The sequence below is a fragment of the Anas platyrhynchos genome, chromosome 7, assembly GCF_047663525.1.
Source record: "Anas platyrhynchos isolate ZD024472 breed Pekin duck chromosome 7, IASCAAS_PekinDuck_T2T, whole genome shotgun sequence".
Lineage (NCBI taxonomy): Eukaryota > Metazoa > Chordata > Aves > Anseriformes > Anatidae > Anas > Anas platyrhynchos.
In genome coordinates, this window is record NC_092593.1 from 25,335,049 (window position 1) to 25,479,227 (window position 144,179).

General features: G+C 38.6%; 3 protein-coding genes and 2 long non-coding RNA genes across 9 annotated transcripts; 1 reads left to right on the forward strand and 4 right to left on the reverse strand.

Annotated features, from left to right (window-relative positions):
* The first annotated feature begins 18,164 nt into the window (after nt 1-18,164).
* On the forward strand, nt 18,165-55,830 carry ITGA4 (integrin subunit alpha 4). 2 transcript variants are annotated; one of them, XM_027461081.3, is made up of 28 exons: nt 18,165-19,167; nt 19,253-19,374; nt 26,294-26,400; nt 26,495-26,624; nt 27,824-27,891; nt 28,555-28,684; nt 31,378-31,463; nt 31,782-31,841; nt 31,933-32,070; nt 32,559-32,670; nt 34,846-34,940; nt 35,307-35,397; nt 36,715-36,760; nt 37,108-37,262; nt 38,926-39,080; nt 41,703-41,852; nt 42,993-43,069; nt 45,713-45,863; nt 46,464-46,562; nt 47,002-47,081; nt 47,426-47,512; nt 48,635-48,725; nt 49,424-49,531; nt 50,273-50,392; nt 51,740-51,859; nt 52,363-52,461; nt 52,658-52,777; nt 53,621-55,830. In XM_027461081.3, the coding sequence occupies exons 1-28, from the start codon at nt 18,974-18,976 to the stop codon at nt 53,711-53,713; spliced, it is 3,084 nt and encodes a 1,027-aa protein (XP_027316882.3). In that variant the 5' UTR covers nt 18,165-18,973; the 3' UTR covers nt 53,714-55,830. The 2 variants fall into 2 exon arrangements, with proteins under 2 accessions (XP_027316882.3, XP_038037939.2); XM_038182011.2 differs by lacking the exons at nt 18,165-19,167; nt 19,253-19,374 and adding an exon at nt 19,424-19,805.
* On the reverse strand, nt 24,962-26,310 carry LOC140002947 (uncharacterized). Its single transcript, XR_011810696.1, has 3 exons — nt 26,130-26,310; nt 25,387-25,505; nt 24,962-25,131 (listed from the first exon to the last, which is right to left on the reverse strand). It is a non-coding gene; the product is annotated as an uncharacterized lncRNA (long non-coding RNA).
* On the reverse strand, nt 45,858-51,080 carry LOC106016157 (uncharacterized). The gene is made up of 3 exons (XR_001188662.5): nt 50,953-51,080; nt 49,653-49,757; nt 45,858-49,240 (listed from the first exon to the last, which is right to left on the reverse strand). It is a non-coding gene; the product is annotated as an uncharacterized lncRNA (long non-coding RNA).
* Nucleotides 55,831-57,010: 1,180 nt separating the features above from the next.
* Nucleotides 57,011-113,729, reverse strand: CERKL (CERK like autophagy regulator). Of its 4 annotated transcripts, none has more exons than XM_038182014.2 (13): nt 113,525-113,729; nt 86,439-86,681; nt 80,572-80,703; nt 74,787-74,850; nt 70,925-71,067; nt 65,820-65,894; nt 64,067-64,244; nt 63,776-63,844; nt 63,372-63,400; nt 63,179-63,287; nt 59,938-60,034; nt 58,528-58,703; nt 57,011-57,783 (listed from the first exon to the last, which is right to left on the reverse strand). In XM_038182014.2, exons 2-13 carry the CDS (start codon nt 86,635-86,637, stop codon nt 57,702-57,704), a joined length of 1,353 nt encoding a protein of 450 aa, XP_038037942.2. In that variant the 5' UTR covers nt 86,638-86,681; nt 113,525-113,729; the 3' UTR covers nt 57,011-57,701. The 4 variants fall into 4 exon arrangements, with proteins under 4 accessions (XP_038037942.2, XP_038037940.2, XP_071897141.1 ...); XM_038182012.2 differs by lacking the exon at nt 113,525-113,729 and adding an exon at nt 109,424-109,691; XM_072041040.1 differs by lacking the exons at nt 64,067-64,244; nt 113,525-113,729 and adding an exon at nt 109,424-109,691 and having other exon boundaries at nt 63,179-63,289; nt 63,373-63,400.
* Nucleotides 113,730-117,695: 3,966 nt separating this feature from the next.
* NEUROD1 (neuronal differentiation 1) lies at nt 117,696-120,580 on the reverse strand. Its single transcript, XM_027462061.3, has 2 exons — nt 120,422-120,580; nt 117,696-120,031 (listed from the first exon to the last, which is right to left on the reverse strand). Exon 2 carries the CDS (start codon nt 120,016-120,018, stop codon nt 118,939-118,941), a length of 1,080 nt encoding a protein of 359 aa, XP_027317862.1. The 5' UTR covers nt 120,019-120,031; nt 120,422-120,580; the 3' UTR covers nt 117,696-118,938.
* Between the last annotated feature and the right edge of the window lie 23,599 nt (nt 120,581-144,179).

A 144,179-nucleotide genomic window follows, 5' to 3' on the forward strand; every position in this document is an offset into this window, starting at 1 on the left:
ACAGCTGTGGGACATTATATTTATTTTAAAATTACTGTAAGCAGTCTGTTTCATTAGGCATTTTGTCCTGCTCTGTTCAACTTCCATAAGTTCATGCAAAATACTTGAGTCAATGATACTTTTGTGGAAGAACTAAAAGTATGAGCCCAACATGTGATTTGATGAAATTAGACTTTCTTACAGTATGTTACAATGGTGTATCTATACTGCAGATGTAAAAGAAACACAGTTTTCTTTCTTCTTGTTATGAAGAAAATAGAAGTCACTTTGTAAAGTTCCTTAATATAAAATAATGCAGGCCAAACCCTAGTACTTAAATGACTACGTCATTTAAATCTTTTACAACCTTATACATAGAGTTGATGTGGTATTCACAATCTTTCCAACATGATTTAAATTAGAAGTATTCTTATTGAAATCTTTAGATTTCGATATATTTCTTTAAGTATCCTCTCTCTCTAATGTTTCTTCTTTGCTAGATAAAAGATTCAACTGCATGCTGTGGGCATTTCCTCTGATTTTTCACTATCCTTTCCAATGCTATATGATTATTACATTTGTATGGGATAGTGATTATAGCAAAGTGATTACTGAAATACAATTATTTTTAGACTTTAGGGAGTTGTACATTGTTCCTGAATGCATCTGTTAAGACCCTGTAAAAACTGAGCCAGATGCTGCGTGGTATGCAAACACTCTCAGTTGTAGAGATCATATGTACAAAGACTATAAAAATACTCTCTGTAAAGTAACTGTGATTATGATCACATAGCTGATAGGCAGATAAAATTGAATTATGTCCATTTAAATTCCATAATCCACACAAATTTATGGGAAAACTTCAGCTGCCAATGAAACTGGCCTTACTTGTGGCAAAATTGCTGTAAAATATTTAATGTCAGCACCCACTGCTGAACAGAGGCAAGAGGAGAGGAAAATATTTTAGAAAGATAAAAATACATATCTACTGCTCAAGGAGTGATTGGAAACAATTCACCCCACCAGATTCTCGGCTAGCATAAATCTGTGTAATTCTACTGACCTCTCATTCCCCATCATCCCTCAGGTATATACTATTCAGCTTTCAGACATGGAATAAGAATCTACAGTCTCCCTAAAAAACCTGCATTGCTACATCTTAGAGCTTTTAATATATCATCTGCATGATTTGCTATTATATTTTTCTCTACAAGTCACAGCTCATTGGAAGTTCTGTTGTCAGTTACAACCTAAGATGGTAAACGGTTACTTATGCCTACACAAGCATCTATTGAAGTCAGATCCTGTACTCAGCTGATTAGATACAGAGCTGCAGTTTTTATCCAAGTGCAGGAACTATGCACTACACTTCCCTTGTACTCATGAATCTGTCCTTCAGATATCAACCCAGACTTAAACAGGCCTTTTCCCACTCCTAAATAGTGCAGTGTTTTCCTGCATTCCATCTTTTCAGGGATTAACTGCTACTTGAAATACACGGTTTTATTATGTCATAGATTTTAAAAGATGTATAGGCACCTTTGAAAGGTCTGTATTTTCTCTCTCAGGGTGGGGTGGAAGGAGGGGTTGTGTATATATATCTGTATCTATAGCTACATCTATATTTACATCAACATCTGTCTTCCTGTATTTAAAACAGTGATTACAGTAACAGACCACAAAGAATTAATGTTTGTAAATGCTTTTTTGCTTTTGTTTCTAGATGACATCAATTTTATTGCTCTAAAATTTTAATGCACTTTGCTTTGACTCATCTTATGTGCAAATTAACATAAAAACTGAGGGGAAAACAATATCCCTTGTGAATAATCACCTCTTGCATATACTGAACAGCTAGCAGGCATAAACTAATATTAATAGGAAAAAAAAAATTCAGAAAGCAACATTTAGAAGAGTAAACCAATAAGACAAGCTTTGTGGAACACTAGCTTTTGCAAAGGGTTTTCCATCAGTCAACTTGTTCCTTTAAACATGAAAACACTTCAAAAGCTGCAATTCTTTTCCCTTGTGGAAGTCAGCTTTCTACTACTGCTAACTTTTGGGATTGTTCCATTCTTTTCTACTCATCTACCAAAAGTTTTAAGTCTAACAATCATTGCAGTCTCCTAATGATTTCAGAAGCAATGGATCAACTTATCTGTGGAAAAGTCTCATGGAGATTTCTCAAAAAATATATATATTTGGCATTTTATGGACATTTCAATGAGAATGACCACAAACATTGGACCTAAGTATCTTTTTTGAAAAAGAACTCTACTACTGGTCTGAAATAACTTCCTAAATTTCAAAAAAAAAAAAAAAAAATATATATATATATATATATATATATACACGCACAGGCCCCTTGGCAATACATAAAACCAGAACTATTTGATCTCAGTCTTCATAAATTGCATCTAATGACATTTTCAAGACCTTAACTGTGAAAGATGAACAAACAAGCAACACAATGTGAATATTCAAAAAAAATTAAAAAAATTAGATGACACAGGTCTAGGTTTGGGGTATTTGATTTCAAAACTAGATGTTACTGGCCTTGAGAACTACAAGTAAATATAAAACTGGATCTAGACAAGAAGAAGAAGATGTAAATAAGAAAGATGGAATACTCAAACTGTATTCATGCAGAGATATACCCTATTCATAAGCTTTCTGATGCATAAAAATCTGATTGATTGCCAGGTTTGCTTATTTACACCTTATTTACAGTTCCAAGTAAGATATAACTGAAAATGGTTAAGTGGCAAAATGCTCAAAATGGTCTTGAACAGATAAAATTACACGAGCAAATCCATCCTTTATCTTATTTTTGAAAACATTTTTAACTCTATATTTTAACTTTTTAACTCTGTATTTTCATACATTTTATACATTTAAAAACATTTACTCTTGACTTTGAAAGTTTTGCTGTCAACACATGGCTATTAAACACTGGGACAGGAGGGGAACTGTTTACTGACTTGTTCCTCATGGTAATTGTACATATATGGCAGAAAAAATAAATACTCAGAAAAAAAATACAATATTGTACTTAATTCTAATTAACAAGACGAAAAAAAGCAAATTCTGTTTACAAAACAGGAGGTTGATAATAGTGATCTGATAAAGCAAAGACGTCCTGACACACTATATTACTTCAGAATAGAAAGATCTTGGGCAAAGTCAATTAAATAGATAATCTATTTTTCATATATTTTGCCAAGTTTTTATGTAATAGTATTTTAAGTAAATATATCAGAATACTTGTATGGGTTTTAATTAGATCAGTTTTCATTACCCAGAAAAACTGAAGAATGTCCACTGCAAAGCACATCACTCAGATTCAACGGAATGATTACACTTCAGTCTCCATGCAGTCCCAGACAAATACACAGATGGGCAATGACTGAAAGATTATGGCCCAGATGAAAACAATGGAAAAATTCCCTTAACTATTAAAAGAGCTGGAATTTCAAACGGAATTTAACCTTAAATCTCGAATAGTATAAGCAATTCTCTCCACTTTATAAAGTGAAATGCCAAACAGCTTTCATGAACGTTGAATGTTACAGAGACATGGCCCATTGCTGAAGATGTTTAGAATTTAGTAGCTCTGGATCAGAACTTGATTTTCTGAGAAACATACAATTTTGTCTTAGCTACACAAAATACATATTCAACATCCTACTTCTACCCATCTGTGATGACACTTAAATTCTGTTTTAGTTTTCTCTGAGCTGCCTTCTGTGATCTCAGTAAGCACACACACACACATACAAAAAAAAAAAAAATTAAAAAAATAGATAAGCAACATAACCATTTTGCAAAACAGATATTATGTCTTATTATCCCACAGGCATGTCTATGATGTAAACTGCATGCTCATTTGTGGGCCGTTTGTGTACATGAAATAGTCTTGACAGTGAGAATAAAGAGAAAACTGTGGTTCAGATAGATGTGTCACAAGAAAGAAAATAGCTCGGTTATTTTTGTTCTCATCTTATGTAGTTAGTTAAAACCAATATCATTTTATATATAATTTTAAGTGCTATCACATATGGCTTATAATGATACTTAAATATACGTGTTTTGTGTGTTTCGTTTTTTTTTTTTTCTATTAGTATATCTTTTCTCTTACTCTAAAGTTATAACAGACCGTAAAAAGAAAATTGTACTCTGCCCAAAATAATACAATCCTTTTGTTCTTAAAATTGTTATTCATTTTTATTTCTCTACTCATTATGTAATAAATACTGTTTTGTGGTTCTGGTAAGTCAGTAGATTCTTCATTCACTTTATCTAATACTGATGCAAATTAAAATATTTAGGATGAAACCCCTTTATGAATTCTTCAATCATATAGAAGTCCTCTGTCCAGCCCAGGGAGGATTCTCATGGGGTAGGAAAGGGTTATCAGAGAAAAGATCACAAACCATAATGTTGCTTTTTTAATAGATGTAAACCCTAGGGATGTAGGGAGATACTTGTGTAAGCAAGAATTGTGCCCCTTACATACAGTATGAGAAATTCCAACTCACTTTTAAGCCTGGAAAAAGTAAATAATGTGTAGTTTCTTACCCCATTGTTATGAAGAACTTGACTCTTCTGCAGGTACTAGATGTTGATTAAGCCTCCTTTCCTCATAGTTCTTAAAAAAGAAAAAAAAAAAAAAGAGAGAGAGAAATCAAGTTTTAGGAAACAGGAAGAGATAAAGAGAGAACAATTTAATGATATTATCTAAACCCATGATTCACTTACTCCTTGAATATTGCCCTGAATATTGACTATACCTTGAATTTTACAGCCCGTATCCCCTTACACCACAAGTGGTATGGTGACATTGGAAAATGTCTAAACCTTAGCAGTGGGTTAACCTTGGCAGGCTTCTAGACGCCCATTCAGCTGCTCTCTCACTCTCCCTCCTCAAGTAGAACAGGGGTAAAATAAGATCAAAAAGCTTGTATGTCAAGATAAAAACTGGGGGATCAATTACCAGTTATCATCTTGGGCAAAACAGACTTGATGAGGAAAAATAATTTATTGCCAGTTAAAATAGATTCAGAGTAAGTGACAGACAAATTAAAACACCACCTTCACCACCACCAATGTCTTTTTCCCAGGCTTAACTCATCCCTTCATACCCAGCTCCTCTATCTCCCTCCCCTTCCTTCTCCTCTTCCCCTCTCCTCCTCTCCCCCCGCCCCCCCCATGCCCATGTAGTGCTAGGGTTGTATGTAAGTTCCTCCCTGCCTCTCCTTCCTACTCACATTTTTCTCCTGCTCCAGTGTGGGTGCTTTTCATGGGCTGGAGTATTCCAAGAAAGATGTGCTCCAGCAAGAGTTGTCCATGGTCTACAGTTATTGTCAGGAAAACATGCGCCAGTGTAGGTTCTCCACAGACCACAGCCCCATCAATAAAAATCTGATCTAGCATGAACTCTTCATGCCACAGTTCCTGTCAAGAGAATTGGTTTGATCTTGTTTGGTCCCTTCAGGGCCACAGTCCCTGTTAGGAGAACCTACTCCACTGTGGACACTCAACAGGTCTCAGTTTAATCAAAAGAGATAATGCCACAGTATGGATCTTCTTCATCCACAGCTCCTGTCAGGAAAAAAACTGCTCCAATTGTCCAGGGCTGCATTTACTCTCAGGAGAACTGACACCAGCATAGGATATCCATGGGCCACGGTTCATATTAGGAAAATTCTGTTCTGGCATGTGTTCTTCAGGGCCAAGGTTCCTGTAAGAAGAATCTGTGACATTGTGGGTCCACTCCATGGCCACAGTTTCTGTCAGGAGAACTTGAACTAATGTGGGCTCTCCATGGGCCACAGAAATGTATGATCCAGCCTTGGCTTTCTATGGCTGCACCTTCTGTCTGGAAAAGCCTGTTCAACTGGGGCTTCTCCAAAGCCAAAAATTCCTGTCAGGAAATGTCTGCTCAAGCTTCGGCTTTGCTTTCCATGGCTGCACTTTCTGTCAGGAGAAGTCTGTTCTCCTAAGGGTTCTCCAAAGCCAAAAATTCCTGTCAGGAAATGTCTGCTCAAGCCTCGGCTTTCCATGGCTGCACTTTCTGTCAGGAAAAGCCTGCTCAACTGGGGCTTCTCCAAAGCCAAAGTTCCTGTCAGGAAATGTCTGATCCAGCCTCGGCTTTCCATGGCTTTCCATGGCTGCACTTTCTGTCAGGAGAAGTCTGTTCTCCTAAGGGCTCTCCAAAGCCAAAAAATCCCGTCAGGAAATGTCTGCTCAAGCCTCAGCTTTCCATGGCTTTCCATGGCTGCACCTTCTGTCAGGAAAAGCCTGTTCAACTGGGGCTTCTCCAAAGCCAAAGTTCCTGTCAGGAAATGTCTACTCAAGCTTCGGCTTTCCATGGCTTTCCATGGCTGCACTTTCTGTCAGGAGAAGTCTGTTCTCCTACGGGCTCTCCAAAGCCAAAAATTCCTGTCAGGAAATGTCTGCTCAAGCCTTGGCTTTCCATGGCTTTCCATGGCTGCACTTTCTGTCAGGAAAAGCCTGCTCAACTGGGGCTTCTCCAAAGCCAAAGTTCCTGTCAGGAAATGTCTGATCCAGCCTTGGCTTTGCATGGCTGCACTTTTTGCTCAAGCCTCAGCTTTCCATAGCTGCAACTTCTGTCAGAAAAACCCTGTTTAACCGGGGCTTCTCCAAAGCCAAAGTTCCTGTCAGGAAATGTCTGATCCAGCCTCGGCTTTCCATGGCTGCAACTTCTGTCAGGAAAAGCCTGTTCTCCTAAAGGCTCTCCAAAGCCAAAAGTGTCTGTCAGGAAATGTCTGATCCAGCCTCAGCTTTCCATGGCTGCACTTTCTGTCAGGAAAAGCCTGTTCCACTGGGGCTTCTCCAAAGCCAAAAGTTCCTCTCAGGAGAACCTGCTTCAGTATGTGTTCTTCCTGACCTTTAACTGGTTCTGGTCTTTCATTGTCTTTCTGTGTGTGCCAGTCTGGATATCTGCTCTGCCATTTTCCTCTCCAAAAGCTGCAGAGAAGCTTTACCTCTCAAAAGCTGCATCTTCTTCATGGTGTCTGCAGAAAAATCTGCTCCAGTTCCTGGGGCACCTTAACCTTTCCTCCTCTGGCTGTTGTGCTCACAGTGCTGCCCCTCACTCTTTTTTCCCTCACTGCCTGTGCAGCATTTCCCCTTTGTTAGATGTCTACAACGAGGCACTGTGAGCTGCGCTGATTGGCCCGCCATGCTGGGGGTCCGCTAGAACCATCTGGAACCATCTGGAAATGGCTGGAAGTGGCTGAGCCTGGCACAGGGTTGCCCCTGAGAAGCCACCCTGTTTTGTTGTGTGTTTTTTGTTTGTTTGTTTGTTAGAAATTAAAAAGGAATACATTTCAGTTCATAAATTAGCTAATACTCCCAGTGTTTTCTGTGGAATTCTCTAACCAATACCAACTTAGCCAGTGAGTCTCTGATTGATATATTCAATTATGAACTAATTTTAAGTTCACTAAAATTCAAGGCTTTGCTGAAGCTGAACACATGCTTCCATGGACTTTCGGGACACAAGTGATTTTCTGAATCCTTTGTGTTATGTGGGTTATTAAATAATTGTTTACACTGTCCATTCTGCTCTTATATAAATATTTATGCATTTTGCGTAAGATAACTGATACATGTGTCTTTACAGTCCTCTCCCACAAAGAAAAAGATTAGTTTGTTTAGTTGGAGGCAAACCACAAATATGTGGAGACAGACACATGGCCTTTGCTTGACTTTTGGAAGTAGTCTCATTAAAAAGGAAAAAAAAAAAGAGAAAAAAAAAAAAGAAAAAAAAAAAGTAGATACTATTCCTTTCTTATTAAAGCGCTGATGTTTTACTACTATAATATACCACTGTTTCTATAAGAAGACACTCTGGAGAATCTTTCCTTTGTTAAAGCATCCTGTTTCTTGTATTGTAACACTCGATGGCTTTGCAAATTATATATTATAGCAAGAAAGAGTTGAATATAATTATTCTTTGATAACAGCAGGAGTAATGGAGTCAGTATTTTCTCAGTACAGGCTGTACTGTCAGGCACTTGCTCATGTATAAGTGCTCAATGAAAAAAAAATTTTTCATACACTATCCTGACATATACAGGCTGTGTAAATTGTAAAATGTGTAAAATAAGTTAATGAAATAGTATAACAGTATGCTACGCAATATCTGTGCCCATTATGCAACAGAAGACATACCTATGTGAATATGGGATTAAAATATGTTAATACATAGTTCATATGTGTATATTGGGTGTTGAGTCTGTAGAATTTCCAAGTGCCCAAGAGTTTACATACATCTCAAGTACATCAAGCTATGATTACACCATTTCAGGAAAAAAAAAAAAAAAAAAAAAAAAAAAGAGAGAGAGAATTACAACACGTCAAAATCAAAGTTCTTACAGAAACAAGTTGCAACTAATTGCTTATGGTGCATATTATGTAGATCACTACACAGAAAAAGACCTATTTCAGCAGAAGAAAAAAAGACTAATTCAGCAAAATCCAGGAACAAGGACAGATAAGTGATATATTTACCTTTAAGTGGATGAATTCTTAGTAGTATATTCTCAATTTATTCTGTTTTCTGTTTAGTTTGAATATTCCTTGTATAGCTGTAACTTTAAAAAACTCTCTTCCAGACTACATGATGATGAGACTCAAACTGGACATGTTCTTGTAAGCTCTACATCTATATTTCTAAAGAGGTTCTTTAGATTTAAAATGAGAGGGTCTCATATTTTATTGGACCTGATTGCTTTGAAATCATAGATATACAGGTAGCAAATAATTAATTACAGAGCTTATGTCAGTACCAATGACATTTTAAGTCAATATTTTAACAATAAGAGCTCTGAGAGACTGAAAGAAAGTTTTTATTTTCCCATTTTTTTAAAAAGGCTAATAAATCCATGAAGATATATTGTGAGGAATGTATGTTTTTTCTATTCATGCTAAGAGGGAGCTCTATTCATGCTCTATTCATGGAGGGAGCACTAGAATAATATTAATAGGTACATAAAAAGGTAGAACAATCTTATTTCTTTCTCTCCTCTGAAAAAGTCCAAAAGTCTCAGATTGCACATGGCTGTACCAAATCACAGAATTTTCACTGCCTTCTACTGTAATTCCTTCTTATCTTAATTCTGTCCTGGATTTAGCTGTGGCTTGTCTTTGCAACTCTGCTGACATCTCAGAGTTGGTTCTGGTTAGAGATGTCTGGTCCCATCCTCACATAAGTTCAGAGTTTGTGAAGTAATCATTTTTGTGCATATCTAGGATTCCATTCTAGCATCAAAATAATGATACAATTTCTCATGAATGGATGAAAAATATTCCTGATTTACTCAGTCAGGAAGCAGAAACAGACATAACAATTACCATGCTTCATAAAGGTGGCCTGGAGTCCATATTCAGAGGTATGATCTCATTGTCATGTTGTCTGATGAAGCACGGTATCATATCCTGGTGGATGTAAGTTATGGTATCCTGAAGACAAGACTGAAACTGGAGTGGCATTTCCTCCAGATGTTTTCCTTCAACAGCTCTCTTCCAACAACTGATTTATTTTGTTTTAGAAAGAAGGGGGTCTTATGAGTTCGATTCCTATCTAAAACACAGCCGTTGTCACTGCTAAAAGAACACGCTCCAATTGACAGCAGACGCACAACCAAAACCTTCATAATCTAGGGGCTGTTTTCTTGCACTCACATTTCCTGTGAAGCCAAAAGCTTTCAGCCTCAGCATTATTTGACCTACAGACTCTGAACTATTAATTGTCCAGCTGTTGCCAATCATTTATCATGCCTATTTTTTTGTCACAAATAAGAGGGAGGGAGGGAGGCAGGGAGAGACCAAAGGACACCTCCACTCTCCGCAAAATCTTTAGTCATTTGAGTATCCTTGAATGGACACCTTTGGAAAACAGCAACTATTAAAGTGGTCTTGTGTAATATGACAGTCTTACTGTACTGACATATGCATGTATTCAAAAGCTGATACAATTGGAATCTTTCATGTATCCAAGTGATTTATGGTCTAGTGATGATAAATGTTGCATAAATTCATATCTGAGCATCTGTAATACAGAATTGATATTTCCTGCCAGCAAAACTAATATCTCACTTGGTTAAATACCCAAAGCTTATGCTTTTAGTGTTCACTGGTTTTTCTTGCCCCGCAGAAGAAACAGACTGTTATTTAACTTAAAGCTGCTTTGCAGCCAGCAAAGTTCTTTTGAATTCAGTCCTTTCACATTGCACACAATTTTGTCATCAGACACTGCATAAGAACAGAAACAAGTGAAAAACAGAAGTCTGCAATATCAAGAGATGGTTGGGAATTTTTCTGTTGAGAGATTGGAATGGAAATGGAAATTAATTTGCATGAAAGAGTTGAATTAAAGAAATTATTCATTTTGAAAAAGAATGAAAAGTAAATAATACTTCACGTTGAAAATCCATGAACAAACATACTTACTTTTCATGCCAAAATAACAGTATCAAACCTAAAATACTTGCTTTAAAATGTGAAAATAATGAAAAATGCTACAGCTGTGATGACCCACACTTTTGCAATGGAAAACACAGAGGTAATACATGAAAATGCTCTTTGTTTGAATTTGGGATAGGAAAGTTTCAAAAGCTCAGCAGTTCCTCTAGGATGGGAAAAGGGGTTACTGCCCAGCTCTACTCAAAAGTAATTACTTACGCTTGGCCCTGATTTTGCAACTCAGAAGTCTTAGAAAAAATATTAAAGAAGAAATTTGATATACAATGCATTTATCACACACATATATATAATTATTTTCCAATCTTATGTATCTTATCACTGTAAATCAGAATGTAGTCAGTCCTACCTGATTCTGGTTATAATGATCTATTATTTGATTATTCTGATTATATAAAAAATATATTAAAATATATTAAAATATACTTTTATATAACTATACACTAATATATTATAAAATATACCAATATATTTTATATTATTATATAATGTGTATATTTTATTTTGATTATCTATTATAATGACCTATTCTCCTATGAAGAAAGGCTGAGAGAGTTGGGAATGTTCAGCCTGGAGAAGAGAAGGCCCTGGGTGAGACCTCATTGCAGCTTTTCAGAATCTAAAGGGGGCTAATAAAAAAGATGAAGAGCAACTTTTTGCTCGAACAGATAATGATAATAAAAGGGGGAATGGTTTTAAACTGAAAGAGTGAAGATTTAGATTAGATATGGGTACGAAATTATTCACTCAGAGGATGGGGAAGCACTGGAACAAGTTGTCCAGAGAGGTTGTGGATGCCCCATCCCTGGAGGTGGTCAAGGCCAGGTTGGACAAGGCCCTGGGCAACCTGATCTAGAGGGTGGCATCCCTGCCTATGGCGGGGGGTTGGAACTAGATGATTTTTAAGGTCTCTTCCAACCTATGCTGTTCTATGATTCTATGATTCCATGATTGTTTGTTTCTTGTAGTCAGGATGCCACAGACATTATCTGTATTACACCATTATAAGCTTAAATATTGGAAAGATCATTTAGAAAATTTGTCTTATACTTCACCAACACAATTGTTCATGGAAAAACTTCTTTGAAATATTCACTGAAAAGACATAATATGAGCATGAAAACACTATTTGTCAGTTAAGTGAAAAGTTTCTTCTTTAATTGATTCTAAATGAAATTCTCTAGAGAGAACGAAAGGATGATAAAAATTAAGACCCTTGCTAATATTAAGTTTTTTTGTTACCTCAGACATCTGTGCTTAATTCTGCTTGTCAGTGGACAATATATTCTGTTTGTGCAAGCTCAGATATAACTTACTGCAGAGGAAAGATGAAGTTTCTTAATGAGAATCTTAGTGGTAAGTGTAACAGTATATTTGCCTTCTATAATTTCTCAAGTGACAGCATATGAATAATTGATTTTTTTGGACCAATGCAATTGTTAAAAAAAAAAAAAAAAAAAAAAAAAAAAAAAAAAGTTAAATATAGAAAAACAAGATACATTTCTGGTCTGACCAAAACCCTAACTTTTCCTAGTTTCAGTGAATTATAAAGGTTTAGAAAATTTCAATGTGAAATACCAATGTTTAAATACTTTGAAAATTTCAAACTAAAACTATCAAACTTTTCTAGTTTGGAAGAGGAAATAAAATGTTAATCATTTTTATTTCTAATTGAGATTTGATCTGGTGACACTCCTCCATAGGCAGAGTCAGGTTCACATGAAACAGGAGAGCAGCTACAGACACAGCTGGAAGCAGGCATATTCATGAAGATTTTTAGGAATGTGTGCTTTCCCCTGTATTTGCAACACAGTGAAAAAATTCATGTGACCAGTTATCCAAGTTCAGCCCATACATGGGACTTAATTTAAACCAAATGCCTTCCAAGTTAGGGAATCGAAAAGGGAGTAGTACAGGTTACACAAAAGAAAGCTAATAACAGACTTTCAGAATGAATATGTTCTTCCTACAGCATTTTTCTCTCTTCTCACTAGCAGTGGGATGCATTACACAAAAGCAATGTTGACAGAATGATTAAAGACACAAAATATCATTGCTTTTCTCAAATTGAACAGCTTAGGGGAAGACTAGATTTATTTTTTTTTTTTCAGTGACCTCCTTTCAAACCCCTTCAAAATGCAATGAAGTAAGAGATGAAAATCTTTGCAATACTATCTCGATACTCTTCTCCTGATGTAGACCCCAAGTCTTCTCATTGCTTGTTTCCTCTAACTCATGAAATTAGGATATATACATCTGGAAAAATGAAATCATCTCCATATTTTCTGATGAAAGATACTCACATGTTGGCAGAAATTTCCTACTGGAGGTTTCTCAGTTCTCTCCCCAGCACACACAGACAAAAAATATGCAGGGTGCTGATTGTGTGAAGTCTTATCTGCTGATTTCCCATGGTTCAGGCTTCAAAACCCACAACAGCTACTCTGTGGAACAACTTTCAAGTTTCCAAAGTTCTCCAAAAAATCATTATAGTGTTAAGAAGGCAGATCATTGTAAGGAAATTGAATTTTTCATTATACATGTAATAATAATTCAAAGATAATTCAAAGAGCTGTACTTCAGTATTTCTGTATCTAAACCACTCTAAATTCATATATGCTTAAAGAGTATTGAAAATGGAAATTTCTGTAGGCTGCAATGTCTCTCTCTCTCCTCCCCGGCTGACCAGCATGACCACCTAATCCTAAAGGCTTGGTCAAAAATCCATTTGAAAACTATCTATCCATTTGAAACTGGATTCAGATCAGTATCTCTTTAAACAGGTCACAAGACCTAATTGTCAGGCAGTATTAGCCTTGTCTTGGATAGTTATCAGGATGTAAAATGCCCCATATAATCCTTGGCAACTTAACAGACCTCCTAGATGTCTCCTATGATATGAATTCTTTGTTAAGATGGGTATTTGCCTGCCATGGACAGTACAAATGTAACTGCGAAGTTCAAAACTAGCAATGTGTAGTGAAACAGCCTCAAGTTATGCCAGGGGAGGTTTAAATTTGACATTAGAAAGAATTTGTTCATGGAGAGGGTGGTCAAACACTGGAATGGGCTGCCCAGGGAAGTGGTGGAATCCCTGTCCCTGAAGGGGTTCCAGAGACATGTTGATGTAAGGGACATGATTTAGTGATGGGACTCAGTAAGCCAGGTGGATGGTTGGACTTGATTGTAAGAGTCTTTTCCAACCTGGATAATTCTATGATTCTGTGACCATTTCCTGGCTGCTAAAAGTTTACTGGAGACTTGGTGGGACTAAAGAAAATCATGGTATTCATATGAACTGAGTTCCTACTTTTGGCTGATGCTGAAGCTATCCAGCTAGTTCGATTATGGAAAATTTTCCATGTTTTAACACATAGATATATTTTTCCTACATTACTAAATTAGCTATTAATGTGCCATCAGGAACTGTCTGTGTCATTTGTTAGGCACTGAAACTACCATGTGTCCTCATATTTCAGTAGGAGAGACAACTATACCACAGGTATAAAGATTAAATATATTTAAGCTTTAGAAATTACTCTGTCAAAAAAGCTCTACATTTTTAATACATGATGCAATTGGGTATTAAGTCAGAGAGTAAACATTTAAAGAAGAAAAAAGATGAAAGAAATTTAAAACAGCATCAGAAAAACAGTAAAAGTAGAATCATGGGACTTGTAGCCCAATCTGTAATTTATTATATTAATAGACATGAGGGTTCTGAGCTATGCCAGTGAAACACAAGTCTTTGTAATAGATTTTTAATAAGTTCTCTTGCAAAGACAAGCCAAAATACCACATTCATAGACTGATGGAGGAAAGAGAAGAAATACTAGTGACTAATGCTATGTTACACAATACCTTCTGGAGAGACACAAGCAGCTGAGACATGTTGGTAATTAGACAGTTAACATCATGGAGACTTGTCACAAGTGCTGCCTCTAGCATATGATTTCTTATATGCTGCTATTTATGCATGTTCTTATCAAAAAGACTTTCTTTTTACAGATTTAGGCATTTATGCCTTAATGTACTTTAGTCTACTATGCCTTTAGCTGTCTGTATCACGATTTTGAGCCTGTTAATAAACTATTATAGTCACGGTATAGCCCTGATAGTCATAGCACCTTGTGAGGACGAGGCTTGCAAGACAGAGAAATTACATTTTGTAGACTTAGTACACCTGGAAAAAGCAGATAGGATTTCAGTAATCCAGGCTTTCTTCAGGACTGGAATGGAATTTCAAAAGTAAATTCAAGATGAGGAAAACTGCAGTTTAATGAGCAGGAAATCATCAGGGAGAAAGATAGCTGGTACCTGTGGATTAGAAGAGCTCTTACTGTAGAGGAGAGAGAAAATGCATTATATGTTGAAAGTCAGGCTAATTATTTACAGCCTGTGGAACCTGGGGGGCTGGGGAATTAAGAGGTTCTAAGATTACATAATACACATATTTTCCATTAAAAGTTGTATTTTTTATTGTCCAGTTGGATTATGAACATAATTCCCAAATTTGTTTTCCAAAGGTACACCAGAGGTCTCCTTGGCATTAGGGGTTAAAAGCCTAGAAGCAGAGTGCCAGAAGTTGTTGCCAAGGTTATATGGCTTCTTCTGGTTATGCCTGCATTCTTCTCACTCTGCCTCGACAAACTTCTCCAGAAATATCCAGTGTTCATAATTGCATTAGGAATATTAAATCTTGAAGAACCATATATAATCTTATTTAGAAACTGATGGTTACCGTGATCGCATGATGTTGTATGTTGACATTTACGGCATCAGTAAATCAGGTTTATTCTAATATAACTTCTTTTAAGCCGGATGCCTCAGGGCATAGGCAGAAGAGTGTTTGGGCGAAGATACCTGAGCTCCAGCAGGAGGTCAATGCTGGGGAAGTGGACTTCTATTTCCATTTTAAAGTACATATGTAGGCTTTAACCTTTCAGATTCTTGCCACTTCCTTCTTAAGGCTGTAGTCTTAAAAAGCCCTTACAGCTGCAGCACTGGCTGAAACTACCCTACTAACACAACTCACCCAACTGGGCAGCCACATAATACATGCACTGATCTAGATCTGTGGGGGTGGCTGGGTTATTTTTAACCCAGATCACTTCTCTCATCAGGTTCACTGCTCAGTCACATAGCAGTACCAGTGTAAGAGACAGCAGTATGATTCAAGCATGAGCAGTGAGAGATGAGGACAATCAGATGAAGTGCATGCATCTGCCATAAAACATGCTTGCCAAGCTCTGGCCTAATATACTTTCTCACGTAACAAACCATCCCAACAGCTTCTTTGAAATTGCCTTAGATGGTGAACCAACATCAAGCAGAAAAGCAAGTCACCGTGATATTTTGCTTTAGTGTTATTAACTCACAGAGAACTATGGGAGATAGCTTGTCCAGATAGCATAGTGGCAAGATTATTTTGGGAAGGATTTATTTTCATTATTTCAGGATAGTTTCAGTATCCATATTTGTGAAGTAAATATAAATGTGTATTTTCTTTGTAAATACCAATACTTGGCTTCCAGTGTTAGTTGCACCTTTTCTGCAAGTTTTCTGAATCCTTGAAACTCAAATTCTCTCTTACACCATTTTGTTAGTTTTGCATTGAGGTTTTATTGCTTCTGCCTGGCCCTGCACCTGACTGATACTGAAAACCTCAAGTATTTCTCAAAATAGTTTTCTCACAGTCCAGGAGATTTACCTTCCACAGACTTCCTTGATATTTGGTGAATCCTGACTGCATCTACTCTAACACAGAATCACAGAATCACAGAATTTCTAGGTTGGAAGAGACCTCAAGATCATAGAGTCCAACCTCTGACCTAACACAAGGAGTCCCCACTAAACCATATCCCTAAGCACTACATCTAAATGTCTTTTAAAGACTTCCAGGGATGGTAACTCCACCACTTCCCTGGGCAGCCTGTTCCAATGTCTAACACAGTCTAGGAAAAAATAGATATCTCTTTCTGACAAGCAAGGTACAGTAAGTTTCTCATCTGCACCAAGTACACAGCTGTTTATGTACTAACAACTGAATCCCATGGCTTTAGGATCCACCTCTTCTTGTCATGTAGCAACTGTGCTGCCCTCTTTCTCTTTAGCAGCCACTAGACTGGAGGTTCTACAAAGTCACTGTAACTTTCAGCTGCACATCTCTCCCTAAACTCTCAGCCACACCAGTCTCAAGAGACTGACTTGTCTCTGGGTACCACAAACAGCTTGTGTACATTTATCCCTTTTCTATGACACCGGTTGATAAGCCGCAATACCTAGTGTGAGGAACAAGTCACATATTCAAGGGTTAGGGTGGGGTCCCCCCAAATGTTTAGAAACACAGCTGCAAAGAGATTGCTCGGTTGCATTCATGTTTTCTGCATCAGCTATATTCAAAATGATAGACATAAAATTGGTCATGAGAGAGAGCAGAAAGGACAGAAATTCCTAGACCATAAAATTGCCAGGGTAAAGGAGGCTGAGAGATGGCTCTTCCCCTCTCTGATTTTCAAGGGATAGAGCTTTGTGTCCTTTTTTGTGAACAAGAAACAAACCCAAGAATTGTAATGATTTCTTGGAGAAATGCCTGGAAGTCCCCAAAACCAGGCTAAGTGGTCAGAATAGTGGTGAAATGGTGGTTCAATTAAACCACAATTTAGCTTTTCAGATTTGAATCATGCCTGTTCTGCTGCTTTCAGAATGACAGTGAAAACCTGCCTAGTAGAAATGCAGATTCACAGCTGCTGTTGATTGTCATAACTCCTTTGATGTCAGTAGTTGGAAGGAAGATGAAGGGCTGCTGAGGGGCTGTTTAGCTCCTTTACATGAAACAGTCACTGCTCCACACCCGTGCTATCCAGGGAAGCCCTCTGATGGTTCTAGACATGAGTACTTCAAAAAAAGACACGGTGCTAACTGACTGACCGCCTGTCAGGCCTTGCAATGCACTAATCCCATTACAGGCATTATACACCTGAATGCGCTTAGAAGGACAAGATGTATCACTCAGTGTCCCACTCTGGTAGTTGCTCTGCATTTAGCAGAAGTGTTAATTTTTCCACACTTTGATTAACTGACTGGAAATGAGAGGGTTTTTTTATTCCAAGAAGCTTAAAATGCCATGTTCTGAATTTCTATTTGGGGTTGGTACTCTACCATCTCACAGTTATTTCTAATGCGTGTAATATTCAGCAGTTGAAATGACAGTGGATGTCTCCCAGCTACAGTAAATAGTCTTTACAACTAATTTTTCCTCTTTGAAGAACCGCTTATGCTCTTGTACCTGTAACTGAAACTACCATAGTGCGTAGCTGTGCTACTGTAGTACTGCAGCAGTGGGGAAGCTCTGCTATTCAAGGAACTTCAGCGAGGCAAGGTTTGTCTGTGGAGTAACAGCCTTGATTTCAACACACACCCAACCCAATGTGAGCTAAATCGAGACTCAGTGACTGACTCTGGAAACACACAGAACCAAGCTCCTTACTAAGATCAAGGGAGCCTTTTACAGGGCCTGCTAAGCATCAGGTCTCCTGCACGATGCTCAAATTTTTCTTTACTCCTGTGCAGTCCAGCGGACCGGATGGTAACTTTACCAGCTACTCAACTGGAATGCAAAACTGAACAGGAACGTGAAATTTCATTTTCAAATGTGAACAAAGTGCCAGGGGTTGTTCTGATTCCGTCCCACAGGGAAGGAAGTCATCGGCAGGGAGTGGTCCTGTGCAACACGGGCGGGATGGGGCTCAGGACTGTCCTTGGCCGTTAGGACGCTGGTTTTGGGGCTCTGGTACCTCTGGTACCTCCCCACCGAGAGGGGGGCCCGGGAGTTCCCCCCAGTGCAACGGCCGAGGGGCAGGAAGGCTAGCAGCACAGACACGAGGACTTTTTTAACTTCCAAAAGGAAGGCACAAATCTGACCGCAGTTTCCCTCCCTGAGGACGGACCCGGGCTTGGCTGGATTTCCACGCCGGGACTCGGGGCAGACGCGCTCAGGGGAGCGGGAAATCCAACGCGCCAGGGCGAGGAAGCCGGCGAGGACATTTTGGGAACAGCCTCCCTCCATCTCCCAACCTCCCCCCAACCCGAACACCGGGCAAGGGGCTCCCGGGGGCCGCGGGGAGGCCCGAGGGGGAGGCTCGGAGGCCGTGCCCCGTCCTGCAGCACCCCCTGTGCGCGGGCGGGGCGGGGAGAAACCCGACCTCCGCCGCCTGAGGAGGGAGAGGGGCTGCCGCGGCGCGGGAGGAGGCGGCGGCACGGCCGAGCGGTCCCCCCCCGCTCCGCAGGGGACACCCCGCACGGCTGCGGGAACTGAGGGAGGGAGCCGCCCGGCCCGGCTCGGCTCGGCCCGGCTGGGAGCAGGGCGCGGGCTGCCCGGTGTCGGGGCAGGGCAGGGCAGGGCAGGGCAGGGCGGGGGCGGCGCTGCCCCTCGCCGAGCGGAGCGGGGAGGCGGGCGGCCGGGTGCTTGCAGCCGGCCGGAGCCATGCGGAGTTGCGGGAGGGCTGCGGGCTGCGCCGCCCCGCTGCTTCTGCCGCTGCTGCTGCTGCTGCTGGGGCAGCGCCTGCCGACGGCGCGGCCCTACAACCTGGACACCCGGCACCCGCTGCTGTTCCGCGGGGGCACCGGCACCTTCTTCGGGTACTCGGTGCTGCTGCACAGCCACGGCGAGGAGCGATGGTGAGTCTCGGACGGGGCTGCCGGGGGGGAGCCGGAGCCTGCAGCCCCCCCTGCGGCCCCTCACGCCGCCGTCTGTGCCCCGCAGGCTGGTGGCGGGCGCCCCGCGGGCCAGCTGGCCGGCCAACAGCTCGGTGGACAGCCCCGGGGCCATTTTCCGGTGCCGGATCGGGAGCAACCCCCGCAGGCAGTGCGAGCAGCTCCAGCTGGGTGAGTGAGGGATGGAGAGAGGGAGTGGGGGGCGGGCGGTCTGGCGGTCTGTCTGTGCCTCCGCTGCCGCTCTGAGAGCAACCGGCGACCGCCTTGGGACCAAAGGCGAGCCCGGTGCGGCTGCCCCATCGGGCCGGACCGTAGGGGGGTCCCGCACCTCCCAGAGCCTCGCTGGGGAGTCGGTGCCTCCCCTCGCGGCTCTGCGTTAAGCGGCCGCAGCTGGCAGAGGGGGCTGGGGCTGGCACCATGTGCCCGGCCATCCCTGCGCGAAGCCGCGCCGTGGGAGCCCGGGTGGGCGCAGCCCGCTGGGTAAATCCTCTTTCCGAGCACCAAAACTACTCGTGACCCAGGCAGTTTTTCCAGCTCCTGTGTTAACCCAACTCCTCTCTGCTGCTACGGTCCCAGAAGGTGTAACTGGATGCGTTTTTCAGGTACTTGCTCAAAATGAGCACGCTTTGCGGTGGGTTACTGTGAATATGCCTGAATTGCTCTGGGGTCTGTTCTCGTCCTCCTTGCATATGGTACCTCCACTCTACCTCCACGTTGCATGTTAAAAGTTTCCTGAACTTTCTCTCCTGCTGTAACCAAAACTGTCCAAGCCGTTAAAACCATGAACTTGCCGCCCAGTGAGGATAAGAAGCGCGGGAAAGAGTTTTCAAAATATTTGAAACCAGTGGAAATGATAACGCACCATGAACTGATGTGCTTTGAGGACAGAATGCAGGATTCTGTTACAAAAAAAAGTTACAACAGTAATTTCTCTAGAAAATTAGAATTGGTGGGTTCTATCAACTTTTTTCCTACAGACTGAAGTAAGAGTTATATTTTGTAACTGAACTACAGAAAACTAAGATACAAGCAGTTGCTCGTGGAAACTGAATTAAAGTTATTCCAGCCCAAGCACTTTTTTTTTTTTTTTTCTGAGTGATTTCATTCCAACATCAGATCTATTGGAAAAATGATATATAAGAAAGGGCTTTCTTCTCCAATTGCTTGTTTAAGAGGCTTGGAAAAGCCAAAGAAGTAACTAAATGGGTAAAAGAGCATATGCTAAAAAGGCACTAAGGCCCTACTGGGTTGGAGGCTAAAACAGCCCCTCACTGTGTAGATGAGGCAAAGGGTAGTAAGGTTTTAACTTCTTTGAAAGCTGCAATACCTCTGCAGTACTTGACTTATTCATTTAGCCAGTGGAGATACAAAAGCCTCTAACAAAGGAAATTGGTAGGCTTTTCTTCAGTAGCTTAGGGGTTTCTAAATGAAACGGTGCAACAGGTGAACGAAAATGTTTATGTGGTACCAAGGACTTAGTTTAACACCACTTCCGTCCCTGGATTTAGAGGTTGTAGGTTGCACAACGATGTTTACTCTCTTGTCCTGGACTTCTAAAAACAGTAATACCACAAGACGCTTTTTCAAAATGTTTGTTTTCATTAGTGATAGGTGACATCTTTATAACACTAAGGTACATCAACAGTATTTCTGAAATCACATGGGTCCTTCAAAAGTATTTCTGAAGTTGCATAGGTACTTCAAAGAAGTGTTCCACTAAAACAAGAAGTAAGGTCAGTAAAGAAGCCAAACCATGCTGTGGTGCATGGGATGTAAATTAAGTAGATTAGTATCTGAGCTTCGTTAAGTTTCTGTCATCCTGCTGAGCGGTCACAGAAATACACAAGGGAATTTGCAATTGCAAAGCTGAACTTAATTATCTCCTGTCTAACTCATTCAGGCTGTCAGCAACTTTGGGACATAATGGTTTTATCAGCACCATGTCTTTCTGTCAGTGACCTCCTTGTTCTTTTTTCTGCTTGGATTCTTGCCAAGTTTGGATTCTGAGCTCATAGAAAAGGATATTTTTCTGTGAAAAATGTGCAGGGATATATTACACTGCTGGGACAGGCAAACTGAGAAATAGCCATTTTTATCTTTCTCTTAAATACCTGGATTCACATTTCTTTCAGTAAAAGAATCTCTGAGGTAATAAGTTTCTGATCCTGTGTCATAGAAATATAGAGGTGACAACAGGCAACAGAAGTTTTGTTTTTTTTTTTTTCCTTCTTCTGAATGTCAGAACTCTGTAATAAATAGATTTGAAGTACTTAGACATAAACATGTTAAGACACTTTGTTGCCATTTTTCACTAAAGTAGCCTTGAAACTGGCTTATCTAATTAATGAAGGATTCATGCACAATTAAGAAGCCTCTGATCACATGAAACTGTTGTTGTGTTTTCTATGTCACACATTTCTATGTGGTTGCTCAATAGAGAAAGACTTGGTTGGAACAGTCTTATGCTACAGTCATCCAAGCATCTGAAAATAACTCATCTAGGCATACTTTAGATAATTTTACTGTTGTTCAGAGTGTCACAGGGATGTGGGCTTGTTTAAGAACTAAGGGGAGTCATGAGATACACTAGTAAATCTTGGTCTTCACGGACCCTCATTGAAACTTTTAAATCTCACTGTGATGGTTGAACAGTGGAGCAAAGTTTTCAGTTGTTTTTCTAGTTCTAGTACTTCTGTCAGTGGTTTCAAATATTCAAGCCTACTGATTTATTCATAATTGGAGTATTTTTCGGTGATGGCTTATGTTAGATGCAGAGGCTTGTAATCCATCTGTAGGCACAAATACAACATAGAATGCCTCAGGTATGTTACTCAGAACACCATCAGTCTGCTAGCTTGTGTTTCAATTTCAAGGCCTTGTCCAGGTCAGTTTGGGGATAGTAATACATTACTGCAAGGGGACTTGCGCAATGTTCTTCAAATGTTTTGACCTGTTACATTTTGGACATGCAAAATGTTATAGAAATTCTTCAAGAAAATTGCTCTCATATTTGCAACTGAGAATGATTAATTGGACAGCAAACTAGTTACAAAAATTGCCATCAAGTGTAAACAAAACAAAACAAAAAAGTTTCAACTACAAATACATACAGTAAACGCAGTGCATGTTCTTTTAAAATCAGGCCAGCAAGCTCTGCCCACAGTATCAGCCTTCCACCCTTCCAAGAAGTCCCAGCTGCAATTAACCTATGAACAAATTGCCCTCTAGCTCCCCCAGCTGAATCGTTACAATGGAAAAGTGAGCAGTTAATGGCTTTCTCCAAAAGGCAGACCTGTGTTTCTTCAGCCTTGATTTCAGTAAGTTTTGCCTTTGATACTTTGGCTTTTTGATCTCACTTGCATCGATTATACTCTGCCAGTGATCTACTTGGAAATGTCCTTACTGTGGAAGGAGGACAGGACCTTCTGGGCCTCAGCCTGTTACAGAGTAATAGAAGCAGCTCTCATGTAGCTGGTGTGTTTTGGTGGAAGTGGTTCTGGGGGCATTGGAAGAATAAGGCTTAGCGAATCGCTGAAAAGAGAGAAGATTGCCTTGGGCAAATGAAAAGAGTCTGGTGAGGCCCTGACACCTAGGAGCAGGACATCAGGAGGCTTGTCATCTTTGCAGTAGACTTTGTTGTTTAATCAGTTAGCATTAAAGGAGTTCTGGGAGGATAGAAAGGATCATGGGAGGCTGTTTGGCATGGAAGGCACTGGAGCAAGTTATATAAACGTGGTTTCTCAGATGACATTGCAGACATCTGTATTAGAGTCCTTGAGGCCAGAGCTAGAAGTGGCTTTTCAAGTTCTGACCTTATTTGTATGCGATTATGCTGTTTCTGTGGATGCGTGCAGCAGGGATTATAGCAGAAGTGTATCTTCCAGCTGTGTAATGTACACAGACTGGGCAATTACTTATCTCTCAGTGACTTTATGACAACGCGTGCTCCTTTTCCCTGAGGCGATCAAGCTGCTGTGTCCTTCTGAGCTTATGCAGTGCTGCTCTGTTTCTTGTGCAGAATGCAGTGTTTTCTCTTCTCATTAGATAAAGCCTTTGCAACTACATGGAGCAGGGGCTCATCACCATGTTGAAGATGCCAGGCTCACCCTTCTCTTGCCCATAAAGGCCTAACATTTTCAAGGTGTTTGAATACTTGCCAGGCAGAGGAAGAGAGGAAACATAAGGCAGCAGATCAGCTGAGGTCCAAAGGGAACCTGCATCAAGAACATGTGGTGGAGCCCAGGGAAAAGGGAATACAACCCAATGAGCAAGAGTGAATGGTGGTGCTTTTTTTGTTACAGGCCTCTGAAATGCATATGGGAATGCATCGGACACTGGGTCAAGCAAAGCTTCCTTCTGTCTTTGACGTTAGCTGGTTTTGCTTGACTTTCTGACAAGAAGGCTCATAAACCCTCCAGAGATCTAAACTTATGACACTGGTCTGCTCTCCTTTTTCATTTCCTACAAACTCAAATACACTATAAAACAAATCCCAAGTAAGTCCTTGTCATAAGAGGACAGAAAGCATTGCTGGAAAGGGAGTTGCCAGAAGGGGCTTTTCAGATTTAAGGGTATATTAATTCCTGCATGTGGGAATGTAATGGAATTTTGTTTTCTGAGAAGACTTCATTTAGATTAATGTGCTTTGTAATTCCTAGAAACCATGGAAGTCACCTCCCTTAGGAAGTGAAGTATTCTAAATGACAATATCAAAATTAAATTCCCAAACTAAATTCCAAAATTGTCTCAAAATTGCTGCAGGATGGGAGGGTAGAGATGTATTCAGTATATGGAAATTCATGTCCCTGATGTTGGCAGTGTGGGAGAATTCAGAAGCTCATCGCTCAAACCTCAGTAACCGATGGCCTGCGGAAAAATCAACTTCTTTGTAGTAGATGCTTAAAGTAAGGCATTTTACTTCATGCTTGTTTTGAGTAAGAGCCCACATGTTAGTTACCATTGGTCAGGTGACCTACAGATATTCATTGAAGTCCAGCAACGTAAGTTCTCTTGGCCCGAAGACAATTGAATGTGATGTCATTGTAAGTGCTGAGCTTGGTTCCTATTTACAGGGACTTCACATATGTATATCCTTGGTGTTGTGGGGAAAAGCACATGGGGGAGGAGGAAGTGGTAAAGAGGAGATGAAGAAGGGTCAGGTGCCTCTTCATCCTGTGAAGGGAGGTGTTTTAGGAAGAAGCTAGAGCACAGTTGTGTTGGTCAATGTGCATCGTCCTCACTGCGGTGTGATGCGGGATTTCTGACTGCTCTGCTCTGGTCTTTCCACCAAAAGAGGGTGAAAAAGCAGTATTTGGAAAATGAAGTAGAGTAGAAGTAGCGTGGAAGAAGAAAAACTCCTTGCAACAGTTTCTTCACACAGCTGTTCAATGCTAGGCCTGTCACAAAACAGTAGGGAACAAGCTCCGAGAGAAGGATGACTGTTGGCTTTTATTCCTGCAGCTGCTTCTCTCCTGAGTGTTTTGTTTTGTTTTTGTATTTATTTTTTACTGTGATAAAGAATTGTCTTGATACCATGAATGGGGTATTTTTGGTTTAAAACAAACAAACAAAAAAAACACATTCTGCGACATCCTGGTACAAAATTATTTTAAAAAGTGTTAATTTTAAGGATGTGTACAGCAAAGTCATTCATCTGTCCGCTAGTCACTGAATAGACTAGATAGATGCTTTGTTCTGTTTCCATACTTAATCAATATTGGCAGTTGTGTCTCCTCCAAAAGAAATTCAACAAATCCACTAAATTAGGACTGCATTTATTTAAACTGTCAAATGACAATAATAAATTTCAGCTCTGATGGCAGTGCAGTTTGGGGGATGGAGGTGGATTTTTTTCCCCTCTCAATGTCACCTGTAGCATTGGTCCTCTGATCTGTACTGGCGCCATCTTCTGGGTAACTGCAACAAAAACTTCAAAAGTTACGGTTCATCACTAGCTGTACTGAGTCTAGGAAAGTCTTAAAAGTTGTACAGAACAACTTGTTCAAATGACATTATGTGTTTCCTTATTTTATAAGCATTTTTTTCATAAGCTGTGTCATGGAGATGCATAAAAAATACCAGTTCAGTGTGTTTATTCTCCTGAGCATGTAGTAGGTACTACTAAGAATGAAAAGCTTTCTTTATATAACATAAAATACTTTTACATGTGTAGCTTTGTCTTACCATAGGTAGTCCTGATGCATTCTAGGAGCAAATATTTGCAGGCTTGGTAGTACTGTAATCTTTTGGGGGAGTTCGAAGAAATTTCACTATGTTCTCTAGGGTTTTAAAAATTAACTCTCCTTAAGAAAACAAACAAACAAAAAAAACCAACTATAAAACTAGTAAATAAAAACTACTAAAAATACAAAAGAACGAGCTACTGCTAAATAAATGCAGCAGTGCAAGGTGTACACAGGACAAGTAGACACAGTGATTTTATATCCCCTGTACCCCTGTAAAGACTGCAGTGGTATTACAGCACTTTACTTGATAGCCGTTTGTGGTAGAGATAATTTTAAGATCTGCTACCAATTGATACATAGTTTAGAAAGAAGTTGAAGAAATGTTTGTTTTAGGCTAGTTTTTAGGGGTACTCAGGGGTACTGCTTCTGTTTATAAGAAACCTTTAGGCTGAAGAACACTTGAGAAAACAACCCTAGGATAGTCTCATTATTACATAATGAATGATATTTTACATTGATATTAATATATTATATTAATAATATGATGATTGCATAATGAATTATTACATAATGATATGATATAATTTATGAAAGAGATGCTACATAAGAAAAAACAGTTCTTAATCAGATTGAGTGTAACATCACTTTCTTAGTTTCAATAATGACGGAGAAGCCAGTTCTCGCTGCCTAAGCTGCCCTGTTCAGAACCAGCACACTCCCTTTGGCTTCATGCAACCCTACCTTTGCTCGAGCATGTGAAAAGTATATGCAACCAATGCAAGACAGAGATGGGGTCAGGTCCACCAAACTGGGACTGCCTGAGTCTCCCCGTAGAGCTCTCCTGTTAGCCCCCATGTGGCCTTTCAGCTCATCCTCTGTTCAGCACATTGGTCTTTGTGTCATAGGCAACCCCAACGGAGAGCGCTGTGGGAAGACCTGTGTGGAAGAGCGCGATAATCAGTGGCTGGGCGTCAGCTTATCGAGGCAGCCAAAAGAGAACGGATCTATCGTTGTATGTATTAACCGTTGAAGCTGCGAGTCCGTTTGTCAGACCACCTTCATAACTGTTATGCTTGTGTGTCAAACGTCATGTTTTTTATCCATAGGCTTGTGGACACAGATGGAAAAATATCTTTTACATAAAAAATGAACACAAACTGCCGTACGGTATTTGTTTTGCTGTCTCTTCGGATTTTCGAACTGAACTGAGCAGAAGAATATACCCGTGCTATATAGGTAAGCAGAATGCTTGGGTCCATTCTAGGGAAGGAAAAGATACAAAATTAAGAGGTGCAGATTTGTGAGAAGCCTGTGTTATTCTGGGCAGCATTTCTGCAGCCAAAGGCTTGAAGACTGTACTGATGTTATAAACCCAACCTGTGATATAACTTTGATAGTAAGATGTTTATCACTTTTAGGAAAAATTGCTTTCAACAGGCAAAACAAATAGTTTAAATCAAGCATCAGAATACTTGCTGATGAATACTCATGGTTCCTCAGCACAACACCGTGTCCTGTCACTGTGCATCCCTGTTCCTACATCTCCTCCTGCCAAGGCTACTGCCATGGCACAAGACCTTCGGCAGTCCTTCCTCAGAGAACCGCAGGAGCAGAATAAAAGTCAAGACCATAAACTTTGAAACAAGGCCATCCCTGCCTTCCCTTTCATGCATCCCTCCCATCCAGGAGAACAGTCTTGTGACCCTGTCCCTTGCCAAGGCAAGAGAGAGCTGATAATCTGCCCTCTTCATGCAGACCAGTAGAGTAATGTCGTCAGACATCCCGCTGCTGGCTTTGTGGACTGCTCGGTGTGTTGGTGAAATCATGCTTTTCTCTTCAGCAATGCTCAGGTGAACAGATCTAGGGATGAGACAAAGGGAACTCTGATGGAGGCAGTTAGCAAGGAGAAGAAGGAAAACAGAGCTGGGCATGTTGGATGTAAAAACAGCTACTGAGGATATTAGGTGCCAATGTTTCTAAGATATCCATATTACAAGCCCTTCAAAACCCTAATGGAACACTGGGGCAATTTCCATCAAGACACATAAGCCTGTCAATCAGATTGCCTGGATTATACACTGAGTGGAAGAGAGGAGTTGAGTTTATCCATCTGTGCTGCTCAATTTATACTGTTTCACTTGGTGTATTACTTACTTGGAATCATTTAAAAAGAAAACTATAATCTTTCACAAGATTTCAAAGGCAGCTGTGATCAAGTGATACATGGTGCTTTGCGTTTGTTATAATAGGGTATTGAAGCTAAAGGCTATACCAGGGAAAACAGTGTTTTTACTTTTATTACAGAACTGAAAACTGATTTATTTTTTTTTTGGTTGGTTTTGGTTAAACTTGTCTCAACTTCTCTTCAAGACTTAGTACTAAATTCTGAAACTGCATGTTTCTCATCCTCTTTAATATTTCTTGCCCATACCCAGATTATGTGCGAAAGTTTGGAGAAGACTATGGGTCATGCCAGGCTGGAATATCTAGTTTTTACATTGGGGTGTGTATTGAAGATACAAAATTTCTCACAGATGTATGTAAATATACACATATGTTAAAGTTGTATGTGAACACAAACATTAGCACTGTCTTTGTTGTTGTTGAAGAAATCAGATTCATCTCATTTCTTTTTAATGGAATCTTAATAATACTTGCATGATAATTCCCAAACTAACCAAGAATACTTTTATATTCAAAATTACTTTTATTCTGGAATTAAAAGTCAAAATTACCTTTCAGGAGTAAAAAGCATGCATATAACAGAGTATGAGGTTTTATTGTTCTCTTTAATCTACTTTATATAACAGTAATGCTAATAAGGCTTACCTTCTTGCTTTGCAAAGTAGTATTCTGTATTTAATCAATGCTGCACTCTAAGTTTATGATTTCTAAAAAAAAAAAATCATTTTGAGATGAAACTGTACAGTTTGATGCTCTCTTTCAAAATGTTCCCAGATCAATGTTTTTCAAGAAGCATATTTTTAGAAAGTCTGAAAAATGTTGTCTGTGATCTGGTGGTAATCTTGGAGCACTGAGCTATATACATCTCCAGTATCATTTCACTGAGTTCACAGGAGATCTAAAGAGAAGCATTTGACTTGTTTTGCTATCTTTATGAATACTGAAACATGAATAACATAGCTATGTTTTATTTTTCTTTTAGGACTTAATTATAATGGGAGCCCCTGGATCATTTTATTGGACTGGTTCTGTTTTTGTATACAATACAACTGCAAATACAATCCATGCTTATACAGATCCAAATAACCAAGTGAAATATGGCAGTTATCTAGGTACTTCAAACATTTAATACTTTATAAATATATAAATCAAAGTCTAAGCTAAATAGTTGATCTTGAAGTCAGTGCACAGTATTTCTCAGTATTTGCTATGTTAATCCCAGGAGTGACATTTCTATAGACATGCTCTGATTTTTGTTAAATATTATTTAATTGTAAGGCTTCTTCTGTTATTTTCACATGGAAGCTTTTCAAACATTGTTTCTGTTTCTATCATCTCTGCACTGACTTTCCATCATTTCTTGCTATGGAAGGGGGAGAGATGCTTCTGATTAGTAGCAGTTTGCACTTGTCTCTGAAGTCTGAAATACTTAAATGTTTTTATAGCAAAAGATGTGCTTTCACATGTAACAGAAATGTGAAAAGTTTATTACAGTGAAGGCTGAAAGGAAACAAGACCTAATTGTATTTTCAATAAGGGGGAAGCATGCTATGATCTTAAGAGACTGACTTGCCTCCAATCATAATTTATTTTTTTATTCCTGCCATATCTTGGTCTGGATACATGGGAATGCAAACCTCACATACAAACATCTACAATGAAGGCCACACAGCTCCTATACATTATCCTTTAACCCAGTAGTTAGCTGGATTTAGGGCTAGAATTTGTAGGGTTGTATGCCAGAACCATCAACAACTTCAGTTTTCACACTACACGCTAAGACTATCTGTCTTTCTTGAACTGTTAAGGAAAACTGCTTTCGCCTGTGGCTTTTTTTTTTTTTTTTCCTGTTCATAGATCTAGTTCATGTGGATAAACATTCCTTTTTTTTCAGTCTTTTGGCAATAGGAAGCAGGCATAAATTATGAAATAAATATTAGGAAATATAAAATGTCTAACATTTTAGAAGTCAGTACTGAGCCTTGCAAAAGCTGCAGCTGGGCTCTGAGGAAAACTCAAGCAAAAGATGATGGGTGTAAAAGGTGATTAGATACCCAGATCAATAAAGTTAAGCAGTAATGTTTCTAACCTTTCATAGGACAAATTAAAAATTTTAGAGGGTGCCTACCATTAACATTTAGTGGCAAAATATTGCACCTGTCTGGGAAAAAGCTCATCCAGATTTCTCTCCTGCAAATATAAGGGTGAGAATCTCTGTAATGAATGAAGTCTTTGACAGCCAAAAACCAAATATAGGCAAGTGGTTAAAAGCTTGTATAAGAACTTTGCTGGGGAGCAAGTAGGGAGAGGATTAGATAAGTTGGTTTTACAAATCAGCTGGGCCTGATGAAAGACTAACATGAGATACTTAACAAACTCCTGTAAAGAAATCACAAAATAATTGATAGTTTCTTTTAGGAATCTGAGAAAACTGAGAAGTCAATATAATATCTATCATTAAAAAGGGAGGCAATGAAAAGCCAGAGGATTTTAAGGTAGTAAGCCAATCTTTAGTAATGCAGAAGAGGAGATAATACTGGGGATGGAAATAAAATCTTGTTGGATTATGCCTTTAAATTTAAAGGGTCAATCACGTGATTTCCCCTCCTCCCCCTACCATTTGAATGCCACAATAGAAATCTGTGTGCTCTGATGATGACAGTTTCTTTTAGTGACTTTATTTTTTAAAAAGTTCATTACAATTATCAATATTTACACTTCAGTAAAACCAAAATAACTATAAAATAAAGATCAGAGGAGGTAAATGAAGGTTCATCTACTCAAGCTTAATTTTTTGGTTGAGTACGTAAAAATTAGGTATTGACCTTTAAATGATAAATTGTCTTGTTTGCATATTTTAGCTTAAAATATGAAAATAAAATGCTGGCCTCAAGAAAGCTTGAATTCTAGACAGCTGTCTTCACAGATGAAGGATTTAAGTCCCGTTCTTATCTGATCCGATATGATTTATCCATTTTCTCTGTGTGCTGTGAAAATCAACAGAAATTCAGTAAATGCAAGAGTAGCAGAATATGTTAACTGTCTTCTCTGTTTCAAATTAGCCTTAACACATTTTGGAAAGAGTAACAATGACTGGTGTGGCTACAGATTAAGGCGTCAGCCTTCAGTTTGCAATTCTGTGGCTGGACGACTGAACCAAAATATGGTCCCGGTTGTCAAGAGCTGTCTCTACGCAGACAAATACTTTATGTGGATCCAGTTACAAAAGCTGATGCAATGTTTTCTTATTATATAATTAGACTTTGCTGGAGACATTAATATGTGAATAAAGACAATAAGCTGTGTTTGTGTATATATACATATACACATACAGGTGTATATATGTGTGGACACATAAGTACCCCCACATTTCATCTCCTTGCAGTCCGGTTATAAGAATAGTTGAGTGAGAACTGAATAAAGTGCATCCCTATTGCACTGTATGGACATGTGATAGTTTTTATTTGTATTGCAGTATGAATAATCACCGAATGATTGTAGAATATGAATTAACAAAAGATGTTTGCAATTTATTTTGGAGACTTTTAAAGTATAGCAGATAATTTAGATCCTGGGAAGAAATAAGTGTTTCTGACGCTTGTTTCTGCTTGCTGGAACTTACTGTTTGTATTGACCTTTTGTTTATATTTAAAAACATTCCTTTCTGTTTTCATTGCTAACTTGCATGAGTTCTGAATGTCAGACTTGCAATAATTTGTGGTGTTGACAGCTTTTATACGTCATGTTCCCATTTTTTTCTTTGTATGGTATTGACAGTATTGAATGGTGCATTTTTAATTTACAGGATACTCTGTTGGAGCTGGACATTTTCTGACATCAGACAGTACAGAAGTAATTGGAGGGGCTCCCCAACAGGAGCAGACTGGTAAAGTAAGAGATTGTTTATAGTGTTGTTCAACATTCTTCCATATACTCACACATGTTTTTTCAGTTTAAATTAGCATAATAAAGGCAAGTGTCAGGTAATGTGATTTTCTCCCAGGGAGAAAAGTCGAAGGAAGGAAGGAGGGAAGATAGTCTAGATAACACTGCTGTGAACTACGGTGTTAAAGAATGGGAACAGATGGGAAAAGCAAGTAGTGGTACCTTGTGATAGCTGATTCTCTAGCACATACTGTAGAGAAAGTACAGGACTGTATTTCATGTTACTGTTTGCTGAAGGAAGCTTTTGTTTTCTTTTCATTTTAGGCATACATTTTTAGCATTGAGAAGGACCTAAATATTCTATTTGAACTAAGGGGTAAAAAAGTAAGTCTTTCTTGCTACTTTTCTGCACCTTAGAACTTCTAGAATGTCTTCCCCAAAGTCTGAAATAACAGAATTTCTTGTTTGCACACAGCTTGGTTCTTACTTTGGAGCTGCAGTTTGTGCTGTGGACCTGAATGCAGATGGCCTCTCAGACTTGTTAGTTGGTGCTCCAATGCTAAGTACCATCAGAGAGGAAGGAAGAGTTTATGTCTATATCAATTCAGGTTCTGTAAGTATTTCCTCTTAAAAAATAAAAAAGAAATAAAATCATAATAACAGTTATTACAGTGTAACAAGCTAAAAGAAGAGATTTCTTCTCTCTTATACAGTATTTCAGAATAAAGCAAAAACGTTAGAACCACAGTGACAATCTCAGCAGGACTGTGTAGCACAGCTGCAAAGGGTAGCTCAGTGAAACTCAGTGCACACAGGTTTCTCAGAGCAGTAAGCCCCTCTACTCTGATATAGGCCTGCTGCTGTTTGTAGGTGTTTGCTATGGGAACACGTTGCTATTCTCATTCTCAAAGAACAATTTTCTTATTCTTTCTTGTTCTTAGGCTAAATATTGTTAGAAATCTTTGATAATGCTGACTTCTTCACTACAGAGTTGATTAGGAATACACGCTAGCATTCAAGACAGTTCTAACATTTTGAGCAGTGTTGCAGGTCACCTGGAAGAGCCTCTGTTAATTTGCCATTGACTCTGTTTTCCTTCAGGAGGCAAAGATGGTAGAACTGGACATAGAGCTCAGTGGGAGTGACTCATATGCAGCCAGGTTTGGAGAGTCCATAGCCAATCTAGGAGACATTGATAATGATGGTTTTGAAGGTAAATATAAAAATTAAAAGCTTGGTTTTAATTTTTGCTGAGATGTGGACCGTCACTATAAACAAGGCGATTATGGAAGGCTAAAAAGACTTTGAATTGCTGACTTGACCATTCCTTTCTAGGCCGCTGACTTGAAATACAGTTGGGTAACAGTCATTGATGTGTAATAACAACAGATTAGCTTTTGTCGCTTTAGTATAGGTGATAATTTATTCTACAAATTTGGGTACTAGTAGAATCCCTAATCCAGGATCAGGCCCAATGTTTTTATCCATTTTGTCATGGTTTCACACAAATAAGAAACGGTCAGTATTCCTCTTTGGCAATGCAGCATGTATTCCCCTCCAGCAGAGGTGCAGGCACAAAAAGGCTGTGCAGGGACAAGATAAAAATACAGTAGGTATTGTGTACTGTTCAGAAATTCATAAATGGTTTCATTTTTTCCATCAAAAATTGGACTGTATGCAGGGAGCTATTATCCTGTGTGCAAAAACTGTCAGCTTTTACAGGGCTGTGTCTTTACCAAGTCCACGTCTTTCTTCACGTTTCTGAATAACCCTTTATATTTTCAGTTACCATCCAGGGTTCTTCTTTCACTCTTCACTTTGTCTTGTGTTCTTGATCCCACTCTGGAACCTGCAAAGCTTGTAACAGTCATTTTCTTCTTATCTGCTCTCCTTTTTTCTAACAGAGTCCACTTTCTCCTTTAGAAACTGTTTCTTTATCTCTTGCTAGAATCCCTACCTCCTGTTCTACAGTTATATTGACAGTTTTACACACAAGTTTTAGGCTTCGCACCCCCCCCAAATATTTACAAACTGTAAAGGAAAGTAGTAGCCAACAGTATGACTGGGGAACAGAGAAGTAAAATCAAATTAATAGCAGCATATAACAAAGTAGATGTATGAGAGAATATAATGTAAACGGGGCATCGTAAAACTGCAGGGGGAGTCGAAGCAAGTGGATTAGCTTTTGAAGAAAGCTAAACATTGAAAAGAATAAGTGGAAGCAATATTGAGAGTGGCAGTAGGAAAAGAAATTTCCATGTAAGAAAAACAGCTGGAAGCAAAACATAAAGAGAAATCGGGTGCTAGAAACCATTTGTCTATAGTAAGTAATAGAAAAGCACAGCAGAGCTTCAGTGATGTAAGCCTTTTGTATCAGCCCTGTGAAGATAATGGCGTGCATGTTGGTGTAGAATCTGACCACCCCCAAGAACATATGTTTAGCTTTAATTAGACAGCACAACTTGGCTGTCCTATTTTCATCTCACCAGTGGAGAGACATATTTTGTGTGTTTTAGTCACCCAAGTTGCAGAATCAATCAATGTGGATTCAATCAGAGAGCTGTTCAGCTAAACCAAATCATCAGAGCTTTGCTTTTCTCGTGATTTTGGTTTGGTGCTCTATATGGAGTATTTCTTATTTGAAGATAGTTCTGTTTTATTTGTAAATGAAACTTCACAATTACTGATTCATATGGGTGAATTTTAAGATGTAATAATGCATTTCCCCCTGCTTTCTGGTGAATGCACTATGCCTATTTGAAACCTGAGGCTTTTTGAAGTTTTCGCAAGGACTATTACGAGCACTTTTTTGCATATTTGTATGTTAACACACTCTGCAGGTATTAGATCATCTAAGCATAAAACATACTCCTTTGTAGAAATGGACCGCCTTCATTTCCACGTTAAATGCCCGTTCAAGCCTGTTATCAGCTCTTAAGGACATTTCAGAGAAAAATAAATGGTTCATTTTAGTTAATGTGGTAAGAGAACTTCTAGGGCTTCAGTGTTTAGTCCATTTGGGAATAGCAGAGTGCAGGAAAATCATCATAGTTTCAAGAATAAAAGGCAATTGTTTTTCAAGACCATAGTTGTTTTAGGTACTCTCCACAATAGCCTTTTAAGGGTCATATTCAGAATTTATAGGAACAGACTTTTTATTGCAGAAAATTAGTGGCATAGAATCAGTTAGCACTTCTTCTCCAGAAACATAGTACTCCAGGCAGTCAAATTATTTAGTTGATCTGTATTGTTTTAGATTTCCTTAATGTTTAGCACTTGCTTTTGAATTCAGTCAAATGAGTTTGGTCTGGTATGGTGTGCATTGTGATTTGGATTTCTTTAACTGCACCTTGTTCAACTGTTTACTGTTAAATTGTTTTTTCCACAGATGTAGCAATTGGGGCTCCACAAGAAGATAATCTAAAAGGAGTTATTTATATATACAATGGTAGGGAAGATGGAATAACCCCGACATTTTCACAGGTATGCTTTTTCAGTGGAAAACAACCAATTCAGAAAAACCTTAAGTTTAGATTGAAGAGGGTTTTCCTTTAATGTAGCATTCAGACCATTGGACTTTAAAAGATTTCAGAAATTTTTACACAGTCTGTGATTTCAGTCATAATATAATCTTTAATAGAAAAATAAAATGTTTTAGAGGCCTCAGACAGGGCTTCTGGGATATAGCGTTTAAAATTCTGGAGGAATATTACTTTCAGAGGTATACTTTCACAGGTAGGCATGTGATTGCCTGCAGAAGTAGGACGTTTACACTACCATTTTTCATTGGATATTGTAGCTGAAAGATTAACTTTACAAGAATAATTTTATGTTCTTTTTCCTCCGTAGAGAATACAAGGACATCAAGTCAGTAATTCTTTAAGCATGTTTGGACAATCCATAGCAAGTGGCATTGACGCAGATAACAATGGTTATCAAGGTGAATTAAGCAATTGTGATTATTTTTAATTTTTAGAAGAGTATAAATTCACAGGGAACGATGTCATGGTGCTACTTATTACTCTTAATGGAATAAAATCTGTTATTAAGATGATGTGTCTTGCAGTTTGGGAAGGAAAAAAAGGTAAAGTTCAGATGAGCATTTTTTTTACAGTCATGTACCTATTACTGAAGGACTCAGAGAGATGTAATAGCAAGATTATAGTGCTGAAGTGGAAGAAAAATGTACTTTTCATTTTTTTTGTGGTGGCCATCTCATTTGGTAGTATCACAGTGAGCTAATTTGGGCATTTAAAGCATGCTTACTGTCCAGACTAGTATGCTAAGCTAAAAATCTTACTGGTCTTCATGTAAGTCTGGATCTTGCGAGGAGTCAGTGAGCTCAGCAGCCCTCACGGTCTGTGTGAATGGTATGTTAACCTGCCTCACAGCTCATGAAAGTGGATTAAGACTCTTGTGGAGTGCTTGTGGGCATGGCAGAGAAGTGCTCGTTTGTTGTAAAGTGGCTTAGCTGGTTCTAAAAACATACTCAAATGTTTTGCTGTTGTACAGAAAAGGATTATGTCAGATCATACTTGTGTTAAAGAATAACAGTACCGTTAACTTCATGTTGTAGGCTCTGGCTGTGTCCATAGAAATCTCATCTGGGTTGAACCCATTAGGCTGGGTTAAGAGATAGTGTATAGGTAGTCTGCTCTTCGGTCACCTGCTCTTTACTGTTTAGGAAGTCGCATCCTCTGACCATTATACCATTGAGACTTATCTGACAGATTTACTTTTGCTACCTCATTTGAGGGGTACATTTCTTTCCTTACTGCATCAGTAGTTTTCAGGTAATTTGGAATAAAACATTTTTTCTATCTGTTTCTTCCTGTCTCTATGTATAATGTGATACATGTAATACATACAATTATAATTGTTTTTTATATACACATACATTTGTGTGCATAGCAGAGCAAAATCAAATATCTGGGTTTAAAAGAATGCCTGTACCCTCCATTTAGCTGAATTGTATTTCAGTGTCCTCTGCTTAAACTTGTAATGGAAATCAGATCATCACGTTATTAATATCTGCAAATCTGGCAAATTAGTGTGTGGTATTAATGGACAGGGGACAACAATTTGAGGAATCATCTGTATGGAGAAGCGCACCTCTGGATATTAACGTATGCCTTTTAACAAATAAAGGGCATGTAGTGTTTTAATGATGCCAAAAGGTGAATATGTTGCAAAATGCTTGTACCTGAAGTAATTCCTGTTGACAAATTATGCATATTGATCTGTTTTTTTCATACAGATGTAGCAGTTGGTGCATTTCTGTCTGATTCTGCTGTGGTGCTGAGGTGAGGCTGCTACATTTCAGTACTTTTAAAGACCATCCAGTTTAACTGTACTTTTAAAAATGCAATTTAAAAAAAAAGTGTACTTTAACCTCATGATAATCTTCTTGGGTGTTTTGAGCTTTCACTCACTTGTTTCAGGTGTAGAGCATTCTGGAAACATTTAAGTAAATACCTTGAAGAAAAAGAAAATATCCTGAAATTTTTTGAGGCAACAAAAATATTGCATTGAACTACTTGAAAATGCAGATAACCTAAGAATGATAATACTAATATAAAAATAGGTTGTTAGAGATTCTGTAAGTTATTTCTGAATCACTTTGTGAACACTGACTCTTTTATATTCTTAGAACAAAACCAGTAATAATTGTTGAAGCTTCTTTAAAACATCCTAATTCAATAAATCGAACTAATTTAAACTGCATGGAAAATGACCAGCCTGCCATCTGTATGAATTTGAAGATATGCTTTACCTATACAGGACGAGAGGTACCTGATTATATTGGTAAGCTACTTCCAATATATGTATTCATTTGACATGCACACATTTGCAAAATAAAGCTATTGGTGTTTAACAAGTAATTGAGTTCACCAAAATGAAAATAAGTTTAGTATAAAATGAAAAATTAAGAAACATGGATACCTTTTTTTTGAGCTCCTGCAACATTGAGCCATTACAGTTCTATTTAATTTAGAATAAACGCATATCCCAGCTAGGACTAATTGAGTTATATGTCATGCAAAAGGTAGTGATGTTAAACAGGTGAAGAGGCATTGTGGTTAGGATGGCACCCTTGTAGATTCACTATTTCCAGTACCTGAATTAGTTTAGATAATAGTAGCATCATTAAATTCAGTCATAGCTTCAGATGGTCCCTTTCATAGCATCATAATAATTTAATATATAATTTTAATACATTTTAATTAGATAGTATGTCACAAGGGATCACAAAAAATACAGTGCACTTATTCTGTGAACGCTTTCTTTTTTTCTTTATTTCCCCCAAAGATTATATTCAGTTTAGCAGAGGATTGTCTGTCAAGTTTGTCTGAACTTTCCACATGCAAATATGTCTGAGCCGTTGCTTTGCAAATAGAGAGGGAATTAATGATGGATCATTGATAATGATGGATGGTCTTCTCTTAATGTAGAATCAAACATATTATTCAGCATGATATTCAGATGTCTTCTAAAAGCAATCCTCCTAGACCAAGACTGCTTTAGCCTGAAGTCTTCCACTTCACAATAAAAAAGATGTTTCTTTTATAAAGCTGCTCAAGTACCTGATTGTAACACTGTACCATTATGTGAAAGAGAGGGAGTCTCATAAAAAATACTGAAAAATACATCTTGTACATAATGAATATTTTGCTTTTGGAAAAAACTTACTTTGCTTGAAGGAATATCTATGGGAGGGAATATATTCAAAATAATTTACTGACTATATTATAAAATTAAATTGTTTAAATATTTTCTATGTGAATATGAATCTGTCCTTTAGGAACACATTACTGAGAACACATGTAAATGGAAAACTAATGTTCCAAGTTCAGATCTTCGGAAATTCATATTTGAAATGAAAGATGAGCAGTCAAATTGGACTACCCTTGCTGAATTTGGACATATGACTTGTCAACTTAGATAGAAGAGAGTAGAAGAAATTCTAGGTATTCTAACTTTTGGCAGAAATGAGGAAGGAAAGTGATAGGTCGGTAATGCTTTGAGATGTTTTTGCAATTTGTTATCATAGCAGTTCATGCTTTCCAACTTAAATAAAAAATAATTAAAAAAAAAAAAAACAACCACTGAAGCGAAGCTGTATTTGTCAATGTCTGGTGACTTCATTGTTTCTTGAAATTTAATGTCAGCCCTATGAGGAACTGAAGCAGATTTTCTGTAAGCAGATTCTGGTAGAAAACTGTAACTTGACAAAACTATCACTGATGTAAAAGCATGTATCAGGGATCAGTCACTATGCAATTATTTTCAGAGGTCTAGAAGCTTTTCAGGTATGGACTTGTACTAGAGAATTTTTAAGTGGAGCATTTTGAGACTGATATTATGGAACATAATTAAGGGAATGAGTCAAAAGATAGGATTTCTATCATAAATTCATGAAAATTATTTTAATTTTTATAACTCATTTTCCTTGTTTTTTATTTTGCAGTATTGTTTTATAATCTTAGTGTCGATGTGAATAGAAAAATAGATACGCCAGCAAGATTTTACTTTTCTGTCAATGGAACATCTGACACAACCTCTGGAAATATTAAGATTAACAGCAAGAGCATTGCCTGCAATGACCATCCAGCATTTATGAGGGTAATGTAATTTTCGACATGTATTGCTCTGTAAATCCGTTGTTCTCCTTTGAAAGCACACCTGCTGCAAAATAACTTGTTTTGTTTACAGTTGCATCACATAATTTCTGAAGTAAAATATTTGTGTTCATAACTTCTACAATTAATACCTTGTAGTTCTGATGCCAATTTAGCTTTCTCTGGGGAAGTCAGTGGGCCTGCCATCTCTTCTGTCAGAGAAAATGTGCATAACAATAATAATCACAGTGATAAAGTAGGACATGAGCATATTTTGACTTCTTTTTTCACTTTTTTACGGATGACATCATAGACTGAAGCTTAATCCTGGACCAGATAAGTAGTGAATGTGGTTTCCATTCTGTCCGTGAAGGTACAGAAACAACTTTGTTGTGAATTTTTTTTTCCACAACAACTTCATGGTAGAATTGCTTTGCAGGAGATGGCACAGAGGTAGCGGCGCTGCCAGCAGAAGCGGGTGTTCAGCAGCAGGTTACTGGAGACCTGCGAGCTGTCAGCCAGGCAGGGAGACATGTACCAACATCAGTAGTAGAGATGACGCCAGCCACTCTGCATCAGGAAGTCAGCTGTTGGTTTCCCAGAAGTAGAGTTCGATCCAACAGCAGCCATCCTTTGAATTTAAGGATGGTTCTGACTTGGAAATAGGTTAGTAAAAATGTAGTCAGTGAGATCCTAACTCCAATAGTAGCCTTTAAGTCACCTAGAGCAAGTGAAATGCAGTATTCATGCTTGTTGTATCCCTCTAAAGGATGAATGAAGGACTTGTCTTGAACATAAAAATAGATGCTGTCTGGACAGAGATAATAAGACCGTTTACTGAACAAGAAAGAATAAAGTGATTTAATATATCAAACATCTTAGAAACCTACCTATTCCACCAAAAAAAAAAAAAGGAGAATAAATTAGAAGAACTTGAAGTCCTAAAATACAATCAAATGAAACCTAGCGGACAGAGAAGAATCACCTTTTATTAAACTCAGGAAAAAAAAAAATAGATTTATCTCCTGTAAGGCATTATCTAAGGAGGAAAAGAATTCTTTAAAGAAATACTAAGGACAGGGAATATGAAGTAGAAAAGAGGGTAATAAAACAATGCGTTAGCTTGCCTGTCCCTTTTTTAAAAAACTTCAAGTAGCAATTCTGTGACTTTTTAGAACAAACACCTATTAGGATAACTGGTGCAATTGATCCTGAGCAGAGGCTGGGAAATAGATGTAATCTTCTGCAGCTAGAAAGAAACAGCAGGGAAGAAGTCTTCCATGTATTTTCTTCCTTTCCTTTACTTCTGTTTTGCTTATGACATCATCAGAAGCCAATTCTTCAAGATAAAGCTTTGGATTAGAATGGAAAGCCTGTGTTACCTCCTGGAAAATTGCCCAAATGCATCTCAATTGGTAGTTGCACCTAAGTGAATGTTACTTAAAGGAGCAATGGCAAATTGCCCACTTCCTTACAAGAGTTGTGTAAGCTAAGAGAGGTCTGACTGACAGCTGACCTTGTACAGATTGCCATACCAGCATCAGCATGCATTTGTGTAAGAGGAAAGATATGATTTGGCACATCACCTCCTATAGTCTATCATTGCTATTTTTTCTTCCATATAGCTCAATTTTCTTTGTAATTGTTAATTAACAACAGCATAAGCATCTTCTTCAACCCACTGAGGTTTCTGTATGAAAGCTTGTATGAAGCTCCTAAAGCTAAGTGTAAATGTTGAATACAATCCTTACGAAAAAAAGCATGTATGTTTTATGTATTTTAAGTAAATAGTAATTAATAGCTAATTAGTATAGTGAAAATAATATAAAGCAGATGCAGAAAAGACCTTGTGGAAAATTATGGATTACATTACATATGATTTGGTCAAGGCAAGCTTGCAGATAAGAATTAGAATAGTGGCCACGTGGAGGGACAATCAGTGAATCGTACAGTGAATCTATTGTACATACTTAGGGAATAATTCAGTCAGGTTTGCTGTTGTTAGTGCGCAGTGCTTCAAGCTGTTCAGATTTCACAAACAGATAGTTTGGGCTTTGAGCTCCCACACAAGTCAAGGTTTCATATTAAAATGGTCACTTATTGAATTTAATCTTAATACAGAATTAGAAGTACACAAAGGCAGAAGAGTAAAATGCCATCATGGAAAGATTTAGTAGTACTGTGCGAAAACTCCTTTTAATTTGATATAGAAATACCCATCGTTTTTGTTTGGAATTATCCCACTGTTCAACTTTTTACCCTTTTAGCCTACTTTTGCCTATTTTTGTAATTGGGCAGTACAACATTTCATAGGCATGTTAGGGCAGTATTTTGGATGGAAGTAATATAGATCACTATCCAATCAAACATTTTTAATAAAAGAATTTGTTACGAAATTCCTGATGTTGTCACTAAATGTATTATGATTTTCTGCATTTCTGATTACCTCTTTCAGTAACAAAGATGTCTGGAAAAATATATGAACCACATGGCATAGGAAATTATTTTATATTAAAAAAAAAAAGTTTCTGTTTAATGTAGTTCTAGGGCTCCTCGTAATTTTTAAGACATATGCATACATGTCTTGTCTTATATGATTAACTCATTAGGTTTCCAATTTTCATAGAAAGATGTAAGGGATATCTTGACTCCTATACATGTTGAAGCAAGTTATCATCTGGGGCAACATATTCTACAGAAAAGAAACACTCAAGAATTTTCTCCACTTCAACCAGTTCTTCAAAGGAGGAAAGAAAAAGATGTTATAAAAAGCAAGGTTAGTGTATGATTTCTTCTTTCAAATGTAGTAAGTAAATATTCACATTTGAATCTTTAGTTTCAAAAAAAAGCTTCCCACAACAGTAGCTTATGAAGGAATGCATTTTCTAAAACATCACCTAATCTTTTGATCTTAATAAACCAGCATGCTAAAAACATGGGCAAATTTTCACTAAAATTAATTGTAGAACTGGTAATATACCTCAGAACAATATCAAATGTCAGTATGAACCTCACTTGTAGAAATATTCATTCTTTTTTGACTGCAGGAGTTACTTTCCAAGATAAAACTGTCCTTTAAAAGGAATTCCATGTTAAGTACACACTATTATGCTGCTATTAATCTTGAACTGTTTCAACAACGTTGCTGACATATTCTTTCTGTGAAGGTATTCCCAATTCTCAATGGAAAGTCGGGGGGAAAAATGGTGTATGCCGTATCCTTAAACGAATATGAAATCTACCATTTTTAATTAAAAAAAAAATATATATATTATTGACTTAAGAAATAGTGAGGATAATTTGAGTCATTAACTACCATATGTTCATAAAAAATATTACGACTTTTCACAAACAGTAAGCTAGATACAGCTGACTGTCAGAACTCTGAGATATTTGAAAGCTCCTTTTAAATGTCAATGTTTTCCTTTTCATCTTCCAAAATTTTGTTTTAGGAACCACAGAGAGACCATTGCTGGATATAGTGACAAGTGATATCAATGTGCTCTATGGCATACTGATAATCAAGGCATAGACACATGGTATCTCATGATACCTACAGTTTGCTAAGTAAAATTTGTGTAATAGAACTCCCTTTCAAAAGTTACTGTCGTATTTTATTGTCATATTGTATTGATACTGCAGGGACCTCAGTTCTGGATCCTCTAAAATGCTCTGCCCTTTTTTTGTACTCTTTTTAAAATTAACTGAACATACACCCACAAGTCTGACAGATTAAGCTCCAGTATGGAGGGCCTCTCTGTAGTTTTTCTCAGAATGTGTCTACAAATGATTAAAACCAATTGTTCCTAGGACTATTAGTTATTAGCTAATTCCAGATACTTGGTAACAAGGTGATATGTTCGTTTTATAATATGCATAGTATACTAAAGTGCTTTTTTCCTTTGGTCTTTTATAGTTTGTTTTTGCAAGATTTTGCTCCCAAGAGAATTGTTCTGCTGACTTGAGAGTTTCTGGAAAAGTGGCTTTTCCAAAGTAAGTATGGTCTGGCTTTCATTTGCAGAAAGAAGTTCAATAAGATTTTATTTAAATTGTTACTTAATCTTTCAAATATAAAATGAATTTGCAAAAGTAGACAATGGACTCTCAGAAACGTATGAGGAAGAAAAACCTGTTTAGTTGAAGAATGTTTGTAAATTATAAATGCTTCAGGAAATGTATAAGAAATGTAAACATTTGTACATATGTTCTTGCATAATTAGAAGACTTTACAGCTCAGAAAGTACTACCAGCTTGACAAAAGGATAAACTTGTGTTATGTGGTTCATACGTTAATGTGCTAAGATATGGAGTACAATGCACACTCAATAGGTAGACCTTGTAACTGCCAATATTTTGACAACTCAATTATTTCTGCTGCTTTTATGAAGGTACTATACTTGCACTGTACAAAGAAGATACTTAAATTTTCTACTAAGACATTGCTATGTTTATCCTTTCAATTATAAATAATTAAGTGGTTCCTTTTCTTCGTTTACTTAAAAAATATTACATCTTCATTTTTATACTGCTGATTGAGACACCAGATAGTTGAGTATTATGCAAGGTTTTGACTCTTTTTCCTACATGAATTAGCTTACATTTTTCAAAAAATATTTTTGGGAGCTTTTTTTCATTTACAGCCCAACACTTTTTGAGATCCCTTTTAGGGTGTTTCAATTTTTTCCATTCCTTCCAATTAGGTTTTGTGTTTAAATGCTTTTATTATGTAAGATCATTAAGGCACTTTCAAAGTATTACAATTATTACTGTCTTGAAGAATCTCTACTACACTAAGCAATGTTTTGTGAGAGATACTTCCATTTGGCATCATATTTAGAAAGTTTTAAGCCATGTACCAACATTTCAGCATACGTTTTAATGATTTGATTATAAATTACATTTTATCATCGCAACCTTTTTCTTTATTCAATATTATACTTTGAAGCAAGAAACGTGGGCTATTGGTGTGCAAAGACAGAAAAGTTGTACCTCTTGTGCATCTCAGTGAGTTTGGTGCTTTATGTGAGACCTGGATTTTCCTATGTAATTTTAAGTTGATCCTACTTTAATCGAGATACTGGGTTTATCTCATATGAGGCACAACCTAAAATGACACCAAAAGATGATAGCAAACACACAATACTGATTAATCACACCTGAGTGATCCTAAGCATAAGCTTTTTCATCTTCATAGATTTCAGAAGATGAGCATCTTCCTGTCTACTTTAAGGCATAGCCTACAGCACGAACTTTAAGCCCTTTCATTTTCTTACGCTTTCCATAAACTTTTCAGAAAGAAAGATTGTGCAGCATTTCCATTTGTGATGTTAGCAATGCAATTTTGTAACTACTACAAAGCTCTAAGAAAGGAAAATAAATTATAACATACCTGCTTGGCATTAGGTATTGGTAGCAGCTTTTCAGTGTAAATAAATAGGCTAAATATCTTGATAAAGTGTGAAGTATCACCTTAAATTACATTGTGCCCCTGGTATCTCGATTAAAAACTAGTTAGCTGTGAAGCATTAATTTATTTTGTCTAGACAGAATGCATTCATTATCCTTGAACAGCAAAGCAAACACTTTCAGTCTTAAAAGAATGAAATCAAATAGCAGTGTCAATGTAATGCTTTACTTACTGAGTTATGAGTCTTCATGTGTACACTATCATGTTCTGTTTAAATAGCTCAGATTTTGGCCTGCTCTGTAAATTTCTAGTCTTCATCATGCATTTTTTTTATGAAGAATGAAATATGATTACCAGGATAAAGCTCTGGTTCAGCTTTGTTTAGTCCCAGATGTGCACCTGGTGCTTTTGTGTACTTGTGTGTTAAGCTGGGAGGCATCTTTATGATGGTGTCTTGTTAATGAGCTTGGCTTTAATGCGTATAAGAGGAGTGAATGCTAAGCATATAAGTAGTAAAATAACTTTAAAATGTAACCTAAATTTAATCAAGCTACTGAAATGTTAACATTGTGTTTCTCTTTAATTCGCTTTTGTCTTGGAACCTATCTGCTTATGCAGTGCTTTTACCTTCTGTTGCTTGTCTAAGTGCCAGCTTCTTTCCCAAAGGTGTTCAGTGACTAATGCTTTGGTTTCGAGCCAGAGTATCTGATAAATGTCTATTTCTAGGCAACCCTTCTACAAGTCTTAATTAAACTTTAATGTCAAGCTGAAGTTTACTTTTAGACCCTCATAGGGTGTCTGGACTTGTAACATGATTACAGAACATTACATAGATCACAAGATAGGCACCATCATTTACCCTCCTTGTGGCCAGTGACGTATTAATTTGAGCAGATTTTTAAATAATATCTGAAAATACTGCAGCAGTAGCATATTGCTATTTTCTTCTGTAAAGGAAAGGCCCTATTCTGTGAAAGCCAGAAGCATGATAGGTCTGATAACACTGTTCACATTAATAACCTCAGGCCTTGAAAGGCACAGTGCTGCAGTCGACCATCATCTGTTATCATAACTTCAGTTAAGAGGAGTGAATAAATGCTTTCTTAGTGATTTCCAGCTCAGCATTTTCAGAACCAGATGATATTAACTAAAGGAACAGGAGATTTTTTTTTCTTATAATCTGTATAGAGAATAATTTTTCACTGATATTATGATCTTTATTTTTATAGACCTTATGATAAGAAGACCTATCTTGCTGTTGGAAGTACGAAGACTTTGTTGCTGAATGTTTCTCTGCACAATGTCGGAGATGATGCATATGAAACTGTCCTCCACATTCAAGTCCCTAAAGGCCTTTATTTCATTCGAGTTTTAGAATTGGTAAGTACAAGAAAATCTGTCAAAGAGTAATCCTTTGATATTTTTATTTCTCAACCAGACGTTTTCTAAATATCATAATGGATTGTTGAGTTTCCTTAGATACTGAGAATTAACCCCTCACATACCCTAAAATGGCTGACAAAACCACTTTTAACATTCTTACATGCTTAGCTACATAAGCCACAGAATAGGTGCCATTTAATCGGTAACAAGATATAATGGTAAAAAATACAAGAAAAAATTGTTTTCCAAATGTGTTTCCAGTGATCACAAAGATCTTGTTTAATCTGACCTTTTTCACATACAGTCTTATGAAAAAGTCACAGATCGAATTGTTCTCACTTTCCATCTTTTTAAATGATCCCACAGTGCTCTGTGAAGAATGTCCATCACCCACACCTTTCAGACGTTGGATTTAAAGGGATGCATTAGTCAATGTAAAGATATGTTAAAGTAGTCGTGAATATTACAGATATTCTCTATATGTCATTAGTGAAACACCTATTTTAGACAAAAAAACAACCAATTTTAGTCTGTGCATGTAACTGGAAATGTCTGACAGAAGTAATTTTAATCACTAGTAATTTTCCATCATTTTAGGAAGAAAAACAGATACATTGTGAAGTACTAGACAAAGAAATTCATGTAGTGAAACTTGAGTGCAGCGTTGGCTATTCGTATGTCGATCAAAAATCAAAGGTAAGGTATGCATGAAGTTCCTGCTTTAAAACACCTTAAGTATGTTACTGTGATTTCACAAAAAAAAAAAAAAAGTCTTGCAAAATCTCCCTCATTCCCAACTGATATCTGTTACTGTGTTGGTATCTGAATCTCCCTGTTCCTTTTAAAATTAGTTACGTGAACATTTCTGAATTAATTAAGGGACAATGTTTTTTGAATTGTGTGTCACGTGATTGTGGTTGGTGTTCTAAACAAGTTGACCTAACACTATGAACAAACGTGTAAAGGTAATAGAAAAGGACTGGAAGATGCAAAAAGCAAGTATTTTCTTAATCTGGATTTTTTTTTTAGAAAGAGTGAGAAGTTCTAAATGAATTTAAGAAAATATTTTGATTAAAACTGTGTTAAGACACACTATTATTTAATATAAACATTTTTATTTTTTTTGGCTCTGCAGCTGGATTTCAGTTTCCTCTTGGATGCCAGCTCATTTACCAGAGCAGATGACGACCTCAATATCATCATTAATGCTAGCTGGTAATGTATAATAAGAAATGCTCATTGAAAAATATTTGCAGCTTTGGAAAACAGAGTAGAGAACACTGGAAAGACTGCAAGAAAGAACATCCATTCCAAAAACTATAGAGAAAGGGAAATTACAAAACAAAATAAAAACAAAATTAAAAAAAAAAAAAACACAGCTTAGTTAAAAATTAGGTTTCTGCCTGTATAAAATCTTTTAATGTATTTTAATACGTTGTTAATGATAAAATGGTTTTGTTTTAATAAGCTTGAAGATGCATTTGGAATTTGTTGATAGAAATAATGCATAGCATATGATATTGCATTTTATATTAATATTTCTCTCACCGTTTTTATAGCAAAAATGAAGATGAAAACATGTTACTGGATAACACACTAACCTTAGCTGTACCTCTGAAGTACGAGATTGAATTAAATGCTCATGGGTAAGTCAACGATTGTGATACTTATGTCCATAAAACTTGTTTTCTTACTATTCTGAATTCCCAAAGCTCTTAAGCAGAGGCATAGGGTAGCGGAAAATCCTGGGAGTGAGATGGCACAGCTATTCTGCAGTCTGCCCCATCCACTTCTAAGGTTTTGTTTCCAGTATTGTGGAATGAGACCAATAGTATCAGTGGTGCTTTGGATTTGTCTCTGTCTAGTATTTTTTGAGAACTGGAATATTTTAAATAGAAGTACGCATTTCTTTAATAACAACATAGCAGTACTAATTCATTTGGTTTTCTTTAAACAAATGTTTTTTTCAAAACTGAAGAGCTGGGCAGGATGTTTACATCAGTTTCTTACAAAAAAATGTGTGAGAAACCTCACTGAAGGACTTAATCACACACAAAGCCACAAAAGAATTTTGAAAAAATGCATAAATAGGGTCTTACACACTGAGTATGATAAATGAATGCTAATCTAAGAACTAAAATAGATATTCTGTCAATTACTCCAGTAACAGATGGCATCAGTTACTAATTCTAACACAGTGAGTTTTGCAGCTGTATTTTACTTGACTATCCAATTAAATATCTCAGGAAGAAAACAAAGATATATCAGACTTTTATAGCAACTTTCTCTAGATGCCTTTTATCGTTCCTCTGGAACAAACAGTCCTGAAAAATGCAAATTAATTTTGATAACTTAAGATGGAGATGAATATAGAACTGAAAGCCGGTAAGGAAACAAGAGATACCTCAGTTAGATGTTGAAGAGAAGAGCAACTATTTCTCAAAACATAGCTCCTTCTGCTCCAGAGATGCTTTTCTCAATGTGAAACTAGACTGTTACATCGCATGCCTTGCTTACCATGGACCATATTCTGGGTTTGTTGTGGTATGTTCATGGATATTAGTTTTTGGTTTGTAACTTCTGGTTAATCTGCCTTTTTAAAATAAACTGTACAAAAATAGAGGCCTTCTACTCTGTTCCAGGCTTTACTTAACTGCAAACTCAGGTAATTCTTTTCTTAGAATTAACCTTACTGGAGATAGTATGGAGCAGAAAGTTATGTTAATGCTGTATATCAAATCTACTACATAATTTCTGAACCGTTTTAGATTTGTAACACCAGCTTCGTTTGTGTATGGAACAAATGAGAAAGAGTCACCACTTACTTGTATGGAGGAGAATATCAACTTCACTTTCCATGTAAGAGCTTTTCTTTGTAAACCCTATTATCCTCGTTTTGAAGATTAATGCTTAGATTTTCAGTGTATATAAAAACAGTCTGCATAGTCAGTAAGGTCACTAAGTTTTTAGAAGTACAAGGGCAAAAAGCAATTTTTAGGCATTAATGATGGAAAGTGGCTGTTAATCCCTCTTAGAATCCTTTTGTTTGGCCTGAACACTCTTCCACTGAATGGTCAGAAAAGGAAATACACATGCAAAATTGAAAGTGGTAGAGCAGTTCTGACTTGCCACTGTTTCCATTAGGAAACATTTTAAAAGGAATTATGTTAGAGTAAGCAAAAGAAACTAGGAGCTACTTATAAGAGGATCTATAGGTATCAGATTTGTCTCCAATGGATTAAAAGCAGGAGATAGGCATTAATCTCTTAGTTCTTTTTGCACGTTTTCCCGGAAGGCAGTCTGTATGACCTCAGGGAAGTCATCAAAAGTACACACCACTCATTTGGTTCAGAGAAGTGAAGTATTCAGTAAGCCTGCAGAATAAATCAAGCAACTCATCTTTTTAAACAGCTCCTAGCAGAATTCAGTTTCATGTCAGCATAACAATGCAGGTGCTACCCACTTCTGTAAAGTTCATACATTTTATATAAATATATTTGTTAGTTGAATAGCTACCATGAATTAAATCTAAATTGTTTAACTTTCTTCCTCACAAGGTTATCAGTGCAGGACCAAGTATGGCTCCAAATATAAACTTAGAAATAATGATACCTAATGCTTTTCCACCCAATGACTTCAAATTATTCAACATATTGGATATCAAGGTAAGCACAGGTTATTTAGTATTTTATTATCTCTATGAAATTCTATGAAAACATAGCATAACAGGACTAGCTACAAAGTGTGTATTAAATTTCTATTTCTATTACTGTCTTTCAAACCTACCTAGTAGCTTAGGTTCTTAGTAGAGTGCCACTGAATTCAGTGGATCCATCTGTGCAAAGCTTGGTCTCTGGCATGCATCTGTGTTTTGTGTTTGCCAGTTTGTTCCTACAAATAAGTACCAGAGTATAGTGTATTTAAAAATATATATATATATATATATATTTCTTCTGCATTGGATAATTCTTTAAAGATTAGTCCATCACCCTTAGTTATTTCATATCAAAACAGACACTTGTTGTTATGCAGAACATACAGTACACAGTCCTTCCTTTGTATAACATTAATATATTCATAAGAATCAGCTAAAATAGGGTACAACAGATGCCTTATGTCTATATATGCCCACAGTAGTTGACTCAAATGAGCGCAAAAAACCTCAAGACCCTTTCTAGCTTATTATATTTCCTTCCCAAAACATTCTGTGCAACAGGGAAATGTAGAAGTATGTTAGCTATGGTGAAGCAGAGTGAACAAAATTAGGACAATCTTCAGCCCATGTATTTTAGAATTCTGAAAGTAAATGTTGCCTTCTTTTTAAGCTCTGGCTTTTCAGAAACTTGTCTTCTGTTTATTACATGATGTTTAAAAGCAAGCACTGATTGTGATATTTTTGTTTCCAGACAACAGTTGGACAATGTTCCTACAATAAATATCCCAGAAACTGTAATGCAACAGAAAAAGCTGGAAACATATTAAAGGATGTTGTCACCTTCTTTTCAAAGGCTGCTAAGAGACACATGGTAAGGTCTATCTTTTAGCATCAGTAGCAACTGAATGATTGTATGAATGAGCCTAAAGATACTGGTATATCTTATATAATGAGGTCACCAGAGCAGTCTTCCAAGGATTTGTGCTGGGACCTGTGATATGTTCAGCATAGTCATAAGTGACTTAGTGGAAGAGGTGAGGAAGTTGATTAATGCCATGTCACTGAAATGGGTATGGATGACAGGCACCTAGAAAGAACTGCAGAAGTGTTATGTAACCAAATGAGTGGGCAAAGAGAACAGCAGATGAAATTCAATGACAAATGGAAAGTTATGTATATGGAAAGAGTCTTTACTGTGCAGATGATGCAGATCAAACATTCATTGCCTTTTGAAAGGCAAGCAGTACTCATGGTGGAACTTCTTATTAAAGGATGTTGTGAATGCTAAAAATAAAAGCGAATTTCAAGGGAGAACATTCAAGTTAACAGGACTGACAGTCATTGAGTATTACAGAATATATAGAAATCATTTTTTGGCTCAGAAAGCTCCTATTAAAAATATTTGGGAGGCTGAGACAGTATCATACATACCTGGCCTGTTTGAGTTTATCCTTGCTGGTGATCAGATACTTGACTATGTAGACCAAACAAGAAGAGCTGTTCAAGTGGTACATTTCCAAGGGTTTGTTCTCATGGAATTCTCAATGTCCTAGAACTTGATAATAAAGTACAGCTTTAATACTTTCATCTTAAAAGAAGCTAGACATTTTAAAATTACTTTAACATGGGGCTTCAGGTAAGCATACTACAGGAACATCAAACACTGCTTGAGGGTGATCCTGCCCTAAAGTATCAAAAGTGTTTCTTTCAAATGAGAACTTAGGCTTTGCAGTCTTGGACAAAGAATATAACCATGTAAAGGCATGTGTTGTTGGTTGTTTTTTTCCTTCAAAACTGGGTGAAATAGTGCTAGCTGTCAGTGTATGAATGCCGTCTCACACTGCAGTATTTAAGAAATAATCAATTATGCTACTTTTGCTGTGTATCATAGTCACTGTCATACATCATTCTTAGTATAAGCTAATTTGAAATAACTGTAGAAACATATAAACAAATTATTACAGTCACCATTTTTCGTCCCTTTACAAAAAAATGACCTGTTAGGTTCTATAACAATTAGCTTGGCACCTTGTACTGTTTCTTTAGCACCTAGGATGTAACAGTTCATGGGTTGCAAGTGAGATGACAGTAAAGAGCTACACTGTGACCTTTAAAGAACAAACATAGAGCTTTTGATTTAATCAGTTCCTGAGTGTATTTAATATCACAAAGATAAAATTTATAAACTTCAGTTGTAATCTTTCCCTCCCCTCTACAGTACTGCATGAAAAATGACAGTCTTTGCTTACAAATACTTTGCAAGCTTGGAAACATGGAAAGTGGAAAAGAAGCAACCATTCAGTTGCAGCTGGAGGCTACTCCTTCACTTTTAGAAATGGTAATGTGAATTTTTCATACTTACAAGGCATGTTTCAAGGCGTATTTGTATTGTCTGCATATAAATTTCTTGTTTTTTTTTTTTCTTTTGACAAACAGTAGCATTAGAATAGGTAGTACATATTTTATCTTTTTCAATGCTAAATTTAGAAGTGTTATATGAAAGTGCAAACCACCAAAAAAGATGTATTTTAGATTATCACTTAATTTTATAGTATATATTACTTTGCCTATTCTGGCTGGGTTATGTAGGATTGGGATTTAATTCCAACTCATAATTACGATTTTCTAAGAAAAGCAGCATGGATGTGGTATTAAGTAAAACCCAACTGGGCTTTTTTCCAGGTTCTGGTACTAATTTGTTTTGTGATCAGAAAAAGGCATGAAGCCATGTGTGCTTGTGTGAGATTCTGTTTTTGAGAGCAGCTGTGTTACCATTTTTGCTGGGTAAGAATTAATGTGTTGAAAAGATGTGTGATTTTTGTTGTTGTTGTTTAAAATCAGGATGATGTATCAGCACTGAAGTTCGAAGTCAGAGCAACAGCCTCACCAGAAAAAAATGCAAAAGTTATTGAACTACACAAGGACAAGCAAGTAGCATATGTAAGAAATTTCTTACTGAATCCATGATAAAATTGTTAAACTAGAAAAAAAACAGCAATGGTGGAATTCTGTACATATCTATATACAGAGAATGAATGCAGCATTAATTATTTGAGAATTTAATTCATTTTTCTAGTTTGTTTTAGCATCAAAAAAAAATAAAAAAATAATACTAAACTTATTTTCCACTTTACAGGTCTATTTAGAAGGAGTGCACCACCAAAAGCCAAAATACCACGTTACTGTGCTAATTATTGGAATAGGCTTAATAGCTGGCGTTACCTTGTTTTTGCTTCTTTCATTTCTATTATGGAAGGTAGGTTTTCAGTATTTCTCAGTTGCTCTCGAATAAGGAATTCAGGCTGTTGATGGATCTGTAGATCTGTTAATGCAGCTTTAAAAGATAAAACAGTATTTTAGTATGATCTGTCCTTTCTATAAAAACTTAACTCCTAATGTACTGTTTTTTACAAAAATACTCCCTCATTTTCCTTCATTTTAGCACAAAAAAAAAAAAACAGGAAGAGGTGATATCTATTGTTTGTAAACGATTCATATAATTTAGTATCAAATGATTAGTTTTTGTGGGGTGGTGCTCCTTGACACATGATCCAAAATCATCTACGAAATAGTTTCTTGCCAGAGCAAAACGTTTTAAACTGATGCATAAATAATTTTCTTTGTTTACTATCATAGGATATTTTACTATGAAGGAAGCAGCTTCTCTAGGAAATAATTAAGAGCTTGCTGCCTTTACTTATATGCAGACTTTCTTCATTCATCATTTCTCCTGGGAAGTATAGAAATGAAGCAGATGAAACTGGAACACCTTTTTACCATTTCACATTTAAAAAAAAAAAAGAAATTATATGGACAGTTCACTGTCCACTTTTTCTTACTCCTCATAGCAGGAGAGTATAACCCATCCCCGAATGTTAAAATTAAAAACAACTCCTTTTTAATTGATGAATAACAATTGATTACTTGGTAATGACAAAACAATGGCATATACCATCCATTCGAAAGCACCATACTTTTTAAATAAGTTTTAAATAAATTTTTAAATAAGCTTTTTATTTTAGTTCATGTTATACTGTTTATATTTGATAGCAAAGATCTGCTGACATACACTAACAGATTACAAAATTATGTATTTCAGATTGGCTTCTTCAAAAGGCAATACAAACCGGTCCCTCAGGACAAGAACGAAAGAGACAGCTGGAGTTTTACAAGTGGGAACAAAGACAACTAAGAGGGCAAATAAAAGCTCAGTTTGAAATGAAGAATTAATTTTCAGGTTAAGTCACAGAAGAAACACCAATGAAAGGAAAACAGGTCATGAGCTCACTTGCTCTTACAAAATACACTTTATTTTCTTCATCTGTATGGAAGACTACACCTTAATGTACAGTTATTTTTCTAATATGAAAATGATAAAACAGTTTCAGTTTTGAAGTCTTAATAATATTTGAAATACCATATATATCATCTCTGGTTTCAAACATCAGAACACTAAACATAAAGGAAAGAATAATTAGTTACCAAAACGAAGAGTTCTTAGAAAGTAAAGTTTGACCAATCTTAAAAAATTGGATCTCAAGCATAATAGCATGAATTATTCTATTCATTTTCAAGTTTCAATAGTATTTTGTTTAGACATTCAAGAAGAAATCCCCCCTCATCTTGCTTTGACAATTTTACAAGGGTAAGGTAGCTTAAACCAATAGAAGGACCATAAGTAGAGTGCACAGATGTAGAAAACCGCTATCAGAAGCTCTCTCAGGCTTCTAAAGGTAACCCCTCATAAGCTTGATTTCACAGACACAGCTACAGTATTGCAGAGACTTACACAGCCAGGCAAGTCAAAGGTGGATTTAGAGCAGGGAATTTTGTATGGTTACAGTACACGATCCTCTCTCAGCTGTAGAAAGAATAATGTATTGGACATCATAATTTGTAGCCATTTTCAATGAGGTACTTACAAAAATGACAGAATTAGTTGTCCTTTCCTTAATTATCAGCGCCATGATGTTTTGGACTTCTGCAGTGAAATAGTTCTATCTGAGGTTTGTTTTTTATAAGCAAATATTTATTTTTATTTATTTGAAGATTTTCTATAATACTTAGCATAGTAGTGTTTAGTACTGTTATTCTTCCAGTATCTGAAAGAAAGACTTCACACGGTAGAGAAACAGATGTACCCAAAACACTCCAAATGCCAACTGTACTGGGCCAAATGTTATCTTTCAGTCCTCCACCTGAAAGCATTTAGTAAGTCATTTGGAGAGCTAGCTTAGGTTCTTGTGAAGTTTACAGATAAATACCATCCAAACTGGCATCCTCAGAAGCCACGCATTGGAAAGGCAAATGATGGAATAGAAACATGGTTCAAATCACTGCTCTGCTACTACAGAAAGTTTCTTCAGCTGGATAAGTTTGCACTGCCACCTAGCTTTGGTGAAATAAATAGTATAATCCAGGAAAAAAAAAAGTGACTGCTCCCAGTTCAACTGGACAATGTACAATGTCATCAATAGCTGGATCTATTGCAACAGCAGTATGCAATATGGCCTTTCTTGCCTTGTCTTGATGAGTTTCTGAACTGCAAGGAGAAACAAACGTAATGTGTACGAACACTTTGAAGCTGCACCACCATATGGAAATTAGCCTGCAACTCAAAAGCAATACTTTGTGCCTTCAACAAGCAATTTTTCTAATGGATTGTATTTGGTGCCATAAAAGCCAGATTGTCTACAGATTCTGAAGGTATTGGGGACCATTTTGTACTTTCCTTTCACTTGATTTGGTGCCAAACTTGTGGTTCTCAAGTATGCTAAAGTAACTTTTCTCTTTAAAATCTTCAGCACATTAAGGACAAATGAATGTTTATGTATTTAAAAAGAAAATCAAAATAAAGTGTGAAGAATTAAGTATATGTTTCATAGACTTGCAAGAAAATACAAAATGTTTATCCTTCGAATGGCTTTAGTGAATTTTTGCACTTTAACCAAAATATCTTTGAAGAGAAATTTGTTTGATATTACAGCATATAAATATACCTCAAATACTGGAAAAAGCATTAAAATTCTTTTTAGTACAAACAATGCAAAGAAACAAAACTAAAGCATCTATCTTTGAAATAGTTCACATAAGTCAGTAAATGTGATAATGTTGCCTTGAAATGTTTTCTATTCAGATTTGATTATTAATGTGGAAATGTTGGATGCCTATTTTTAGCCTATAAAGCAAAAAATCAATTAGATGTTATAAACAAGATTGACAAAAAATGAATGTACACTGTCCTGATGAAGGCAAGATTATAAAGCATCACTCTTTTTCACTTGAATAAAGAGAATCCCAACAAATTAAGCACATGAATGCTGTTTGGTTTTTTTCCAAAAATTTTGTTAATTTTCAGTTATGTAACAAAAGCAGTTAAATCTACTGCATGTAGTTGGAATATTTTTCTCAGACAGCTTTATGAAGTTTAGTTTGAATTGCCACAAATATTAAAATATTTGATGCAATATAGTATCAATTATAGGAGCATAAGTGGAGACTACTCACTGTGACTTGGAGAACGGGTATCAACTGAAATGGGAGGCTCCACCTGGATGTCATGAACATCTTCTTCCCCATGAGAACAGCTTGGCTTTGGAGCAGGGGCTCAAAGAGATTGTGTCATCATCACCACCCTTGGAGGCTTTGAGACCAGACTAGATGAAAGCCCTGAATAACCAGGTCTATCTCATAGCTGGACCACTTGGAGCAGGAGGCTGGGCTAGAGCCCTGATGAGGTCTCATTCAATCTGAAGGATGCTGTGACCCTGCTTTGTAGTCACTAACTCCAGTGCAGAGAATAAAACTGTAGCAGCGAGGTTCCTGTAACAATTGCTTATGATGGAAGCATTTTATTGTCTGATTGCAGCCTTTACTGCCAGCCACGTTTGTCCACAGGAACTGTATGAGATTTCCAACAAGTAACAGCTTGTTCTTACAACACAAGTAACCATCTGCAATACTTCAGGAACACCACATGTTCATCAAGCTTATCACCAGTAAAAATTTTTCACAGGACTTAAAATCAAGTAAAATACAGATCCCCCATAAAGGCTTACACCCTGATTTAACAAAATCTTAAAAAACTGGGTTTCACTTATACTTATCTTCTTTCCAAAGAACTTCAAGCAAGTTGTTCCAGACATGAGATAGCACAGCTTTCACACCGTTACGCATCAGCCTTTTTCTTAACAATTCACAGACAAGTGAACACTTGCTTGTGAATATTTAACTATAATAATAATTTAAAATAAATAACCAAAATAATAAATAATAATAATAAATAATTGAAAGAAGTAACTACATGCATTACTCCTGTGGCCCTGTAGACAGACAAGCTCAACAGGCTGCTACTTTTCATCATCTCAAAGGAAAACAGTTTCCAGAAAGTCTTAATTTGCATTCATCTCAAACAGTTGTAGTAAAGTTACCTAAAAAATCACTTATAAAAGTATTAGCAAAATATTATAAAAATAGTTACCCAAATAACTCAGTTATTTATCATAACTTTATTCTCAGCAACAAAAAAATCAATGCTTAATATCCCTCCAGTTCTCCAATATCTCCCTTCAGTATACATTAAGCAATGTTAAATATTTATCTTGTACAAAGAGTAGTCTTTAAAATAACTTTCACCAAAGAAAAGCTGTGTAACTCATCAGCATATCCTTTTTTCCTTTGTTTGACTAGAAAAAAACTTGAAAGCAAACATATTAAAGCAACATTAAAAGCGATACCTAGAAACGGAAATCACTGATCAGAAATCCACATTTTGACTGCATTTCTGTATTTCCACTCACTAGTTCTATTTGAACTGAGTAACCTGATAACATGAATAACAGCAGCCCTAAAAATACCTCATATTATATTTATTGCAGAAGCTTGAACAATTTTAAAGAGAAAAATCACAGTTTTCATCTATTTTGATGGACATTTTTAGAACCCCAAATTTATAAAAGAAACCCATATAATCACTTTTTGTTTTTTCTTGTTAAGTCTAATAATGCTTCTTCAAATATATCTTGATAAAAAATATATATGTGAATTGATAAAAATTTAAAGCCAGAAATACTATAAACGTTTGCTACAACTGAGTTCAATGAGTTCAAAACTGAGACTTTAGAAAGACATTCATATGGATAAGAAAAGGGTTCTAATACAGAATGTGCAGTGTGTCCCTTCTATATGCAATTGCATGTTGCTTTGGAACTCTCCAGGTCATCAGTGTTCACTCCATAGAGATTAATAAGTTGAGGATGCACCCTGTGAAGTGAAGAAATCAACCTATCAATTTCATCAGCTCTTGCAATGGCTTTTTTTTTTTTTTTGGAAAACAAGAATGCCTGAATTGCGATATGGAATAAAATCAGGTGAATTACATTTTGAGAGTTCCTACAAGGTAATCTCTAAAAGTGTATATTATTTTCTCAGTCATCCTATAATATGATCAGCCTTTTATTTTACAAAACGTTACCTCAACTGATCCTTCAACTGATCCTTTGTACACTGCAGAAAAATGAGGCGCCTGTTATTTATTTCTACCGATAGTCCTATTTCCCCATGTATTAATATTCTTTTTTTGATCCTACATAGGGACACTATTCTCAAGCAGCACTATGTTTCCCACAGTTGAACAACTACATGTTTGCATTAAGGTTGCAAACAGGGCTTGCCAAGCAGCAATCCTCATACCCAAACAAGCTCCTCCCACGCCACACCAACCTTTGCCTACATCTGTTCCCCTCAAACAGAAGGGTAAAGCGACTTGCAGAAAGGGAGGAGAGGAGCTGAAAGGTGCTGAACCACCAGAAAGGAGAGGTCTCGAAGGCATAACAAACCTTTCCAGAGATAGGCACAAAGCAATACGGCAGAGGTTCAGCACAGCGTTACTACTCTTACAGTATTTACAATACCCCATTTTGGTGTCATTTGTATTTAATATACATTTAAGATTACAATACTGATCTATTATAGGTATACTGTCCATAGCATAATACTTCACCTTACCGAACATGAACTTCTGATGCTTCTTCCATTAAATCCCCATCTATATTCCAAGGGTAATTTCCTTCTGCAGAAGTGGCATTCAAATACGTATTTTCTTTGGCATCAAGCCCACTTTTACATCTTGGTTGCAGTTTTACTTCTTGAACTGTGTAGGTCTCAACAAAGGGAAAATTGAACTAAACCAAACACAAATATATGTCAAACAAAGATGAAATCTGTAGCTGACGGTTTAGCAACAAACTGGATTACTTGAAATTAAAAAGATTTATTTTTGGGGGGCGTGCACTTAAGTATATGAGAATACAGCTCTAGCTTTGACCACGAAGCATTATATAATCTGGCTAACATTTATGGATTAACATACTATTTTTATCCTAAATAATGCCTCAGGGAAAAAAAAAAAAAAAAGTTCCATTTACATTCCTCTATCAAACTTGCTCAATTTACAGGTGAGGTGGTATATTTTTCACATGCCAAAATGGCATCTGCTTTCAGAGTACATGAAAGCAAAAGGAGGTTTTTTCCTATCATCTGTTCATCGTTGCCAGTAAACCCACCCTCACTGAGGCCAGTCAGGATTCCAGTAAATGGTGATCTTTAAAGGTCTAATCTCTAATTTCTAACTATAATTTTTAACCATAAAAGCAAAGAAAAGCAAAGCCACCTTCCTCAAAGACTGTAGCTATGGCATAACTGGAAAACATAATCTATTTCCTAAAGGCATCTGTTAGTGCTGTCACATGGAACTACTGCCAACTCTCCACCAAACTCTCTGACTGCTGGATAGCTATCTAATCCAAACCCACCTGTAAAAGTGAGTTCACGTAATCCCGAAACTTTTGAGTGACTACAGGATATTTAGACTATACACATACTTAGGACTACAGTAAGGCACTGTATTTCAATGCTTCATTTTTTCTTCCAAAATAGGATGACCACAACTTTGAAGTACAGTTCTACAAACAGGCATAACTACATGGAATGCATCTGCTAAAATTCATGTTCATAACTTGATGCTGCCAGCATAACATTCAGTGACCTGCAGAAATTAAGGACTTCACCTATTTCTTACAGAGTCGCATGATGCCCTCCCAGTCTGTGTTCTTGATGCCTGTACTACACAAGATATAAACACAGCATGCATTTCCTCTATTGTTCTGGAATTGCTTTACAGCCATAAAACAACGGGTACAACAAAAATACAATTTAAACCACAACAGATGGGCTGAAATAGGCTAATCGGTATTAGTCTAGTGATTTAAGAAAAAAAAAATCAGACAAAAAGGGGGCTAATGTATTCTGACAGGAAGCTAAGTCTCCTTATGAGGATGCTAACATTAACTCTTACAGCATGTCTATCTTCACGATTAACTGTTTCTTTTATAATCACCAAAGAGAAATCAACAGTACCTGATTTTTTACACTGGCATATCTTTTCAGGTGTTTTATAAACTCAGTTCGAGAAGTATTTTGTACAACAATAAGAGCCATGCTTCCATTGTTCAACCTGAAAAGCAGACAGACTTAGTTCCCAGAAATAAATTAATTACTGGAAGTTTAATAGGCTCTTCAAAAGCCTAGGAGCAAGAGCAATTTAATAGAATAGTCATAATTAAAAATAAATACTTTTTTTTTTCCAAAGCAAAACAAAAAACATACCACTCTAGATCAATTAAAATGTTGCAACTGAGGTTATTTAGCATCTCTATATTTATAACACACACTGTAGTAATAAAATTGTATTTCCTTATCAATATGTACAATTTATTGAACATAATACATATTATTTAAAAAAAATGCTTTTCTACTTAAAAGTGGAATTCTTAAAAATCACACATTTATCTTTACACTTTTCACTCAAACAAATAATAACAATCACCACAAATGTTGTGAGGCAGAGATATGCCAAGTAGCTGTTCCCTTGACACGTGCAAGCACATTCCTGTTATATGACCCAGTGCAGATGGACTCACTCACCTCCACCGTTAGCACTCAGGCTGCCCTAAGCAAGATGCTGTTCTCTGACTAGGATCTCTTAGAAGTTCTCTGAAAAGTTCTATTTACATGTTTCACATTGAACAGAATTAAAAAACTGGAAGGAATTTTGTGGAAAACGGTCATTGTACACTAGAGGTTAATCAAGAAGAGACTGTAATGACAGTGGTCTCTTACTCAATGGTACAAGGTATCCAACTGCATTGATATTTAGCACCTTTGAGAATCTGAATCAATGAGCTACTATTATTTCACAGACTCTGCAATGCAACTGTACCTTGTCACAGAAGCTAACAACCTGAACCTCACCACACAACCATTCCTAAGTCTCACTGAAGTTATGGAAACAAACCAACTTTTAACAAGCCTATCCGATGAACATGCCAATCACTGCTGAGATTATACTTCATAGAGCAATTATGTATTTTATATCTTCTGAATATATATTTATTTATTCAGTGGGTACGCTTGGTAAAAAGGCTAAGAATGTTTCCAGAAAAAAGTATTTCCAGCCTACTACTTCATATCTCCCCACTCACAGGCCCCTAACACCTTGACAACTACAACTGGAATGTTTTCAGACTGCAACACAGCTCCACCTAGAAAGATAATTTTTATATAACCATTCATCAAGCCACTCTGCATAGCACTAGTTTACTGATTTAGCAAACAGCAATGGTGCAATTGAAAAAGTCATCTCTTTACCATATTTGTTACCAGAAGAGACATAGCAGGTTACTAGGCAATGCATTCCCCTTTATGAACTTGTATTTCCTGAGATGACTAAGAATTCTCATTAATTCTTTTGAAAGTCCAAACTGCAGTGAGGCATAACACACTGTGAGACACAAACATCCTACATGGCTCTTATTGTTTAGACAGTTCTTTATATCTCTGCAAATTTAGGGTAGTATAAGTAGAGTTCCATGCAGTAGTTAAAGCCTTCGTGCTGCTTCAAACGTCTTCACATGGCAAAAAGCTCTCGGGGAAAAAATAAGACAGAGTGAAGAAATCTAGCTGAGTTTAGCTGATGCTGCCATAACGGGTCTTGCATCTCCAATAATTTGTGCAACATTTGTCTCCTTTGTTGGAAAGCTTTCCAGTCAAGATATTATTCACTATGAAAAATAATTTACCTGTCTGAAGCATCAACTCCTTCCACCCTACCAGCTGACTGCACTCCTAAGATTATTTTTAAGAGTGTAAAAAAGGTCTTCCTTATATATAAAAATAGAGGGATCCACTAAACAACTGTAGGAGAAAGACTCATTCAAACCTGCAGTAATTGCATGGAGTTGTCATAAAATTCCCCATCACTGAGAAGAAGGTGCCAGAACAGATGGAAGGAGAAAGCAAAGCTTAAAAAGACTATTCAATTCAAGACTGTTCAAACCTATTCAGGAAAAGGATTTTCACCAAGAGGGTGGTTGGGCACTGGAACAGGAAAGTGGTTGTGTCACTTAGCCTGCTGGAGTTCAAGAAGCATTTGGACAAGGCTCTCAGACACGTGGTCTGATTTTTGGGTGGTTCTTTGGGGACCTAGGAGTTGGACTTCATGATTCTTGTGGGTCCCTTCCAATTCAGATATTCTATGATTCTATGAATTCTTCTCAAAATTTTTCTACTGACTGTAACAGTAAATGCTGAACAAAGTTCCTAAGAGGGGATAACAACACAGCACTATCACGAAGTATATGCACTTCTGTAGGACTCCTGTAGCACAGAAACCTTCCCAACAAGAACTTCATCAAAACAACTTGTTTCTGCATTGTTTTCAACAAATCAAATCCTACCAGATCAGCAAGTCATTTCAAAGAGAAATACCTGATCAGCTCCAAGGCATGTGTATTTTCACTTAAGATAATCAAATGTAAATAAACCACAATCTTTTCATAGTCTTTTATGCGTGGTTCTACATATGAAGTTTCTGAATATATAATGCATAAGAAAACTTTCTGAATTCTAATATGAGGGAGTGTGTTGTATTTCATGTACATGTTTTTCATGTTTATGAAGTTCATACTTGCTATTCTGCTTACAATCCACTGAAAACATCAGCTGCAAAGATTTATCACCTGATAGCTGTTTGATCACCACAAAGCATGCTCTCAACAATGAGCTGAAGGCAAAATGAATCAATGTCAACAACCAGATTACATACTCATTTGTTTTCCAAAACCCTACATGTAAAGCTGCATTTCCCAAGTTTGGCAAAATTAAGGCAGAATACAAGTGTGAATTTCAGTTCTTCTTGACAGCAGAAAGACTCATACTTCATTTTTTCCTGGCTGTAAAGCAAAAGATTAATGGCACCTTTATATTGGAAAAAGTAAAATAAAATCCAAGAATGAAGTTTCTACATATAGCCAGAACCTATGACAGATGACTGACTACTGCTTAAGTCGGACTTGCCAACTAATTTAATCACAGCAATTATCCACTCATTATTCTAGTTAGACTACTTGACCTTATTTGCCTGATCCAAAAACTGATTACAATTTCTGGGATTATCAAGTCTGCTGCAGTCCATGCTCCCTCCCCCATCCCAGAGGGTCTAGACTACCTAAACACACGCTTGTATTCTCAGAAAAGCCAAGGTCTTAAGGTAAGATGTCAGAATTTATAGACATGACTAATTCTCTAAACCTCTACTGACCTCGTATTAGGTGCCAAGCCTCTTGGTGCCATTGAACACAGACAAGGGATTGCCATAATGCTCACATTCAGGAAGTGACCCTGAATTTTGTGCCATTGATCCTTGCTACCTAAGTATAACAGAATAATTCTATATTAATTCAGTTTAACCAGCCACAGTTCATTTTTACATAATAATAAAAGATAAGGCTCACCTTTTTTTTTGTTTTTCTCTTTCTTCTTCCTAAACAAGTGAAAACATGTAGGTAAAATAATTTAAAGTAAATTCAGAACGTATATATAAACAATATTAGTTTAGGAAAAAAAAAAAAAAAAAAAAACACAGATGATCTCAATAGAGGAAAGTATTAATGGAACCAAATAACAGAGGAATATTTAGTTAAAGACTGCTTGGCAATAAATCCTCTGTAGTCCCACAAACAGGGACCATTGCACAAAGTATGAAAGTACATGGTTGTCAAAATAGATCTTTTTTATTTTAAGATATTGTTTTACCTGATATACAAGTTTGAACAAAAATAAGGATTTGTACTTTTTTTTAACCTTCAAAGATGCATGCTTTTGTACATTTCATATTGTTTGACTCAGTTTTACTTACCTGTCGTTTTCATGACAGTCTTCCTGTGGAATTTGTAGAGGTAGAAATGATAATTCACATTCCTCTGGCCTAGTAAAATAGTGACATTTATTGTTGGGTAATCCAATGTTCTGACCGCTACACAAACTTTTATTCAGTTAAAATTATTTTAAGATGTTGAATATAATGAATTTAGCATCTCTAATAGATAAGATAGCTAAACTACTGTTCTCTATATTTTACCACATTAATTATTGGATTTTCCTCAAGAAAATTAGAAATATTAGAAAAATATAACAACTTATGGTGTACTTGAGATCTGCCAGTGTTTTGATAAAAGCAAAATCCTTCCGCTGATTGGAGGGCATCCAACGGTGCTTTTCAGCCAAAGCTAGAGTCCTTGCACCAAAACCAAACATAGCTGAGAACCCAAAACGCAAAAGCTTGCTTGGAGTACTGAAAGTACAGACATCTACTGGTTGAATATGACCTAAGATTTCACAGACAAAGATCAGAAATTACAAATAACATCTGTATTTTAACTGAATACAACTTACCATTTCCTATCCAGCTAACTTAACTGAAAGAACTCTAGACTTTTATTTCCTTAGGAAGTCAAGTTTTACTAATGAAAACTGAAATCAATTTAGATATTATCAAAACTGGAAAAGTATGCAATTCAGAGAACAATGTTCAGATGTTTCAAAATGTTAAAATTGTTATTTCAAAAATCCAGCCAATTCATCAGGCTGAACATGGTCTGGCTTTCAATTACTCTACAACTTTTCAAAAATCATTATCAGAGGAAATGTAATGTTGCTACATAAACACATTTGAAACTTATATTTAAGAGTTCCTGAAACTACTCTAGTACAATGTTTAATCATTACAAATATTTTGTGAAAAGGCTGCAAATGTTGGAAAGGGCCTTGAGCATTCTGGTGTAGTGGAAGGTGTACCTGCCCATGGCAGGGAGATTGGAATTAGATGATCTTTAAGGTCCTTTCCAACCCAAACCATTCTATGATTCTATGAATTGTTTTTAAAGTTAGAGATTTTAGATATCTAATTCTGTTCAAGACGGAGTACATAGTTTTTTTTCTGCAGTAGAACCTGTGTGGTTTCCATTAGATTGAGTGTCTGATTTTAAGTTCAGATTTTGCATGCAAATTCATGTATTGCTATCTAAACTACATAGCAAAGAGTTCCACTGCTGCCTGCAAAAGTATGGAAAACATTTAGGCTGAAACTTCCTTCCCCATTGTTCTCTGTTTTTTAGTTTAAAAAAAAAAAAAAAAAAAAAAGTGCCCTAAAGAAAAAATGCTTTAGGAAGAATATTATCATCCCTCAACTAAGCATTTCATACTTTCTAAGTCCTGAAAACAAGGTTTCCACTGGCAACTTAGTTTTTCCTTTTAGCATAATTGCATTTTCACGTTTGAAAACCTATTTGTTGTGCAGACTGAATGGCAAGTAAGACAGTTTTTCTACTTAATAAAGCTCTCTTATGGAAACTATTCATTTTTAGAAGAAATGCACACAGAGCTAAAGATAATTTCTCAGAAATATGACAATACTTCCCTGAAAAGTCCAATCCTAATCACTTTGTCAAGCAGAAAGTATTGCATAGCTTCCTATTGTCAGCAGCAGGTACATTAAATTAAAGTAAGCAGATGAATATGCAACCAATCATTGCATAACATACTGAGTAACACAGTTCACACAATCAAGTCTGGAAAATGTTACTTTTTGCATTAAAAGAACATCAGCAATAGGACACAAACGCCAAAATCAGACATTATTCCATGGCAGATCTTTGTTATCAGAAGATGAGGTCCAGAACCACTGTTACTGAGCTATATGCAAAAAACTTTCCACATAGGTATACAGGTACATTCTAATACCCTGTAAATCAGGATAAATTCATTTGGGTTTAAAATTCTTACAGTAGAGTTTATAGCGCTATAGCATAACATCATGTGTTTATTAAATACCTAGTTAAGCCAAACTTCTAAATGCTGCTTTCTTATTTAAAAGCTGATAAAATGTATGTAAAAGTATTTACCCATTACAATGTGCAGCGTTGCAGTCACTGCATGTTTAATACCATAGAGAGTATGGGCCAAAATATTAGTAGTACCTGTAAATGTAAACATAAACTATTGTAAAAATAAGAAAGATATATTGAGAATGACAAGAAGCATATATTATAAATGCATTAAAAACAAACAAACAAACAAAAAAAACTCCCAATTACTTAGTCTTGGTAACAGCAAAAATGATAAATAGTACAAATTAAAAGTATAAAAATTTCCAGAGGTCTATAAAATCTGCTCTGAAAATTCTTTAATAAGTGCCATAAAAAAAACAAGGGAGGGGAGGGAAAGAGTTTAGTAAATATTGCTTTTTTAAATTTTAACCAATCCCCTTTTAAAAATGTCTTGTTTTATACTGAAGTGCAATACTGAGAAAGTATAATAGAAAGCAGATTATCTAACAGGATGCATTTGCAGAATGTTTTCCCAAGTTGGAAGAATAGAATGCCCTGCCAGTGTAAAACAACAAGTTTCCCAGAAACAATAAATAAATAAATAAATAAATAAAATCTACAAGATCTAGTCAAAGATAGCTAGATGTTTCTCCCCTTGCAGGCTACCTCTTAGGCTCTTAGAGGCACCCATGAATATGGTTGATTATAGCGTGTCAATTTTACATATGAGAACAACACTAATGATTGAAAAACAGCTTTAACTTGGCCAAGTAGCAGAGCCACAGGATCCACTTTTGCACAAACAGAACACCAGGGCCTGCCGCCAAGCAGACAGGATAGAGTACTGAGTAAGGCATGAAAAATTTGATAACACATTAATTAAAACTACAAAAATTACAAATGAACAATTTAGAACCTAACATTCCATAAAGGAATGAGTTCATTTACGCAGATTTTCAAATCGTTTTCTTGTTGCTTGAATAATTTAATATGTTACAGCAGCAGTAGACAATTCTGGATGATAAATTTGCCTTAAATGTTATGGATGCATTTAAACTTTGTCAAAAGTAGGGGGGAGGAGGAGAGAAAATCAAGGAAAGGGAAGAGACCATTACATTTCAAACAAGAGGCAGTCAATATTTAAATCCACACTTTAAAAGTATTATGTACCAAGCTGAAAATCTATGTCTCAAAACATCTTTGATCTCCCATTAGTGGTAGAAAACAACCGTAAATATGGAAACATTGATGTACGCAGTTACATAGCTGTAAAGGCATCTTGTTTTATGTTATGCAGCACTACATGCTTTGATTTCTTTTCCAGTGACTTGTAAAATAACTATGAATTTTATCTCAGTATCTCACAGGGTACCTGTTACTTCCCTCAGGTCACCTGAGTCTCTGAAAGCAATTCGGAGACTCATGGAAAGCCTTCACAACCTCAGAGAGAGAAGCTCTGACTAAGGGCCTCCAGGCTCCTGTTATGTAAAGGAAATAAGCGAGGTACATCTCTCTGGATAATAGACATAAAACATTCTTTGAAATTTACATCTTCAGTGGTACACGGAAGAAATCAGATTACATGCAGTTTGATTCTTTGAACAATTCAAACAGAAATGCAATTTAATTCACGTATTTCTCTGAATTTTACAGGTGACTATACCATTACATTTACTTCCCCTTTCCCTAATAAAAAAAAATAAAAAAAAATAAACCCAGCAAATTTGGCTTATGAAGTACTTTGAAAGATGGATAAACTCCAAAAGCTAAACATGAATCTTCACTTTTTTAGTCCAAAAGAAAATTTCTCTAAATACACCAGCAGGAAATGCAGTTTATTATGTATTTGTATGTCACTGAAGATCAGGATAGTAAAGATCAGACTTGGTATCTCTTAAACCTGGAATTCCTCATTTAAGGAAAAATAATTCATCAATATAGATGGCAGCAAGATAACAAATGGTCAGGGCTGAAATCAATACCAATCTTCATGCTGACTAATTAGAGCTAGATCACATTCCTACTTACCAGGATAGCACAAGTAATTGCACCCTTCTCTTAAATCTGTGGAGCTCATTAACATTTGCAGAAGTAAACAAGACAAAACCCTGCCCTTTCCCAACTCCCAAGAAATAAGTCATGCCTGTGTTCAGAAATGTAAGTGCTGCATCCATATGAGCCCTTCCACAAGTTTCAGATCCAGGACCAGCACAGTAATTTTGCAGTAGCAAGCACTACCACCTACTTCAGAAAAAAACTCTTACTAGACACCTAACAGCATCTTGACCTCAATGACAACTGAATTATGCATCTCATTACCTATGTCCTGTACAAACAGAATGCCACAAAGAAAGCTTATAAACAAGGCCATAACAATAAAAGTTATTCCAAAAAAAAAAAAAAAAAAAAAAAAAGAATACAAACTTTCAAGCTTTGCTGACTTAAATGGTGAAATCATGACTTTAATGCCATCATTCATCTTTCCAAGTCAACCATCCTTTTCCAACCTTTCCTGCCCTAGGTAAACTTGGAATATTATTTAGCAATAACAAGACGGTTCCCCTGACCCCTGTTGTATTACACTACAGAGACTAATAGCCTTCTTTGATACTCATGTCTAGGCTTTGCACTCCTCACAAATTAGAGAGGGTCACATTTTGAGATCTCACCCCAACTATGCAATTTACTGTAAAAGAGGTTTCAACTGTACAACTCCAGCATCTCAGTCACCAGCTTTTTATTTATTTTTTTTTACACAGAAACAAGATTTTATTATTCCAAAACCACAATTCTGCTCAAAATACTCATCCAGTTTCCTGACATTACAACTTCCTACAACACTCTTCCTACGAAATGCACAAAAGTGTCACAGTAAGGACAAAGTGTCTGCAGGTCATGTAAAGCATGACTGATGAAGGTAGCAAACAGAAATTGTAGGGAAAAAAATTGTCCTTGGAAGTGCAAGCACTTCTGCAGTACAATTAACTTAATTAACCAGACAACATGAATATTCATAAGGCTGTTAATGTCTCCCCCATCCAAACAGATAAATGTGATGTAATGACTTCCTAGTCAAGCATAGCTAAAATTCTGATGAAAACTGCACCAACATTTTGGTTCTTTGCCTGAAATATCACAGAAATTAACAGTCCCTCAGTAATATTTTATTTTCCGAATTAATTGGAAATCATGAATTTATTTAAATGAACCATTTAGGACTAAAAGGCTCGCAGTCATCTGATACAGATTGTCTCTTGTTCTACAACAACTGGATCGCTTTTTTAATGCCCTTCTAGTTCCCCCTCCCCTGCCTCTGATTCCCCCTCCATACAGTTCCTTAGCAGTAGTTCCCATAGCAACAAACACTCTTGCTATGGCCAGCAGTACCTCTGCAGGCTTCCCCACATCTCATCCATTTGATTTTGACCAGAATAAGGCAGCTCAGTCCGCTACCTCAGCAGAGGATTTTAGTAAAAATGTGCCCTTCAGACCTTTCTGTCCAGGAGGTGAGAGTTTCAAAAGCAGTTCCTCCCCATCAACTGTTCTGAAACTTCAAAATGCTGCTCTAACTACTAATAGTAGTGGCCAAACCCAGATTTTAATCCATTTGAGGCATACAATCCCATAACATGGCTTCTATTCTGAGACATAAAATCCTCATGATTTGGTTCAATGGATTTATGGGGATGGAAAGATTAACTGACCATTAAGGTGCATCATCTTCATGTACACAAGTATCACACTTACCTAACTACTTTTTGAAATGTCAACAGTATTGAAATAAAGTAAGCTTCAGAACATTTTTAAGAAACTATTAAGAAGTTTCTCACACTATCATTATATAAATTGGTCTCAGGCTCTTTCAAGGAAGTCTATTCCAAGGAAGTCAACGTGCCATTCTTTTGGGTCTACATATCCCTTTTGATTACAGCACTCATCTGTTGACAAACTGAAGACAATAAGCACTACTGATGATGCACAGTGACCTGAGTACAGCCAGAGTGCATGGAGCAAAGAGCTGGAGAGATTCCGTCTCACCACCATCAAGACATTCACAGCACCTAAAGTGATAAGTGATGGTCAAATTGCTGATATAAAATTCATTTGCTTAATTTTTGAGATCATTGCATCTTTGCCCAAGACAATTTCAAGTTTGTTTGTTTGTTTTTTTAACTTGAAAAAAAGCTTGTAAAATCTTGCATTTTTAGAAGCCACCATTTTAGATGCTGGTTTTAATGCTGCTTTCAGAAGTGCAAAGTAAAGCACTTAAAACATGCTTGCTCTGTCTGGAAGTGACTTGCTCCCTTTTTAGTAAAAAGCAGAAAAGAACAATTTACTGTTCACCTGGCTGCAGGGCTTTTTTCCTTACTAGTTAAAAATGCCTGAGAAATTACAACAAGCAGTCACATCAACAGCCACACCACGGGGTACTTTCCATGCAAAAATACTGCTCCCCTTTCAAATGGAAGATACCAATGCAGTATCAGCCTTGCCTCTACTAATTCTAGCTGGTCCAAGTAATACTGAAAACGGAAAATTGGAAATGTTGGTGGAGAAAGGAAAAAAATAAATCAAACACACAAGATTTAAGTACAAGTAAAGAAAGGAATAAGAGTATTTTAAAAATATATATATATATATTTTATGTATTTTCAGATCTATACAAATAAAGAAGAGATAAGCAGTTTTGAGTGCACGGTATTTTTTTAATATCATCTGAAAAATGTATTCATAACACACCATTTAAAAATAGACTGTAAGCATGAATCCAAATGAGAATCTGCCAAGAAAACTAGAGTGAGAAGCAAAATCACCATGGCTTATGTTAAAGACATTCTAGAAAATAAAGTTTACATTTGGTATCATTTCTGTTGGCAAATAAGGGCAAAATGTGATCTTCTCATGGATCAACTGAAGATGATTTTAGTTTTATTCTCCCAGAGCTACTTCCTTTAGGCAAAGAGCTCATCTGTGCCATTACTATAAATTATCATAATGATTTAAAATCTAGTCATTTGTAATCAATCTAAATCACTAATTTAGGTCATTTATCCAATAGTTCCCTTAAGTGACTGAAGCTTTAGCACCAAGAACTGCCTTCAGTAGCCAAAACTATAAAACATGCCAGAGGGATTTAAAACAGATGACTGACAAAATGTAACAGTACTGTTTAGCCTCACCTGCTGGTATTACTCCAAGAGGAACTGACGCTCTGACAGGCGCTGGTATATAGTCTGTACCTTTTCCAGCATCTATCTGGGCTTTAAGTAGCAGACCATGAGCAACTTCACTGACAGATCCATCTCCACCAACACAGACTACCCTATTACAAAACAAAAATGCAAAAGCTGTTTCGTAACTGAGCAAACAAGGACAGTACAGCAACCACACCTCGTCTACATAACAGCACTGCAAGTAGCTAAAAAACATTCTTTCTTAAAGACTTGTTAGCACTTTACTGCCAGATCAGTGAATATTAACTAACAAGATATAAGAATCCTTATTTCTGCTTCTTTCTATCCAAGTAGTAAGAAGTGTGTTTAACAATTCATAAATTACAACTCACCTTATCACAAGCTATGTGAGCGCACTGGAGCCACAGAACTGAACAGGCACAGGAATTAAGCACGTGCTCAAGTGCTTCAGTGGAGAAGTTCTTCAAACCTTTCAGTACTGACCCATACAAGCATTCTGCTGCTTTTTAATTACCATTATAATAACAACTCACCAAATATTACAATAAAACTAAAAATACTTGAAAACAGTTAATCCTGGATACTATGCAGGCAGTTGAGGGATTTAGCAAGGTATAAAACCCTAGTACCAGCAATCCTTTGCATGAAGGTACTTAATCACTGCTTCTGGAGCATGTAATTAAACTCCCACCTGCTGTGGCTATAGAGAGGAATGCATTTGTCTGTAAAAGCTCAGTTACAGCAAGTGTCTTTTTTTGTTGTTGTTATTTTTAGTTTTATTTAAGTAACTTAGAATTTGATTCTCCAAATCTGTATGACTGAAAGTTAGAGGTTATTAAGGTACACATTTTTAAATATAAAAATGGTAATAATATACTCCAAACCTTTAAAATATACATAAGTCAGGTTTACTTTAGGAGGCACTTAAAGTATTTCTTTCATACATCTATATGAATGCAGTTGTGAAATTGTCTGATAATTCAACCACAAAAACAAACAAACAAACAAAAAGTAAGCTTTAAATTAATAAAAAATGTTTCTAAATGTTTAAATTCAACTATCACAGATTCTATTTTTAAATTTAAATTCTCAGGAATATTTCCACTTCCTTCTATCTAAACACTGCTCAAAGTGAATAAAAAAAAGGAAGAAAGAAAGAAAGAAAATTTGGAGCCCATTCTCTTCCTGCTTGTAATCAGGAATCATCTTCTTTTATCTCATTTTTGGTTTAGCTCTTGTTTTATACCTAGGCTTAAATATCCCTGCCACAGCAACAAAAACATGATAAACTGTACACCTAGAGGGACTTAAATGTGGATGCTGGATATTAATACTTTTTAAAACAGATGAATATTCTTCTAATTTTGGGGGGCTGTGTTTGTTGTTGTTATACACAGATGAAGAATCCACAAAACAACAATAACAAAAATATGCAAACTTTGTGTGTGTGTGTTTAAATTAATTTAACATAAATCATCAAGAGTTGCTTTTTTGGCCAGAAACAAGAGATACCATCAGGCACCAGGGATTCCAGACCTAATCAGCAAGAACCTGCTATGCATAAGGAGTAGAAAGCCTTGAGCAAACAGATTTCACTAAGACCATGAAGAAGCCTTCTTAGAGGAAAAAACATCTGTCTAGCCATCAGACACAAGTTTCTTAATCAATTGTTCCCTAAAGTCTGACTAACCCAAGCTACTCTAAACAAAATCCATAGTAGCGTAGGCCCCTAATTAGGGAAGAAATACCTGTATATACCTTGCATATTTCTGTAACTGTACAAACAAGAGAATGCAGCTCAGAGGCATCATAAATGCACTTTATTTCTCACCACAGCTTGGCCCCAAGGCAGGGAAAAAGCACATTGCCAACATGGGTAATTTCAGTACGAAAAAAAAGAGGGGAGAGCAAAAGAGTTGAAATATGCAAGATGCATGACATATGTCTATGATCTTGCAAAACATAGTGGGAGCTGGAGAAATCAGAGAAAATAAATGACATAGAAGCCAGACAAAAACAGCTTTGACAAAGAATTAAAACACAGCAGTATTGCTTACAGAAAGCACCGAGATACAAATACGAAGAACTTCCAACACCCTACTGCAAGTTGAAAGCTTCTGATTTATTTCATATACTGTTTAACATGCAGGGAACATAACTCTTTTGGAAAGAAATTCGAGATCAGAAGTTGTATTTTACTGTACTTACCTACTGTAATGAATAAAATCCTGTTCTGTCTTGGAGGCAGGAAAGCACTGTTATCCTGTTTACATTGTAAACAGGGAACTAAGGGACAGATACAGTAGCTGACTTGAACAAAACTGAACAGGAAGCCAGGGCACAACTGAAAAGGACTGGAATCTGCCAAGTCACAAACAACACTGCACAGTATATGAGTAAAACTTCTCAAGACTCACTGGAAATAGTGAAGTGACACCATGTCAGGTGGCTACTTGAATTGCTAAAAGGGTAGATTTTCATCTGCAGTATGATTTCATGGCTATGGAGTTAATTTTCAATTCAAAACAGATCCCATACATTTTCTGGTTTAATTTTAAATAAACTAGAATTATAATTAAAATTTTATTTGGGAAACACCGAAGTGTTTTCTTGAACCATCAAGATACCTCCAGCTACATCAGTGGAAAAAATTACCCTTGCAATTCATTTTCCCTACAACCTCGCATCAAAAAAGCATCCCAAGTTAGATATTGAATAGGATGTTCTTATTGTGCTTTAGTGAACAAGTACATGGATGGAAGCCAGGCTTTTGGGGAAGTTATAAAACGTTTTTCAAACACTTCAGAAATTTACAAACAAAAAATACACACTTGAACAACCAACTTAGAAAGGATGGGGATCTTTTCACCTCAGACATCCAGTCACCATGGTATTTTCTTCCAGTTTCTTCTGTTCCTACTTCCCTTTGTATCTGGCTACTAGAAAGATGCCTCACACAAGTACTCCAGTAACTGCACCCAACGATCACAGACAAAACAATAAAATATGGCTCAGTGCAGAAGAGGTTTGTGCAAGAGAATACATGATCGGCTTTTCCTTTTTGCTTTCATATCTGCTTCCCAGGACAAACTGGTTCCCCAACCATCACCCCAAAAGACAGTTATGGAATTGAAATAAATTATCCTCAAAATTTGAAATACCTAAAATACACCTTCTGATAAATTTTCTCATGTATCTCTGTAAGTTTCTAGAACTACTAAAAATTGAATCAGTCTATAAAACACTTAAGCCTTGTTGTGTAGCTCACTGCATATGCTTATAACAGCTCTGAGAAATGCAGTTAGACTTCCACAGCACACAAACCTATTCCAATTTATTACTGAATACTCCCATAAATGTAAAAATAACTAAGATTGCAGTATTAATCCACATAGCTCCAAGTTTTTTAAAAATGATTGAACAAAAATTTCATTCTCAACTTGAAATAAGCTTGAATGATTTATTTTTAGAATTTTTAATGGAAACAACAACAACAAAAAATTCAGGTAACTTTTAGATAAAACGTTTTCCTTAAGAGGCATTTGAATGGATAGAGTGAAGTACAAAGCACTTGCTTCATTCCTGCAAATACAGAATGAAGTTTTCATGAAATGTATTTAAGAAAGCTTTATGTTTATTTACCATTATTTATCAGTCTAAAATATATATTTTTTTCAGTAAGTAATAAAAAAAATAAAGCACCTAATTAGTATTGATTTTTTCCATCTGAATATATATTTGAAATGGAATAACTCATGAAATACCTACTGGCATAGCTTTGGATGGAATAAAAATAAAAACTAATGTTATGATGCTTACTAACATTCATTGCCACTAATCAACTTACCCATCAAATGCCTGGAGTTCACATTCTTTCAGTACTGAGAGAGCATGTCCTTCATATTCAGTTACTGTGGAAAATGACATTATTTGTTATCAAAAGATTAGATAAAATAAGATTTCTTTTTTTTCCTTCTAGCATAAGGAACATACAGTAATTTGGTTCAGAATGTATTTTTGGATCAGTAAATGCATTTGAAAAGGTAAGTTGTACAGTTAGTCTAGCTAAAAGATAAGACATGGAAACTCAGCTGGTATGAGACACAGGGCTATTTAGTACATTTAAATCCAGAAAACTAGAGAAGATGTTTGTTGCATCAAAATGGAAGTTTTAGCACTGACACAGTTGGTAAAGTTCAGGAAAATGTAAGCGTATCCTCAGTTAAGACTGAATTATTTCAGTATCAATCACATCTAATTGCCTTTGTGTTAGGATATGCAAATTGCCAAGTCAAAAATATGAGTTAAACACAGAAGTATGAAATCAAGCCAAATACCAGTGACAACAGAATATAACACACAGAGGAAGGTGGCACAAGTATACACCAGAGTTCATAGCCTCTGGAGGAAATGAATCTGTCACTCTACATTGATGTCTCTGTGTTTGCTGATACCCTACATAGTACCGTAAATGCCAGCGAAGACAGGATAAACTGGCATACTACAGATGGCACAAAGCATCATAACTACATTTAGCATTTTCTAGGCCAGCTTTGCCAGAAGAGACAGCCCAGCTGCATCCACCCATCAAAGATTTTTGCTGACTGACATGACACTTGCAGATGGATTTTTTGTGTAAGAATGTGCATGATTATATGCAAAATTACATTAATCTTTCATGCTTGTCTGTCCCTGGTGCTAGCATAGTTCGAGGCTTTTCTCCAGTGTTTCTAAATATTGTTAAAATTATTAGTCGTGGTGTCTAAAACAATCACTCTATATCTGTACCTGCTATAACATAGTATTTCTACAGACTACTCAAATGCTGCTTACAAAAATAGAAAATGCTTCTCTCTCCAAACTCACATATATAATAGTGAGTATCTAATTTCTGTGAAAAAGAAAAATCAAAATGAAAGTGATAAAATCTCTACATTATGCACTAAAAATTGTCTATCAGCACATAACTTCAAATTTTGCAAAATTCTAGTACTTGGTGTTTTGGAAACTCTTAATGAAAACTTAGAATTATTTTGATATTAAAGTTAGAGAAATATTCTGCTACATAAATGCATATTAATAAAATAACTTTCAGGTATTGCTTACAGAAATTCTTTCATGCAGGACCTATTCTGGAAGATCAGAGCACAGTATTTAAGCTATCACTGTACTCAGTGTTGTTTTTAAAGATGGTAACTCTATGTCTAGCAGTATGTGGAGCTTGTGAAAAATAAAAACCAATAAAATTGTGTGCACCATGCAAAAATGATGCAGAAAGACTCAAATACCTTACTGCTACTTCAATGAGAAATAAAATCTTCCTGTGAAAACACAGTTGGTTACTAGGTTAAATGCCTGCTTTTTAAATGAAGGTAATGACATTTAGAAAGTTCTGCGTACAATCTAATTAAAATGGTATGGCAAGTAAGATTTTATATTGTAAAGGAAAATATGCTCGGTAGTTTCCTAATGTAATGATGTAAGTTACATTTATTATTACAATATTAATTCGCTCAAAGAACAAGGACATGAAAATAAAGAAGGCACAAGTCTACAGAGAAATCAGTAAAGGAAGTTAAAAAGACACAGATTGATGGGAACTCCATCCTCTTTGCTTCTAATAGCTGAAATTTGAAAATTACAAAGGCGAACTACTGCTAGGCATAAGTCTTGGGATGATTCCAAGAAATTTAAAATTTGATGAGCAAATGGCAGAGGAACACAGTATCTGTTTTGAAGCACTGTGACAAAAACAATAATTAAAAAATATATGAGATTTCCAATAAAAAACTTGACGACTGTTTATAGAATATCTATCAAGTATAAAAATTTTAAAAAATCAACACATGCATAAAAAGACCACGTCTAAAAGTTCTCTGCAGGCTAGACAACCTACAGAAGCACATGTAAAAGTCATTCTGATACTTGGAAAAAAAAGATAGATGTTTGAAAATTTTGGTCCTTGTTTTAATTCAGGAGGAAAACCAAATTTTGCTAAGAGGAACAAAGAACATCTTTCACAGTTTAAGGATTCATGTAACATAATTGGCATAGATAGTATTATTTTTTTTTTTAGTGATTTCTAACACAGAATTTAATTGAAAATGTTTTCCTTTTTCAAGACATTTTGTTCCAAAGCTCTAAATTACGGTAGGGAAAAGAAGGCAATTGAGTGATTTTGAGTTGAAGAGAATCATATAATCCAAAACATTGTAACACCATATCTAATGTAGCAAAACAAGAAACTAAGGCTTCAGTCCTCACATAAAGAAAAAAGCGATATATAATTGGTTCAATGCTCCAAAATGTGGGACACTTCCACATGACATGCCTAAATGCTGGCACTCATGTCACAGACCAGTGCCAATAGGATTAAAACTGCTAATAAGAACAACAGATTAACTGGTGTTAACACTGGAGGAAAAAAAATAATATTAATGTTATTTAGCACACTGCAAGTTTAAACCAATGTTATTTGCCCAGTTCTCAATCATTCACTTTTCTTTTGTGATTCTGCCTTAAAAATGATGGGGGTGAAGGGGAGAAGGCTACTGTTTTTGCCAAAACATCCAGCTTGTAACTGTGCATAAATGGAAGCAGAAGACTCAAAGCTAGAAAGAGAAGACAAACTAGGAGCCTGTTGGGTTTACCTTTATTTTTTTCTTTCTTAAGTTTGTGTAGGATTTTGCAACATGTTTCTAAAATAATAAAGCCAATCATCAGTATTTGCCAATACTTGTAGGTGTCCCAGATTTGGGGGAAGATTTTGTTGAACTGGACTTTTAGAAGAGTCATCGTTCTTCTAAATGTCATATCCCAACAGCAGCACTGTTAAACTCTAAAACTCTTGAAAGACTGTATAAGACTGTGTAAAAATACATTACCCTTTAAGACCTGTGGTCAATCTCAGTAAAATCAATGCATTTTTAGCACGCAAAGTAATATGGAAAAAAAAATAAAATTAAAAAGATTATTCCAATAGAATTAACAGTGAAAATTAAGTCATGAGAAGGTTGATCATGTAAAAGCCAAAACCACTACACAGTAACACCAAGAGCCAGCTAGCAAAACATGAGATGGGATAAGCAGAGTTCTGTCTTTCATCACTTCATTGTCCAAGTTTCATATTTTTTGTTGTTGTAGTTGTTGTTTTTAATTATATTTAAAGTCTTGCATTGTATATGCACTCAAAATCACTTCAGAGATTCAAATTTGCTTTAGGATTTTTGTGTATGAATTTTAAGCTTTGAAGAAGTATATGTGTAAAGACTAGAAGTAAACTATCTTCAATATAAAAACTGTAGAGAAGCCTTCAATTTGTAGTACATAATACACCTTTGTACACTGCTATGGAAGTAAATGGTCATGTTTCAGAAAAGCAGTAATAGTGAGATGCGTACTTCAACATCACAAATAAAAGCCATAACAATAATTGGAGGAAAAAATCTGTTATATTTACTCGAAATGAAGCACTTAAGAGTTTTATTAGGTGTCACCAGTGAACAAGACTTTCAAGCGGTCCCACTGTTTTTTATTTTTTATTATTTTTTATTTTTTTAAATGCATATCTCTTTATTTAGTTCTCCACTAGCATTTAAAACCCTAATGTAGTTTTCTCATTTTGCCTGTAGGAGGAGTGTTAGGCAACTAATAAGCACTTCAGTATTTGGATATTAGCAAAATAACGTTATTTTTAAAGGTAAGCAATTAAACATTTATCTAGCTAAAAACAGAAGCTTCTTTTCAGAATTTAAAAGAAAAATAATCAAAAATAAACTTTAAATTGTTTTTCTTCAAATAGGAAAATGCTTTTAAAAATCACTAACAGCGATAATCATAGCTAAATTCTATGAATTAATCTTTAAAACTGTTGGTACATATTTGATATATTACACTTTAGGATTTCAGATGACATTACATAGCTAAAAATGTAATCTTACACAAGTTAATTCTGCCTTTAGCTGAGTTTTACAAACAAGGTTATGTTCACAGCAAAAATAAAAGAAACACTAACCAGTAGTAAGGAATTTTTTAAAAGGGTAATTTTATTTAAATAGTTGTTTAAAACAGCTAAGTAATAGTTAATTTAAAACATGACATAGTTAGTAATCTCTTACTAAAGTCTGCCTGATAACATATAAATATATATATATATTTATTTATTTTTAAATTGTGACCAAGCAACATTATGCTCAATTTCTAAGAAGACAGCATTATTAATAATTTGTTTATGCTACTTTGTCTTGCAGGTGAAAAATGCATCTGTGAGAATTAAAACTCACATAAAGCTTTTAATATTCCTTTGTCAGTTAAGAGAATTTAAGAAAAAATCACTACATAATTCTAACAGACTGAATTCTTTTTCACACTTTTTGTGTCTTTAATCTTCATTTGATTTTACTTTAAATTGTGGGCTAAATGATTTAAAAATATATAGAAACAGGTAATAAAATTAGCAAGACAAATCTCATACAAACACGTATCGCGTTATTATATTCTTATACATAAATCAGATTTTCTCAGAGTGCTTTCTGGCACGTAGCCTAAACTAGTCATGATTTCACAAGAAGTTTACGCAATAACTACAAGACAAACCCCATATCTTTAATCTGGAACCAATTGTTTTGCAAACCAAGTACAACAGACACAGGAAAAACACTTTTTGATATTAAAATGTCTTGCAAGAGAGTTTACACTTCACATGGATATGAAATGCATAACCAAAGAACAGCAGTGTATTAAAGGGAATTATAATGCTATGAATATAAAATTATTTGGAACAGGAAATACTAATACCATTTCTCTGTATGCTTGGAAATTTGGGGGGGGGGACGACATTTGATGCAACTTAAGTAACTTTCAGGCATTTCACAGAATGGGGCAGAAATAATAATGAGATCATTACTATTTTACTGCACTAAGAAATCCGTTGTTTGCCTGCTCAGTTTCTTACAGAAAGCCAATGAAATAAAATAGCCAAAGGGCAAATTCAGTGAAAGCCAGAAGGACATAAAGCAGAAGTCTGGCAGAATTTTGAGCTTTAAATCCAAACCTGATATCAAGAACCTATTAGTGAGCAGAAGGTAGCATCACTACAACATTAAACTTGTACCTTCATGTTCTCCAGACAGCAAGTCATGCCCGCCTGCCTGGTGAGAACTACCCTTGCCATCCCATTAATCACTTAGGCTTACAGGTTATCCCTGAAACTGAGTCAGAGCCTAGAAACAGCATGTTCTTCCAATCAGCCTCGCTCCCATGACCAATAGATCTTCTAGGAAGAGAGGTAATATTTTAAGACGTGTCTGTCAGAATGCAGGAAAAAATCTCAGCAAACGTATACAAGACCATTAGACATTAAATGCTTGTTTCTTTTTATTCAATGTTTGGTTTAAAAGTATGAAAGATATATTACTGGTATTGATGGCTATTGGAGAGAAAGCTATTCAATGAAGAACAGAATTACTAAAACATTTTTTTCATGAAAAAATACATTGCATTGTATAACTACATTAAATAAATTATAAATATAAATTCAATACTTGCAGACAAAGTCAATAAAGATTTAAATTATCTTTCATGCTTAAGTACTTGTTTCACACGAGATTAACTATGCTTTTGAAGCAACTTACCTGTGACATCAGTTTTGATGTCAGCAAGCTTAAAAAGTGGTGCAACTTTTTCATAATAAACATGAGTGGCTTCTCGTTTGTGGCTGCTTGGATTAACAAATACTTTTAAGGATTTTGGTCTATTTTGAAAGCCTAAAAAGAAAACACAAAACATTTCATATTGCACACAGCTTTTCATACAGCTTAACTGCATTTTTAATATTGGAACCAATATAATACTTAAACAGGATATGTAAATTAGAGTATTAAAATGAACCAGAAAAAAAAAAGTATATGTCATAACCTAGTGAAACCCTGAAACAGGAGCATGTTGAATGTGGAGAAGCTAAAAGACAAGTGGCAAAAAATATCAAAACATGTTGTCTTTGGAATTTAAGGTGAAACATTGCCAGCAGGCATAATGACAATAACACCCAACAGAACTGACAGCACAATTCAGTACTTTTGTTTTCTGGGATTACAAATCAAGCAACACAAAGGAAATTTCCTCATCTTGAAAGAGGTGAGAAGAAATGCAAAGAAACAGATTACTTGGCAATACCATTTGGAAATCTAGTAATTATTGTTCATTTTATTTTATTTTATTTTATTTTATTATTTTTTTTTGGGGGGGAGGGGGATTTGTAAACATTTTTATATAAACACTACTTTTCAGGTTTCCGTTTCTAGAATTCCTATGGTTGCTGTTACTGAGTGAGGATGGTTTACCACAAAAAGCAAATGGTGGTGCAAAATACTACCTGAGTTTTGCTAGTTACTTACAATAAATGATTGAACAATTTTATATTCAATTAATTCATTTATAATTTCTCAATTTACTTTTAGTTTTAGGTTAGATTACCACTTGTTTAGCCAAATGAAAGCTAGGTCTGATAAAGTATACTGCTTTCAACATTCAGGAAGAAAATTAGCAATAGGCCTCAACTCCAAAAGGAACCAAGAGTGAAAAATTTTTCCTGCCCCATATAGAGTATTACTTCAAACTATACAGCCACACAAACCTTATGTTGGCTGGGACTTCCTGAAGTTGTTTCCCACTTCCTGTACCTCAACAACTGACCAGGAGTAAATCTTCTGAGAAATTATAACTAAATACTGTTTTTAGCATCAAAGGAAAAGTACTCCTTACGATCAAAATATAATAAGAGTCTCATAAATTATTCTTTCACTCATTTAAACACATCAAAGAATCTGCAAAAGAAAATTAGCACTTTATCGAATTTGTGCTAGTAAATTTTAGAAGATTTCTTAAAGATACTGAAAGAAATTTAATGTGGCAATGTACTCCCAATGCATTTTTAATGCCTGATGAATCCTGAATGTCTTCAGCAGGAGGCCTGAGTACCTACACAAAGAAGCACATCCTCAGGAAACATGCCACACTGTGCACATGAAATAAAACACCACGTAAGTAGAGATAGGTTCCTCATTTATGCCAAACCACATAATATATTAAACACTTTCAACACTATGAGTTTGTTGCTAGCCATCACTGATTTTCAGTTTGAAGTCACTGGCTGCTTTGTTTCTCTCCAAGAAGTACAAAATCCATGATAAAGAAAAAGATAAGGCAGTAACTTCTCAATCTTATTAGTTACAGAATTTCCCTCCCTCTCATATTTAAGTGATATTAGCAGAAGACACACAGACTGTTTAAGAGTAAGGCAACAACACTTTTCCCCTATAAATGGTATGTTGATGAGTTCTCTCTGATGCACCACCACTGCTAACTTGAAAAAACCCTAAGAGAAAAAGTTTCATCTTTAAATGCTTGCTGGTAAGTTTTTATAAAAAACATTTTGAGTATATGAAGCAGTATCTTATATTGCCAAAAGAGCAAAGAAGCATTATACAAAAGTGACCAATACGATCATGAAAGGACACAAGCAAAGGTTCATTCCAAAGGCTCTTGATGGAAGACCAAATCTGTACTCATTTCTTTTTCATTTCACCAGTGGCATTTGAGCAGAGAGATGGTACACTACTCATGTGGTTTCATGCCAAATGATTGCCAACAGACATGAATGGATAATCCTGACAAAAATTATTAGTTATCATTCACAGAGTGCAATGATCATGTAACAAACAACTGGATGTAATGAAAGAAAATCCAACCCTAATCAAAGGCAAGATTTTCACACAATATAGTATGAAACACATAATATATAGTGAAAGCTCTTAAGTATTTTTAAATAATAATCATCTTTTAACTTTCTTTAAACAACACTGTGAATGAATTGATCTTATTTACTAGAGCCTGCAACTGATTTCAGTCTGTCAGCCTTTTGGTGCTGTCCTAACTGGTATTCTGTTATTGTTTTCTGTAGCTGCTCCATTTGAAATGAACCTGCAGCCTAAAGCAGGAAGGCCAACTGTTCCTCTAGTACTAACAAATGTGCTAATATGCACTAGTTTAAACTTGATCTATCAAGTGAATCAGTGAACCATGAAGGGTGGTGGGTCAATCAGGGTGTTCTGAAAACAAAGGCTCGGAGGGCAGCAGAGACGCTATGCTCAGACATACATCTGTGCTGCTTTCAGTTCTTAGTTTTATGAAAATGGGTTTATGTTACAAAAGTTAAGAGCTTGGAATCACGTTGTTATTACATGCATTTATAAATACTTTATACAGCAGTAACAATATTATACATGAGGAAAACTAATAATATGAAACATTTGTTAATGTAACTATGGAGACACCACTGTTAATATTAACTAAGCAAAGTTAATGTTTAACATTAATGGTTTAATTAAAACTTCATGCATGAAGTTTCAGACATTCGTATCAAATCCCAGAACAAGAGAGATACTACAGAATGGTACATAAAAATAAAATGTACTTCAGGTACTTTTAGTTAACTTCATCATTTATTCTTAACAGTATTGTCTTCTGCTAACTTACAGAGTTTTTAAGTGAAACTCTTTCAAATCAACACTGTTAACAAGAATAAGACTCATCACGGCTAAAGAAAAAAAAAAAAAAAAAGAATAGGTAAGCATTGCTAATTGTCCCTTTTCTCCCATTTCCAGGGCTGTCTTAACCCTTTAAGTAGCCCTGGACATTTGCATGCAGAGAGGATTCCAAATCAAGCAGTGAATTCTACTTACACAGTATGTCTACAGCACATGCCCATAAGCCCAGCACAGAAAGATGCAATGTATAAATGGAAATCACTGTGAGTCAGGTGCACAATAGGTCTGACATACAACACCAGACTAGAAACAAATGTCTAAGCTGCCATTTGGGGCTTTCCAGGAGCCAATGCAGAATCTGGGCTCCAAAGGTGCATGCCTAAAGGTAGAAGCAGTCATTTTACATCAGTTTAACAAATAAGCAATGTACAGATCAAAGTTTTCTTGAACATCATATCATTGAGCAAGCTCTTAATATCTCGCAGGCGTGCGTCTAGACAACAGCACTTATATGTAGAAAATAAGAAATTTTTTTTAGAAGTGGGAAGACAGTAGCACGCTTTTTACCTTATTACACACACACACAGAAATGATGAATGCTTAAAAAAAAATAAAAAAAGAAGGTAATCAAATAGAAATTGTATTTATTTTCAGTTGTCAGAGATGCACCTTTTAGTAACATTTAGTCATTCTGACAAATGAAAATACGTATTTACTGACAGCTGTACCTAAGCATACAGACACTCTACTTCGGTAGATCACCTGCTTTTAATTTGCTCCATCCTAGAGGCAATAAAAATCCTTCAGGTAAATAGTTCAGCAGTTAATGAAAACTTACATTCTGACAAGACACATTAGGAAAAAGAAATACAGTTCAATTTTGACTATTTTAGAAGGATAGACTTTTAATTTTGTGTTGCAGTCTGTAAGGATATATCCTTAAATATAAGGATATAGCAGGATTATATAGCAGAGCTTATGTATAAGCAGAGATATATCAATGCAATGCACCTTTTGAGACTTTAATTACTGAAGAAAGAACAGAACTTGATCTGTTGTATGCTACTGGGGCCTTCCTGCCTATGTTTGGCACATTGTAAGTTAGAATAAAAAATTTTCCCTGAATTATATTGTTAGTATATCAACACTGTTTGAATTAATGATAATGTCTTTCTGCCACACTCAGTGTAGAAATGTTGCTGTCAATTTGCTGATTTTCTGAAAAAGACAGAAAGGCAGTTTGAATACCTACTCAGTCTTCAAAATCTAATAGTGTGAAAAACTACTTTTACTACAATTGCAGAACTCAGAACAATGTACACATTAGTAAACAGTATTGTGGGGTTTGCATTTGGATATTTTTTCCAACACACTCTGAGTCCTGATTATTCCTGAAGTAAAAGTCAAGGAGAAAAATGTACTGAGTAGACATCCAGAAAAAGCGGCACGAGGTTTGACTTCTGAAGAAAGATGAAAGCTGAAGGAAGAACCAGAAAGAGCAACATGGCACAGAATGCTTTTTTCAAGTTCAGGTGGCTTGCAATTACAAAGCTATAAAACAGAGACTGCACCTCGAAGTCAAGGCAACCTGAGCAAGAGATACTGCCTCTTTTTTTCTGTGAACATATGGTATCACTGCTCCTGATGGATGGAGGGTAATCTGGGAACAAAACAGACATTTGCTCCGTATGCAAATGTCCTTGCCTTTATGGGTAGCTAGAGATCTGCAAGAATCTTGGCACTTCTGCAGATTTAGATATTTACTGATAAAGCCTTTCAAGAGGGGCAAGGGGGGGCAGTTTTTAATACACAATTTTGTTTGGAAAATCCAAAGCATATTGGAAGTAGTGTATGTATGCACACTTAATGAACATTATTTCGTTTTCTCTATTTCTGCTTAACTTTAATAGAAGAACGCTATAAATCACTACTGGAAGTGCTGTTACAAACAGTACAGATGTGTAAAACTTGAATTCCATAATCAGTCTCAGTATTAACAATTCGGCTGAAGTTTTAATAATCTATTATAAGAAGGATTGTTTTTCTTCTGTAATGTAGAAACTCATTTGCTATAGTCAATAAACAGAAACAATTTTGAGATAAATCAGACACTTTGGTTTGTGTTTTGTTGTTGTTTTTTTTGTTTTAAATCACAAGTGTACTATATTCTGTGTCTTCCCAAAATTCATAGCATTAAATTACAGTGAAAGGCTTTGGCTTGTTTTTGTTTTGGGTTGCTGTTTCCCCCCTACACAGACACCCTAAAAAGTAAATATTAATTTCTTAAATTTGATGCAACTTACATGAAAAATACAACTTTCATGGGTTAAGAAAGCATCCTGAAATTATTATAGCATACAGAAAAATATTTTTAAATGAAGAACTGCCTCTCATCACTAACTAGCGTCAATAAACTGGTATCAAATTATACAGTAAAAGTTCTACAGAGCCTTAAGAGCCCTTTCACCTGTGATAATATTATGAGGAGGAAGCCTCTCCCATTAGCCTCTAAGAGTCTGTGGGTCTCAGGCGGGAGTTCCTAAACAGGTTCTGGGCAGTCTCTGAAGAGTCTCCTGTGCTGCAACAACTCCAGTACCAATACATGTGCAGCAATTCCAAGTGAAAGCACCAACATTGTATTTTGTTAAAGAAACAGATTTCTCAAAAGACTCTTCAGTCAGAAAGCAATCAGCTACTTATTTTCAGTGTTTGAACACTTCCAAAATATAGCATCAGCTTATTTTTTTTAAACATGCTTTAGTCATTGTCACTTTGTTAAATTTTATACTTCACCATGTCAAACGTTGGTAGTGTACAGCATTTTCCAACAACATTATTCATACGTTTGTGTTTTAATTTCTACAGGCAAAATATTTTTTCTAAAAATCATTCAACCTTATGCATCACCAATAGAAAGAAGTCTGAAATAATAACAACCCCGATTAAGTGCTTACCATTCAAAATTTCCTTTAGATGTCTAAACCATGAATTACAGTGGTCTTCACTTAAGTTGTTTAAATGGACAGCACAGTCCGTTAGTTTATTTTCTTCTTTATGCAAGCATTTAAAAATAGTGATACCCAATAAAGTACCACCTTTTTTCTGTCCCACAAAACGACGGCGTTTTAGTTTGACTGAAAATACATCCTTCATCTCAATAATCTCCTCTTCATCCTGTAGAACCGTACTGGAATCACCTGTAGGGAGGAAAAAAAAGTTACCAACTAAGAGTAATATCTAAATCAAAATAAGCAAACAAAAAACAACAATACCATTATGGCCTCACCTATAGTTTCACTTGCTGCATCTGCTCATGCCTATATTGAAACTTATTGCATACCACACACGTCAATCTCTGATCTCATATTTTACCAACTCTATTATTTAGGTACCCTGCTATACAAATAGCACAATTTCAAAGTGGCTATAGTATCCCTTTTTGATTCAAACAACTAAAACAAATTTGAGGCTCTAAAAAAGTGACACCTCCCCAACTTTTGTGTTGTTATTTAAGTCACAAGGCAAATTTTTCATTCTCTTCTTCTGAATCACCTCTCTCAGAAATCAGAAAGTGCAATAGGACCCAAGCTGACTATACAAATATAGCTAATTATATATATATTTAATTTTCCAATTGATACTACAGCTGCCCTTTGGGTTTAGACTAGAAAGAGATCAGAAAACAGCTGTGCAAAACCAGAAAAATACACCAAACACACATCACCCATCTCATCTTTCATTTTCAAGTTACGCGTTTGATTTTAATTTAGAAGACAAGAAATACAGTTTCAAAAGTGCTTGTGACAGTTCAAAACCCTCAGCCCCAGAGAGAGTTATGTCAGCCTGGAACATGAAATGAAGGCTTTCTTGTATTGGGGTTGACATACACACAGATCCCTGGGTTGCTGATGGTGTCATGCACTAGTTGCAAATGCCTTTTGGAGGTGTAATAATTAAGCCACTGTGGTATAGGCTTATTCTGTTCCTTTTCTGCTCTCTTAAGCTGTAAAACACCCAATTCCTCAAAACCAAACCCATTCAAATACACAGACTGAAGGAAAAAAGTCAACATTCTTGTAGGAGTCAGATATTCTGAACAGGAAAAGCAAACTTTCTTTGCTATGTGTTTACAGCAGATGCAATGTGATATAGAGACCAATAAAGAGCCCCTTGCAGCCCAAGGCACCAAACCTGAGAGCTGGATTCTTACCAACTCTACATCGCTCCTCTAAAACACCTGGGGAGTCTTTGTAGACCTTAAATGAAAGACTTCACAACATCCTCAATCACTTTTCTATAACTACAGATACAGATGCTTATTTAAGACCCATCTTGACTATAAAAACAGCATTTTCAATGGGGAGGTCTACTCATCTTTTTCCAGAAACACTTGTCAGACACACAGACCACTGGACATTCCAGCACGCACACAGTGTTTTAGGAACTTGGGTAAGCAGACATAAGAAGTATAATAGCAGCTGCCCAGCAGTTATTCACCAAGACCAGTACAAATAAGCTTTGCTTTTTAAATATTTTAAATTAAATAACATTTTGGAATATTAGCTTTGCTGAGAGCATCACTAATTTTGTTGTGCTAATGTTATGTGTACAAACCGTAAATAGATTACAAACATTAGTCTATTTGTCCTGCACGAAACAATAAAATGAAGGCCTGCTCCAATACTCTCTTTCTGCTAGCAATTTCCATAATATAACCTTAGTTATCAGTCAGCTAAGGCCCATTTCATCTTGTCTCTTCATGCTACAACTTCAGCCAGATATTTATTTGCTTTTAAACCTTCCTCTTCCTCTACATTTGTCAAAGTCTTGTGTTGCTTAGATGCACATAAAAATTTTGAAAATTAAAATAATCCATTCTTACTAGGCAGCATTACATTTTCAAAAATAGTATTTTTATTCCAGCTGTTCTACTGGAACACATTTTCAAATACAGCTTGGAGAAGTATATAAACTATAAAGAAGGACATAGAGGTGCTCAAAAGAGTCCGGAGAAGGGCGACGAAGCTGGTAGAGGGTTCTGGAGAACAAGTCCTACAAGGAGCGGCTGAGGAAGCTGGGTTTGTTCAGCCTGGAGAAAAGGAGGCTCAGGGGTGACCTTATCGCTCTTTATAAGTACCTTAAAGGAGGCTGTAGAGAGGTGGGGGTTGGTCTGTTCTCCCACGTGCCTGGTGACAGGACAAGGGTGAACGGGCTAAAGTTGCGCCAGGCGTGTTTTAGGTTGGATGTTATGAAGAACTTCTTTACTGAAAGTTGTTAGGCATTGGAATGGGCTGCCCAGGGAAGTGGTGGAGTCACCATCCTTGGAGGTCTTTAAAAGATGTTTAGATGTTGAACTTAACAATATGGTTTAGTGGAGGATTGTTAGTGTTAGGTCAGAGGTTGGACTCGATGATCTTGAGGTCTCTTCCAACCTAGACAATTATGTGATTCTGTGATTCTATAGTAATACTGAATCATACAAAAGCATCATCCTCAAGTTTTACATTGTAAAGGAAATATTGAATGTGTTAGTATGATGAGGACAGGCAATTTTTACTACAGTTGAAAAGTTTTCATGCAAGGCCTTAGGCCCACTGTACAATTTTTTATCTTCCATTTTTACTGAAAATAAGATCATCACAAATACAGTAAAATTTTATTTAAAAAAGAACTCAGATGAAAATTTAAGCCATGAGTTATATGTATATATTTTATATATTTATGAATATGTACATATAAGTATATTTATAAATATATTGCATATGTTATTATGAAATATCTCTAACAGGTAGTAACAACCAAGTTTACTTTAAAAATAAAGTACATAATGCATTAGACACTTCTTTAAACTTTAAAAAAAAAAAAAACAACACAATCAGTTTGTTAGTATCATATTGGTTATTGCTAGCTGTTTCAGGACATTAACTGTCCTCTCACATTACTTAGAAAGATATTGGGTACCATCTGTTCTTGCAAGAGATTTAAGTATACATCTATTAGATATCATGCTATTTATTTAATTCAGTACCCACTTCCCATTGTTGTATCTTCTGAAAAAAAAAACGTCAATTTAATTACAAGGAATAAAGATAATCTCTTCTACCAGGCTGCCCTGTCATCATGAGAGCTGAGAGGGAACCTGTATAAAGTAGGTTACAGGCGTTAGGAAGAGTAAAACTAACAGCACTTAACATTTAACAAAGACCTAACAAAAACAGAATATATGGCACTTAAAAAAAAATTACTATAAGCCAAGAGCTTGTCTAAATCAATCTCAGCACATCTGTCTGATGTAGAGCGTAAACAGGATTAGAGTTGGATTTATCTGCTTGACGCTAATTGTACTCACAGTTTCTGCACATGTCCACTTTTTTTTCCTCCCCAAATACAGCATGAAAAAATGAAAAAAGGCCTGCCTGATATACGAATTTCTAGGAAGTTTTATGCCTCAATTTATCCCGTCTCTGTTTTCAAAAAAAAAAAAAAAAAAAAGAAAGACTACCCTACATTTTTCCTATTTACAGTAATCTAATCTCTTATTTAATAAAAAATTATGTCTAAATACACCAAATCAAAGGGTACAGTACTAACGCACGCAAATACAGTTTAATTATAAATAGAAAACAATTTTAAGTGTTAAACTAAGTTTTAAACAAATAGAGTATCTCATGTTTAAAGCAAAATTGATCAAAACATACAGAAGAAAAAACAGTACTATAGAAAATAGAAAAATTTGCAGAAATGTGTCATTAAAATACAAGTGCCAACGCTTCAACAACATATCATTTATCAGACTGTTATCTGACAATAGAGGGCCAACATCTAGGAGTGGTATCTGAGGATTTAATTTCTGTAACAAATATCTGAGAAATACGTATGTCAGGTGTCTGTATAGTTCAACTACAAGATTTGGAAAAAAGGAACATAAGGTTCTACTCCCCTGGTCACAAATTCTTTGTATGACCTTTGGCAACTCACATAGTCCCACTTGATTCTATAGATAAAACTATTACACATTTTGTCCTGTTAGGCTCTCAAGCTTACTTCATTGATAGTTCATTGCTATACCTGAGTACAGTGTAACATAATAGATAAACAGAAATAAAACCATCAAGATTATACCAAAGAAAATACAGTAGTTATTGCAGTTCTTCTTACACAGCATAAACACTGTTTTCAACACTATTATTCCAAATATACAATAAAATATAGCCGTATTAATATATTTTTTAAAAGGAAATAGAATGAAAAGTGAAAACAGTTTTGACAATATGTTCACAAACTTATGCTTAGCAATATTTATTTTAAAAATATAATTTAATAATTAATTATTAAATAAATAATTTTTAATAAATTCTATATAAAACACCAAGTACTAACTTGAGCCCATTCTTTCCATCAGTGCAGTAAGGGCCATGTAACTGACTCATGAAACCACTCCAGAGTTTTCAGCTACTACTTTGGTTATGAAGGACTAGCAATGCGAACTATAAAGGTGAAAGTATGATCATTTTTTGCCAAAAGAGCTAAGAATCACTGTATAGCTCACGTCAGACTATTCAATATTAATTTAAATACACAAAACATAAAACAGAAAAGCTACTTTCAAAACATTGAATTTTCAAGCTATTTCAAAAAAGACCAGTCATGCAACACCTTGGAAGGGGTGGGGGGAACAAAAAAAAAACACAATGTTATGCGTCCTACTCTCCTTCATAACCAGAGAAAGCAAAACTTCACTTAGTGCTTGGCTAGAATATTGAACAGTGAGCTGGGGAGAAGGTGGTAAAGCACGGGCCAGGCTGGGGAAGACCTGTTTCTTTTTGTTTGTTTTTAAGATCACTTTTGTGCTACTCAAGTCCTTTTAAATGGTGTTATAAAGAGATACATAACACAGCCAAGACCATAGTTTAGAAAAATATTTTCCAGATTGTGTGTAATGACATCCTAGGGAGCTCAGGAAGTATTACAAAGTACTGAAGAGATGCATCGTAGTTCCTCCAGAGCTCGAGAGTAAAAGCAGGGTGCAGCTACCACCTTCATCTTTTAATGCCACCTATTTACTTGCAGCAACAGCTGTAACCCTTCAGGGCAGAAAATTGAGCTTAAAAGCATCTGACAGGAAAACAACCGATTTTCATTCTCCTTTAGAGAATCTCAGGGTGAAGTGATGTATTTTGCCAAGCCAATGCAACACCGTGCCATTAATCCCCCTTCCAACATAGGCACCTACCACAACTGTGTAGTCCAGCCTTTGTTTTGTGTCTGGCACTTGACAAAACCAAGTTGAGTCAATTCAACTCCCTAAAGTAGCGTAGATTGTCCATTTTATTTTATTTTTTTGCTGGCTTAGTCTTCTGACAAGTTAGTTAATGCAGTCATTTCAACACGAGTCCTGCAACCAGAGATGGCTCAAAGTGGTAAGAATACACATAGCAGGGAAGGAGGAAGGACTGGAACTGTCTCTTTTCATCAGCATGAAGTCAGTGTGGCTTGGGCCAACATGCTGTGCGCGTTACCTTCTAATTGCTAACTCCTCAAAGATCATCAACAAGAGTCAGCAAGAACTGGGAAAGATGCACACTGATTTTTTAGAACTCTATTTACGTGTTATTAAAAATATATATAATACTCAGAATAAAACTCTACCCTAAAAGTCTGTAATGACACAGTTTGTTGGGCAAAAAATTACACATTATTTTAATACAGCAGCAAAAGGCATCATGATAATTGTTTACTATTCATGTTTAGCAAAGTTACCCCAAAGAAGGAAGCATGGCTGAAATTACCAGCCAGCAGGTCACTCTTCTCTATACAATGCTTTATTTCTGTATATGTCCAGGAGTACATTCCAGTATATTCATACAGGCATAATGTTCCTAGAAATAAAAAGGTTATGACAGAATACTTTCATAATGCATTAGGATAGTCACCTCAAAACTCCCTACTTCCGTAAGTCCCTCCCATGGTATTTTAGCACAACTAGTTTAATATAAAGCAGTCCAAGAAGCAGAGGCAAGAATCCCTGACTCGTGACTTCAGTTGGTTGCTTCCTCCAGCCCAGCCTGCCCTCCCTTTCCACCTCTCTCCATGTTCCAAACTTTTCTTTCCACAGGACTCCTTCACCAGTTGATTCTGATCCCTGCCCTCCACCACATCTTTTAAAAACTAATCATCCTTGTCCTTCCAAATATCCTAAGTCCTTCCTTCTTGCATGAGGCTCAGTACACATCAGTCCCCGAAGCTTTCACTCACAACATGTTCCATGAGCAGCAAAACACCTTCGTCTCAAACTACAAGGTAACAGCAGAACTTTGTCAGCAAATACACCAAAATTCATAGTTTGAAAGGAAGCCCAATAGTTTCTTGAATAAAGACCTGAGCCGAAAAACAGCTCCACCATTATGTGATTAAAACTTAGCACAAGACCTAGCATTTTTTCAGACAAGAAGCTCCGCCTTAAGGAAAAGTTTCCCCATCGTTCTCCAACAAAGGATTTAAAGGAGATTATGAAATGAAAAAATAATCTCCAAAGAAGATCTGCTGGGAATGATGCTGTAGAGAACAGGGGTAGCTGAAAGGAAGGGAGGCAGAGAGACATTCTGAAACTAACGCACTTGAGAGGGGATATGCAAAGTCTTTGCTTTTTAATAGTTACATTTTCTCATTAACATCACATTAAGAAAGAGGTCACTGAAAATAAATTTACTATAGAAAGCTCTACGTTTTACATTAAGAGTATGGCCCACATACTGCCTAATTTCATAATACAATTGGAAAAGTAGCAGCAAACCTTTCACAAAGTGCCTGAAACTCTGTGGTGTTTCCTGTAAGAAGTTCCATGCAGTGGAACAAACATCAGCAGTTTGCATCCTTTCGTAAAGCCTCTGCAGACAAGGGCATCAGATAAAATGGATAGTTTTACAAAGACCAGCAGCACCACTATCATATAATGGAATTAATTAAAAGAGAGAGATCTGTGAAATAAAACAGAAGACTGGGATCTAACGACATGTGATTTAATACAACAGGCTAGCAGAGCTGAAAGGTACTAAAGAAACCCCAAAGAGGTAACATGAGCTTCATTTCACACTCTGTTGAAAGATCTCACATATACACACCATTTTGTACCTCCTAATTTGTGTCATAATCATGACAATTACTTCTGCCATTTCAGAAAATAATGATGAAAAATTGAAATCACCTCTTATGCCCATATGACATCACCAGGTTTGATCAATTGCAAGTTAATAATTAATTCTACTTGCACTCTTACTGGCAAGGTATTTGCTTCAGCCTCAAATACAAATTTATAAACCATCCAATACTGCTATACTGCTAAATACCAGTGACATTCAGGAAATTCAGCATGCCTCAAATATCTGAATTTTCATCTTTTCTGAAAAGATTTTTAAGTTAACATTTTCTTAAGAAACAAACAAACAATAATAATAATAATAATAATAATAAAGAAAGAACAGACACATCCCATTTTAAACACCAGACAATTCCCTTCCATAAGCTATTGGTAATTCATGCATATTAGCAATTCATGCTTTTAGGTACTGAAGCACAGCTATCAGCTGCTAGATAAACTCATCCATGAACCTCTCATTGATTAACAGCTACATGTTCGGTTTTACACTCATTGATCTTTAGTTTGTTTTTCTAGGAGGTTTCTTCATAAACTCAGCCATCCTTTGTATCATACTGCCTGCACCTTCCACACTCGCCCAAGGATAGGAGATGGCAGCAGCACCACCAAAATCCTCTGGCAACCATAAAACCCTTCTCTCGCCCCTAGTTCACTTCAGCTCACTTGCCACATAGGAATAGGAAGAATGTAAGACTACACCAGTTTGCCTGAAGGGATGAATGAATCCCATTTTGTTCATGTAGACCAGACTTAACAGACTTAAAAGAAACGCAAAGAAAAAAAAGAAAAAAAGAAAAAAAAGTTAGATGATCTTTATATTTTTCCCCTTGCTCTTAGTGAAAATGTTCATATTTCTCTAATTAACCTTGCAAAACATTTTTGGCATATTAAAAATATATTTTATACAACATGATATATGTTTAGTATGAAAAATAATTGCTTAGAACACAATACAAAATTTAAGGTATACTTAGTCAAATTTTCAGTATAAAAATGAGTCCTTTGTATGAAGAAGAAAGCTTTCAAAATACAACACTCTAGAATCTTTCTGGTATTACTGTCATTGTTAGTACAGGGCATTTGCTACATTTACAGTGATGCATAATCCTGTGACTGAGGAAATTACATTCTCAGACTTCATCAATTCTAAGATTTTGTTTGTAGCTTAACATGATGACAAAGCTCTCACAAAAGATTTGATACCAATATGATGTGACACAACTGAACCAAACCTTAATTTCACTCACAGTAAGAAATCACAGGATTAAGTAACACTGTGCAGTCTTTTAGAAAAGTTTATTGCTTCCAGATGGATGCAAGTTTCCTTTCAGCACTGATTTTATCTTCTGTACACAGGGTGCCAATGTTACTATAAATATAGACAAAATGTAGTTATAAAGATAAATTATTAAAATATTGACATAAACAGGCTTATACAATACTGCCTCTTTCCACAGAGGGCAGCTACATTAGAGTGATGCATATATTACAAATGTTCAACATTAAAACATGCGCACCCATTTCAGAAATTACAGCCCATGTATGAACAAGCACAAATTTACAAGGTATCCATAAAATGACTTCTAATTCAAACTGCGTGCTCTTTGCCCCACGTTGTGTAGTGCCATGTGTTTCACTGCATGGTGCACACTACCAAGATGTCCACCTGTGCCCATGTATCTGTGCAGCAAGCTAAGTATATGCTTACTTCATTTAGCAGCAGAACTGTTGAATATACACTGTAATAATACACATATATTGAAATTAAACTAAAACTGTAAATAATAAATGTATGCTCATTAAATTTCAAACCATGTGCTCAAAACACTGGCAAAGTATATGAACAGCTCTACAAAATATTTTAATGAAAAAAATGAATTGTGGGGAATAACTGATTGGACTGTAAGAAAAACATATACAATGTTATTTTGGAAATCAAGATACACTAAAATATTATGGGGGGGAAGCTGGTACTTTGAGTTGTTTTAATATTTTATGTTGTTACACAGTTCAGGAACTGTAAGAATATTGGTAACAAGTTATTTAAAATATTATTTGAAATTATCACGAGATTCTCAAAAATCTAAAGATCTCCATCTTTCTTTAGATTTGTGTAATAAGCACTGCATAAATTTGAATAAGATAATTCATTTTTAAATAACAAGCAGGATCCAGAAAATGCTTTATGAATAATATTTTAGCATTAAGTACCATGAAATTCAAAATTAACAACCAGCATAAAAATAACTTTCACTTTTACGTCAAACTGCATTAATATACTAAGTTACACACGGAAATGTATGCATTTTCAGGCAGGCATATCAACTGACACTAATAAAAAAAAAAAAAAAAAGACACTAATAAAAAATTCTAAATAAATAAATGAAGCAAAAAACACCCCACAACAGTCCATGACTTATGCTTTACATCTTTGCATGGCTGGTAACCTCAAATAAGTCATCTCCCATGGTTTTTAGGCAAATTGGCAAATTCCTTGTCATTTCAACCTATCACTCTTAACTTTGGTATTGTTACTGTAGCTACATACCACATTTACATATGTATTCCTAATCATAGTCACTACAGGTGATTTGTACCAAAGCATGGAAACCTAAGGACATTTTCATAGTCTTTTGAATATATTTGGGGAGATAAGTAATAATCACACAAAGAATCACAAGAATGCAGCGTGAAAGAGTACCAAGAATTACCAGGATCAAATGGAAATACCACTAATGAACTTAAAATACTCAATTTCTGATGAGCTCTTGCTGTTGGAGAAACACGCATGTCAGATGACAAAAATATTTTTCAGACCTCTATTAAAAAACATGAATTTTTACTCCTCCAAAATGTGAAATGCTAACACCATACCAAATGGTCACACATCTACAGGGACTACTATCACTGCAAGGTTTAAGTAAGTATCTCACTTGGAGATCCTGAAACTTTTACTCTTAGCACAAAGATCCTGCATATGGTTGCACGATCAGAGAGAGATTCACATTCAAAGTACTCATGCAGCCACTAACAGATGCATCTTCAAACTGGATTCAGCAGCAGATTAGTTAATCCACACTGTTACTTCAGAAACACGTCAACTAGCTACCCCTATCACTAAAATCAAGCTACTCTACAGCCTTTGCAAAAAAAATGAGACTAAGAAAACTCAAGTAATGATGTCTTTGACAGGATCTTATGCTATAGATTACAATAAATATGACTCACATCTACCCTCTTTGCAGAAAGCCTACTTTCACAACCAACAAAGCCAAATGATGATTATCTTAGAGACTTTACAGCTCTTTCTACGGGAAAAATAAAAATAAAAGTTTGTTGTAAAATTCTTTAAGTAGCTGCAGCTTAGGAAGAGGCATATCAAGAGGGGAACAAATCATCTACAGCTGAAAATACACAAATAGGGAACAACAGATCAGGAAAAAAAAAAAAAAAAAAAAAAAGAGTAATTCAGAATTGGAATACTCCAAAACCTGGTGAAGACTTCCAGCAGTGTTCAGAAAAATTCTCAGCACCACTTACTCATCTCCCTCTTCTAAAATAGACCATGTAGTTATAAATAAGGATGGAAAAGTTCAGAGTCTGACAGAGAACAAAAGTCTTCATTATGAACATAAGTACCTTGCAGATGGAGGCTAGGCAAACACTGACATACAAATTCTACCAAGAAAACTTGCTTAATAGTGCAAATACAGGTAGAGTTGCAGACGAGTGATGTGTTCTTTTACATAAAATATAGTTTAAATATAATTTAGCTGTTTTCTGGTACATAAGACCAGCAATATCAGCTCAGAGCAAGAGTCCATCTGTCCCGGTATCCTGTGTCAAACCACAGCCATAAGCAGATGGTAAGAGAAGAGAAGGAATCGAGCAAGCATTTTTCTATTTCTCTCTAATACTCTTCTACTCCCCACCTGTTTTCATTTGGGATACCCAGAACTGACTGTGGTTTCTAGGTATTTAACAGCTCTCAGATGAGGCCTTCAGTCTCCGGCTGAATCCACAAAATCTTTTAGCATCACCAATATCCTTTGGCACTACATTTCACTGTTCTGTTGTACTCACTGCATCCTTTTGTTTTGAGCCTGCTTCTTCTTATTTGATACACCTGACTTATTATATTGGAAGGTAGAAAGCTATTGCCATCTGCTCCCCCCACACCCTATCTCAACTGCCTCTCTGTCAGATCAAAAAGAAATAATCCTTAACATAATAATACATACAACAGTTTAAGTGATAGATGGTATTTTCTTCAGAAAAAACTTCTGATTATATACACTAGGAGCAGTCTAACAACAGTTCCTGATCTTAATCAGGATGATGTTAAATAAGAGATGAATACATTACAGTATTGTAATTACTGTTAATTGTATCAACTCTTGATTCACTGTCACATCTGTAAAATGGACATGTCTCTGAAGTTGTGCTGTTGGACAGGACCAACAATATCTAAATGCTTTTTCATTTCTATTTTAACAGTCCACAAACATACAAACTCAATGTTTCTGCTTCTCTGTGTTTGTCCCATGACAGCTTTTTCCCTTCCATACCCTTTTCCAACCACACTGTTAATACCAAAGGCACTATGAACTTTTCAGGCAGCCTTCACTCCATGCATTAGAGAAAGTAAACAAACACTAGAAACATAAAACAAATAGAAACGTATTTAAAGACAGCTTTCTTTCTACTGTAAGTTCATTTCATTAGTCTGCTTCTGCGCACAAACTAATATTGTTAAACTTGCAAATGCAAAAAAAAAAAAGCAGTATCTGCTTTAAGCAAAACGAACAAGTGTATATGTATAAATCATACCCTTGGCTCAGTACTGAATTTATGGGTACATTCCACAAGCAGTTTCCATAAAATGAAACCTAAGGATGAAACTTCAAAAAGACCACTTGCTTGTTTCCATCATATTTTAAATAATTAACTCTCCAACAAATGTAAGTGCAAAGAAAATGCTGTTTTGTTTGTTCTTCTGTGAGAAATAAACATTAAAAAAAAAAATCCCACACCCTTAGTTGTTACTATTCCTCCATCACAAAAGATGTACGAACAGAAAAGGACCTGAAGCATCTTCCCAGTTTAATCACAGCCTCATTTAATAAACACATTGCTGTTAAGTGACCAAGAATCATTGCATTTCTTGTGAAATATTCATAAGCACTCTTTTTCCTTCAAAAAAATCAGTACCATGTTAAAAATACATATCTATGTAAAATCTTTTTCTGATTATCAGAACATGTTGATGTTTTTGTGGGCTTACCCCAGAACATACTAACTGCAGAAATTGCTACACAGCACCACAGATCAGTTCAAAGTCTGAAGTCCATGAGTTACCACCAGCTACAGCCACCTATCTGTCTGTGTACTATTGACTACTGCCATGACAATTTTGATCCCTTGCTAATTACCTCTTCCCCAGGTACATTCACCTTGTAGAGGCAGCAGAGCAGGCCCTCGAGAAGTCCAGAACTACTCAGGTCTGGATCCTTTCACTGCCCTCCCTGGCAGGGCTGCGATGAGCAGTGCACCAGCGAGAAGAGCTGGGCAGGAACAATTTCTTGGTGAGCCATATGCAATACACTCAACAGACCAGCCAAGGAAACGTGTTATTTTCACATAAAATCCCAGCCACTCATCTCATTTTTTTTTCCCTTTTTCTTCTACTTTATTCACGAGTTGCCATCTAAGTCAAAATACAATTGACTTTTATTTTAAAGCCATTTTCATATGTTACTTTAAGTGAGAATATTTCACTTATTCTGCTTCTGCTATACTAAGCAATACAGAAAAATATAAAGACAATTTTTAAACATCTGTCAAATAAGTGTTTTTAATGTAATGATGAGCATTTAACTACTCAAACTCAGTATCTGCAAAACAGCATTATATCTAGTCATCAGTATTTATTACTGTTACCCTTAGCATGATCATTTGTATGTGAAATTTTGTTTTTCCAAGACTGTCTGCACTGTGTAAAGCTCTGTTTCCAGGATACGTATAATAGTGCAGCACACAACATCTGTTGCTTTGCATTTTCTGAGCTTTGCAAAGCATACTTTCCTATACTCACTTGAGTGTATGAGCTGACAGAAGAGATATACGGTCACAGTTCAAACAAACCGACAGCTACGACAACTACTCCAAACTAAAAAGCCTCTAAGTAACTACCATCTTACATAGCCTGCCTGAACAGACAAAAGCTGGGAAATTCAGAGTTCAGCACTGAATTCTGTTCATGAACTGACCATTTGTTTAGAATTGCAACACACGGAGGAAACAGCCACAAGCTAGATGAGAGAACTGCAGGGTAAACCCAGTTACCATACACTTCTTGTCAGATCTTACATGTTCTTACATCTACAACTGAATGAGAAGCTGAGGTGGAGGAATTGCCACCAGACCTTAAACATAAATAGAATTTTATTCCATCAAATCCTTAGAGAAAGGCTATTATAATGCAAGGCTCACATGAAAATTCAGACCTACTATTTTTAAATGCATTTTCTTTTTCAAGCAAACATATTTTTCTTTGTCTGTTACCATACTGACAGACCATGAGAGAGCTTCTGTGCTACTACTAATGAAAACTAACAATTCCTTATAATGTAAGAAAAGCAAATCGTGGGCCTGGAAAATAATTTTTAATACCTCTACAAGTTATCTTGAGGTCATGTGAATAACTTTTGATACACTCTGGATTTTGAGCTCCAATTTGACATAAAATGAAACACTGTGGTTTGCAATATTCTACAAGCTCTGGCTTGCAATCACATTACAAAACCTTCAAATTAGTATGGCTTGAAGCCTCTTCTTGGTTTTTGCCACTTAAGGACTTACATATTTAATGTATCAATCCCAAAGTTTCTAAGAACTACGTCATCATACATAGATATAAGCTCTGTGTTTTGATTTTGTTTTCTTTAATCTCTAGCATTCATAATATACTGTTCAATATTTGCAATTTACCATACACATTACACAGAAATACTTGGTAACATTCAGCTAGGATGACAAATACAAATCACAAGGAAAAAAAAATCATAAAACAAATACCCACCTATGAAAAAAACAAACAGGATATTCTTCAATCCTAAAAAGACACACACTAGGAAAACATGGGGAAGGAATCAATTCAGAAGCCCACCCTCAATCCCTACATAAACATTTCAAAACACTCCCACTTACAAGCATGATAAAGATACACATACAGCTCAAGAGTTTAAACAAATGTGTTCGTCTCCAGGCACCAAACTCATTCCCAAAAGATAAACCTATAGACTACTTTTCTATATCAGACATGAGCAACTCCTGAAAGCTAACTAAAAAATGGGGATTTGGATGTTATAGAGAACACAGCATGGATTCTTCTCCAAAGAAGAAATGGCACTGTTGGCAATTCTAGCACCACAAAAATTCCAGGTTGGGGGGACATTTCTTGTTTCTCCACTGGACTTTTGGACTTTTTTTTCCCCTCTCATTTTTAATCACTCCACAAGGACGCACAAATAGCAAAACAGCAATGTTGAGACATTACAAGGAACAAAAGGTTCTCATTCAGTAGAAGCAGTGCATTTCTAATCTGCATAGTTTAATAATAAGAAAATACATTAGGTTTTTAGGTTCAACCAAGAAAGACAACTGCATGTTAAAAGAGTTGTCTTTATTTTTCCTTTGGTAAAATTGTCATTGAAAAATATGAAGTAAATTACTTCTAGCTTCATAATCACTTTTGGAATTAATACACTTCTGAATGAAAAGGTATAACGAGGTGAGAATGCATGTCAATACACAAAGCCAAAGAAATACAAGGAGACTAATTATCTTTCAGAATATTAAGTCTCATACATGTATTTAATTTTTAAAACCATGAACAGTGTCATGTGAAAGTGAATGCTATCCTCATACAAACATACATCATACACTGGAAGCAAAATAATCAGCCACTTTTCCAAATAACACAAGTTCAACACACTTTTTTTTTCTTTCTTTTTTTTTTTTTTCCTGCAGAGGGCCACAGCAAAACTGTTTGATAATAAAAGCTGGAGTCCCATGTAAACAGAAAATAACATTGTCTTCAACTCTTTATCATAACCTATATAAAATCCAGTTACCCAGATCCATCTACATGTGAAAGATCATTATACAGCATGCCTATTCACCCAAGAGGATGAGCTTCCAACAGGGTAAGAACCCATTTGGGCTGCCTTTACAGGGTCATGACTACACTGCCAGTTGCAGCAGCACACCACAGCTGAGCTTCAGCTGTATTTGCAGCTTCACTCATTCAGCTTCACTTGCAGATGTGATCCTAAGCTGTTATCACCATGCTTAACTGAACAGGGGAAGGGTCCCCAAACTGTGAGAAAGGATTTCCAGAACTTCTTCCCTAGTGAAATAGTTTGAGAAATGCTGTCCTTGCACACTGTCTGCACACACAAGTATTTTTAAGACCACCTAAACAGTGGGAAAGAGAAGTTCTAGTAATCTACTTCAAATTGACATACATTTAAATAATAATGAAATTCTATATTAAGAGGTTGATTTATCACCTTCACAGCTGCACTTAACTCTATAGCATGCCAGAATATGTTGAAACCCAATTAAATCAAAAAATAGAGAGTTAACGTCTGTGAAACAGGAATCAATTTAGAAAAAGATCCCAGTGTAATGCAATTCTATAGGAGTCCCAGTAGTAAATGACAAAAAGGTCAAATTTTGAAAGGAAACAGCAGATACCACCACAAAACTAGCAGATGTTCCTAAAGGATCATCTGTACAAAAACATAAGCATATGTGAGAGAAATCCAACACTATCATGAAATCAGTTGGTGTCTAACATAATAGCCGTTCCTTATGGCAATATGGTAATACATGTATCAGATACTCAACACATTATGGCTTTTTGTCTGCACATACTGTTACAACATAAGTCATAAAAACCAAGACCACTGATTTTCTTGAAAGGAAAACATTAGATCTATGATCCACAAATGTTAAGGTACACAAAGACTATCCAATCCTTCAGGTTTATGCTCACAGATTTGCAGCTACTTAGGGTCAAAAACTGTCTAAGAAGGATACAAATATTTCTTAGAGTACCACACATACTGAAATAGAAATATGCCTCTAAAAACAGGGCCTAATATAGTTGTGTATACCTAAATGAAACAGCAAGAAAAAAAAAAAAAAAAACAGATTCCTTGTCTCCAGTGCCTGTTTGCTTGTTTTGGCATAAAAGTGACAACAGCCATTAGATACCTGCTGTTCTTGTTTTATGCAATAAATATACATTTTAAAATAAATATATGTAGTTAACAAGGCATCTACAATGAAATGAAAATTGTTTTCCTAAGTTTTGTTTATTTTGACTCCTACAAGAACAGACAGACTTCCCTACTTTATTTCTGTTTCATATTTGCAAAAGAAAGGCAGAAAGGTCTTAATCTAAGCACATCTTTTGTCAAAATGCAAAACAAGAAACTGCAAAAGAACATCATATCCCAAATTCCAGTGCGATCAGGGAGCACAATCCCCACTGCTGTCCCATGCAGGTACTCCAGAACCTCACTCCACACACACCAAGGAGAGAAACAGCTGCAAGCAAAGAAAGCAAGTGGTGGTCTCAGGGTCTGAATGGACAAGCTATTTGTAAGATTTTGTATTTATTTCCTGCAGACATTACTTAAAAAAAAAAATATATATATATATAGTTTAAGGCATGTTTTCCAGAGTTCTGATTGTTCTGTAGTTTCTTGGACATTTAAAGAGCATTGCTCCTAAATGAGAGGGACAACATGAAAGAAACCACACATTGTCCAAACATTTGGGAAGGGGTGGCTAGTGCTCCAGACAGACTTGAGATCAGAAAGAACTGCTGCCATGGGAGTAAGCTACACCTGAAAGTCAAGATAAGCTTGTAACAGGGATGATATGATAAATAGGGATAAATGGGGATGATATGATAAAAATGATGACCAAAAAAAAGATTGCAACAGCATCTAGAATGTGAACAAGGCAGATAAAATAGCATTTCTCAAAGGCTGAAGAACAGGACAATTGAAAAACTGAGGTACAAGACTTATGCTTAGGAAAGGAATTTGTGAACTGTTTTTAATGGTTAGAAAAGAACTTTAGTTACCAATGAAGAAGGGACACTTAGCCCTGTACCACGGACATCAAAACAGCGTTAGCATGGATATCAAAGACTGGTGAATATATAAACTTTTTTTTTTTTTTAATGTATACACCCAGATTCTTCCAAAGGAAACAGTTAACTCATGCACACCTTTGCACAGAAAGCACAAAGAGTTAGCAGTTATTCTATGGACAGGAAACTGATAAGTTGGGTTTTTGTTTGTTTGTTTAAAAAATATTTTAGCACATGAATTTGCATCCTACCTCGTTTTACCTCACCACCTTATTATGCTTCCTCTGACTTTTCTGCTTTTCCTGCCCCGTATTTCCGGGCCCTGCACCCCACAGCATGATCCTGCAAGCTGACCAACAGCTGTGGTTTCCCCTCCATTCCCTGGTGCCCCCCTACATTGCCCCCTAAAGGCCCCCCCCCACCCATGTGGCACCTCAGCTCGCCAGGCAGGAGGAAACAAGGATGAAAGCTGAGCTTTGCTTTGCCAACAGTAACAGCACGGGAAAGCCTAATTATTCCTTAGAGCAACGGGAGAATGAAAAAATAAACAGAAAACCCACCACCTTTGGGCAAGTCTAAAACTCTCCATTTTATGGGCTACCGGAGCTCTACGATAACAAAACACACAATATCGGCAACAGAAATACATTTCTATTAAAACCTAAATGCCATGAAGGAGAGTTATTACTTATGTGAAAGCTAAATGACTTTGGGATCCTGTTAGCTCAAACTCACATCACACTGTGAAGCAAGTCATGAACACATGCTGTTTAACACGCACGTAAACCCAAACATACAGCAATGCAATTTGCAAGACCTAGCAAAGAAACTTATTTTCTGGAACAAAGATTTCAATATCTGCTCTTTTTGGATAGAGAGAATCAAAATACATACAAAAGCCCCTATTAGATGTCCAGGGTATGTTAATCCCTTTCAACATGTTCAGAGAGGTGCATAAACATGTGAAGTATAGGAAAAACAGCAGAAAACATGAAGCAATGTAAATTGTTCCACCAACAGCTAGCCATGGACTCTCCCAGACTGACCAGCTGATAAAGGAAAAAAAGACACACAGAAAATCAAGACATTATGTCTAGAAGTAGCCTCAAATAACAAATGTATTTGCGAGACTGATAATATACTCAATTTCCTTAAATACTTTTTTTTTTTTTGGCAAAAAGTTAAAAATTAACATTCTTCTTAAGAGATATACATTTTATGGACTTCCCTGAAAAAGATTTGAGTCTCTTTCATGTTTAGACACTTTGGGATTGTTTAAGACTGTATGATTTTTTACTTCAATTTACATCTTAAAACCATATATCCATGGGATAAATACACATCACATTCTCAGTTATACTTTGTATTTTTATGCCTTTTCCTACTTGGACAATACATAAACCACCTAGAGAAATTATGTTCTCTACTCATCAGGCAGAGAATCAAAAGCTTTCAGTTTGACCAACGTACAACTTTGGTAATTCACGTTTTGTAACAGCCAGTTCCCATTTCCATTATTCCTGTCTGACCAATAGACTGACAGATGTCTTACTTTAGAGATCCCAAACAGACTATTGGTATCTATTTCACCCACATCTGTTCCTAAATAGCCTTGGCAGCAGGCCACTATGCACTCGGAATTAATTTTAAGTCCTTTATTGCTAACTCTTTCACTGTTTCAATACATCAGTGATTTTTTCCTTATTGCTGCACTTACATAAAATATTTATAAATTCTTATTTTAAATGCATATCAAGAAGATTATACTATATATACTTAAACTACACATTGATCTTTAACTCATGATAAAAATATATAGTCAATAATATGCTGACCTCGTGATTGCTCCAGAGATATTACTTCCTTGTCAGTCAATTAATTTAGAATATTGTATTCAATTACTTATATTAAAAAAAAAAAAGTTTTTATCTGACAGGTTTATTACCCAACTACTCAGCCTACATGTTGTCAGTCTGAGAGAATGGATTCATATACCTTTGAGTCAAGTACACTGCACACACAACAAGATACACTTATAAAAAGGTTTTTCATAATTATCAAAGGCCTCCATGCTTCCCATACTGGTGAAAAACTGTGTCAGTGCTGTTCTCATTCCATTTCACAGAATCATCTAGGTTGGAAGAGACCTCCAAAGATCACCTAGTCCAACCTCTAGTTTCCTATCTGATAGAAATCTGCTGAAAAACTGCAATTGCCACAGAGTTTCACAGTTGAAAAATCTTCAAAAAGATGCTGCAGGCTTTAAGGAAGTTATCAGGATTAAAGTTCTCATTCACATTCAACAGAAAATAAAAAAAAAAAGTAATATTGGAAGAACAGAATAAAGAAAGCTGACCCGTTCCAAAATATATATAACACCCACATCCACCACTGCTAATCCCCTATATTTTCTTAGCTTTTAAACTTTAGCCACAGTGAAAAAATACTGCACCCTGAGCATCTCTTCTTAAATACAAATAATTATTTTTCTGTCATTCTGTCAAGTGTATTATCTCCTGGAAATTTCTAAAAACCACAGCTAATATTCGGATCTGTTTTTCATAGAATCACTTAGGTTGGACAGCTTTCTCTGCTGTTGCTTTGCAGCAGCATCCAGACTTAGAAGCCCTACAGTTTGAGCTGGATTACTAACGCAGAGAGAGGTCTTGCCTTTCCTTAACTTCAGTGATGACTTTTATGGCATAGGAAAACCACATGGAAAGAAATGAGTAAAAACCAGTAACGGCTGCCTGCAAGCTCTGCTTTTCATCCCAGCATCCAACGCGTCATTAAAAGCAAGTGACTTGGCAGGTGTCAGAGAGCAGCAGGCTGCTGCGAGAAGGGGCTGAACTGAGCACCCCCGGGCACAAACAGCAGCCTCGTGGTGGGGCAGCCAGGCCCTGTACCACGCTGCCCCCTCGACCACCCCCTGCATCCTCACCCTCAGGCCCCAGGCTCAGGCACTGGCCCAGACCTTGCTTCTGCCCTAGGCTTTGCTATCACAGAGGACGCAGGAAACTTGCAACGGATCATTCTTATTGGAGCAGAGAGGTAACAAAAACCCTCTAAGAGACAGCTGCTGCAGAAAGCAAGGGGAGAGTAAAGAAGGGAGTTTGCTGAGTAATCACATTGGCCAAAAGCTCCACAGAAACAGTGCGGAGGGGCAGAACTGGGCTCATGTCAGGGTTTACATGAACAAACCCAGGGAAAGCAGATGTCATGTGCTTGGGAACATTAAGCTGCAGCTCTGAGCTGAAAGAGCTGAGGCAGAACAAGCTGCCTTATAATGGGAAACACAGAACTACAGATAACAAACAAGGACTTCATCAGGACAGGAGTAATCTTGGCAAACTGCTGAGGTGGGAGGGAAGAGAGGAGAAAGAGACTACCTGGCACTCCTCTGACTTGACTGCCATAGAAGAAAGGTCTTGTCCTAAAACAGGAAGAATTAGTACATACAGGACTAAGCAGGAGACATTTAGTGTCAAATTCAGGCCACCTGGCAAAGCATGTTTTTGAGCCTAAGGTAAATTACATTATGAAGCTATTGGTCTGGAGAAAGTATGTTTAAAGCAAATCCCAGGGGAATGGACCACTGAGAGTGATACATGCTGTTCAGACAGCCGTCAGCCATCTCTTGTACCTTCACAGCTCAGGCCATGCACTGCACCACTGCACTGTGGTCACACAGAATGAGGCAGTCACGGGCAGCTCCTGCAGCACCAGCACAAGTCCCACACTCACGACACCCCCTAGTAATTGCTTCTGAGATACAAGAATGTGGGAGAGAAAAGACATCCAAATTCCAAAACCCCTATTTGACCTCAGCGATTGCCAAACAAATACCATCCTGACCTCCAGCATCCAAGATGGAAGGCAAAACAGACAAGCCCTCCACTAGATCCATCCCTGCAAGGGCAGCAAGCCCAGCACAATGAAATCCTCAGCTCCAGCTGAGCTCATCTACAGACACAGGCAGGCATGCACAGAGCTGTGCCAGCCCAAGGGAAGGAGTCTCAGGTATTGGCATCTATTTAATGCATGTGCAGTAAAAGTCCAAATCCTGGAGTAATTGACATCAACTTGTAAATGCTGCTTAGTTCTGCCATCTGCAATATGTTTGACTTTATACACAGAGTACTTTATTACTTCACAGGAACTAGGAAAATCTCCCCTTGTCTGTGTAAGCAAGCTCAGGCTGAAAAGTTCTTACACAAAGTAGCAGTTCAGGGGGATTGACCTTTCATAGAAAAACAAAAAAAAAAAAAAAAAAAACAATGTATTCCAATCCCTGTAAGCATGAAGCTCATTTTTCTTGTTTGTACCTTAAAACCACCACTGGTAACAATTTAAAAACAATCATGGACTTATAGTTCCTGATATATGACGATTCAAGCTACATTAAAGTAGCTAGCACATAAAATGGCAATCAAACTAGAGCGTTCCACATGGAACTAAATAATTCACAAATTACACTTCAGATCATGTACATAGAGACCTGTAGGTAGTCCCAAACGGCAAGGAGGAGAGGCTACAGAGCTGTGCATTACTGAAACTGCCACACTGGCTGCACAAAAGGAAGGTCTGTACAAACATCAGCACAGACTAAAAAACTGAACAGCCCTGCGGAAAAGCAGATATTTGTGTCTTTGCACAACACAGCATGAATGTGGTTACACTGTTCAGAGGCCAAGAGCCAGCAGCTGCGCATGGCACCACATGGCTTGGTTTGAGTAGCTCTGGTGTCCCTACATGCTACGTGAAATTAAGCGTAACCTCAGCTCCGGGTATTTGAGTACTCCACTGCAGCAGTAGCATGGGAACAACTGCCTTCCACACAGCTCTGGAGCCACATCTTACCCGTACAAAAGTTTTAAGATCCTTCAGAAATGACGCTAAACTGAACTTGGAGTTTTAGGCCTGGAGAAGCTAACTGAGCCATAACAGCACACAGCTGTGCTGTCTGGAAACCGCATTCCTGAAACACAGCTTCGACTTATCCTTCACGTAAGCACTGGGAGGTCACTGCGGTAAACGGGCACTGCTAGGAGTACGTACATAGTTTTGAAAGTGACTATGTTTTCAGAGTTTCCAGTAAAAAATAAATAAATAAACAAATAAATAAATAAATAAAGACTATCTGTGTAAGTTTGGGGGCGTTCCTTTCCTTCTAAGCTTTGGCACGAACTTTGTTTCACTTGACCACATCCTATAACACTGTACCCCCACGGCATGTCGGGGCAAGGGAAGGCACCCCAAGCCCCCGGGCACCCCTGGGCGAGCCGATGGCACCCAGCCCTCTCACCGGGCTGCCGAGGGGCTACGGGCACACCCCGCGCACCTCGCGTTTCCGCGCCACCCGCTAAGCAGCGCAGGCTCTCTGCAGGATTAGGTGCTTCGGGTGCAAGCCGCTCGTTGCGCTCTGAGCTATTTTATTTCTTTCTTTTTATTAAGCACCAGGACAAGCCCAGGGGGGAGAGGAGCTCGGAACCCCCTTCCAGGCGGCGGTTCGCGGTAACCCCGTGCCGGGAAGCCCCGATGCCCTGCCCTGCAACAACGGGCTCGGCTCGGCTCGCCCCCTGCCCCTGCCCGACAGCCCCTGCCCGTCCCACCTGCGGGGCTCTCGGGCACGATGGGGCTCCAGCGCAGCCGCCGGGCGCTCAGCACCACGTCGCAGCTCCTCTTGCCGATCTCGAAGATGCCCCGGAGGAGCGGCTCCTCTCCCCGCTCGGCCGGCGGGGGGCTCGCCGCCAGCGGGGCCACCCTGCGCCGCCGCTCCTCGGCCCCTGCCCGCCGCTGCGGCCGGAGGAAGGGGCCCGCGGCTCCCAGCATGGCGGCCGCGTCCCACCGCGTCCCGGGGCTGCCAGGGCAGCGCCCGCTCCGCTCCGCCTCCGGGCGGGGCCGCGGCCGCCCAGGGGAGGGCGGCCGGGGACGGGGCTCGGCCCTGGCCCTGTCAGGAGCCGTCCCGGGTCGGAGGCAGCCCCTGGCCGCGTCCCGCTCCGGTACGGAGCGAGCGACATTGGGCTGCCGGGCGCCCTAACGCAGCCGGCCCCCTCCGGCTTCTTCGTGCCCAGCTGCTTTCACTCCCCTCAGGAGGGCCACAGAGATGCTCCAGCTGCCCGCGTTCATGTAAGCCCCCTCAGAAGTGTTTCTGCTTCTGTGTTACCACCGATATTGCCATCATTTGGCTTTAGAAGAGCGACAGGAACGTGTAACAGCCCTCTCCTGCTACGAGAGATCAGGTGCCGCCTGTGGGGGCTTCGATAAATCAGGTCAGCACCACAGCAGAACTGTGTCGGCCTCAGTGAAAGCCTCAGGGACACAAACACCTCAGGGGGTGCTCCAGCACCACACATCCCTGGAGCATCTCCCGTGGGACAATGCTCACCCCTCAACCCCCTCACTTAAAGCAGGGGAGGGAGACACACTACTTTACTCCCCCCCCCCCTCAGTAAAGGATAGATGTTACTGCCTGCAGGTGTGACAGCTTTACTCACAGCTGCTCTAAGATCCACTGATGACAGTCACATTAGAGCTCCTCTAGCAACCCCAGTTTCTAAGGTGCTTTTGAGCCTGCCAGGGCTTAACTCAGTGGAAAACAGCAAGGTTTTTTTTTAGTTGTGAGTTGTATAATGTCATGCTGGCTTACTAATGCATGGGAAAATACACTTAAACAAGCAGCTTAGTAATCTTATTACAAATACATAGGACAAGATAAAACCAAGAAGTAGAGCATTAAAATAGGAATACTGCCTTTTGCTGACCATGAGTGATACAAACAGCTCAAGCTATGTTGGGATATCCAAGGTTCTTTGTAGTGGTTGTCTGTCTAGAAGAGAAATACTGTTAGAGAGAGGCAAATCTGTCTGCAGTCAAACCAGCTGAAAGTCTCCTGAGACAGTAACGGATTTCATGACTATAAAGCTGCCTTTGTTAATAGTTCCATAAAAACCTGTACCAAGTGCTAATTGTGTAGCCAAGAAGACCATTTAAAGAATTGTGGTACAGGTTTTTGATATTCATTTCCATCTATTACTTTGAGTTTAAAACATGCTCTGAACATTTGCTAAATACACAACCTGTAAGTGCTTTTGAATTTGCACCAAACCATTGATTCAGCTTTAATTAAGTAGCCCTGACAAACCTGCCTGAGTCACATCACATAAAGCTTCTGATTGCTTAAAGCTGCTAACAATCGTCTTGTTACAACTTTGTCATTATCCCTTAGATTTCCTTTGTTGAAATATAAATATCTTGACTGCAGAGTGATCAGATAAAATATAAACAATTTAAAATGTGCAAACTACAAAAGTTTTGCATAATATTTTTTTCCACCTAAAGATGATTGAGTTACAAGGCAGGAAAAGCAGCAAGTGAAAAAAAATAAAACACTTGCCTTACCAGTTTATTACTGGTAGAGCTGTAGATTATTCAATTAAACTGGCATCTTGTTTTGGACATCAGTAGTCTCTAATACATTTTCATTCGTGTAATTTAAAAAGAAAGCTAGACCATTAAAATGGAGGCACAGTTTAAAAATGGATTTAGTTGCATCTACTTTGAGGCACTATGCTCTTTATAACCTCTACTGTCATTTGTATTTGTTTCTGGGACCATTTACTAGCTTATCCCATCTACAAGTATTATATATTGTCACTAGATTTATCATAAGGTACAGGAAACAATGAGCTGATAACTTTCTTACAGTCATAAAAAGACTACTCAGAGGAAAACCATTACAGCTCATAAGGGAGTTGCAACATCCTTCAATTAATGTTTTTGAAAGTTCTAAAACTCCAAGTAGTGGCAATGGAAATATTTTAACTTAGTAACTTAATAAAATGTAGTAAATTAAAACAAACAAGTACAGTTGAGAGAATTGCGTGTTCCTCCCATGATTTGTCACTATGTGCAAGTCAGGTCACTCTTGGTTTACTAACAAAGTCCTCGGTCCCTACAGTCCCTTAAGTAGGAGGCAGACCATTTTTCCTGGAGAAAATGCTATTATATGCAAGTCATATATACTACACACTACTATACATAGTCAATACTATTATATGCAAGTCCCCCTGTATTCAGCTCTGGTGAGGCTGCACCTCAAATATCGTGTTCAGTTTTCAGCCACTCATTACAAGTAGGACACTGAGGTGCTTAAGCGAGCCCAGAGAAGGGCAACGAAGCTGGTGAGGGGTCTGGAGAACAAGTCTTATGATGAGCAGGTGAGGGAGCTGGGCTTGTTCAGACTGGAGAAGAGGAGGCTCAAGGGTGACCTTATTGCACTCTGTAGATACCTTAAAGAAGGCTGTAGCAAGGTGGGAGTTGGTCTGTTATCCCACATGCCTGGTGACAGGATGAGGGGAGAAGGGCTAAAGTTTCACCAGGTGTGTTTTAGGTTGGATATTAGGAAGATCTTCTTTACTGAAAGTTGTTAGGTATTGGAATGGACTGCCCAGGGAAGTAGTGGAGCCACCATCCCTGGAGGTCTTTAAAAGATGTTTAGATGTAGAGCTTAGGGATATGGTTTAGTGGAGGACTTGTTAGTGTTAGGTCAGAGGTTGGACTGGGTGATCTTGGAAGTCTCTAACCTGGATGATTCTGTGATTTTACTTTTTGAACACTACAGGTTTCAAATAGTTATACTGAATTTGGAAAAAAAAAAAAAAAAAACACCACAGAATAGGCCAGCAATATTTGAACCATTTTTACAAAACTACTACTAGAACTTTCACATGTAGAACTTTCTTATCCTTTCATGTTAAGAGGGTTGTGTATATTGCTGATCCCATGTAACATCCTGGGTGCTGTTCCCATTTTAGATTAAAAGAGATACAAGACAAAGAGTAAGCCTGTAGCAGTAATTGCATAGTAGGCAGGCAAATGCCAGTCTAGCATACACCACTGAACGTACATGTAGGGCCCTGGTTTGTTCTACATCTTGGAGCATGGACAGAATTTGGGAGCAGAGCATACAGGTACTTCTGATGGCAATATGAAAGGGACAGCTGGAAGTACCACATTCCACATAAGGAGTAAGTATGATATAGAAGGTATTGGAAGTTGCTCAAAGCAGCTAGTTTTGTTATTGTCTGCTATCTCATGTGCCTTTTGATTCAAATAATATAGATAAAAGAATGTAGATACACAATAAGTCCTATGTACCTCTTAATAAGGAGTACATTTGAAGACATTTGACATAAGAGTCCTTCAAATTAATTTTGCAGCTCTTCAGCCTTCAAAAGCATTCCAGTATTTACAAATATTTAGCGTTCTCCAGACAAAGTAACTATCTTTGAATTTCATGTACATCCTTCAGGTTTAGGGTGGCTAATTACACAGCACACAAGGACATCTAGTTCATCAGCAGTTCTGATGATAACAGAGCTTTTTTTCTCCAGTGACAATTACAGAAAAATACACATTTTTACAATATACCATGGAACAGTTTTGTCGAATGCTTTAGTTTGAAGCCACATTACTCTGTTTTACTTTAGAGCCAGTAGAGCTGCCTTAGAAACTTAACACATTTGTATTTTTTTAAACAGATGGCTCAAGTAAAAGTAGAAAGAGCAGAAAGGAGGAGGGCACCACAGGAAGGGAAGCAAGGCCACTGCCAGGGCACAGCAAGGGCCAGCTGCTCCTGGGGGACAGGGAGCCAGGGGGACCCCAGGGTGAGCACAGCGGGGCTGTTCTGGGCAGGGGCCAACACACAGTACCTGAGCAAGGCCACCCAGGGGAGGGTGCCAGCACCAGCTGAAGCACAGATCACTGGCAGGCTTGCTGTGAAGAGGCAGGGCTGAGGCCAGGGCAGGACATCAGGCTGTGTGCCTGGCTCTGCACCAGCAGGGCTTGGCACCAGTCAGGGCTGTGACTAAACTGGAGACCAGCATCCTACAGCATCTCTGAGGCAAAGGGGTAAGAGCCTTCCAAGCTGAGCTTAAATAACTCTTGGGCAGGTTGCAGGTGGGGCTGGTCAGGGTGATTAAGGCTAGTTAGTGCCCTCAGTGCCTAGAAGCTGAAATTAAAGGTGTACTAAGGAGCAGAAAGGGCAGCTGACGGAGACCACAGGTCGGGCAGGGGCCCCATGTCCCTGAGAGCAGAGCCATGTGTAGCCAGGTTCAGCCAAGAGCCCAGATGGCTGGGCACATCCATTGCTTCGAGGCAGGTCCAACATCAAGCTGGGAAGCAGAGTCAGCGGGGGCAAGTCTGGTGGCAGCAAACACAGCCAGTACCAGTCCGGCAGCCACCAGGGGAGTCCGTAGTGACAAGGGAAGTCCAAGGTCAAGCCAGGATATGAAGTCTGTTTTTCAGGTAGGGGAGGCCTTTGTGGTTTCTCAAAGCTGGCTCTCCACAGTCTGGACCTAGAGGGACACTGTGTGTCAGGGTGCTGGCCTTGAGGACATGCAGCTAAACTACAAGGGGGGAACATCCTCTGGGCTCAGACAAGAAGCAGCAGAAAACAGGGAGATGATCTTTAACTAACAGCATTCCTCACTGCGTGAAGGAAGTCATCTCTCGCTGTGCTAAGAACCAGTGGATATCTCAGAAATTCCTTTCAGGATAATGTAGTGAAGGGAGGAAAGATAGGAACAGAAAGTGAGGGAAGTATGGCTAGTGGTTACTGCAAGAGAGCAACCAGGTAAAACAAGCTATTGGGAAATAAATCTTCTCCCTCAAGACAAGGAGTAGAAAAATGCAATGAGGTGAATAGGTGAGAAAATGTAAGGCCAGTTTTTGATTCATGGATGGTATGATACTGAAGGTAGGGAATGGAAATTAAGAAGGGATAAGAGGAGGCTGTGAGGAAATATCCATTGCCTGATCTGGAGAATTTGACTGTATGTTTCTGGTAGCTGGCCTGTTTCAGCTATTAGTAGAGATTTGTTCTGGAGAAATCTGAATTCTGAAATTGGCAGCCTGTCCTTGTCAGGTGTTTTTCTGGCTACAGTGTCTGTTTGTGCAATAAAGGCTTAGTGTGTAGTCAGTTATACTTCAGTTTTTAATTCCCAAATATTAGCTCTTCTTCTTGCATTGCTCCTCTAGAAGGAATGTATTCGAACTATCAGCATTAGTTCATCTCTGTTGTGTTGATTTTCCTTGTCTTCAAAGAAGAGATATTAAGCAGAATATCAAGCTTTTTACACAGTAAATGAAGTCATAGATTATTTTTTCTGAAGAAAAAATGGTAGCAACAGTCTGTAGAGGAGAGCATTACTGTTACTATATATTATTCTGTATGCCTGAAAAGGAGAAGGAAATCATCGCGGGGGGGGTGGGCGGGGGGAGGGGGGAAAGAAGGGGGGAGGGGCGGGGAGAGAGATTGAAGATCAGATAAGGAAAAGAAGGTCTGAAGTTGTAGAGATGGACAAGTTAGTTTAGGACAGATGTCTGCAAAGAAAAGAACAGGAAGGAATGAAAAGGTTGTGCAGGGATGGAGTCTGAAGTGTGAATCATTCCCAAGAGCATCAGGAGATGAAACCAATCTTAATTAAAAATAAAATAAAGAAGAAAATTTGATAATGGAAAGGAATATAATACAAGATTTTATTCACCAGAGGACTTTTTTTTTTTCTTTCCACTAAGGTCGATAATGCTTTCTTTTAAGATAATGAAGTTTTAATATGAATCTTCTGTTGTTCTGTCACCAAAATGTTAGCAAATAATGTATAATGTAATTTCTTCTATTCTATTTCATACAAAATGCAGTAATTGTGCTGCAAACTGCTACAGTCTAGGAAACTGAAAGGCGGAGCTCTAAGTCTATGTTTTACATACCCTGTAGGCAACCTAAATACTTAAGAGAACGCTTTGAGAGCATTGTCAGTTTTAATTTTGTATTGCATAGCTTCTGACAGTTTGTTAAATACATATATGAATTATTTAAAAAACACTTATGTACATATTTAAAGAACAGTCTATTTGTAGGTCTTCAGATCACTGGTTCAATATGTATTCATGTATGATGTTTTTCAAGACTTTGTAATTTGGGATTTTCAGCTAAGGAATGAGTGTAGAGCATTTGTTAATTTCTGAAATAATTACTATACAATCTGTCTTGGTGAATAGAAGCAAAGACCAATTTCTGCATGTTTTTCCTGACGGTTCACCAAGCAAATTTTGATTTATGTGAGTTCTTCCTGAATAGGAATGAGTGAGAATTGAGAGATTATTCCTCTACGTGCTGTATATACACACAATACAAGTGGACTGTAGCTCTGAAATTTCTAAAACTATCTGATAAGGTTCTTCATTGTGAAGGAGCACTGCACTGTTAATAACCCTTTCTTTCCAAGAGGAGGATGAATTATATTTTTAATATGTCAAAAGCCACCATTCAGGTCAGGGTGAACCCGGTTTTGATGAGCTAGAATGCTGCAATAATTGTAGGAATTGGCACACTTGTCGATGTGACCCATTGTAGTCGGGGGCCTTGGCTGTGCCACAGGCAGCGAGGACCAGCAGCCCCCAGTCCTGGCCTGTTGCTTCAGAAAACCCAGAAGGGTGAAACCATGGGCTGTGAGTGTTGTGCACACTGCTCCTGCAGAGATGGCCCTGGTACTGCCTTCTCGAGCATGCACCAGGGGCAGAACAATTTCTGCTGTCCAAGAAGTGTGGCAGAAAGAAGGGGAAGGCCACTTGTCTCAAAGAGCTGCAAAAATAGCGTTCTAGGCCTCCACTGGATTACCCAGCATGTTTCTGGGGATGACTCAACCCCTCGGTTTCCTCCGCATGAGGAAGTTAGATAATCCCACTATAGCCTTAGTTAATTAGAGATATGTTCATAAGAGAAGAACGGTGTGAGTAATTCTTTCCTTTGAAAGAGACCTTGATAGACCTTCCTGTGGGAGTCATGAGCAGAGATTTCAGGATTTAGCCTGATATTAACAGTAAGAAAAAATAAATATCATGGAGGCATCAGGAGCAGCACCGGAGGGGGGGAAAAAAAAAAAAAAAAAAGGAAAGAAAGAAAATAATAAAAAAATCTCCAGTATTTTATAAGGGGAAAAAAAAATAAAATAAAATAAAATAATTGAAAAAACAAAACTCACAAGTGATTTGTAAAGTGGAGCCTCCAGTTACCAAAATGCCTAATTAATTTTCCTTATTAGGTTGCTCATAACATTAAAATATTATTTCCTCTAAAGTATTGCCATAGCAGACACTCAGATAGCCTAGCGAGATCTAAGTAAATTGCATTGGCTAGTGGAGTTGAATTTCGTTATTAAAGGAAAAAAAAAAATGAAAAGAAAGAAAGAAAAAGGTAATTGAAAAGGTTTCTTGTGGTTTGGAAATGCCTTCCAAATATTCATTAAACATTTAAGCGACTAAATTCGCAGAATATGTTCCCGACATTGGCACTGGTTCTGCGGTATTCCTCTCATCAGATGGAAGTGGTGCGTGTTGTGCGGAGCGCATTCATGCATAACCAATATCATTTTCATAAATTAAAACCTCCCCTGCAGAAGGAACATCTGTGCCTGCCTTTGAATAAAGACGGTGGCACGCCAGTGGCCCCTGCCCGACTGCAAGAATCCCCGAGCGGCGGCGGCCGGGGGCCGAAGGGCCCGCCGAGCCCGGCCCGGCTTCTTCCGACGGGCTGAAAACCGGCGGCCGCGTCCCGACCCGGGGCCACCGCTCCGGGCGAGGCGATGCCGGTGCCGGCGACCTGTTGGCAGCCGCTGCTGCTGCCCGCCGGGGAACGGCACGGCCGCCCCTCCGCGCTCTTCGGCCGCGCAACCGGCAGAGACCCCAGTCCCAAGGCTCCCCTCCCCAGTCCCGTCCCCTAAATCCTCCCCCCTCTTCCTCCTCCTCCCCACAGCCGTGAGCGTTTGGCCCCGGCCCCGCGGGGGAGGCGAAGAACGCGCGTCCCGCTCCCGTGCTGGTCGGTTGTTTTTAACGCCAATTTTATTCTACAAATAATAAGTGGTGCACCTTTCATGAGCTATCCCAATAAAACAATAATCCCATAGGAATTACACTAAGAAAAAAAAAATCACATTTAAGGAGAAATGCAACATTCGACCAAATGTTCAATACTATGTTGTTGCAAAAGGACGGATGTTCTCTAAAATCCCAGTGTGCATTACACCATAATATACAGGATTACAAACAAAATTACAGTACAGATTGATTCCAGTTGAACCAGCATTACATTTCAAACAGCACTTATTCTGGACTGCATTGTACATGCAATAGCTATTGTTCTAATTACGGATTAAATGGTTTGAATTTGTTTCAAGCTACCGTACTAATCGACTACAATAGGTATATAGCCCAACTTCAACAACCTGATTAGTTTTAGGTTCCAATTTATAAGATGAATATATGACAACCACGGATCGTGTGAATATGTATAAAATCATGCATTTATATCGTCCGGAAACATTAACATCTTCAAGTTCTCTTCAGAAAAAAAAAAAAAGGAAAAAGGAAAGAGAAAAAAAAAAGAAAAAAACACCACGGAATGCAGAGGGGTTCAAAGACTGAAAAGAAACAGTGCAAATTGTACGTGATAGTCAAGCAGCTTTTGATTTAAAAAGGGTGTTGGCATTTGCTCATAATATTTATATACAAGTTTGTGCAAGTCATGTGTTGAATTGATATGTTTTAATAGAAAATAAGTCTCTCGTTCTTATATCTTCTCAAGAGCTAGGGATCTGGTTCTTATTGTCAGGGGAAAAGGAACAAAAAAAAAGAAAAGAAACAAAAAAAGGAAAAAAAGACTTTCATGGGAAAGAAATTGCCCGGATTGCGCTTATTTTGTTTTTCTTTAACTATTCGAAAGGAAAGAAGTGCTAAGGCAACATAACTTCTCTAAGCACTTTTCTGCTGGTTTAAATTAGTTAAATTATTTTGTATAAATTAGATATAATTCTACCTTTCCAGTATGTATAAAAATCGATGAAGCTGCATGGTTTAAAATAGGAAATTCACGTTATAAAAAGTCATTAAAAATTCTGTACAAAATCACAACAAAATAATTCGGCATGGGAAAGGTAACAAGTAGGAAAACGTTGGTTGAAAAATAGAGATCTCCTATATACTTCGTAATTGGCCCATCGCTAGGTTAAAAATTGCATAGATCCTAATTATTGCTTGCGGTTTCGGCGGCCCGGGCGGGTGGCAGGGGTCAGTCGTGGAAGATGGCGTTGAGCGGGGCGCTCAGGACCCGCTCGTGGGGCGGGTGGCCCTCGTAGGGCGCCCCCAGGCCGTCCAGGGGCAGCTCGCAGCGGGCGGCGGCGCCCGAGAAGACGGCGGCGGCGTGGCCGGGCGCGGCGGCCAGGGAGGCGGCGGGGTAGTGCATGGTGAAGGCGTAGCTCTTGTCGAAGTCGGCGGCGGGCTCGTGCTTGAAGGAGAAGTTGCCGTTGATGCTGAGGGGCGGGCTGAGCGGGCCGTCGAAGGCGGGGCTGGCGCCGTCGGGGAGGCCGCCCTCGAAGAAAGGCTCGAGCGCGGCGCCGTAGGCGTGCGGCGGCTTGAGGTGGAAGAGGTGGGAGCTGTCCATGGTGCCGTAGGGCGGGCTGGGCAGCCCCGGCGACTGGTACGGGTAGGGGGGCGCCGCGAAGGGCGCCCCGGCCGCCGGCATGTGCGGCGGCACGTCCGGGCTCTGCTCGGGCAGGAAAGTCCGCGGGTTGAGTTGCAGGCAGCCGGCCACCAGGTTGGTGGTGGGCTGCGACAGGCCCTTGCACAGGGTCTGCACGAAGGAGACGAGGTCCGGGCTCTTGCCGGAGCGCAGGATCTCGGAGAGAGCCCAGATGTAGTTCTTGGCCAGGCGCAGCGTCTCGATCTTGGAGAGCTTCTGCGTCTTGGAGTAGCAGGGCACCACCTTGCGCAGGTTGTCCAGGGCCGCGTTCAGCCCGTGCATGCGGTTGCGCTCCCGGGCGTTGGCCTTCATGCGCCGCAGCTTGAAGCGCTCCATGCGCGCCTTGGTCATCTTCTTCTTCTTGGGGCCCCGCCGCTTGGGCTTCTGCTCGTCGTCGTCGTCGTCGTCGTCCTCCTCCTCCTCCTCGTCCAGATCATCCTCCTCGTCCTCCTCCTCGCCGTTGCGCAGCGGGTCCTCCTCGGCCTCGGCGGGCAGCGCCTCCAGGTCCTCCTCCTTCTTGTCGGCCTCGTGCTCCTCGTCCTGCGAGCTCAGGCACTCGTCCGCCCAGCCCGGGGGGCCCTGCGCCGGGGGCTCGCCCATCAGCCCGCTCTCGCTGTACGACTTGGTCATGGCGAGCGCCTGCCTGCCGGGGGGACGGGGATGGGGACGGGGGGGACACAAGCGCCGTGTCAGCAGCGGGAAAGGCACCCGGGGGACGTGTGTCCCGGCACCGTTACACAACGCGCCGGGCGGTTTAAGCAGATTACGCTTTAGGGGGTGACACCGCCGGGCACCTGCCCTCCCTCCCCGCCCCGACGGCGCCCGCCGCCTCCCGCCGGGGCTCCCCCTGCCCGGCCACCGGCTCCCCGGCGGTAACAGGTGCGGGGCCGGCCCCGCTCCCCGCTCCCCGTTCCTTGGGCGGAACAATGCGGGGCGGCAGCGGGATGGACGGGGCACCCGCGCGCCCGGTCCGGTGACAAAGCCCCCCTCCCGGCCGGCCGCCCCGACGCCGCGGAGCGCTGCCCCCCGTTACCTCCGCTCCTCAGCCGGTGCAGCGCGGCGCCGGTCGCATAACCCCGCCGCTGCCGGCGCCCGCTCCGTGCGAGGGCGCCGCGCGTGTTTCCGCGGGGCGCAGCGCCGGCCGCCCCGGTTATATAGCGGGGACGGCGCTGCGCGGCGGCGGCGGCGGCAGCGGCGGCGGGCGGGGAGCGGAGCGGGGGGGGCCGGGGGCCGGGACCGCGCCGCTCGCCCCCGCCCCCCGCCGCGCCTCGCCCCGCCCCGCCCCGCCCCGCCGGGCGCCGCCATCTGCCACCGGGGCCATTGTTCCGCCCCCCCCCGGGTGGCCCCGGGGCTGCGGGAGGGGACCAGAGAGGACGGGAGGGGACGAGGTGGTGGCACCGCGCACCGGCGCGCGGGGATGCGCGACGGCTCCGGGGCTCCCCGCCGCGCCCGCCCCGTCCGTCCCGCCGCGCCCCCCGCGCCCCCGGCCGGGGTTCCCCCGGCAGCCGGCGCTGCCTCCCCGGCTTGGCTGTCCCCGGCTCCGGGGCTCCGGTTCCCCACCTCCCCGTCCCTCCCCGGCTCCGGCCTCATGATTGCATCGCTCCAAGCGTCCCTTTTCTCCCCCGGACCCAGACTCCTCCTTCTCCATCTGGCTTCTCATTTGGCTTCTGCTTGTTTTGCTCCCGAATCTTTTTCCCTTTTTCTTTTCCCCTTTTCCCTTTTTCCCTTTTCTTTTTCCCCTTTCCCTTTATCCCCCTTTTTATTTTTCCGTTTTTCTTTTTCCCTTTCATTTTCCTTCCTTTTCTTTTTCTTTACCTTGTCACTTTTTCGTTTTTCCTTTTCTCTTTTTCGTTTCCTTTCACTTCCTTTAATTTTCCCCTTCCCCGTTTCCATTTTTTTTTCTGTTTTCCTTTTTATTTCTCTATTTGTCTTTTTTTTATTATTTCTATTTTTTACCTCTTTTTTGTCTTATTTTGCTTTGTCTTCCTGTTTTCTTTTCCCTTTCATATTTCTATTTTTCCTCTCTTTTCCCTGTTCCTTTATTTTCTTGTCCGTTTTTCTTTTCCCCTTTTTCTTTTTCCTTTTCTGTCGCTCTTCCCCCGCCCCCCCGCGGCGCGACACGCGAGCCGCACGCGTCCCAACCGAGCTGCGCCCCCCCGGCCGCCCCCAGGGCTCTGCCCCCCTCGCCGGGGGCGCAGCCGGGGCCGGGCCCTGGCCCGGGGGGGGACGGGGGGGGAAGAAGAGCCCTGGAAACGCCTTGCGGCTGTCCGGAGCGCCGGAGCCGCTCCCGAGGAAATCTCCTGGGTTTGCGGCATTATCTTAATTAAGATAATTGATTCATATTGCACCTGCGAGAGTGCGGGGAAAGGATGCGTCCCCAAATAGCTCAAAGCTATTGGAGAGGGGAAGCCGCGCTGTGATTTAGCGAGTGATTTACTGCCTGGGCGGCGCGGGCGGGCCGCGCTCTGTCTCCCCAGCCAGGCACTGCCCGAATGATCCTAAAAACAAACCCCAACCAACCCAAAAGTGCCGCCGCGCCTGGCCCCCGGCCCTGCACTGCACCTCGGAGCCGCGCTGGGAAAGGGCGAGCGCGGCATTGCCTGCCCGGGGGGCTGCCCCTCGCCCCTCTGCGGCCGGGAGCTGAGCGGAGGGAGGGGAGGGAAGAGAGGGCAGAGCGTGAGGGAGGGCAGGGGGGCGAAGGAGGGCGCCCCGGAGCCGGGGGTGTCCGGGGGGAGCGCAGCTCGGGGCCGCGGAGCCGAGCTGGGTGCGCCCGCACCGCGCCAGCTGCTCCCGGGGAGACGCGCGGCGGTGCTGGAAACCGGTGGGAAATGATAGAGGTGCCGTTTCTGCCTTTTTTTTTTTTTTTTTTTTTTCTTTAGAACTCAGTTTATTAATGTTATTGAGCCTTTTTTTTTTTTTCCCCGTTAGATAAAGGCTGTCGTTGTTTTAATTCTATAAATGTGAACTTCTATTTAGTTAATGGAAAAGACGTCGCCACCAAGGTTTAATTATCAGCTTTTTAAATGACTGTTTTAGGCAAGCACACACAATTATGAAATCACAATAGATTTAAAATATCGTTCAAATTGATTAAAAACCAAAAACAAATCAGAGAAGTACGTACCATTAAAGCAAATGTCTAAATCGTATTGGTAGGCCAGCTACTGCTTGAGCTCGAGTTTAAATAACATCAACAGCCTCTGCTATTGGTGTCAAACCACCTCTGTTATTAGGAAAAAGGTTTCTTATCAGGCGGGATTTAGATGCTGTTATAACTGCAAAATTTAATTATTTTTGATCCAGGCATTTACCCCCAGAGTCCCACCTTGTTTAAATAAAGTGTTTTCTTTCCTCTTGAACAAATGCATTTCCATTTGAATTAAATATTGATAATTTGACCTTTTAGTTCCTTTAACTAATCAAAAGGAAAAAAAAAAATCCGAATGTAGATCCTAGTGCCTTGCCCTAGTGGGTCTTTCCGCTTGAATAGACACTGAGATTAAATGAGTCAAACTTCCTCTTTCATTGCACTCTCTTTGCACTAATTGCTTATGCAAAAATGCAGATTTGTATTAATTAGTAACTCCGCTGATTAGTTCGGTGGTATTTTCACGTAATAAATCATGCCACAGACACGATTTTTGGCACGTCCCCAGTAGTGGCTCAGGATGCAATAAGTTTTCCATATTAAATAAAATCTTAGACTAAATCTACCTTTTCGTCGCAGGTACACTGTGTACCACCTGCTGTATGCACCTGCTACGGGAAATTACCTTCTGTCCCTGGCAAGCCTCTTTCCCTTCCTTAATAATGCACTATTCTTCACAGGGTGTAGACTTTAAAATGTGAATCATGAATCACAGAATCAAACAATTAGATAAATCTGATGTTATTCTTAACCCTTTCACATGAATAATGCTCATTTTTAAGGGTATGAAACCTATTTAAGATGCATCAGATATAGAGTTTTTTCTTTTCCTTCCTCTGCCCTGCTATTTGAGCTCCTTTTACAGCACCATTCCCTGCATTGCCCGATTTATAATGCAGAATAACATTTTTTTTTTCTAGTTCCTTCTCCTTCTTTGAGTTGCAGAGACTGACCTTTTATAAGCAGGACACTGTTTAGCTCGTGTTTTTGTTGAGTACAGAGGCCTCAGCAGAAAGAAGGCTTCACAGCATCAGTTGTGGCATCTACACGGAACTGAAAACGTCCCCACTTGCCCACATCGTGAAGGCAGTGTGAGACTTTGCAGAGTACACACAGGCTGATGTGGCCGGTATCTTAGATCTACAGCTGAAAAAATTTTTTCCAAATTATTTCCCAAATTACCCCAGATAGTACCTGTCTGTCTGTTCCCCTCGGACAGGGTTGTTTGTGCTTCACACCTTTTCCCAAGCCAGTCAGCACAACAAATACCCCTGCCAGCTCAGCCCTTGGAAAGAAGAATAAGAGCTTCCAACTGAATACAAAAGAAGCAGACGCTGGTATTATTTCCTTGTAGGTGACAATTTTGGGCGCAGATTCTAAAGAAACCTTTGCCTTGCTCCTGCCAGCCTCCCACTTGTGTGCAGGGCTGCTGCTGCAAACAAGCCTGCAGGATCTGGCCTTTGGCCCCCAGTCTAACCAGTGCGATGGGGTGGAAGAGCAGCACGCACAGGTGCCAGCAGATTATCCAAAGCTTTGCTGAGATTAAAATCTTGTCTCAATATGAGTTATTGCATATTCTCTAAATAGAAATCTCCTTAGTGGTGGCTTTAAAGGGTCTGCTTTTGTTTTCCCCTGAGAGAAAATAATGGTTGAACTGCAGGCTATACAGATAATAGCTTGCACATTCATTCCCTATGGCCATGTGAGCTGAACATTTTGCAAAAATTTGCAGTTCCTAGCAAAAAATCTCAATTTGTTTAGTGTTCCTTTCTTCAAGAGAGAAAGCAAAAGTCAAAACACTCTTACTGCGTTACACTAAAAATGATCCTGATTAATTTCAGAACATGGATACTTATTTTAGCTATATCCCAAGAACAAAACAAGGAAGGTTAAATCAATGATCCAGTGGGATGGAAAAAGAGATTCAAATAATCATTAAATCTTATTACATAATGCGGCTTTGTTTTTACCTCTCAGAGTGAGTTCACACCTGGGTTTGGGCTTTAAGTGCTCCACAGTGAGCTGGGCATGATGGAGAATCAATCGTTTTCCCATCACAGCACAGTGCAGCCTCGACATCTGGAGAACCAAACCAGTCAAATGAAACACTTTCTAAGCACTGTAAGTGTATATGAGGATATTCTCCATTTCATTCAGTGCTACATTTTGAGTGGTTGCCTTCCTAAGCCATCCCTTTATTCAACCTGAAGTTAGCCACATAAATGCCACTAGCATTTCACAATAGTGCAGGATACTCCCAAGAAAGTGTGTTGTCACATATGACAGCTCCTCAGCAGTGCTAGCACTGCATGGCATGTACGATGGGGTGCAGAGGGAACTAGTGATGCTTGCATTGTTGCTCCTAGCAAAGCCTGCAAACAAGCCCATGCTATAGTTGCTATTGTCCATGGTGCAAACTCTTTCACAGAACAGGGGGCTGCAACTGAAGAAGCAACTCCATGCGGTCATCTGGTAGTCAGCCTTCAACAACCTGCTCTTCTCCAACTTCCCACCCTGATAAGATTCTTGAACTGTCTTAACAGTCCACTGCAGTTACAACCTGTTCTCATGCAATGTTCTCCATTATGGCATCCTAATATTCATTTAAATAAGTTATATAAATATTAAAGCCATAGGACAGTGACCTAGAACAACATACACATAAACAGCCTGTAGTGACACTCCAAGGACTTTCAAAGGCAAGTTTCCTCTAAGATCAAAAAGAAAGCTGAAATACAAAATATTTTATTGTAAATTCTTGTGGAAAATTAACTTTCTCTGATCTTGCAGTAAGGAAGATAAAAGGGGCCAAGCACCTGAGACTTGTAAGCTTTGTTTGGGTGCTCGGTGTATAAGAATTGAGGGTCATTGACTTTAAGTAATTGTGGGAGAAAGGTGGGCAAGCTGGGGAAAAAAAAAAAAGAGGGGGACTAGGAATGATCTACACACCACAGGGTGCCAGGTGCCCTTTACAGGAGTTATGGCATGAGTTATGGCATTGCCGGGGAAGCAATTGCTAAGGATGTTCTGGAGGGAGTCATCTCACAGGGAGAGGTCCTGAATGCAGCGCTCCAGCCAAGGCTCCAGGAGGGAGCAGACTTCAGAGGTGCAGGGGCTGAAGCACATGCCACCAGGCACACACACGCTTCTCTCCTGTGCCCAGGTAAACCTTTCATAGAAGTCACTCCTGCCCAGGAAAGGGCTGCTTTTTGCTAGTCATCTTCTGAGGCCAAAGAAAAGCATGTCCCAGAAAGCTGTAGCACTTTCGTCTGCTTTAGTCCTTCTGTCAGAATTTTCTTCTTGCTGCTGAGCCTTGGCTTGGTTTATGTGGATTCCCAAGAGAGGAAGAACATGCTGGTAAATCACTGTCTTTCCTCCACAACTGAGCTCCAGTTACATGCCACTATGGTAATATAAATATTTACTCATTTTGTCCCTCTTCACCCTTGTAAGAGGATAAGAGCATCTGGCCCTTTGTTAGTAGTCTATTGTCAATTTGCTGGAGCATCCACTTGTTTATGCTCACTTGTACAAGAACACATAAATAACCTTCCTCTCCTCTGTTCTGCAGAGCACAGCCACTGCTGAAAGTCGGTGTTAAACCTACTCTTCTAGTGGGAGTGGAGAACTCCTCTGAATGCATGCAGAGCTGTGTTTGCCTGTACAAAGCACAAGGCAGTGGAGAGCAAATCCATGATTTTTGCATTTCCATAAATTTATCCTGGCACTTCATGCTACAATGACTGCTACAATCTTGTTGGTGACACAGAAAACCTCAAAACCAGCAGCAGGGCAATGGAGAAACAGATGTAACATCTTTTCAAATTGACTGGAAGTGTAGTGGAAGCAGAAATATAGAGCCTCCCAGTACAATGTATTTCTGAAGATCTAGTTCAGACTGTCATTTGCAGTCCTTCTGTATCCATCTCATCTTTACATAGACCAGCGCTCTGCAAAGCTATCAGTAAATAGAACGACTGTGTATTCTTTCTGAAGTTAATTTAAAGCTTGTAGTTGTCCATGTTGATTTTGATTTAGAGCAAGAAATCTCATTTGAGAATGTAAGAGAAATTATTCCCTCTAGAATTAAAAAGCATCTTTTTGTTTGTTTGTTTTTGTTTTTGTATGTTTATTACTTTAACTGCTAGAAGGTTCAAAGGCTCAAAGTTCAAATAGCAAGATTTTCTATCTCAATAATTTTTTATTTCTATATTATATTCTATTTCCATTATGTTCTAAGTTATACTTGAAATGTATAAAATGTAGATATAATTAGAGTCTCTTTGCAATTTCAGTTGTGTCAGCTATATAATCAAGTCCATGGGTAATTTATAGCTGTATCTATCCACAAGTAGTTAAAAGTTTATTGGGTCTACTTGATTTCAAATTACCTGTTGAAGTTTGGCACAGCTCATTCAATAACTAATGTGAGCCAGTGCATGTAGGAGCTCTGATCTCCTCTGTCAGCTGCAGAGCAGGTCTGCAGATCCATCGGCAGCACCATTGCTTTCCCATCCTTCGGTGAGAGGCTTTGTCCTGAGAAAACCAGCCTGACTGTGACAACGTAGGTGCATGCTTAATGGCAGGCTTGTAAGGGATCTTAATAAAGCCAGGGTGGTTGCTTGCACATCTTTGAGCTCACAAATTTACAGAGCCAGAAGCAAAGCAGTATTTCACCAAGCTTTTGAAATGGATAAGCACTCAGTTTTTGCTGCCTTCTCGTGTGCAGTCAGACAAATGAAACAGCTTGCTGCTGCTCAGAGAGGGAGAGCTCATTCCTTCCACCTCCTCTTCCATTTCTCCCTTTCCTTTGCTCTCAGAGCAACCTGCTCCACCTCATGAGATAGATCGGTTGCTGGTGTGACTGAGCCAAGAGAACTCCTCACCACTTCAGGAGTTACAGCTCTTGGCAGACCTGACGGACACCTTCAGGTGCAAGGCGAGGAGTAGGAAGCAAAGCTGGGAGCAGAATAAGGAAAAGAAGAGATGGGGAAAGGGGTGAAAGAGCCCCTTGCTTTTTCTGCTGCAATGAGATGTTACATCGAGGCATTGTGTTTTGGGGAACTGAACCATTTTATTCTCTTGCTAAAGTATCCAGGATGGACCTGCTGAAGTGTGATTGGCAAGCTAGATGAACCTTTGATGTGGCCCAGTATGAGAATTATTCTCTTTTTATCCTTGTTTTTAGAAACCTGTCAGTGGCAGAAGGTAACTCTTGCCATTCCCAGACTTTTGATCTCTGAAACAGCTTCAGTGAGGCTGAAGTCTCTCTCTGGGTGGCTTAAGCCCACTTCATCCTGTGCGCTGTGCCATCCATCTGCAGTGTGTTGCCTTCTGACTCCAAGTTCACCCTCGTGTGTCACTGCCTGCTAGTCCTGCCTGAAGGACAGACGGCACAAGGCTGCTTAGAGCTACATTCTTAGTTTGAAGAGATGGTAGCCCTCACTCATATGGTAGCAGCATTGTTTGAGTCAGAAACCAAACTAGCAAGTTCCATGGGGAAGAAAATGTCTGCCAAGATGTTTTTTTCACAGCAGGTTGGAAAAGTTTCTGTAAAAGGATTGACTAAGTGTTTTTTTGGAAAGAAACATGCAGGAGCTGGTGTCAGACTCAGAGAAGCTGGTCTTCAGGATCCATCCCTGATGGCACATGACTTCTATGCATCTCTGCAGCTAACTCCTCCTTCCAAGGTGTAACCAGCATGACCAATGTACGATCACTTTCAACTGTCTTATGTTTTGACTGAACTGATTATGATCAGAAGCTTGTTTCTAGCAGTCTTAATATTATTATTTATTTGGTTACAAAAATTAGTATTTTGTGCCAGTCCTTTCTATAAAGAAATGAAAACATCTTTACTTTAAACGTCCAGAATTGCTGGGTAAATCTCATATATAGCACAATGCACTTAATCATGTCTTTTTAATTATTTTTATTTTTATTTTGTTTTGTTTCTAGTTGAATGCAAGAGAAGAAGCCTTCATTTCTTTGCATATAGGTGTAAATTGGAAATAGTATTCTTGACCATGATGTGAGATTGTTTACAAGGAACTGAAAAAAGCCTTCAATGAGATATAGGCATTAGAACACGAGATGAAGTGAGAAAATAGATTTGATCAAATATTTTGCTTCATAGAGGCAGCAGAAAAGGAATTGAGCACCTGTGCAGAAGTTGGCTTTGGCGTCTTATGCTGTGGGGGGTGATGAATGGCGATGAGGGCAGCGCTGTGCAGATGCGTGGGAGGGGTGGGGGAGGCAATGAAACAAGGTAACTTCGAGCCATTTCTCTGCTCATTTAGCTACTGCACTCCCGATCAAATTTCCACATTTATTAGGGAAGATGAAGAATGTCTCCAATTTATACCAGCTGCCGGTTGCCTTACACAATTAAAATGTGCAGAGAGGTACCACGGTGCTCTGTGGTCTGCAGGGCACAGCCTGCGGTGTGGATCTGCACTTGGCCCTGCACTGGGGGAACGGGACCAGCAGCAGCTTGCCTTCCCTCCGGCCTCTGTCGCCATCGGGGCTCAGAGCAGTAGTGCTGGCGACTCTGGGCTTGTCATCCAGGACTGTGCACAGAGCAGGGTTTTCTCTACGGACTCTTGATTCTGGTCTGGAATAGCAGTAGTAACCACAGCATGAATACCTTTTTCTCTCTGCCACCATCTTCAACTCATCTCAACATGTATATATATCCCTAAAGACAGCACAGAAGTTCCTGTAAAGTTGGCAAATGATGTGGTGGTAGAAATCCTCTCTTGCTTCCTTCTCTCTTCTCCTTCACAACCTTGTTTGGTTTCTCTGGCAGAAAATAAAGGGAAGTCCTGTTGCTGTGTACCAAATAGAGCAAATATTTGTGAGATAATGAAAAGAAACAAACTACATCCCGCTAAAAATCTCTTTTCATGTTTACATTTGTTTGCATGAATATCTTTCTTACACATATTCTAGAAGTGAAATGGCAATGCTCCATGTGCTCCATTTACATGTTCATAAGTAAATTTATATATATACATGTGTTGAAGGATAACAATGTATATGTTCATGGCTATTAGTATCCTTCATCATTTACGTATTACTATAGCTCCCAATGAAGCTCCATCAGAAACTAGGACCTTACCATCTTTACTATTATAAACGGAAAATTAGAGGTAATCTAATCCGTTACTTCAAGACCCAGCTACTGCAGAAATATGCTGGCAAGCTGAATGATGATTGTTATAAATCAGTAAATAACATGCATGAAACTGTATATTGTCTCAGAAAACTCAAATTCACAAACTGACTTTGAATTTGTGAAAATATAAAACAATGCAAAAGGTACCTCTCCTGGATAACATCTTTTTCTAGGAAAGACTTGCATAGTTTTTGCTATTTTGGTTTGGTTTTGTTTGGTTGTGTTGTTTGCTTGTTTGTGTTTTCTATTTAGCTCTCAAGCGTGGTGGTGAAGACTCTAAAAATCAAACAAGTACCATACCTAGTAAATGTCATCTTTTTTTAGCTTGTCTACAACCTACAAGTTTTCATCTTCTCAAGTCTTTTCTTTAACTACAACACTGCTGAACTTCTTTCAAATATAAGAGTTTATGAACAAAAAGGATGCTACTGAGAAGGTTTCACAATTGCTGCTTTCTGGTGGGATAATGAATTCACTTTGAACAGAAATATACTTCTGACTGAAAACATGCAGTTCTGCGACATCTCATGGAAATATGTTTGTGAAATACTAGTGGAAAATACAAAAGATTTTCTACTGATAAGAAAAAAAAAATTAAAAAGTCATGCTCAGTAAATATTTAAAAAGATATTCTTGGCTTCACAGTGAATTTCAGTAAAAATAAATTTGTGTCTTAAAATGCTAAGCAGTGATTTCAGACAGATTTCTAGTGATTTAATGGCAACTGAAGGGGTGTAAAACTTCAGAGTCAGTAGCAGTTAGACAAGAAGAAACTACCAATATATAATATTTTGGTGGCAAAGGGCAATTATTACAGAAAATGTAGAGATTACATGATGGAAACATTCATATCTCTTTCTCCCTGAAAGCTGTCTCTTCGATAGCTTCTCATGAAGACAGATGAAAATGTCTTCAGCATGATCTAAATTGCACGTAAGCCTCAGGGTTTCACTTCATGTTTTCTGATGCGTCTCGGATCAGGCTTTGTTTTAGGATGTGTGATGGTATAGGACCATTAACCGTTACCAGTAAGTGCTAATGTTAATTACACTAAGCACAATTCTCCAGTTGGTCCATCTGTTATTCATTTTTTCTGTTACCTACTTTTGTTTGGGGTTTCCTCTTTACTCCAAGACATTTTCTAGCTTTCTTCTGGGTTTATTTAAATAACGTAAATTGTCACACTTCAACAAAATACATTTATACTTAAAAAAAAAAAAAAAAAGAAAGAAAAAAGAGGTTCGTGTTTTCAGGTGATTTTTTGAGGTTATTTTGACATGTGTTTTTAATGTTTAGCTATAGTCTTATACCTGAATGCTTAATGATATTGATGTCTTGTACCTCAGGATATTTTTGGACGAAGTTGGGCAGGTTTGCTCACGTTTGAACCCCGCATTTTGCTTCTTTGCCGTCATCGTGTTAGAAGCGAGCCGGTTTCTGTTTCCCTCGCTTCCTTTGCCTTATCTTTTTCAGATCCTTTTCTGCTGAAAGCGGTATTTTCAGCGTTATTCCCCTGCTGCGGCTCTTCGGGAGGGAGCTCTGCTCTCCCACCGCCCCGGGAAAGAGGCGAAGGGCGCAGGTTGCGCCCCCGCGCAGCTCCGCGCAGCTCCGCGCAGCCCGGCTCGGCCCCGCCGCCGCGGCCACGGGCGCGCAGCTCCCCCTGCAGGGCGCCCAGGGCATCCTGCACCGCGCCTCGACGGGAGAACACCGAAATAACAACAAAAAACAGCGCAACACATTTGTATAAATAGAAAATAAATACTTAAATAAATTCCCCCTCCCGCGAAGTATCTCAGCCTTTCGCTGGCTGGCAGCATGCTGCACTGCAGCTCACAAGGTCCGGGAATGTAACTGGAAGGACTTTGTAGAGAAACTTGACTAGCTGGCTTTTGGGATAATTTCAGAGCTCGGGAGCTGAACACAAAGAACGTTTAGAGAGTACAGCTTGGAGCGGGGACATGTTTTCCTCCTGCATTCAGTGGGAGGTAAGCAGTGAACCAGCCTGGAAAAATGCTTTGTCTGTAAAGTGTGAGTTTTCATAAATCTCGAGATGGGGTGAGGTTTCAGTTAAGATTAGGATCTGGGAAAATAAGAGCTGCAGAAGCAGATTGTCTGCTGTGTTTTGAAGAGCTAGGAGATCAGTACAGAGCCGTGTGAATGCGCAGTGGTTAGACAGAGGACACAGGTGTTTAAGCTCTTGTAAGTGGTCAGCTACTATTCAGTTTAGGGTTTGGAGGCATCTTTCCTGATATATGTCGTAAGGCTTCTTGAGGTAGAGGGAAAGCAGGTCTGAAGATATTTAATGGTCTTTTTCAACCCACTCAAGCAACAGGTCAGTAAAAGGCTAGACCTTTCTTAAGGGCTGTGTCTGGGTGAGGTTTAGGAAGATTGTATCCCAGAAGCAGCCTCCTGTGGTGATTTGTGAGGCCCTCCAAGACCTCAGGTAGAGAGGGATCTGAAATCCCCTGTCAGTTATTTTTTGGGGGGGCCTATGAAGGTGGTTTTAATTTTCCTGAAAGCTAGAGTTAGGGCTAGGGTTTGGAAAAATGTTCATTGCTGTATTTTGTAAGGTCCTCAGAGATCAGGTAGGCTGAGGAGAAAAGAGGTGAATGCTTCCCTCCTAATACTTCAGTAGCCTTTCCTCAGAGCTGTTTCTTTACAATTTTCCTTAGTGTTAGTCTTAGGGTAAGGGTTAAGATTAGACCTGGGAATGTAAGGTCTGCTGAAGTGAGAAGAATTTAATGTAATATCCTTAATTTTGGAGGAGCTTAGAAAACACTTTATTTTATCTGTTTAAGTGCTCATGTTTAGTTACAGAGTGGAAAGCAGTGCTACGTATTTCAAAGCCCATGCAGGCTGCACAGTACCCGTAGGTGTGAATGCCTTAGACTTCAAAGCAGCCAAGAATTTCTGGGGTTTGATCAGGACTACTGGTAAGGTTTAGAAATCCTCAGAAGCAGATTCTTTGCTGAACTGTTCAAGCCTGGTGCAGTTAGCTTGGGCTCGGTAGTTAAAAATTTAAAGGCCTTCATTTTTTGGACAGCAGGTGGTGCTTGGTCTACATTATCACTTTAGCTTTCATGAAAGTACAGAAAACGGATCCAGTCAGGATTTTTCCCTGTGTGTGGCATGTCCGATGCTGACACTTGGTGGTGCTGCAGTTACTCGGTTCGCGTTTCTGTTTCTCTGCTGAGGTCGGTTTGCTTCCTTCCTTCATTTGCACACACAGCTGTGGGCAACCACAGTCCATCTTGCAGTAGTTCTTAAACAAGCAATAATAACTGCGATAATAATAAATGTGCCTTTACGGAGCACGTTACACTACAAAATGTGTAAGCATCCTTGTAGTCAAACAGTTCAAATACAGGCATGTCCCAGTGATTACCATACACCAACCAACACCAGCTCTCGAAGGGATCTTGAGAGGTCATGGAGTCTTCTGCAGGCAGAAGCAAGGGTAGCAGGAGCTCTGCCTTGCCTCTTCCTAAATACCAGTGTAGCATTTATGGGACTGCCTCAAATATGTTTTTCACCAGCATCACCCACGTGGGATCCCTGCCTTACAAAGACAACAGAAAGATGAGGCATGCAGGCTGTGGGTGTGCCAGTCCCGTAGGCAAGGGACAGCTGCCCCTGCCTGGTGGGCAGCGGAGGTCCCCACTTCTCTCAGCCTTCCTACAGGGCTTGCCTCTAAGTTCACAGGACTCCAAGGAGCTACAGGAGGAGAGGGGGCTGCATGGTCATCATGGTACTCTGCTTTGCTCTGAGAGTCTTCAGGTTTTCCCCTGGACTCCCTGGGCAGTTGCCATGTCTGCTGGCTTTACCCTCAGGGATACCTTCAAGATATCCTCGTGTAAAAACAGATATTGCACACGATCCTTGAGGGATCAGCAATGGTGCTTTCCTGCTGCAAACAAGGTGCATTCCTGTTTGGGAGGCAGATGGTGCTGTGATGAATAGCTGTCTCCCTATCCTTACCCTCACTGGCTCAGCCTTCTACCTTTGCAAAACAACAGCCCTTAGTTTCAGGCAGGAAATAACCTGTAGGGACAAATTATATTAATTATTAGGACAAAGATTACTTGTTTAAGTGCAGATTCTTAGTACTAATACAAAAAATAATCAAGATGTTTCATTGTAATTAAATAAAATCTGCTCTTTCCTCCCCAAAGATTTCCCTTTACATCTAATTTATTGTTTGATCGGTTAATTAATACTGAAATTAAAGACCCTGAGAAGTTGCAGTTCACATAGTGTAAGCATGAGTTAGAAGCATGACCGCTATTAGGAGTTTTCCGGGAAACTGTCAGATTACAGGATTAAAAAAATAAAAATAAAAAATTGTGCTCTTTCTGACAAAATGCAGTGAACATATAAAAAGCAAAGAAGTAAGATGAGGAAGCATAATGAGTGTGTTCCTGCAGAAGCAAAGGAGGCACTGAGCTGATGTGGAAAGACTGTCTGCCTTACGAGGCGGTAAAATATGTTCTTACTTGGTGGTACCCTGTAGTGAAAGCCTCAAAACATATGGTAGGATCAGTTTGGGTTTTGGACACATGTTTTAATGCTTTTTAACATGCAAGCTTCATATTTCATTGGTCTTGGTAGATAAAAGTGAGCTTCTTATAACATCCTGCTGCTTTGCAGAGGATGATTTTATACGTGTGGACTTTGGAATTGGGACAGATGGAGGGAATTATGCTCCAGCAGGAAAAAAAGAGATGCCCATCATCAAGTTATGAATGGGAGAAATTATAACATATATCACTAATTTAAGCACTGTCTGGAAGTTCCCTTTATTATTTGAACAGAACATTACTTTTTCCAGAAGAAAAACACGTTTGTTTGGTTTTCATTTCTTGGTGTATTTTCATCATAGCTGTAATTCTCTCTTTCTTTCAATATCTGAAGATTAGATATGTTTAACAGAAGAATTTTTGTTTAACCTTTGCCTGTGGAACAGATATAAAGTTTGTTTTCCTTTGCATGCTGAGGTCTGTCCTTTTTACCAGAGGATTATATTACATGCCATTTTCCCCTGGAAATTAGAGAGCAACCATGGCTCTTCTGGGAAGTGAGGGAGCATAGCACAGTCAACCTGACATATTGGCAGTGTTTTGCCAAACTCTTCTTGAGAAATTTGCTCCAGTTTATTTTAAATCTGTTTTAAATTCAAAGCCAAATATAGCTTGATCTCTCTTCTTTCAGTCTAAAATACATCTAGTAACTTGTAAGTCAGTAATTTACAGATGCACTTGTATATCCTGTTTCTCCCGTTTAAACCCATTTGCCTTAGCATGGGAAAAGTCCAGGAGGATTTTGCCACAGTTCTCTAAGAAACTGCTTCCAGGATTAATTCCAGTGTTTTTGTCAGAAAGAGGTGATTTTTTTTTTAATGTACTCTCCACTTGTATTCACAGAGACAGCACTGCATAGTGATTTCTTTTTTCTTTTCATGAATGTTCCCTTTAGTCTTGTTAGAACATCACACTCAGACGCTCCCTGCTTTCAAGGCGCTTTTCAGCTCCCAGGGCTGAATGCAAGCTGGACCTTGCAAAGGGAGCTGAAGCCACAGACAACAAGAGAGAGCCTGAGCTGGACCTCAGAGCAAACCTCACTCTAACATTATATGCACAAATAACTTTAATGTTATTATGGTGCGAGTCTTGCTGCAGGATAACAAGAAATCTGGTATTAGTACCCAGCTAATTCACAAAGTAGAAACCAACAGTAAAGAACTACGTCTCCTGCCAGAACAGGAGAACTAATGTGTGGCCTGTAATAAGGGGACAGTGGGAAGAGAATAATCCCATTCACAGCCAAAATGAGCTGTCCTTGAGGAAGCTTTTCTGGCTGGCAGAAGTCCCTAACAGTGCATATGGCAGCATGGACCTCTTGGGAAGAGCAGCTGTATCCAAACACCTGCATAGGCCTCCTGGTCACGGCACTATGGCCCTAACCCAGCACTCAGCGCTCCAGGTTGTGTTCCCCCTTCCATAGCACAACCCTTAGGGTTATTCCACATCATTCAAAGCTTTTCACAGAAGATGTAGAAAAAATGCTGTAGGAGATCCTGTGTCTAGCTGGATACATAAAAAACTCCTTGTTTTGGTGGAGTGACTGCAACCAGAGCAGCTGCCAGTCATTCCAGTGCTGCCCTTCACTGTGTTTTCAGGCCTGACCTCCCTACTCCTGCAGAAAGAATAGCTCTGGGATATAATACCTTTTTCCTAGTTGTCACTGTTTAAAGTTTTTAAACCAACCTTCCTTCCTTCCTTCCTTCCTTCCTTCCTTCCTTCCTTCCTTCCTTCCTTCCTTCCTTCCTTCCTTCTTTCTTTCTTTCTTTCTTTCTTTCTTTCTTTCTGTGTTTTTTTGAATGTAATTTCTGGCCTAGCCCCATGATTCATACAAGCAGTTCTCGGCCTCCTTGATGTATGCAAGTGACTAAATCTGTTTTCATAAACTACTGCATATAAACACACAGAAAAGAGCACAAGAATTTGCCTTTCAAAAAAAATGTCCCAGTCCTCAAGATTTCCCTCTTAATGCTTCATACAGAATACAGCACTCTGTCTCTTCCGCTGCTCCTTAGTGCTAAGCAGGGCTGCAAATGAAGTGGCTGGCCAAGTCCATCTGGCTCAGCATGCAACATTTGCCTTGTCCATGCTGTGGCAATGCACCTCCAAGGCAGATGGGTGTCTCTGAGCCCTAGCTCAGTTTTTTAACTGCAGCACCATTCTTTTTCCCACTCAAAATGTTCTTCAAGACTTTCTGTTTGCTGATGCACGTACTGAGGGCCTTGGCTGCACACAGGCAGTGAGGAGATCTGCGTCCTGTGCAGAGGCAGCTGCAGCTCCTAAGCAGGGGTCACCAGCCTTTACAAGAGCTGTGGGGGAACTTCTGTGGAAACTTATCCTGGCTGCTGCTGCTGAGTGGTCAGGAGGTTTCAGCCGAAAACTTTCTTTCTGGAAGTTATTCTGTTTGATGATTTTCTTTTCAGATCACATTTGCAGTCTGTTAAAGTGCACAAAGGGAATGTGGCCAGATACTTTCTCTATGCCTTGTGTTCTGGCCGAACCTTGTAAACAAGCTGTAACCCTCAAAGTAAATTTTGTTTTGTTTATCCTGTTTTTATTTTTTTTTCTTCTCTCCAGCTGCTCAAGACATGAGGCTATAGCTCATTGGAAAAAAAAAAAAAAAAAAAGTATGCTTTTCTCCTATCGCCATATTTCTTTCACTATTTAGGAGAAAAAATATACAATTACCATCTAGTTCAATTCTTTTAAGCTGTAGATTGTAAAAACAGTTCTGAAAATTGCCTGAATCTTTTAGGGTGTGCACCTTTTTACACAGTAAAACCCCATGATGATTCACGGCCCAGCACTAGTGGGCTAGTTCGGAGGCTGCTGCTCTGATGTAATGCTACCTGATCCATCATGTTTTGCCAGCAGCACACTGCCCACTGTGCTTGTCTTTGTGAAAGTTCATGCTCTGGGGAGAACAGTGCATGGAAATGGCTTGCTGCCCTGCAGGAGGTGCTTGCTTTCTCTGTTTTAGAAGTATCCACCCTGAAAGTAGATGTTACCTTGATGGTCTGTCTCCTTAAAAAACTTAATTTGTTATACTTCTAAATAAAAGGAGAGGAGAGGGAAAAAGAAAAAGAAAGAGAAAATGGGAGAAGGACAAGGGAAAGGAAAAGCAAAAGGAAACAGAAAAAATAAAATGGAAAAAAAAAATAATAATTAAAAAAAAAATAACCAAGAAGGAAAGGAAAAGAGGAAAATGAGAATAAGAGAAAAAGAAAGAAAAGGACAAACAGGGCATCTGAGGACAAGGCCAGAGGAGAGCCACATCCTGCCAGGTTTCCTGGGCTGTCTCTGCTCAGCGTGTTGAGAGGTCCCCCGGGCACATCCAAGGGAAACATGCCTCTTGCAGCCGATCCTTTGCCTTTGTCAGAAACATGCAGGGTCTGAGGAGGTCTGTACTTGTGCCTCCACTCTGCTGGTAGACTGTTATGCATTAAGCTATTGTAAGGCCCAGCTATGTGTCTGTGCTGCTCTTGAAGCATATATCCTACTTCCCTCAGGCAAAGCGAGACAGCCATGAGCCATGGTTGAGTGGACTGCACACGAGAACAAAACAGGTTTCAGTCCAAATGGTCCTTGCACAGTTTTGAGAGTAAGCTACAAAGGCCAGTGAAATGTGCTCAGGAGCCACTGCTCCGTTCTGCTCATACCACAGGGTGCCCAAGCTCTGCCACGTGGGCACAGCGTGGGCCTCAGCAGCGCCTCACCCACCACCCTGGGCAGCCCTGGGGCCTCCTTCATCAGGTGAGCACTCGCTTCCTCTGAAAGCAAGCCTGGCCTGTGCTGGCAGCCCAGCAGCAGGGCTGCTGTACGGCCATGCCCTCCTGCCACTGAATGGGAGGAAAAGGCGGTGCGTGGGGGCACGTCCTGTTTTGCAGGCACAGAGGGGCCGGGGCAGCATGCCACCCATGCTGCCTGTGCCCCGTTACCTCGCTCTGCTCCATGAGGCACCCGCTGTGCCGAGCCTGGCCCCAGCCCTGTCTGGCTGCCTTTGCCTGGCTGCCAGCACATCAGTGGCTGTGGGACAAAGCACAGGGCCTGGGCTGTGCTGTGGCTGGCTCTCAGCTCATCTGGCTGTTTGGTCCTCATGGTGCAGCCTGGCCTTCCCCCTGCCCCACACAGTTATGGGGAATGGGAGCCTTTCCTCCACATACGGAGCACCCCTCTCATGAGCCGCCTTCCCAGCATCACGTAGGCCAGGCTCTCCCTGGGGTCACGGATAGTCCTCCCACCACGGCCAGCTGCGTTCCTGTAAGATGTGAGGAAACTTCACCTTCTGGCCCTCTTTGAACAGGACTGAAGGCAGCCGGCAGCTTACCAGCAGCTGGGGAAGGAGGGAACGTGCTGACGGCCAGCATAGACCCTCGCTTCCTTAGGAAACCGGCCCAGAAATGGGATGGATGTATAAACAGAAAGAGGATTGCAGTTTTATCTTCTGCGCGATAAAGCAGCGCCATGGAAAGTAGCTGGGTGCGGGGAAAGGGGCTTTTCAGGAGGTCAAGTTTCCTGCGGTGGTCAAGAGAGGACACTGCGCTTCTCAGACGGGTGAAAGGGCCGTTTCAGAAGGCCCGTCCTCCCCCCGCAGAGGCTCACAGCCTCTCCTGCATTTGTGAGATTGCATCTGGAAGGAAACAAAAGATGCAAACACCAGACCCAGTGTGTTAAATGAAAAAGATATTTTTCAGTCAAGCAGATGGTGAATAGAAACCTGCCATAGAAACCAGCTTACGCAACTCTTTTCACAACCAGCACGCCTGGTAAATACAAAGCGCCAGATAGAACAGCGAGATAGAGCCAGTCAAAACAGCCTGTGCTATTAAAATGGTGAAGTAAAAAGCATATAGCAAATTACAATGAGCTTGAAAAGGATATGGAAAAACACAAAGGCAGTGATGTAATCCGAGTATTGCTTCCAAACCCTGCAGTGATGGTCTTGGTGAATGCGTATGGCCAGCAAGCCCTACGGACACCAGCCGAAGCGCACCACAAGCACGAGCCAGCCGGGCAGGCTGCAGGGCAGATCCAAGCACTGGCACCCAGCCCTGGGTGAGGGGAGGTTGGAGCAGCAAAACAAGGGGGCACAGATGTGGGGGAAGAGAGGGGAAGAGAAGGCACAGAGAGCAAGAGGCAAGTGCCTGCTGTGCAGATGCATTTCTCCAAGCCAGGTGCTGCAGGGCTCTGCTGGGCACTTGCTTTGGTTTAAACATTTTGTCATTTTGATTAAATGTTTATCATGAAGACCTAAACTGTATCAAAGGATTTAATGTTTGATTTGATGGGAGGCAAGCTCAACTAGGATACACAGCATCATAAATTAGCCATCTATTATCCGTGCTTTGCCTAAGGACAGTGGATATTTCAGAGGGCAAATGTTCTCCAAACAGCCTATTTCAGCTCACTTGGGTCAGCATTCTTAATTATTTGGTGGAGTAAAATGTAGTTTGAATTTTCTGGAAGCATTCAAAGGGTATTTTCTATCACTAGGATAGCAGGAGCCAGCCTGGCAAAGAGTGGCACCTGAGCTTTATGCTCTGTGAACAAACCTGCTGATTTTCCAGCTGGTTTCAAATCTTTCCCTATTTTCCCCTAGATCTTAAACTTTTGTTTTAAGTCACTTGAGTCCCTTGTATGGGTTGCATACTCTGACAGCAGCTCTCCCGTGTCCATGTCTTTCCTTCCAGAATCTTATTTTTGATTGACTTTCACACAGAAGAAACTCCCGGAGGAACTCGTTGAACCATATGGGCCCTATCTTTTGACATAACAATTATTGCCTGATAATAACACAATAGCAATAGCAGCATGTTTGGGAATCAACAGAGAAATACTAATGAATGTTAATGCATTGTTTTAATTTAGTACATTTGTTTTGTTGATGTACTTATTAACCTTCTGGTCTATGGTTAATAAGGCAGTCTATTTTAAGGTATTATTATCTGGGGGAAGAAGAGAAAAACAACGCTGATGAAGTTAGACAATTTGTTCTTCATTTCATTCACATTTTGCTTGGTAATTGACAGCAGATTTTAACTGCCGGCCCATAGACTGTGCTCTGACTGGAGCGGCACTGATGTTATTTTAATAACACAGTGACAGAGGGATATGTTAAAAAGAGAACGCACAGCTTATTTTAGACGCACAAAAGGACATTATGTCCAGGAAATGCCATGCGTCGCCCCAGGCAGCCCGGAGGGCTATAATGGTCACACAAGCTCTGCGCTGTGGTGAACGTGCCCAGCAGAGCCCGCGGCCATGGTGGCCAGTGGCAGAAAGAAAGCCAGAGACAAGTGGAGCACGGGGCTGTTTGGTAGAGCACAGAGGGTCCCCTCCCCATGGGGTCAGTCTCTTCCTCCCTGCTTTAAATTCATCCATCCCTTATACTCCAGCCTTTTGGCTCCTATGGCCGTACTGATATGTGGTCCATTGGTGTCCTCAGCTTGGTTCAAACCATGTAATTGCTGTTTGGTGTGGGATTTGAGGTTGCTGGGGAAGGGACAGAGGGGTTTCATTGGGAAAAGGAAGAGCCTTAAGTGTATCTCATAGTATCCTGAGACAAGGTATGTCCCTCCTCTCATCCCCCTTTCTAGAAAACTTTTTCTAGAAAAGAAAAACCCTCCACTCTGGACTAGATTTATGCATGCATATAGGGGATGCATCTAAGAGTACAACTCTCGATGGAAAGTAATGAAGTTGTGTTTCTAAAACCTTCTGGCCTGTTTAAAAGTTTCCCTCCAGGGCTTTTATCGCCACTGTACAAAAAGCAGCATCCCTCATTTACCTTAGTAGGAAAAATGACCTTAAGAACTGGAAAGATGGAGCCCAGAAGTGTAATTTTCCAAGGCCAGCCAGCACATACCTGTCAGGACCAAGTTTGACTGCTTTGTTTCCTAAACTGATCCACTTTTCTGTGGATGTGGAGATAGTACTTTAGTGCATACCTATACTGTGATTTTTGGAAGAGCTAAAACTAAATTGTGTTATAATTTACCTATTTCCTATTATAATTTGCCTAAGCCTATTTCCATCAATAAGGGGCTTAATAATAGCATCTGCTAGTTGACTTTTAGCTGCAAGTAAACTATTGCAGCCATCTTTTCAGGTACCAAATATTCTCTCTTTTTTTTTTTTTTTTTTTTTTTTTTAATTTGAAAAAATATATTCCTGATAAAGCAGGTCACTTTGAAAGAAATTTGAAAGAAGGTGTTCTCCTGCTGGGGGTTGTGTTTGGATATTTCCATCTGGTGACTGTGACTGTACACCCCTACACAAGCAGCTATCTGGACAGGGTCAGTGCACACATTCTGGGGCTTGTGAACTCCCCCCAAAAAGCTGTGGTTGAGCAATATCCTCCAAACTTTGCACTGTCACTGAAGTTCTGGGACAGGAACCTGTGCTCAGTATTCATACCATATGAACTAAATCCTTGTGTTGTGGAGATGCTAGAACTCAACAGTGTTTTAGTGACTGTATGCTTACTAAGTCTGTTATTTTGTTACTTCCCTCTGTTCACAAATAAAAGCAGGAACATGAACAGGTTAGAACAGCACCACTTTATTCATTACAATTTATTCATTACAGTGTGCTCTCATATTATCCTTTTCCCTCTGAAGCAGCTGTTTATCTTATACCCTGCTGGTGCAATTAATGAGAATAACAAGGTCCACTTGTGCTGACTAATGCAGAAACCTCAACAACTTTCCAACGGCCACAGCAGGAAGGAGAGATCTGTGTGCTTGGTGTCTTGGAAAAGGAATGGCATCAGCCTGCAAGTGTCGGGATTTGGTCTGTCTGTGCTTGTTGACCAGACCTGATCAACATAGGTTGCCTAGGAAAAGTAGTTGTACTGTCAAAGTACTGTTCTTATCACAATACAACCACTCTCCAAAAAGGATTAGACCTTACTTTAAAATATTTAAGAACCTATTTTTTCCTATAAAGCAATTCCTCTAAGAAAAAAACATGAGCATTTTTTGAAGGTTTTTTTCTTTGAGCCTCTTAGCTATGTGTGTTATACAGCCATGTGCCTTTCTTTCAGTTCTGCACAGAGTATCCTGCTTTTTTTCTTCAAAAGCATTGATTTCTTGGAAACTGTATTGATCTGTGCTGGAAAAACACATACAAATCATTATGGTTTTCTTGTAATTTCTTATTCATTTCTACACAGACTTCAGTGCTTGTCTCCTACAAAGCATGCTTGATGCAGCACTTTAAGGACAGTCTGATACAGTGATCTTACTGTTCAAAGCACTCTTCAGGTTTTTTAAGATCTGACCTGAATCAAACAATTGCATTGGAGTGGCATCATCGATTTGCTCTATGATATGCCAAGTTGAGTAGGGAAGCATTTTAACGGTCACTTCAAAGAAGCCAAAATGTACTATTTGGAAACTATATTCTAGGAAGGATACCAAAGACATGGCAATGCTGACTACTGTGAACATGAAATTCAAGTGAAACCTCGTAGGGTGTGGATCTGTGACTCAAAACCACAAGGAGCTTGTATAAATCCCTGTAAATTGAAAAACTGAAAATAACAGTTAGAAGCTTGGTAAAAGTAGATAGCAAACTGCTCATGAAATGAGAAATAAGGTAAAAACAAACAAACAAACAAACAAACCTGACTGTTCTGTCTTCAAGTTAAGACTAGATTATATTTTTTCATATCAAAATTTTCTTGATATTGCTTAGAAAATGAACAACTGAATTGTTAGACCTCAGATAACACTAGAAATGTAACCTCATCTATTTTCTAAGCTCTTATTTTTTCTTCAGTCATGTCTGAAACACAAAGGTTCCTTAATGTGCTGTTTTGTACAGGATTAATTTGTTTCCTGTTTAAATGTTTGCTTTGCCTTATGGTAACATAACAAAGATGTGTTAGTCCAAGTTCATTCTTGAATAAGTTGGAATACAATGAGGCTGTGTGGATTTTAGGTTCATCCCACTCTATGAGGAAGAAATCTTTGCTAAGCTCATCTAAATTTTTTGTCTTTAAAGTTTGGAAGAAAGTGAGTGGTCCTGGAGATCCAGATGGAGGGCTGTTCTCTAGCAGCTCCTCTGCATGTTTATGTTGCTCAGTAGTTCAGCTGCGCAAGCTCTTTCTCCCTGTGAATGTTGTAAGAAATGATTGTAACCTCGCTTGGTGCTGTTGTGTGATAGTGGACAAGTTGCTTAACTCTTACATTCCTGCCTTGGAGAAATAGGTTTACGTCTGAGTGTAGCTTGAAGTACAAGACAATTGATGGTTGGGAAATACCAGCAGAAATCTCAATTAATTGACATAGATTTGTGTCAATTTAAACTTCTAATAATGGTGGCCTAGTGATATTACTGAGCTTGGGAAATAATGTGTTGTAAAATACAAACCAATATAGCCAGCATGATGTATTGTAGGTTGGAGTCATCAGAAGGAAAAAAGGTCTAGTCAAAACAGCTTGAGGAGTTATTACCAAACAGGCTGATAAGGTCCTTTTTCCATCGGAAGGGGATGTGACAGCATACAGAAGTACTTGTCATTCACGTCTAGAAAGAAAAGTGTTTTGATCCTGTGACAGCTTTTCATCATTGCTGTATATTAAGAACAAATGTCATCCTTTTCACAGCTTTCACCGGAACAGCCAAATAAACTGGGTCTATTTATAGCCTCTTGAAGAATACAGGCACTGGTATTTAAAGAACAGTTGGTGATTCATGGAAAACTGATAAACACTAATTTCAAAAACAATGGTGCACAGGGCTTGCATTGTGCTCCCTATAGCTGCTGTTTCTTGTATCTTACCAGTTAGTCATACATCCTGAAACACCCAGGGATCTTCCCTGTGGTACAGGTCTGTTTGTGTCATGAATCTCATTATTCTTAGATGCTTTGTTTTCTTAATAT

Bases quoted from the DNA above. Each gene is read 5' to 3' on its own strand.
- ITGA4 (XM_027461081.3), top strand. From the start codon at position 18,974: ATGCGGAGTTGCGGGAGGGCTGCGGGCTGCGCCGCCCCGCTGCTTCTG. The intron at 19,375-26,293 runs GTGAGTGAGGGA...TTTGTGTCATAG, and splicing joins GTGCGAGCAGCTCCAGCTGG to GCAACCCCAACGGAGAGCGC. The intron at 26,401-26,494 runs GTATGTATTAAC...TTTTATCCATAG, and splicing joins AAGAGAACGGATCTATCGTT to GCTTGTGGACACAGATGGAA.
- CERKL (XM_038182012.2), bottom strand. From the start codon at position 109,643: ATGCTGGGAGCCGCGGGCCCCTTCCTCCGGCCGCAGCGGCGGGCAGGG. The intron at 80,704-86,438 runs GTAAGCACTTAA...TTTTCTTTTTAG, and splicing joins TCTAAAGGAAATTTTGAATG to GCTTTCAAAATAGACCAAAA. The intron at 58,704-59,937 runs GTACTGTTGATT...TGTTTGGTTTAG, and splicing joins ATGCCAGTGTAAAAAATCAG to TTCAATTTTCCCTTTGTTGA.
- NEUROD1 (XM_027462061.3), bottom strand. From the start codon at position 120,018: ATGACCAAGTCGTACAGCGAGAGCGGGCTGATGGGCGAGCCCCCGGCG.